Source organism: Bombus vosnesenskii, unplaced genomic scaffold (assembly GCF_011952255.1).
Source record: "Bombus vosnesenskii isolate JDL3184/JDL3185 unplaced genomic scaffold, Bvos_JDL3184-5_v1.1 scf7180000013314, whole genome shotgun sequence".
Taxonomy (NCBI): domain Eukaryota; kingdom Metazoa; phylum Arthropoda; class Insecta; order Hymenoptera; family Apidae; genus Bombus; species Bombus vosnesenskii.
Window position 1 is genome coordinate 3,240,844 of NW_022882960.1, and position 121,896 is coordinate 3,362,739.

Consider the following 121,896-nt stretch of genomic DNA (forward strand, 5'->3'; position numbering starts at 1 on the left):
GTCTGGAGGGTCTCTTACGTACGATAATGTTGAGAAACCTGAATATTGACAATAATATTGATCGTCTGAACGCTTCTTAACATTCAAGGTGAAGTTAATAAATAGCGTGTAAAATTGTTCGTAATAAATCTCCTAATTTTATTATATCATTCTACTTCCGTTTTCGCCCTTTTGTATTCCCAGCATGAATTCCTACCACTCATCTATCCTCGAATCGTTTTATTCCGCGTTTTATGAACCACGTTGGTCGCGATAAAGCGCAGAAACACTATTCCATCGCGTCGACGGAGCCACGCTCACCGAACGACCACTTACAGCCATAGTTCTTCCAAATTGTCGAAATGGACGTTAAAGATAAGTAGTAATAAACAGTCGGCCAGCTTCCAACAACTGTCTCAGGGTCAAATGGGCAAATTTAATAGACTGTGCGAGATTTAGTCCCTTCGTCGACATACGATCATAATTTATAACAGTCGATACGTACTTCCGGTTTGCACGTTATACAATATGTAGTTGGAAAGCACAGAAATTATTTTATCACGCCCTCTCTCTCTCTTCAACCTTTGAATAATACTCTTACATTATAAACGACTTACAATGTATATTACACCATTGAAACTTAGGGTGTTTAATTCTATTGCTGGCTAATTTTAGGAAAAACTGGTCATCTTTCCAAAAGGATGCTGGATATCGTGAACATTACAGTAAAAATCCCAAAACCTATGGTAGCGATTTTTAACCTCGTTTGTTCCTTTTTTGAAAATATGTCATGTAAAAATGTCAAGAAATAATGTTTCTGTGATTCGTGATTTACCTTCTGACGTTGAATATACATATAATGTACCTATCATGAAATAATATCTTCATACGTCTGCGATGAAAAGATAATTAAATTGAATACATGACGTGCAATCATGCTTTTGAAAAGAGGAATAAAGGAAGTAAGAAAAATATTTATATTTTCTTGCGTGTTATAGAATTTTATAATTAATATGAGTGGAATGTTTGCAAATGTTGTATTAATTAAGTTTATGGATAATATAAATGTTATTAAAAAAATAATAATTTAACAAAGTAACAGTAAACATTTTACTGAATATCATATAATAAAATTAACAATTCAAGAAGTTTTGTATATTTCTGCGAATCGCATAATTTAATGAAGAATGCTTCTGTAAATCAGTGAAATATTGATGATTAAATTTCTGTTGCGTAGCATGCATTAAAAATTACTTTCAGTCTGGCACATTCCATTATAAATGAATTTTTTTAATCGGTTTCGTTGTTTGTTTGAATTTATGCAGCGGTTTCCCATTTTTCTCAATTTTTTATTCTTATACGACTGCATTTGGAATGTTCATTGTAATTAAATGCGTAAACAAATTTTCTCACGTTTCGACAATTCAAGAAATATTGTTTATTGGATTATGTAATTTTCTGTTTCCATAAAGTAAACTTAATCAAAATTTTCAATAACTTTTGTATTCGGAAACATTTTCACAATAGGTAGAGTCGTAATGGAAAAACTGAATAAGATTTCATTTATGAACTTAATATGCTCTTCGAAACAATAGAATTGCATTCGTCTGCTGAAAGTTTCAAAAAGAGTAACAAATCAAAAATCATTTTTTTACATTACATAAAAAATAAGTATACACTGTCATGTTCTAAACGTCTTTATATTAAAACGATATATCCTCGGAATTTTGTCGAAAAATTATTTGCTGTACATACATTTCAATTAATAGATATTGAAATATGTAATTAATATAAATATCTTCATTTGTTCCCAATTTTCCTTGTTCTTCTTTATTCGGTCCTATCTTTGGTATTCAAAAATGTCATGAAATATCACAACGCATATTCTTGTTACGTGCAACCGAAGCTCATCGTTGACACCAAAGTGTCATGTTTCCCATATCTTTACATACATACGTAATACATTCTCTAATTCTTAATCGACAGTTTAAGCATAATCAATCCCTCTGTTTTAACTGTTATCGAGATGTTTCAAACGTTGGATTTATTTTATTTAATTGGAATACAATTCCTTACGTTAATTATATACCTGTGCATTGTCCTTACTATGACAAGTCCAATTATAATATTTCGTATGACTAATTATTATCCTTAGAATTAGTTACCTTTGTCCCACCAAGATTTTTCGACACACTATCCTCTTTAATTTTTCGCTTCGTTTTAGTAATCCTGCTTCACATTTGTCGCAAATCCGCAGAGAAAACAATCTCTTCTTTACCAAATTTTTACACCTCAGTCAACTAACATTATTCGCTATAATTATATTTATAATCCTGTAGGATTCATTCCAACTAAAGCAACCGTGTTTTCTAAACTAGTTTGTCCCTTTTTGCCACTCGTATATGTATATAAAGGTGTATTTCTCGTATGTATGCATGGCAATGAATTCTGGTCCATATTTGGACTTTGTTTAAAACACACCTTGTCTCTTTCCCTATTCCTAATGTTGGGAAAAAGGTTTTTAATCTAAGGCACTCGCTTAACATTTCCACTTTCACTGATGCCATACATTGCATCCATTACCTGATTGTAGGTAAGTAACTCTACTCACACATCTGTTGCAATTTTTCCTTTTCGATGTATTGAGAGTAGAAAAACATAAAAAATAATGAATTATGCGTAAGTAAATCGAGCCCCCTCCCGCACTTTTATTTAGTAAATAATAATATTAATGAATCGACAAGTTACGAATTATACATTATAAACTTCTATCGTACAATTTTACGGCTTAACGTGGAAATAAGATGATCAGCTGACTTTTAATTTGTCGGTTTCATTTATCACATTACAAAATTTGATGCTGTTGTATAAGAAACTCGATTAGGGTTAATGGTTTGTAACTTATAACTTACTAATAGGGCGCTGATGATATAAAACCCAAATTTAGAAGTGGAGTAACAACTTTTTTTTTAATATTTTAGCAACCGTGTTGGAAGTTTTAACGAAGAAAAGAAGTCGCTGTGAAAATAAATGATCTTGGGAACAAAGATCGTTACCATGACCGTTACGATCGATCGACCAAATGATAAGATCTCAATAGACCATCTATGCAAATTCTATCTTTCCTATAGATCTGTAGGCAACATTGATGGATGAACCAAATAGTCATTAAGCTAACTACGTATCAATAAGTTGATAATGAACACCAAACATCAAAGTATTAAGGTGAAAATTAAAAAAACTCTTTAGAAATAATGCTAAGGACAACGCTGGTTAAAGAACAGACTAAGAATAGTGATTCAGTTTTTCAGAAGATACTAAGCAAGATTTGAAAATTACAGTCATTGGAAAGGGAATTTTATTTACAAATATTCCCTTTATAACACCGAAACCACATCGATCCTCTTCAGCTGTATGAACTTAAGTTCGACTAAATGGCTGAAAAAGTATGTATACGACAAATGTCATATGGATAATAGGACGACGAGTCAATAATGGAGAAATTAGGTTACGAATATGCGCCACTTTTCACCCTCGAGTGTGTATGAGCTTAAATCGATATCCATTTTTATTTGTTCCTCCTTTTTTTTCTCGTTGTTTCAGGGCGCCTGTTATTATAGGCGGAAACAGAATCCTCGCAAGGGAACGTTGGACCGGTTTAACTGGCTGGAAATAATGCGGTTATTAATTTATTACCAGACGTTAATAAGCTTGAAACCATTCAAAGCAGCTAACATTTTATACCACCTTTTTTCTCCCTGTCTTTCTTTCGCTCCGTGTAAACAAGCAAATTTATAGTTACGTATTTTCTCATCACTTTGCAACTTTATCGACAGCTGTCGACATTTTTACGCAGCATCTTCTTTCATTTCAATCTCGCAATACGTTTCGCAACAATATCAGTACGTCGCGAGTTGCGTCGCAGAAATGTTTTGGAAAAAGGATGGCTGCATTCCTGAAGAACTATTGTTTCGTATTGATTGTCAGGATTTTTTGGATAACCAGTTGCTTTTCCCTTGGCTGCGAGTTTGGTCTATTGAAATTTTCTTTAAAGCAGATTTATACAAAAATAAAAAAGCTTAATCACTTGTGAAAGTTTCTTAAGTGTCACAAGCAGTTGAATAAATTATATGAGATTAATTAAGTGTATTTATTGAATTTCGAAATTAGATGTTGAAATTTTACTTTCTTCTTATTTTTTTACCAAAAATTACGCATGAATTCATAATTATATGATAGTTAAGAAAGGTTGTTATTTTGACGAAACGTAGCCTCTGGTTGCTTATATCACAATTCCAGCTTGAAGATGACAGTTCTTTTATACAAATTAAAAAAAGACCAAAGAAATATTATAATAATAATTCTATGAGTATTGAGCCAGATACATATATGTATGCAAAATAAATAAAAATGTTTTGACGGGGAATGCACTAATTTCACTAATAATTTACTAGTAACTACAATGAATCCTTCTTCTTTCCTTTATGTTCAACCTCAATTTTTATAAAACTGAGAGAAAGCCGCTGATATTATAGCTTAATCAATTGCAACATAAATTGTCTAAATATGATCTAATAAATTGTGTATAAATTAACAAATGCAGATCTGCCTGTAATTAATGAAATATTGGAATAAAATATAAAGGGAGAAAAAGAGGCATGTTTAGTAGAAATAATATGACAATTAATTAGTTCCACAAAAGGCACACGATTTATTTCTGCGAAAAAATAATTCTCATCAAACTACATGACGAATACTTGCAAAAATCTACATTTTCTGCACAATGCATAAAACGTTTTATTCACATAACACACTTTCAAATTTGACGTAGCGTTTTAAACGTTGCCTTTTAAACTGTGTTTCGTGCTATTACGAAGATATATATTTCACTACCGTAATAAATTCGATCTCCGAGTCTACTGTTGCGATACCAACGAAAGGATATAAACTATTTCCTTTTTTTTTTTTTACCGCTGATTCAAATCCCATAAAAATTGGGTACTTCTTTAAGAATATTCTTCGGGTATTCGAGATATAACTTAGATTTCAAGAGATAAAATTCATAGTGGAGTTACATGAATCCTGTTCTTGAATAGCTATAGCTTCTTTCCGCTGTCAGACTTTGGATGATACAGGAACGAATAAATACGCAAGATGCAGTGTAATAGAAAGCTAAAAGGAATTGTATTCTCGTTGAGCTGCTTCTGCTGAAAACTGTGTATATTCGTATTCCAGACTCAACTTTTATTCTTCTGTTTTCTTTTTATTGCCGTACGTTCTGCTCGAAGAATCGAGAAAAGAACATCGGGACAAATTACTCGACGTCTCCCATAATAGAGAATCGTCCAGAAGAAAAGCGATCTTCAGATTATACGAACCGAAGATAAACAAAATTACAAATTAAAAATAGTTATTATGGCTAAAATCTATTTTATAATGGTGAAGAATCAGAAACGAGAGCAAATGAATTGCGTTAAATTACATTGATAAATCGTGGAGAAAGGATTAGGGCAATGATTGGAATGAGGTATGACAAATTGTAAAAACTTCGACAGTGAGTTATACGATGAAGGATATACTTCGTCTGCCATCAAAAATTTGGAAGAAACGTATAGAATGTCACTAGTTTTGGTGAATAACGTTATGTAAGAGAGAAAAATAATACAGAGACGTTTTTTGTGTGCTATTGTTTAAAAGAGGGATTAAGATTTTTAGGTATATCGTAATCGTGGAAGCAAAATGAATGACGCTTTTATACCTCAAATATTTTTCTTTAATTTATCGTCTATCATTAATAACTATAATAGACCTTTAATAAATATTATATTTCAAATTATAATTTGAGTTTCATCATTTTTGGGAAAATTATGAAGGTTGATCCGTTTCAAAAATTTTAACAGTTGTGATGTTTGATTAAAATTTTTTTCTACAAGAGGAATCGATATTAAATTTTACGATTCAGTAGCAAAAAATTTATTACAATTTAAGATGGGATAGTCCATAGTATCTTTTGTATTACATATAATATTAAATATGTTATATTAATATCATAACCATAAATTCATCATAACCATATAGCAATAAAGTAATATAAAACTCATATTACTATATAAATTTTGTTATTATTAAATAACGTTCAATGTAATCAATTATTCTGCAAATATCCAAATTTATTTAAATGCAAAAGTATGTAATTAATTTGTAACTTTTTTTAAACATAATAATTTTTAATTTATATTAATTTTATTTTGCAATATTGTAATTTTTGAATTTTAGGTCAGAAATACACATGCAAAATGCAGCTACATCTTAATGAAATATGATGATGAAATAAATACCGAATGGATACTTCTAACTCGGCTAGGAGGCAAGTTTTAGTACCGTAATCTTCTTATGCTTGTCTGCCATAAGAGATAACAGCGACTTTAGAGTATTAAAATCCATTACAATTATATACATTGCTGCAGCAACATGAAACATATATGAAGATTAAGATTTTTATGTTCTATCAGTCATATGAAAGTATTACGAGCGAAAGAAAAATTTAGAACTAAACACGTGGTGATGTCATAGGTTGTTAACTCGTTTTGTTGCCGAGTATAACGTGATACCATAAAAACAAATATTGTTATGCAAGAAGATAATGATAGCTTTGGAATTATTTCAAATAGTTTAAGAGATCATCACCAAATGTATCTACTGAAACTACATAAATCATAGTTTTAACTACTTTTAGTAGTGGAGAAAAAGTGAGGCACCTGATATAACTAAGAATTTCTATGTAGACATTTTACAAAAGTCTGTAAAAATTGAAATTGAACAATCAGAGTTGTTCCTTTGTTTATATGAAAATATTCACAGTAAAAATAAAGAATAATAGTGGTAGTAAGCAACTTTGATATATATATAGTAACTGAAGGCGTGATCAAATATATTGAAATATATTCCAATTTGACTGTGAAATTACAAACAACCCCATGGGAATTTTAGAAAGAAAAGACGATACACTACATGGATTCAGACTTGACCAAAGAAGATTGAAATCTTTCACGAACACTTTAATTCTATATAAATATTGCAATGTGTGATACTTTATAACAATATTTTACTTACAAAAATTTTATAAATTAAATATAGAAAAGTTATTTTCTAAATGGGTGATAGAAGATGAAAGTGAGAGAGGGAGTGTGTGTGTGTGTGTGTATATTGATGATCCAACCGACAATGCTTCTCTGTAATATCATATCAAACCGGTGATAACAAGAAGTGACAAAATTTATGCGACAAACTAACATAGTTTAACAAATTTGATAAATTTAATTTCCAACGATATTGAATCAAATTTTCTTTCCATCGCTCAAGGCTATTAAACCTAAATCACTATATGTGTATTCAATCTTCTCTTATCTCAACACTTCTACTGATTACATTAATAATTACCTCAACTCTGACTGAACAACCCGAGGTTTCCGTAATCTAATCAATTCTGTTTCCCAAAAGACCTGCACCCTTTAAATTCCGATCTGTTAAACCTTTAGCCAACGCGTATGTAAGACTATCGCCTAATTCAACTCGAAATTCCGCAACCGAGTATGCAGAGCAACATTTCACAAGCAGCTCGAAGGTTGCCTTGTGACCAAGAGTCGCCATAGGGCCATACAGACTAACGATAAACACTCGGACCCGGGCCTTGGCGTTGCAGTCGTACGGGAATTAGATTGTCACACACGACCGACGCTTTATACGCTCGTTTCGCTGCACACGCGCGACTCGATCAAACTACACAACCACGAGTCAGCTTGACAACTTGAAATTATTCATGAATACTCCAATTTTATACTATGGTATCTATGCGTCTCTTGTAGAATGAAAATTGTTTGGCGTGAAATCCTGTCATCGAAAATTTCTAATTAGTAATGGTTATTTTGGAGAATTTCCATTTTATGAGAGATTTTTTATGGATATTAGAAGTTTTCGATTAGATTAAAAATTGTGAACCTTCGTAGAATTGTGGACAAATTTTTAATCTTTAGTCGGTTAAGAAAATCTTAAGTTGTTTCACAGTCAGCAGACGATTATGCATACTGTTATGTATTACTGATTAGTGGAATAATATCGTCGTCCATTCTCTGTTGGTTAAAAGACTCTTTTAAGAGAAGATAAACATTCTTTCGTTTTTTTCTGTTTTTTTTTAATACTAACAATTAAAGCTGGGATGAAACCAGTGCGAGAACTTTAATAAAATATTGGTACCATTACACTCGTAGCAAATTCGAAGGAGGAAATATCGATTATTCGAAATGACAAACATGCAATTTCACATCGTCCATTATTCAGGTCAACAGTTTAACGATTCAATCGTCATTCTGTTCGCTTGCTTTCCAATCAACTACTTGTTAAATTAATTTTGCGGACAACCACACGCAGTAAAGTTGTGTGTATTTTGCATCTTGTGTCTTCTTACTCACGTCCGTGAAAAAATTGATTCAATTTCACTTGCATGGATCAACCAATTTCATTGATCCATCACCTTGTTTAATACACACGGATAAGAATATTTTATTTATTTAACGATGAGATAAATTTATACGTTTTTAAAAACATAAAATTATTTTATTTTCATTCTTCGATAATTAAGTATAGTTCAATATTAAAAACAACAAAGAAGAACATTAAATCATGAGTAAATCATAGATCATAGCTCGATAGACTCATGGTAAAAGATATAATTTATTGCGAATGTTGTGTATATTAAAAATTAATAATTTCATTTACTAAAGTAAAAATTAAATTTCTTGTACATTTTCAATCTTCATCTTATTTTTCATACGTAAGACCTTCCAATTATGCCAAACTCGATGCATAATGGCATAACAATCATACTTTACACATTTTTGTACTTTTCCTGAACTGGATCAACAAAGTGCTATTTTTTATGTCCTTTAAACATCTAATTAATGTTCGTTGGAATTAAATGTTCCAAAAAGAATAAAAAAGGAATGTACACTGTTTCGTAGAAAACTATCGAAGAAAAAACCAAAACTGACCTATACGTCTTAGAACATTATAAAACCTGTAATCTTGAATCATAGTCTAAAAAATTTACATAAACCCAAATAAGCCCATTCGTACACTATAATTCGTACGTATAATTTACTAAACTTTCATAAACAATTTTCTATAATTCACTCAAAAACGAATATCGCTTCGCGTCTCTATTCCTTAGAACATCAGACAAATAGCAATTACTTAAAATAGGGTTTGCGAAAGAATTATCGACGATTAACCATTTCTCCAGATAATTCTCCTGAAATCACGAAACTCGACAATAATGCAATAATTGAACGCTTCGCCAGATTGGACGAATCATCCAGTACGCATGATCTACGTAAAGTGGGTTATGCGGTAGTTACTAACGTCGAGGGCGGGCTATAAAGGGGAACGTTCTCCATTTGGCGCTATTCCTAGACCAAACATACGTCCCTCGATACTGAGTACCAAAATTCCTCTAGAAAAAGCCACCTTGTCCCGTTTCCCGTTGTTCGTTCCTTGGAAGATCCACTCCATGGAGCGCGCTACAAGTTGTCGATGCCGATATGGTCGACCTTCGCTACTTCTGGCAAGCATCCCTTGCGGATTATTATGGAACATCCTGCTACTACTGGACAATTGCAACGTAACGTTTCTAGATATTTTATACGTTCTAGATACGATTTCTCGTTTTCTTTCGACTAAAATTTTTACCATTTCTTTTTCTTCTTGTCAGAGAACTTCTGTTCTTTTAAACAGCTGTTTGAGAAATTTTTTTCACACGATGCAATAGTTTTTTTATACAATAGAATACTTCCTTCACGTATTTTCGTAAATAAGGGAGCATGTTGAACATTTACAGTGATTAAAAAATCGAAAGTAAGATATAAAAAGAATTAAATTCTCTAAACATGCAGGAGAACTGAAAAAATTGTAGGTAGTAAACGGTTTCTTAATATTTCTTTATATAATACAATAATATGAGTTATATTAGATAGTGAACGATCTGAGTATTCAATCAGACTAAGTTAGGAAACAGTTAATTATTCACCAAAAGGTGACAAGAACTGCGAAATCTTGAACGAGTTGACTGTATGTGCATTCAATGCTTTAGGTTGGCGGTAAAACAAATCTCGAAAGGAGTTGAACGCATGATCCTTTGTTTTCGAGAAATTAATCGAAACCAAGTATCGTACAGTAAGAAATACAAATTATTATACAATTTTAATCAAAAGCAAATTTCGATAATTTTCAGTTAAATGTCATTTTCACTAAGCATTATCTCCTATTTTCTCTTTAAAGGAAATAGTTTTTGGAAAAAAGAAACACTGAACTTGGAGCATTATCTAAAACACGGTATCGACAAATTTAATTTCTTTGGAAGAGCTGTATTCACGATTAGGATTTTAATTTCACATCGTCAATTCAAGGTTCCTTATAAGGGTCCTACAATGATTGCAAGTAACGAACAGGATTTTTCAACCTGTTTTGCCATTTCATTAAGGCTATATACTGAAGTCGCCACGATCTCGCTGGAAGAGGGCAGATATTTGAGTTTCTAATAGGGAGGGAAGTGCACCGATACCTGTTACGTAAACTCAGTTACAATCTAACTCTACTTTGATCACCAGCCAAATTAATATTGACCAGTCAGTTCAAATAAGATAGAGTTCGCGAGATTGAAGATACACTGTCGAACGTAAATAAGAATACTCGCACCGTTTGTATTGATAATTAAGCTGGATCAGCCGTAAAATACATAGGTAAAAACTATTCTCCAGAAATACTACGATATATTTTTTATTTATTCTTTTTTTTATCTTTAATGAAAAATATTTTTTATATTTATATTTCTATATATTTTGTACATGTCTGATTTTCGTTTCATCATCATTGTCTTGGTATTATTTTATTTTATTGGTTAGAATATTGATTATAATTAAAATAAATTTCTGTATTTACTATAATGTATTGTGTGTGTATAACATTATTTATTTCCGAACAACATATGTAACTCATGAAATGTTACCCTCGTATTTCAAAATTACGTAATATGAAATATATAATATGTAGGTATATTATTTAAAAATCAGGAACATAGTATATAAAACTAAATTAAAAAATAATTTTCTACTCTGTGTAATTTTTCGTGTTAATAATGTTAAAACTTGATAGTATAAGAGATATCGGTAATAAATGGAATATAGAGCTCTTACACTGTTCAACCTATTTTCAATCTTCAATGAATTTATTATCTAAATTTTTCATATCTAACTTAATAATTTCTAAATTTTATTAAAAGTCAATATTCATTTTGCCAGAGGACATTTGTATATTTCTAGTAATAGGTAAAATAATCTATATCTATAAAAATGATAAAACAGTAGGATGGTTTTCTGTACATTCAACAAAAAAATATATATATATTTTTTATTTACATATTTTATATATATATTTTATATATATAATAGTCATCCAGGAAGAGCTCCTAAGTTATGAAGTCCAAAAAGCTAATTTATTGAATTTTTGCCAGTCTGTCTATATTCCCATCACGTAAAGACTACTGAACTGGGTTTGATGGAGGTTTCTCTGTTGTATAGCTTAGTGTCCGGGAAAGAAAATAGGGTATGTTTCATCTCGATCCATTTTGTAGATGTCGAGGAATAGCTTCGCATCTGAGTTATGCGTATTTCCATGTTTGGTTTAAGTCAAGCTAGGATGGTTATCATTTACGTCGTGTTCTTTTCGAAATCCAACTTTTTTATGATTTAATATTTTCCATTACTAACCCTAACTCTAACTTTTAGTATAAAAAATGTGTAGGTATTTAATTCATAAAAGTAGCTGCTACATCAGTTGAAGATTAACTTAAACGCTATCATATGTGAAAGTTCATCATAGCACTTCCCTCTTAAGGTAAAAAAATGAATGAAACTAACAAGTGGAGTTAAATGTTTTACTGTTATCCAATATTGGATGAAAAGTAGAAAAATTATTGTTCGCAGTGCTTATAAATAATAACATTGCGATTGTATTATCACGGGAGAATATTAAAATAAAATTCACAAACATACATACACACACGCACATATATATATTGTGAAATTTCCTCAATAATAATCGTTCAGGGTGAACATCATCTCCGCAAAAATGAACGACCATGTAAAATCGCACAAATTTCCCTCATAGCATCCAAAAGATCGCCAATTTGCTTCCTAAAAAAACGCATAAAATGAGAAAATTATTCCCTCGTATTTAATTAATCGTGCCGATTTATTACAAGCGACTGCTTTATCATTAAACTTTCAAGCTTAAAACGATACGTGAATGAATTTAACGGTAGTGGCACAGCCTTCCGAAATCGTGAACGAGGAAACACGGTGAGTTGGATAGGATCGAGTCGTTTAACTTTTCGAAATGATCTGACTAAATATAATCTGGCGCTACTCGTGAAATTAAAGGGCTCGGCGAATCGTGCGCGGGACAGAACGCGCTCATGCGGTTAATTGACTCTGAAATTACGAACAGGGGTGGTTTATCAATAGGTAAATAGTCCGACCAGTGTCCCTTTGACGGTTTCAATTGCCATAGGAAGAAAGTACCACTCGTTACGCGGACGGCTGCCGCGTTTGAAAGCGCGTATAACGCAAAGTACGTATTTGAAGCTTTGAGTATCTGCCGGAACAGGTGACGTACAAATCCCGAGATTTAAATGATTTTGTTGAAAGGAATCAGCTGTTGACGCAACGGTTTATGATGCGGCTATGGTAAGAGCTTATTTTGGAGTTCGGGGCTACCGAATGATGATAGAATTCTATCGAAAGATTAGTATATTAGCATATTAGTATAAGAAAGATTAGTTGTATGTGTTTTGACCAATTTGTAATAAGCTTAATTTGTTATACATTTCTTCAGAACAAATATAACGTCTAAGCGAAATATCTATGCTTGTGATTGCATACAGTGTCTAGTATATAAGAATTGAGGAATAAAAGTATTTGTCTAATTTACATAAGGTCCTATACCTTAAGAAGAGTTAATTCTATATTATCGATACAATTTTGAAGAAAAATTCATAGGTAGCATAGGTGCATAGCAAAACTTTTAAATCATTCAATAAATCAGAGAAACTTGCTTTTCTGCTATTTTATAGGTTGTGAATATGTATGTTGAAAAATATGTTATTATTGAACTTCCGTTAACTTAACTCTTTGACCACAGCAATTTACTCAGAATATTTAAAGGACTATCTCATGATGTTTTCAAAGATCAATTATAACGATCATAGCAGTAAATTATATAATAATGAGTTATAATTTCAAGTTGTCGCTTATTATATTTTTTCCATATTTTCTTCTTTTAAAAACATCCTAAAGATTTTAAATATTCCGTGTTAAAAAAGATTATTTGCTGAATCAATATGTTGGAACAGCAAACATTTATCTATATAATATGAACGAGCTAAATAAAGTTATATATGTTAACGAAGTTCTTAAGAGATTATTGGAAATTGTATAGCAAAATTGATTATAACATAATTCAATTAAAATTCAAATTCATTACACTATGTCGATAGCTTACTTTTATTTATTCAATTTTTTTACTATTTACTTTTATATTTTTTACTTTAGATGATGTTTTCGAATTTTTTATTTGATTCTAACATATTAATATCTTTCTTCTCAAATAATTATTATTGCATAAAAACTCTTGCTACATATATTAGATTTTACACTATTTTGACTTTATACGATGCAATAAAGGTATCATCAATAAACAAGAAAATTAATTAATTTTAATATCAATAAATTTATGAATTATGTATTCAATTTAATATTTTATCACTTTACTTGGTAATTGCATATCACTTATTACATCTCGACTGCATGGAAACTCTCAAATTTATTCACCAAGAACTTTAAAATTAGTTTGATTGCCTAAACTCGCATTTCTCCAATTAATGTTGCCATTTGCAGTCAGATTGAAACCCTCTTCTACTTTGTTGATTTTGTGCGCGGTATGCAGACTAGTTTTCAAAGAAGAGAAATTTGATTAGCAAATTGATTTAAAGGTTCATTAAAATAGGGCAATCGATTGATCTATTTGTGACTAAATAAAACATTGATAGTAGCCAGAAATTGAATTTCATAGCAACTGAAAATCCTACGAAATATCTAACATTCATTGTACGAAAGTTTTTCAAAAATTGAATTCAGACATTTTACGAAGGATAAGAACATTTGCAAAAGAAATATAAAAAGACACTCCTTCCAAACTGATTCTATGTAAGTCAGCACAAAAAATATGTTTCAGTATGAACCACGTAATAAAAGATATAGGTTCCTAAAAATTTAATTGTGATCTTTTCAAGTCTCTTGGAACTGTTTCATCCCTTATGACATTCTATTATAGCTTTTACATGAAACATGTACCTATATTCTCTATATTTTTCGAAATATTAAATAAAGTGGACACACTGTATATTCAAACAGAAAAGCACACAGTATATTCTTCATCCATTTTTCACATCAATTTTCAATAACTCATCTTTTACTATATAACCACTTCCGCGTTCAATTAAATTTTACGCAATTTTAAATACTACACAAAATATCAACTTTACACAAAAATGCACACAATATTCGAAGTATTACAGCTAATGCTCTTATTATAGTATTAAAAAAAGAACAAGTAAATCGCTATTTATGTTTGACATCTTCAATTGCATTCAGAGAAATATGAATTTTCATAAACGCAAGCAATCCTCTTCTTCGTTTCAACTCCTCCACAAACATAAAAAAAAAAAGAAAAAAATAGAATCATTCTTCCGTTACCGTTTCTATCCTTCGTTCCCTTCATCCCTCAGTACTGAAACTTCTTACATCGTCCTATATCACTCTGGTCGAGGAAAAAAGAGGGTGCACTTCTGGAAGATTACCAGCCTTCGCAGAACAGCCGCGTGCATCATAGCCGGTGGCTGTTCTACGCGGAAACGTGATCCTCCTTCGGAAATAGCTAAAACGGCGGGAAATTCTTCCGAAAGTGGCGAACACCAGATGCACCCTGTCGAATATTCGTACGTACGTCATCGAGGAGCTTTATTTATGACGCGTCCCTCGAGTACAGACCATGCTGCTCTGGCTCGTATTAAATCATGCTCGTTCGATTTTTAACCCGCGCTGGACGCGCAGCTATTAATTTTCATTAAGCATCGACAAAATTAGGATTGTTCGCGGACCAAGCTTTTCTCGGCTTTTTGGCCATAGCAAAACAATCTGGACGAGACAGCGAACAAGGTAGATGCACATGAACGATTTTATCCGCATCGATTCCCTTCCCTGCTTTACACGGCAATCGTGGCCGTGTAATTTCGAAATATCATCGCGATTGACTTTGGTGGATCATTTGTTTCATGATTATTCGATCCGAGATATTGCAATGAAAAATAGATTTGTGTATAGGGTGGTCCATGCAAGTGGGTCAAACTAACGGTTTCAGGTAATAGATGGAAAAAGATTTTATTCGATGAAGTTAAATATTTTCGAATGATACATGATCTGGAGTATCCGTCAGTGTTGGGAATAGTGGCGTTCCGGAAATTCGAAGTTCATTTCAATTTTTTTAAATGGAACCATCAACCTTTTTCCATGCTTCAAAAAGTGATCAGTTTAAAAAATACTTCAGCTTTAGTTTTGTAAATCTCATCGTATCGGAGACAAGGAAAAACGTAACGTCCTACTCTTGCGTTTATTTTGTACGACACTTTGTAATTTTACTCTTAATCGTGTAGCAAATAGGAACTTTGAACTATGGTCTATTGCTGATTATAAGCGACTGTCTGTTTAATTAATAACAAAATCTCATACAATTTTTTATATATATCAAAAGAATATAGAACTCACAAAATTGGAAAAAAAGTTGTTATTGGCAATCGTTATTTCTATCAAAAATTGTCAGCGAAATCGAGAGATGAGAATTTTTACGATTTCATCTATCAAAATATTTTTCAATAAAATTGTATAATAATAAAAATTCCTATACAATTGTTCTAACGGATATTTTATCATATATATAGGATAGTAAGGACCACAGGACTGCACAAAAATGTTCAGAAATCTACTTATAATTCTAATTTTAAAAAAATAGAAAAAGAAGTAAGATTAAGAACAAGAAAAAGTGTGAGTTAGCTGTATACTCCAAGAGATAAAATTAGGGAAATATTTGTAAAGCATAGAAAATTATTCTCGTTATATAATATATTATCATATTCGGTAAATTTATAACATAATTCGCAAATATTAAAAGCCCGCATTAAATGCTCACCAATTAAATTAATCCCGTATTCACGGATCGTTTCGTTATAATCGAATAATACTTAACTTTGAAATAGACGTTCCATTTTATACTTCAAAGCATGGCCATACTTAATCATTTTAAATCGTTACGAAATAATAATAATAATCACTATATATTTTGCCTGAATCGAGTTAAAAATTAAGCTACTGATTAATTATGTATAATAAAATCGTAAATGTGCCAGATAATTGTCTGATATTCTTATTTACGAATTTACCAAATCATAAGTATTATAATAATACTTAACACAATAACTCTCATTATCAGTATATTAGTACATTCACATGTACAAAAATTATCCATCAAAAATAATTACAGTCATCGATAAAATTTATGTATATACGTAAGAGGACCATTTTTGTCTAAATAAAGCGTATAATAACATATTTATTTGTAACATATAAAGTAATAATAGAACAACTTTTAATCGTCGTTGCATAGGACACACTATACTCTACAGTAAAATTTTGTAGCAATTATTTTAATAAAAATGGTCCTTCTGTATGAAAGCATAACTTTTGTGAACGACCGCGTATGAAATTATACCTTTCTTATCGGGTTTCAATATTCTATGATTACCAAAATTCTGCGCTAAAAAGACAAAGAAGAAAAAGCTCGAGAAATTAAATGAATTATAAAAATTATACTCTAGTCCTTCTTTCAATCCTTCTAAGGAATTCATCATCGTTATTCGCCTGATAAACACTCTTTTTATTTTTATCAACAATCAACAATTCACTGTAAAATCAACAATTTTCACTGTACTTCCAAACCTGAGTTATCGTTGAAAGTAACAACAATATTTTTCCAAAAACATTAGCACAAGGAATGACCGAAGATATCACTACTATTTACATTTATTTTCGATTACATCGAACGCCGTTATTCCGCATATAATGAAAAGGTAGCACGGAACAAAAGATCAGCTATAGCTATTTTCCAATTCTTTTCACGCGTTATTGTTCCGGTGTTCCTTTTCCATTGAAACATATTCAGCGTTGTCGCGGCGTTCGCGTGAGAAACCTGATCGAAAAAACGAGAAACGAAAAGAATCCTTTTGGATTTCCAGTTAACGAAGAATTTTCACCGGCGAACGAGCCCCGTGTTCGATATATCGCGCCACGAGAAATTGGCGCAGCGAATTGTTAGCGAATTGTTAAAGCGCAAGGACGAACGTCGTAATGTCGATACTAATATCGGCGAACAAAGAGTGAAACAGCTGGTATCGCGAGCACATAACGATTTTCCTTCGGGAATAATCTGAAAAACAGCAGATTCGCCCGTGATACGCACGAATATGCTTGTTTGAATTATGTGTCGGAAATATTACGCGTTCGCAGATGTTTCGCGAAATGTATTTGTAGGAAATCAACATACTCATTTTAATGGTGGCGGTGTTACTACTTAGAACTCATAAATTAGAATATTAAATCCCATTAGAGGTTAATTGTAGAGTTAGAAATAAGTTTTATGCTGTTTGAAGTGGTATAAGTCAATTCATTAGTAATTTTAATAAGATAGCATTCTGCTTTTATTATTAGGAAAAATGAATCGTACTTTCTCAAGCCGTGAAAATGTATCGTGACAAAAAGTAAAGTTACAACTTAAGTAGCTATAAAACTAAAAGAATTATACTTCGAAGAGTAGAGGTATGGTAAGTAAATTGGAATTCAAAATTATGTTGATATACACCACTATGATTTTCAACCCATTATTATAAAGTTTTGAAAGTTAGGATGTTTACGTTGTCAGTTTGTTAAAAGAACGACAGTACTAAAAACAAGTTTCTCGGATAATCGTTCGAGACAAATAGTTTAGAGTAGAAAACTATTAATAAATCGATCATTCAGGGGTGAAAATGTTTGGTTTCTTCTATAATAATATAATAATTTGGGTGCTAATCTTTGACTTTTAGGATTTTTGATAAACAATTATCTAGTATTACATATTATACATCACTGCTTACAATTTAAAAAAATATCAAAACAAATTTTAAATTCTAACATTTTTTTTTATTATTTCGTATAATTTCATTGAATAACGAAGCAACAAGAAACAAATAAAAATTTTGATGAAATTTACCTACTAAGGTTCTATTGTATTCTGTTTTATCGAACTACTGACAACAATCCCATCTTTATACTGTACAATATTTAACGTATTATATATTTTTATAAAATTATCCATATTTTTGCACAACATTGCTCTACTATTTTCTACGAATATTAAAAATCCACGAATTTTCGAAATTCTATGATAATCGAAGTAACAGCTATCCAACTATTATATAGCACTAATAATTTAGCTTTAGTTGTTCGCAGAGCGCGTATATCATTAGAATCTCATAGCCCATGAAAATGCACGAAAACATATTTCAAACCGGCCGGTGTGTAAACGTTAAATCAAAATTTAATGCGGCACGTATGCAAGCCACAATAAATTGTCCATTAAAATCAAACAATACGATATACGTCGCGGTCACACGAACTCATTACACATCGCCAGTCTCGATTAACCATCGAAATCACCGCCGATTAATAATCGCGAATTAGCACAAAGGAATGTTGCAACCTCAATCGTAAAATTTCAATTTTCATTTGCAAGATTCATCGCCGTCCTCGAGTTTCTATCGATTTATTAAACTCAACGTTAATTATATTTACGGGAATTAGATATTTCGGCGATTATTTATTACAAGCGAGTGAACATGGAATTCTGGAAATTTCACGGAATGGAAATACAAGTGTTAGTGACTAAGTTACGAAAGAAACATGTTTGACTATGTCTAGGGAGTTTGAACAAGGCCAAATTGATCAAATGTACCAAGAGAATGTCTGTATGCAAGTGAATGAAGAAAATAGTGAAATAGAAAAATCGAGGAAGAGAGAATCAGAAGAAGATATCAGAAATCCGAATTAAGGATTTTATGCCAATTAATTATTTATGAAAAATTCTAAAGTGCAAAAATACAAAGAATGCACACAATATAGAAAAATATACAAAATATGTAAAGCACACTATCTTTTGTAATATCTACTCGGTAAAACGATTTTCTAGCCAAGTGCATCTTTTTAATTATGTTTATAAAAATATGAATTTGTAACTCTCCTTGGCGATTAAAAACTAGATGTTTGAAAAATGTTAGATTCTCTTAAAGTCTAGAATCGGATATTTGAAATCTTCTAGAATTGGGACATTCTGAAGTCACGCGGCCTTCGAACTCCCAAATGGTTTTCGTCCATCACAGTATCATCTCCTTTTAGCCTCTTGTCTCACAATCCCTTTATTCCCACAGTATTTGTATATTTATCTGGTATCGCTGTGACATTTCGTTGTTGGAATTGTGATTCACGATTTTTCTCGACCTTTTCATTATTTCGACGATATCACAATAAAAATTTCTACTTTGTGAATATGAATAAAAGGATAACGTGTCTATGCATGTCATTCAAGCCGATAAAGTTATTTGAATTCAATCTATGTAAGTAATTCACCTTAGATAATAGACACGTAAAAAGGCATTGAGAGAAACAACGAATGGTTGACGGTTTTAAAAGCCAGTATTTTTTAAATAAAGGAAAAGTTTAATATGAAAAAGCAGATGAATCGTCAGAAGCAGTCTTGTTGCATCGAAGACTCTGTCAAAAGACTTAGCTGTATCAAGCAAAGAATATTATAAAACTCATTTTAGAATAACTACAGAAAAGTTTGATGATCTGCTCAATATGGTCGAACACAAAGTTGAGGAAACTTCGACTTGATTTTAAAAAGCCAATATCGACAAACATAAAATGCAAAGTGGTCATTTTAAATATCTTCTTCCAAGATGTTCAAAAAACATGACAAAACGCGAAACCTGTACTTGATATCTTACATATCTTACATAATGTTACGTATCTACATAAACGAGGTTGAATAAGACATACAGTGAATTACGATCATATTCATAATCCCCCCAAATTGTCGATTCTGAACGATCGCTATTCTTTAATGATACAAGATTCAAATTTTCGGCAGTGATAATGTACGTTGCAACAACTAAGCTTAGTTATTATCTAATAGCAAACACCAATGTTTCCATGATTTTGTTTCATTGCTTTTGGAAGCCAAATCAATTTGTAAAATCACGAGACACCCCGTATATAAATATCTTAATACCCTTTAGAGGATGAAAAGTTGCATCAATTAGGAATAGAACGCCAGTAATGGAATCCTATAATTTAATTTAAAAAATAGACGCAGTTGCTCTCAGATGCGCTGAAAATAACGTGTCGGAAATGAATAAAATTAATCGGAGAATATTTTTCATTCCATATCATTTCATTTTGTTCTATGAAAGTTTTAATGATACAGCTTGTCCTACTTGCGTAGGATAGATATTATGTGTACACTAGTGATTTGCGATTTGCGAGTTCAGTTCTGGCTTACGTAAGTAATGTATTCGTTGATAATTCGCTAAAAAAACGATTTCACCTGCGACTACCTCATAAAATGGGTAAACTTATAATGGCACGGGTTTTCCATCGAATATAGGTTAAATCTGAGAAATTCGAACCTTTTAAAGATGCAATAGCAACGAATATCGATTTTCGTCCCCTTCGGAGATTATGACGAGGTTGAAAATAGTAAGCGGTGGAATAGCTGATCGTGATGTTTCCGCTGAATAAATATGAATATAAATAGCGTTTTTGAAGAATTAATAGCGTAAACATCTAAAATAATTTGTGATGTACCTACATTTTCTGTGGAATTCGATCTTTCATCTTTAAAAAAATGAAAACGGTTTTGTTGTATTTTTTATTTTCGAAATAAAAGCGACGATAGCGTCCTTAAATTTGTACTTTTAGGTTTAATATAGAATTGTCGTATTCTACATTTCAGAACATTTTATATCTGAACTTCAAATTTCTTTCTTCGCGTCACGATTTATTATTCGAGTATTATATCTAAAATCAATGCTTGAACACTCCACATACTTTTATACATCAGTTAGAAAGCTTCTACTTATTAAAACATAATGAAACTATTAATATCATGCGGAGTTTAGAAAGAAAGTTCATTCAAGGTATTTGTAAGTCTTCGGGTTTCAAATTCCTATAAATTTACACGTAGCATGATGCCTCTACTATTAATAAACTTTCGAAAACTTTGAAAACTAAAAACAATAAAGAAGAACTGAGATTAAACAGAAAAACTAAAATTGACTGATTTAACTTGCAAATTAAAATCGTTCGAAATAAAATCATGAGTTTCTTACGAGAAAAAACGAATGGTCAACGATTAAGAGCAGTTTAACGCCTGTCTCGTATTCGAAACAGTAATCTGAGTTAAATTGCTCGCTAATTTGACTGCAGCTCAAGCAATTTAGACGTTAACTGACTATTGCTAGATGCCTAATTGCTTCTAAGACTAATTAATTTAAGCCAACTAATGCCAAAAGCTTGACTGCTTCCTAACTGTTTCAAGCTTTACTGATGACTTAACATCCTAAAATTTAACCAGCCACACCATCAAATTATCTATAACAACACCAAACATATCCTTCACGAAAACCAACAAACATTATAAATATAAAATTACCAATTAATATATCTTAGGTATTGTGTTTGTATCATTTAAATATCCTCTAAACTAGTTATTAGAGAACCATTTTTTAGACGTGAATTTTTACTATGGTAGTTAATTTTGCAATTATACAATATCAGAATTAGATTTTATACAACTAATATCAAAGATGAAAATATGATACGAAATATAATAAAGATAAAAAAATACGTAAAACTAAGACATGAACGACATGGTAACTGCTCCAAAACCAATAAAAAAATATTAGAACAACCTCAAACTGATGGAGAAACAACCGAAAGTATACAAAATAATTGAAAAAGAAATAACCAAAGGAACTTCAACAGAACCGCAAATATTATCTATAAACACAATAAAGAAACACAATATCCAGTTCAACAATCCAAGTACTCATAATGACCAAAATAAACTAAGCTTATATTAGGTTCTGATATGAATATGCCAGAAGCCAAACTGATCATCTCTGAATTTTATAAACTAATTTTTATTAATTCTTTATGGTGATAATATCAAACGTTACTTGGATCGTATGGTTTATACAGACGTAAATACCGTTTTATTTTGTTTTCATTCTAATTTTATTTGCTTCTGCTTGAAACAGTGCCCCAAGTTCTTTAATATTCTACTTTTCTTTTATGAGTTTAAGTTTAATCATTCTGCATAAATAAGATTAATATACAGTGGATCGAAAAAGTATTTGCACACACTTTATTTTCAAATGAGGCATTTTTTGTCAAGTTTTATATTTAATTTTCATAATATTAAATTTTTCTAGTCATATGAAAGTATTATTTATACATGTATACATATACTACTAAATGATACGAAATCGCATATACTTGTACCTAATTACTTACTATGTAAATATGCTATAATAAATGCGATAGCGTGCAAACACTTTTTGTAGCTACTATAGTTTCTAAAAGGAATACTACTAATAAACGTACTATTTCTGGTTGACTTCCTAAATTTTTTTTCTTTTAACGATATCAGCCTTGGAAATAAAAAACCGTAGTGGTCCTTTGAAGAGCTTTTAGGATTTAAAGCAAGAATATTTTTCAAAAATAACATCTATTAAAAATCCCCTACTCAATGACGATAGTGTGTGTTTTAAAAGAATTGGAAAGCGAAGATAAAAATTCCATGGATCTCATCCAACAAAATGAACTTTTCATTCTGTAATTACATACGAAAAAAAAAATCTCCAAGCTTTATTTATTTTTACACGTCTCAGAATGTACTTGGCATCATAGAAAACCCCAAGAACAAGCAAAAACGTAAAAGATAGGAAAGGTAAATAAAGTAAACTAAAGCCTGACTGATAGAGGAATTTCTAATAACGGGAGCAACGAATTGATTAACTGTGTAACACAAAACGATCCATCGTGGAAGGAAAAGGGGGTTAATGCCTGGAGACTCGTGCTGCATTCAATCTTACTTTTCCCGATCCCATCACGAGATTACGTTTAATCAAACGCGTCCGCATTCACGCTGGAAACCATGACCAGGCTCGTCCGCTCGTTGCGTGAATGATACCATGACCAGGTTGTATGCTCCTCCCTACGACAATCCCGGTCGGTCCATTGAATCCCGCTGCGAATAAAAGACATAGGCCCACTACCCACGAAGCGTCGTTTCACAGAAGCGTAAGCGTAGTCTATTAAACGTGACGATACGTCTACGTCGGTGTTCGGTCTACGAAGCGTACAGTAAGACATGCTCTTTGTAACATTATTAAAATGTCGAGCGATGAGAAAGACGCTTTCATCCTATATCGCTACATTCGTTTATAGCTGCAACGTATAGCGTTTCGCTACTGACAATGTTAACGTCGGTCTTCATCACGAAAACGCGTAGCAACGAAAACGGTTCGCTGCTGTTTCGTGGACAGGTGCACATTGCTTTACAATGACCGTTGCATGGAAGCGTACCGTTTACATCAACGCGTCTAACTCGCGTCTATGAAGCAGCGCCATAGAGTGGGCGCTCGAGTTGTAACGTAATCAACGGTGAACTAACTCCATTGAAAGTTACACGGCGTGACATCCTCGCAATCCAAGTAACGAAATCAGCTGCGATTTCCTTTTTTGACAAACGGTCCGGAAGCTGGAAATTCCATCATTCGAGCGTACGTTAGGACGCACCACTTTCGTAACGCTCGATTTCGACTAACACGTGTAATGTACTCAATAGGATGAAAGAGGAGAGAAGCTTCGGACCTGAAACAATGCGATTCAGGAACGAATTCCACGATCGATATTTTCTTTGTAGTAATCCCTGTGTGGGAATAAAAGTTTGGTGTGAACGCTCGCAACGAGTCTGGCTAACAATAAGCGTGGTGGGATCTCGAACGTGAAAATATTTGAAGGCCAGAAAACGAAGAAAACGTGACAAGTCTATTTTCAGGCATTTTCTGCAATACGTGACCGCGTTCAAATTCATTAAATTTTGACCTACGCCATTATCATTTTTCGGTAAGTCATGTGCAAATGAGAAGATAGAAATATTCTAGCTATATACAATAATCAATAATGAGTTTCTGATATTTCTGTAATGTTATGACTCTCTGAAATGAATCACTCACACCGCAGTTGATTGCTTATTATCATCTTCGATAATTTTCAATCTCGTGGATTGAAACTGTAGACCAAAGTAAAATTAAACTTATATTTAAACTTTAAGTTATATTTATTATAAGCCACGATGAGATCCTGGCTAGATCTCCCTCTCTTATTTTTTTTTTTCAATTACAATCTTTCCTACCTTGGTTCGTAGAAAGTTTGTAAAATTGAAAACTTCATATTTCGAAACAGGAAAGATAGCGACAAATGTTTTACATTATCGCATCTTGTTTATTACGTTAGAGAACTGATAAAAAAAATTTTATGCGCTTCAGCAAGATATTTAGAATAAATATTAATATACTTTGGATTAAAGTATCATAAAACATTTCTGATCTAGTTTTCAAGTAGGTTGGAAAAGTTTATGTAATTAGATATGAAAATATAAGGAAGTTTTCGTATAGGCGAGAAATTAAATTTGGAAAGAATTAACTGAGAACAAGATAAGGAAAAGAAGACCTAAGCGTAATCAGAAAATTGTGGAATCAGAAGAAAATTAAAAGTCACTTCCTTTATTTGTGTACATAAAGCTGAATTTCAAAAACGCTAAGTATTATTAACTTTCTGTATGTGTTATCTTTAATTAAAATTTTACATTTCCTCTACATAACTAGAATAAATTTGATATAAGATATTAACCTATTATGATTCTTGTAATGATACCACTGCACTGTTAAAAAGTGGAAATTAGTGAATAATTAATTAAAGTTAATTATGGTTTCAATTATATATAAGCATTTTTCGACACAGAGATATTTTTCAGAATATATTACAATATAATATATGCCATATAAAAAATAATTTCAATATTTTTCTCAATATGTTACTCTACGATAAACAATATACTTCTGATACATGAATCTTTAAACCATAATAAATGTTTCATCAAAATCATATCCAGATTTATAACAATAAAAATGAAAAAGAGACAATAAATTCAAAAGTCCATAGAAAACTTCTTTTAGTCGATTTAAACTAATTAATAAACGTTTAAGCTACGAGCAGTAGCACAAACATCGATTTTCGTCACATAAGTAGTATAAATGAACGATACGTCAGACACGTTGAGATCAACTCATTCGTATCATAAGTCGTACAAAATTTTTTATTTAAAAGTAAAGTATTGTTCTACAACAATACCTGGGGTTTGGAAATGAAACTCCGAATTTTAGATTGGCCTAAATATGACACAATGAAAGATACAAATTGAAATAACAATTAAAAAAAAGGCTGTAAGTTCACTCGACTTCTGGATGCTAACTGTTGCATATAATTGCACATATAGTACATTACTAATGTGTTGTTATTATATATTAGTGTACTAATAATATATACTAGTATAATATACCAATAGTAAATACTACTAATAATAATATAACTAATTTTGTACCCATTATAAGATGTATATTGTTATTTAAAATTCCATATTTTGTGGTCTGTTGTATGTGAAGTGTAATGTAAATTTTAAGAAAAATTGAAGAATAATGTAATATAATATAAAAACAGAAGTTTGTCCAAACCCAAAAGGGAAGGACTACGTAAAACAAGTAACGAATAACAATAATAAATATTAATTTATTACATATTTAGAATATATAGTTTAAATAGTTAATTAGTACTCTCTCATGGTATCACTAATAATCTTCTAATTGATAATTAAATTACCGACATTGAATTAATCGAAGAGCAACAAGTCGAGAATAAGATGCAATGAAATATCGGTTAGGAGGAATTCGACAAAGGAATTCCTCTTTAACGAAAATGAAACAGGACTTTCAATTTTTATCTGTAATTTAAACCAAATTTTCAAGTGGCGGAGGGACATATAATGAAAAATGTATGACCGTATTTTGTATTGCTTTGCATTCGCTGCGTATCACGAAGTACGCTCGTGTAGATTTACTCGAGTGTCATGAAAGAAAGAAGTTCGTATTTCAATGCAGTTGCTGTTAGGAAAACGGCACAGATTGAAAACAAACAGAGCAATGAATTTTTGTCATCTGCGTAGCGTAATCCAAGCCACCACGACTTTGAATTTCAAACAACTTAATCTGTGAGTCTAAAATTACTATTGTCTTTCATCGGGAGTTTATTCGACCTTTGGAACATATTTTTCGTTGTTGACAAAAGCTGAATAAACATTGTGAAAATATTCCACAGATAAATCATATTTGAGCATATTTTATTTAAGCTACAAATAAAGCATAGTCTGTTGGAATAATATGGTATAAATATTTTGAAATGAAAATAAGAATTGGTAAAAATAGATAAATACACCGTTGTTTATAAATATATGCAAAATTTTGGTGGATTTGTATTCATACATGAATATTAAATATCCATATATTAATAGCAAACTGATGGTCAAAACTTACTATTTTCTTATGGAATCAACATAGGTGTATCATAAACCTTTGAACTGTATATTTAAAATTAGATGCGCGATTAATTTTAAATTTGTTTACACGATTTGTCAAAGCGTTAACCGATTTTGAAAACGCGTGTCATTGTTCGAATTAATCACAATAATCTCTCTATCAATTTCGAAATAATTTATCTTTTTCTGATGTATAAATTGATGATCGAAGAGCTGAGGATACGAGACCAATGAACTCAAATCAATTTTATCATATTGTAATATTCTAGGATTGCTTTAGTAAAGGATACATTCGTCCTGTAACTATCTATTTGTGACTAAACTATTAACTAAATAACTATTTTCTAACTAAATTACGATCTATCAAGAATATGCGATTTTTCGTATACTTTTTTAGCGGCTCTGTAAGTATATGCACAATGGACATGAAGAAACGTAATATAATGCAATATAATAGAATGAAACTTTTAGAAACTTTAATATAATGTGAAATGGTACAATAAGAACGTTGAACAGATTAAGTAAAAATAAATGGAGCGTAAGGTACAGAAAATAGAGAAACCGAAGAATCCATTTCTCGGAAAGAACGCTTAAATAAAATAATACTACTACCACTATTGCAATCTTGAAATAATAATTGTATAAAATATGTTTCTCCAAATTCAGAGTTTTCCAGTCTTTTTATTTTCAATAACAGTCTGAGATATTATGCACTCAGAGGATCTCGCAATATAAAATAGAAGCGAGTTTTCAGCAATTCTCAGAGATAGGTGCGAGGATTCAGAGCCCGAAGGAAATTCCACCATTATTCACCAGCATCGGAAAGGTGGATGTGAAGTCCTCCAGGGATTTGGTTTTAGAATCGGAAGGTAGAATATTTTCAAAAGCATTATTGTACACTTGGGAAGTACTATAGATCGACCTCTTGAAGCAGAGATATTTATTCAAAAAAATTACACAGACAATTCAATAACACTCGTATTCAACGAGGATTAAACGTTAAAAGAATAAGATGACTGGAACGTTTCTAAAGTTTGTTAAGTATACTATCTTTCTTAAGCCAGTAAACTTAATCGAAAAGTAAGGTATTTAATAACGAGTGAAGATAATTCCTGTGTCGGGGAATCCTTCAAATTCCGATATTTAAAAAATGAACATATTGAGAAAAGTGAAGGGTATAAAAATGTCGAAAATGAATGTCGAAAGAATAGAGAAATTAAATACCCGCGGAAATATAAAATTAATTTAAAGAGCACAGAAGAAGAATTAATACGGAGACATTGTAATTTTCAAGTAAACAAAATAAAAAATAATTCAGATCATAATTTTATTACGTTAATTTAATCGATGATCCAATAGGTGAGTGATTATATTCTCCAAATAATTTTATTTGTATCTTAACAACAATATGGTTACAAACAATAAGAGAACTGTAATCATGTAACTAAAATTACTAAAATTGTTCCACTGCAAAGGATGATAAAACGTACCTCTAACTTATAGCAATTCTAATTATAATTTAGAGTTTAGGTAATTGAAACATAAAAATAAAATTAATTGATACCTAAATCTCGATATAATAATTTACTCGGGGAAATGTTATTACGTAATAATTTTCCCTCAGGAGATACCGTACATATGATTTGTTTGTACAAGCGGACAGAATTTCTAATTAAAATTAACAGGTTTCGTGCCACCACCGATGACCCAGAATATCAAAAATGAAACATCTATTTTGCGCAACATAAAACTTTTTAATTATTTCTCTATTGAAAAAATATATAAAACAAAGCTATATATAAGACAATTTGTATAATAATAATGAAATAATTCATGAAATGATCATTTTCTTAGTAATTTCAAAGAATCATTTCAAAATAACCTCCAGCCACATAAGACGATATATTATCCGAATAATAATTTCTCAAATATTTTATTGAATGATGCTCATCTCTGTCAATGCACATTAAAAGCTTACCGAATATCAGATTATTTTTTAATGTTAGATATTTACGTATTCTCAAGGATTGTCTATTAAAACTGGAAATAGTCTATCTATATTCTACCATTTTATGAAATGGAAACCGGGATATTTTACGGAATATTTAAAATGGAAATGACTCGAGGGTCTAAGATACATTAGCATATTTTGGGGGAAAAAACGGTTTTTAGAACACACTATCTAATTTCTAACGTACTTCTTGAGTTCAACATTGCATAGTCTTCTGGTGAACTAATACGATCAAAACAGGCACTGTAGAACCATACTTTATAGTTAATTCAATTTTAATCGAAATATGCTGTAGAACCCCTTTTTCGGGGTTTCCATATATTTAATATCAAATAATTGCTATGAATTAATAGGAAACTGAAGGGCAACGATGTAACATGCGTGGGAAGAGAACTCTCTGAGAAAAGATTATTAATTTGATACTAAACGCTTTCCAAATAACATAGTAGAAACACTGATTTCCATGTTCGCTCGCTTGCACAAGTAATAAGACTCGTATTGTTAATCTAATTTAACACAGCTGAGTGTCTGTATCAATACGGTGCGTATTCAATTTCAATACACCTTTGGTTCACAGGTCGAATAATGCCACCAAGTTTTGTTAAATATATGAGTTATCGAACATCGAGGAATGCAAATATTGACATTATCATTTCCCAATGAATGATATCAGGTTACGGAATTCATCCTGTGTCACCTCCTGAATGGAAATCGATAATATCGTCCTGTGCAGTTTAAAAAAAAACCCGCTTCTGTTAGCCTGTTATAAAGTTAAAAAATTTAGCCTCCATAAAATAGCTTCTAACAAAGTAAAAGTTCGCTTATATTACCCATCCCTTCTTTTAACTTCATAAAGTATAATAAAATGTAGATGATTGACATATTTATTGACAAAATTTGGATAATTCGTATATATATAAGTTAATATAACATAAAGCACGAAATACACGTAATTTAGGTAAAATGTCGCCTAAATTAATTAATTAGTTAAAGAGCTAAAAAATATTTAAAATAGGTTAGCTTAAAACACTACCTCTCTCCGCATTATAAATTAGAAATCAGCAGAAAAGACGTGCTCTATTTTTATGAAATTGTTAGAAAATTCAATCTTTTTTCCTCGATCATGCTTCCATTTTCATTAAACCAACGCCCTACATTCTACTCGCTCAATCAGTCGGAGGACTCCCCTCTACGCAGCCAAAAATTAAAATTTTTTTAATTCTTTAAAATGTTACCGTTCCCTACGCCATAAGTTAGCAATTAGCAACGACAAAACGTAAACGGAGTACGTACTCGACTATTACAAAACTTCTGACACAATGCAATCATCGTTCCTCGATTATTCTTCCATCTCCAACAAACCAAGCCCTACGTACCAATCCTGTTCATGTAATCAGTCAATCCATCCTACATAGCTGCTCTTTCGTATCTCATCTATGCAACCTAAACTATTAGAACGTTCAAAAATCCTTAACACTTCCTCTGTACCATAAACTATCAATCGACAGCAAAACAAAACAAACAAAATACGTGCTCTACCATTATGAAACTCATCGTACCATACAACCCTCGTTCCTCGATCATTCTGCCATTTCTAATAAACCAACTCTCTACATTCTGCTCTCTGCGGTCAGTCGATCAATTCTACGTATTCTTCTGTATCTCCTTTACTACGCAGTTTAAGCTAATAGAATGTTAAAAAATCCTTAAAACGCTATCTTTCCCTACACCCTAAGTTATCAATTAACAAAAAGAAACAAAGTACGTGTTTTATCATTACAGAACTACTCACACGATACAATTTTCGTTCCTCGATTATTCTTTATGATTTCCGATCAACCAAACCCTAAATTCCAGTCGCTCTCCCTTCCCACCCTGTCAATCAATCGACTCTATGTACTCTTCCATATCTCCTCTACGGAGCCTAAACTAACAGAGTCCTAAAAAAATTCTAAACACTTCCCCGTACCATAAATCATCATTTAATAACAAAAAAAAAAAAAAAAAAAATAGGAAAAGAGAAACAAAGCACGTACCATCATAAAACTCGTCACACAATACAATCCTCGTTCCTCGATCATTCTTCCATTTCCAACAAACCATCGCTCTACATTCTACATTCTACTCGTCCAATCGGTGAATACACTCTACGCCCTCTACGCACTTTCCGCTCTCGCCCCATAACCATCAGTAACGTCAGGTTTGATACGGCCTGTACGTTCCGCTGGTGGTTCTAGCCAGTTGCGGCATCCCGCGGGGGTGGCAGTTTCCGGCGATTAACTAAACTTTGGATCGATATATTTGCGCGCGTGAAAATCGCCAGGCTCGCCTTTGTCTCTCGATCGCGGATTTGTTGTAATACCTCCGGGAAACTCGTAAATTAACGGGGCCGGCCTCGACTTTCGAGCGGTGTCACGCGCGCGACAGCATAACGCCGGATAAACCTGCGAACGAAACGTTACCAACTCCAATGAGAGAAAAAAAGAAATAAAAGAGAGAGGCAACGAAGAGAATAGCCAGAGGGGGAAAAACCTATTCGGGGACGGATTTCGAGCGCGTCTGAAGCGTATTTTATCGGCCTGGTCGTTCAGGGTCTACTCGCTTTGTCCCGCTGTACTTTTTGCTGGTCGATATTGTTTTTTAATAACGGCACGAGTAGAGACATTTATTATTTTATTTCTTCGCCCCTCATCGTCGATTTTAAGGGGCAGATTTAAATCGAACAGCGTAATCGTCGGAGAAATTATTGCGACGACAGAGAATGTTGACACGAGAATTTTTTCCTCTATGTATGCGTATATACTATCACCGATATATACCTTAGTATTCTGACATTTCGATCCATAATTAACACTATGTAAATTAATGATGAATTAGTAATTACTCGTCGAAACATCACTTACTAACTTTTCATGAAATTACCACGTTATAAATCTAAATTGTCTGTTAAAACATATAGCAATAATACTTTTACATTTTACTAGTTAGAATATGTACTAGTACATACGTTTAATATTGAAATATTAATTGTTGCGCTGACATCGTAAATCTTCTATCAGCGTAGAAGATCCATCTTAAACTGACCTAGGATTCAGACGATAAAGAATTTGAAAATAAAGAGCTTCTTGAGTAACAAGATACTTAGTTCTAGATAAAGTTAGACAATCGCGAACTTCAGTTTTACAACTTCTGTCGCGAACTTCTGTCTAATTAAATTATAAATTTGTGATCTTCTAATGATTCTAAGATCGTTAAAAATTCTTCCATGACAAAATAGAATTAGATATTTGATAATCATTTTTTCAGAGAGTGCAGGCATTTCTGGGTTAACCAAGATCGACATTGCAATAATTGGACTCCGGATGTTTATGCATTTATATGATATTTAAACGTACAAAAATGTATAGAATACTCGTCATATGCAAAAATATACAAAATATCGAGGTGAATAATCCCTTATAATAATAAGGTTAAACAAATCTCTATGTAAATTCTATTTCTGTAATTGTATTCATAAATATATGAATTTGCATAAATTACCAGTATAATTGGTGGTGAAATATTATGCTTAACACATATTATAGCTTAATTTGTTTGAAGTAAAATGTACACATTGTAGTTGTTGAATTTGTACAACGGTTTACCTTTATTTGGTGAATGACGTTCATGCGGTTGACGTTGATTATTTGTCCTATTTGTACGATCAAATATTATTTTGCTTCCGAAAAGTAACTATTGATATTCTGATCATAATTTTAATTGTAATTACAACGTTTTGTTTATATGTAGCATAAAATTTGCAAAAATAATCTAATTTAGTTATAGTTGAAAATAATTATAATAGTAAGAGCATGATTTCTTAGCAGATTCGTTCTTTGGCTTTTATCCCGTTCTCAACTTTGATCGAGTGACATGAATAACTTTAAATTAATTACACAGAACGCTCAAAGTAACGGAAATTTATTAAGTAAATTTACAAAATCTCATTTATATTTAAATCATAAAGAACTTAGTTATTCGCCAGTAATTTGAAAGAATTAATTGAGTCACAGATTGTTTGACACTGATCAGTTTAATACAATTTGATCTTTAACACGATATTGCTTTCTCAAAACCAACTCTTGTAACAAAAATATTACACTAAATTTAGTTACGCGTTACTTGAAACATTATCTTTTGTTTGCCACTCGTTACGATTCATAACCAAGTAATCCAGGGAACCAAAGCACAAAATTATTAAAAATTAAACCAAGTTCGTTGGTCATCCCCTTCTACGAAAATGTTTGATAAAATATTTATAAAATAATATCTTCTCACAAATTCATAAGAAAAAAATTACCTTGCAGCGTTCGAAAATTCAAAATTTAAGTCGGTGCAACAGGTATAAAGAACGGTATCACACGATTAAAGAAAAATAATTGATTTTTATTTCGAATGTATTAAGTTATCTTACATTCCGTCCCAAACTTTCCAGTTCGTAAACGAGATTTATTTACAGGGCTCTCTCTCTCTTTCTCTTTCGATTATTTTACAAATAAATATTCTTTTCCATTCTCATACTGTCGTTTCTTGGACGCGCACAAACTACAATCGACTCCCGTTTCTCTTTATTTGTCATGTCTGATTCTACATTTCTTCAGACGAAATACTCGCGATGCGCCACGTAGTTCATTCTTTCTTTCTCATTTCATATGCTTGCTATCTCTCTCTCTCTCTCTCACTCTCTCTCTCAAAAACAACGACGACGCAAATAAAATGTACAGGCTTGAAGTTCGCGAACGATAATACACTTCGGAGCTGAAAATACGAACGACTTTAACGACGCACATGTACGATTTATCTCTTCCTTCGCTACTAGCTATCATCCTTTTCCTATAAATACAGAGGACACGCTCGTACATGCTTATTATACATTCTCACGCGCAAACACTAGTAAGGATACGTTCATTCGCAAAAACGAATCCGTATCAACGATCGTAAATATAATTGGTGCACAGTTAACGCATACGATAAATAGCTTCTATACATTGCGGAATTAAGTTCTCCGCTTATTCGAGATTTTCATGTACATTTCTCTTACTTTAGGATCTGTTGTCAGCGATCCTCCAACGTTCAATACTTGGTTATTATCTCCTTTAACTCGTTCGATTCTGAAGTTCCGTAACTAACGTTCCAACTGTTATTCGTGAACAGAATATTCGTTCCTTCCACTCTCATGCATCGTATATTCGAAAATTATAGAGAAGTAGAAAAAGAAAAAGATTATGTGAAGTACACTGTGTATCGAGGCAGGAAGGGAAAATCGAGTGATCTTACAAGACGATTTTTAAAGAGCCAATTAATTTTCTAATTTAACTACTACAGGCGTAGTAGACGAGCAAAATAATGCCAGGCAGGCCAGTTATCAGCGACTTTCAGTGAAGAAGGAGTTCTTGTATTTAAATCAATTAACCTTTGCGGTTTGAGTAGCATTTCACATTCTATCTCGATTGATTTATATCGTGTAACCTATTTTTGAAAGTTCTTTGTGATTTCAATATTATATTTTTATATCCTTGTAACCAATAGCTTACCTACGTTGACGTATTTTTGAATTAAATAAAATCCATTTCATTATTTAAATTAAAAATTGTTTGAAATTAAATTATAATGTCAAAGAATATTGAGAACAGCAAAGAATCGAATGAAATAAAATACGGAGTCCAGTTCAAGGGTTGATAACGTCATTCGAAAGTAAATCTTGAAATGCCTTATTTTAGCTAACTTTGTATTTTAGGATCTTCATAAAATTATTTATCGCCAATGCGTTAATTTTAAACGAACATTTTAAATCAGCACCATTAATTATATTTTTTTATACTTTTTCCTATTATCCCACTCTTGTACGAACGTCTTACCAATATTCAATATCAGATACAACGTTGACCACGTCAGCCTTGTGTGTGTCAATATTAACCAATTTTTATATTTGAATTTTAATTGGTTTAATCATATTAGCTAACATAGGATATTTTATAAATTAACCGAATCTCTTTAGCCACGAGATTTCACAGCCACGCACCGCTCGATTCGTTCCTTTGTCTCAAAATCGCTGTAGGACAACGTTCGATCGATTTTTTTTACACGGATAAAATCACCGTCGGCAAGAAAAATTTATTCCACGATAGGTTACGACGATATTGAACAAATTTCATGTATTTATAATAATACAAATAACGACATTCTCTGTCATCTCTCTTTACAAACCATAATCATTCTTAGACATCTATCAGACAAATAATAATTAACAATAAATGTCTAGGAACGATATATCGCGATATTAACGCATTCTCCTCGTTATTTACTCTGCATTCGCATAATCGAGTGCGCTATTATATACATGTACTGAACTAGCGACGATTAAATACGAATAAGTTGGCGAGACCATAAACTCTTCGCTCGAATCCACACTCAATTTTTCGTCCAGGGTCTATAATTCAAGTTTTGAAAATATACGCACGTATTTCCGGTTAATTGAACTTTTCAGAAATTTTACACACTCAATACCAGCCAGTCATTCAACAAATCCACCCCTATTATTCTGTATGTCGTTTCGAACTGTGCGCGTCCTTTGTTCCTTAACTCGAAAATGAATTCGATATTTCGAAAGAACGTGTGCCATATAATCCGTAATGTTTATATTTTTTAAGATCGTAATAACTTTAGAATAATGTAAAATAATGATGTAATAAATATATTTGTAGAAATCGTTTCACTACATTTTATTTTACATTGAAACTTATTTATTGTTTTTCAAAACTATGCAATCGTTTTCTCTCAAAACAACCGAGTTCATTCGCATACATATTATTCACGAGTAATTATAACGATAAATATTTAACGCATGGTCCATCGTCTTTTAATAATGAAACGTGCTGTATATGTATATACTTACGTGAAACTACCTTGTAAATGAGCATCTGCTAATTTTTTTTAAGGAGCTGCGTACACATCCTTGGTAGACAGATGTTCATTTTATCAAGATTTATACCTTGTAAACAAAACTGAGTTTTCTCGTGGCTACATACTAGATGATTTTCAAAAATAGACTTCCGACTTAGTGTACACACACTGAAACGACTTTACACGGTAAACATTTTATTATACGATATATGGATGCATCTCTGGAGAACAAGTCCTCATATATTTCTTTTTTCCTTCGATCAAGAACTATATACAAAGTATACAAAAAGACTTAAAACCGTTCAAATATTGGCATAAGTTATAGATCCACTGCAATCACTCAGCTGCTTCTTAAATGAACGAACTTATCTTCAACAAACGAATGGAAATTTCAGTGACGTTCTCATTAGGGAAACATACAGGTTCTGGGATAATATGTACGTAAAGAATTATGAACGTACGTGTATGTTTGTATGCGTGATAAATGATATATTGGTTTTGATTAAACACATATAATAAATATGTTTGTATCTTCGAAGAAATTCTTTATTTAAATAAAAAGTAATAAATATTAGCAAATATGAAAGTTGAGAGAAAAAATAAACTCCGCAATGCCAATTGATAGAAATTAATAAATATATTCCATATCAAAAATATAATTCATCCTAAGCATCATGCGTGAATTAAAATAATACTCGTAGGACTCCAACCCCAAGTTTCCGAATCACAACATACACCATATGATAGATCAGTTACAATCGATATATACAAGCGGGTTGCATTCAAACTAATCGATTACATATTATTCTTCGAACAAAAATACTTTTTCAACGTTATCAGATCAATTTACTTCAGTACAATTAACAACGATTTACTTATTATTAATTACTCTTCCATTCTCACGCATGTTGGTCTCACCAACTTTTTCAACGCTACTAATTTCTCTAAGTTACAAAATTATCGAAGACATTCAACACCATTCTTCTCTTTTTCCCCTTTTTCTCTATTAATTCTAAATCATTAGAAAATCAACATATAATACCTCTTATATACAAATCTATTAATATTAATAACATTAATAATAGTAGTAATAATAGTAACAGTAATAATAATAATAATAATAATAGTAATAATAATAATAATGGGTCGAGCACGACTATCATGACTAAATAATAACGTAACTACGACCAGGACTCGTTTTATCGCGAGACGAGTATCGATCGTATCGTCCGCGATCTCATTGTTTCCTTTTTCTTCGTTTATGAAAGGGACCACGGTGACGATGGAAAGGAACGTTAAGTTTAAAAATCGACGAAGATAGTGAGAAATACATACGAGTGGCGTACAAGAGCTTTTAAGCTTCATCCTGGCCCCGGTTAATTAATCATCTTCGTCTACAATATGTACACGGTACAAAAATAATCAGAATAACTGCGATCGTTCTCGACTCGAGGAACATCCCACCTTCTTAACGCTTAAACGCCCTTTCGTTATTACTACCTTGCCACTAAAGACAGTGCTCGACTAGAATTTATTTCCGTTTCGTTTATGATAATTATCGTGCTCCATGTTTTCATTCTGCAAAAGTAGGAAACAATTTTTCTTCCTTTTGGATAATACCAAGAATCATAGTAATGTACTAATAGAGTAACATTATTCCAGATTACTTTTCTATTTCTCTTTTTAAGATTTTAAGAGCTTTTATACATAAACGATTTAATATATTTTTAGTAGAAATAAAGGTGGGATACTGCTTTTTGGGAACTGATTAATGCAAAGATAACTGCGATAATTATATCGAGTCAAAGGAGTGCTAATTGACACATGGACTACGTATGTGTATATATATATTATCCGAGGCTCGAGAATTTTGAGCTATGGAGAAATCATGAATTTCACATGCTGTACCTGACACGTATGCGTGATAGCGTGGGGATCTAGGTTCTGTCACTTTTTACCCTTAACTTACAACAACCTTCTGTGAACGCGTAACACTTCTACTAGTCCCTCCAGTCGTGCTAATATTTTCGTGTCAGTCAAACACACGGTTGCACATAAAGAAGAAAGAGAGAAAGAAAAAGAAGAAATAGAAAAATAAATGTTATATTTCCACTTATGTTATGTTTCCACTCCAGAAGTACGATAATTATAACGAAATATTATTTGAATATTTTACTAGTAAATCCTAATTCCCCAATTCAGTGGCACGGTAGAATAAAAAGCAATAAATAGACGATGAGAATAAATTAATCGAAGAAGGGTTTCTCGCGAAAAATCAATTCGAATAGGAAAAGTGCAAGGATCGTTCTTCCCGTTCGAGAAACCACGAATCGCATTATTTAAACTAGTCGTTAAAGCTTCGGATACAATTCCGTGGAAAGCTGTTTGCGCGCATTCTCAACTCGTTCAAGTTTGATACGCGAGAACAGTGAACGAAGCTCTTGGATTACTTTGTATTTCCACGCGGTTAATTGCTGACCACAGAATGTTTCGCGAAATGCATGCTTTTTCTTGTCGTTTCTTACGTATCGTTTCTTCCCTTTAGTTTCACATGTTCGCGTACGATCGATTATTGTTACCTCGTAATTGATTCGTAATTGATCGCTCGAAGTGTGTGTTAATCTGTTAATTGAAGAATTATTTTTGCCCATAAATCACTTGCTACTTTTACATAAATTAACGCCATTAAACGTTAATTATATAAAAAATGTTATTTTATGCCAATTTTATATGTAGTATATTTATTAAAATAAGTCAACAATCCTTAAACATAAATAATAGTAATTACCAAATATAGATTTTATTTTTTAATTAAAACGTTCTTTTTTTCCATCTTAAGGACATTAGGCGTGTGATTTACGGACAGAAATAAACGAAAATTATAATTTACCACACATTTTAGGTGATAATATATAATTTTGTGAAACATGTAAAAATGATACAACGTTGTTATAATTACAAAAATAATGGCTATGCAAGTATGATGCAATGACAACTTAACTAATTGCTCTTAATTAACAGGTTAATGATAGGCGAATGTCTTTTCCATAAAAATAACGAAGTTATGATATAATAATTAACATTGCATTGTAGTATATTAAAAAATCATGACTCAACGAATATAGTATTACCGCTAAAGTCCATATCGTGAATATATCATCTCTCTTCGATTAACACGAGAATTCGGTGGGAAATACTTAATGCCGATATTAAGCAATTCGTTATTGGATTTCAAGTCGTGAAAATATTGAAAACAGTGAGTGTCTTTACTTGTATTCCTTTGTACGTAATGATAAAAATTATAATCATTAATTATAATTTTATCTTGTCCCTCGACAATGTCTTTTTTCTTTTCTGAATATATCTATTATTTGTTTCGTTCATGTCAAATATGCTTGTTTGAAAATTTGAGCTTGCTGGCACGTATATTCTTTTTTTTTAGAAATTATAACATGTAATAATTTTTTAAAAAACGCTTTGGAATTGTAGGAACGAATACTAAAACATTTCTAATTTATTAGATTTTTAAAAGCAACTCCGCATGTACCGACTTAATAATAAAACATTTTCTAAAATGATTTATACAAATCTGACAAATGCCTGACTAGCAGTTTTACATGAAAAATTTAAGCCAATAAATAAATGAAGGCACCCGATACGTTTTAATTATCGATTAATTACTCGATAATTCTGTCAATAAACGTGATCGTTATGTTGCAAAAAATGGGAAAGCGTCCTTTTCATTCGTAGAAAAACCGAAACGAAACCACACAAATGTAATAATTTTAAATAATTTCTTCACCCGCTATATATAAATAATTTCGTATACGACGATCTTTTCCAATTAAAAGAAAGACCCAGTCGTAAATAGTTCTTTTTTTCAATTACTATCACCAGTAACTAGCTTCCTTAAAAAACAAATCTATTACATTTAAATTATCGTGTTCAATATCGTGACTAGAATAATAGTAATTTATAGACAGACTGCAAATGTTTATACAAATTTATATTTTCCTCAATACGATCAAAGAAGTAAAAGTTACAGATTCATTTAGCTCTCTAATCGTATCTAATTATAAATTACTATATTTATAAAATAACACTTACAAAGTATATAATACTTTATAATAGTATTTTACTTTGAATTTTCTTCATTTTTACGTATTTTCATTTCCCAATAAATGCATAAACATCTACAGCCTAGTCTTAAAAAGTATAAAATTTATATACTTCACACCTATGCTATATTTTCGCCTGAACAAATCCTTTCCAAAATTTTACTATCGTAGAACAAAAGTAGAAGAAGATTACGAAATACAGATACACTTGAAGCACTAATGAACAGAAGTTCGTTAAATGTTCCATGGATCGATCTAGCATCGATTATGCTAAAGGGAAGGGCTTGAACAGGTTTAATGAGGAATAACAGGCTGACCGCAAAAATGAATCCCGATGAAACCACAGGGATTCGATGTTATGGCGCCGCTCGTATGATGAGCAGCCACGCATTGCCTGCGTCAATTAACCACCGCGGTAATTACGCTGCTATGTCCACGAATGTGGATACTAAATTACAGCTCTGACTCGATGAAAGACCAGCTGCCATGTTCTTGTCTCTCTTTGCGTTTCTACCTATTCAAGTTCGCAGGCTTTGATTTTTCCTTTCATGAAAATTTTGAGTAAATACGATTAAATAAATACGGACGTGAATCGAGGGACTAAATTATATTTTATAATTTCTGTTTTTAAACTAATAGCTATCGGGTGGAAATCTTATTTGATTGTTTTATACATTTCGAACGTTTAATATAATAACACCGGTTTTTAGTAGAAATGTTCTCTCTTGAATATTTTATTCGATTTTTTTTATTTTAATATATAAGGGTTGAAAATTGTCAAATTAAAATAGAGATCTGACGCGATGAATAATTAATAGAAAATCGTGTACTAAAATTCCAATCTCCATATAACTTCGTATATTTGGATGAACAACGTAAAATAATTTAAAATCGGATACGCTTCTAAATTATGATATCTTTCGATATTATGCTACTTCACATCCAACTAATAATACGAAATATTCTTCGATCACTCGTATCACCCGTATGTTCAATTAATATTCACCATTTCACGTTCGTGCGGATGTTTATATTTGAAGTATCTCTTCGAAACTGGTAGCATTATTTGCACATGTGTACAAGGAGATTATTTACACGAAACATTTCCCTTACTGCAGTCTCCACCTCTATCTTTCTATTGACACAAACAACAAATATTGGATTCCATCTTTCTTTGCCGCGTAGCCTGGTTACAACTTTGTCACAGATGCCGAACTGCGCGTCATTAAAAGTTAACTTTGACCTCGCAAATTCTGCAAGAATTAATGGTCTATTAGAAAACGAAACTTAAGAACGAATATAAAGTAACTTTCTAAATTATAAAAATTATGGGCTACTGATACTGTGACACGAGAAACATTTATTACAATTTTTCCGTAGAAGTTTCTTGGCTATTTTTACTCGAGTCAAATATCACCGTGGAACGGCAACGCCGTCGTTCAAGCAAAAGCGAAACTTTCACGAACTGTATAAAGGGACGATACAATTCCAGTGTGTCTCTTGATCTCAAATGAAACTAGCTTCAATGTTAAACGTCAGGATACTGTTCCCAAAAGGGTAGGATTTGCATGCGGAAGCCTTAATTAAATTGTAAGAGCTTCAACTTTTTGACTCGAAATTAAGTAACATAATCTCTTTTCAAATTTAGGGCAGACACATTCGCTAATAATCGCATCAATAAACATGAATATTGTAAATACTCTTGAAATAATGCCAATTTGAGTAACCGTGGAAGAAAAATAAAGCAATTATCGTTAAGGATAAGAGCAAGATAAATTATTACTAATAGAGTTCTTTCGCTACTGCTCATTCTCAAAAAGCAATCAATAACAAGTCGAATAATCCTGGACGAAAGAACAAGCAAGTTGTTTATACTGACATAGCAAAAAAAGGAAAACAACGTTTCGACTGTGAACTATCTGAAGAATTATAAAAAATTAACTTTCATCGCAAAAGATTAAATTACTATATGTTCAACATTAAAGTGACGCATCTTTTTTGAAAAACCTGCTTGTTAACCTACGAAAGAAGCGTTCTAAACATTTTGAGATTACCCTTTCGCTATAAATGCCAATACCTATTTACATATTAAATTATCTAATTAGCCACGAAATAATTTTCTTCTGAAAATTTCATTTACCTTAAAATCCTAGTAATTTATCTTTTGCGAATAAAACACACTAAATTTCATTCTTTAAATATTATTGACGTATACGGGAGTACTTTCGTATTCTCGTCGCAATTGTTCGTATAGTGAATCTTATATCATTCATCGACGATGTTCATGTCCATAATTTTTAATTATTCAAAGGACTAGAAAATTATATTTTGTATCGTACAACTCGAACATTTTCTATCATTTTTGATAAAAAAATATGAAGATCGTGCGGCGGACAACCGTACGAGGATCGTGCTCGTAACGTAAGGGAGGTCACTTCATAAAGAGCGACAATGATCCTCCATAATAGCGAAAGCTTTAAGCAAATTAGATTGTGAGATATACATAAGACGTTTAACAGATATCGTACGGTTAATACGAACGGGATAAGTCGCACATAGGATTCCTGTACCAGGTTCTATCGTTACTCAATTCGTCTGACTGACTTTGGATTTGAGTTCACGTTGAGTCGTTGGATCAACAATGTTGGCTTCAAAGGCAACGATCTATTTGTCACGCGTTGCAAGATACGTCACAAGGCTTACCGTGATGGAAGCATGCATAAATTACACGCATCAGCTATGTCTCTGCGAGATGCGAGAGACGGAACCTGGAATCCGGTTTCTATCGAATTCAATTCGTGTAACCAGTGTCACGGAAATGTGAACGTTGAGAGCACATAGTTGCCAACAATGATAGTAAGTTGATTCTATTTTTCATTTTTTCCGCATATATTCAAAAATTGTACACGACAACTAGAAAAATATCAGGGATAGTTTATAAAATTATTATATGTGAATTTACTTTCTAATATTGAAATAGAAGAAATATTGAACACCATAATTATACGTATAGGGTTGGTGTTGTTCCGCGAACTGTCTTAACTGGTCTCTTTTGTAAGTCAAAATAAATCCACTAGTATAGCTGAATAATTAAAAAATCTTTCAGAGAATGGAAAACTTCTACCTTTTGTTAATCCAGTATAATCCAGTATTCTTGGATCATGAATGGTTACAAAAGTTCTTTTTCTTTTTACGTTACTTTCATTTAAATTGCTTATGCGATAAGTTCAATTAATCTGACATATAAAACCATTAATAATCATTATAACCGTCAGACACGTATAAATTTCGACTATGGAAAGGATTTGTCAAACAATTTTACTACTTGTTTACTTGCAAATATCAGTTTGCATAATTAATTATCTACGCCACGATATATGTCCTATACCTCTCATTCTATGTTCTGAATCTGACAAAAAGTTAATCATCGGCTGTTTTCAAAAATTAATTCGAATTAATTCTCAATGTATAGAAAAAACGATTGCAAAATAAAAGTTTCAGAAAGGATCAATTTCCCCATTTTATACTACGGAATCTTTCCATGAACAGGTTGCTCTAAACGATTATCGAAATAATACACGATCGATATTTCGTTCGAAATAAGCAAGAAATCGTCTGGTATAATACACGTACACGATTATCTATCGTGGACGTTTCCCAAACTGTAACCACGTTCCCGGCTTAGGACCCGTTTAAGATAGAAACGACACGTAGCAAAAGAGCGGAATTCTCGTTCGTCCGTGATTTTTCCGTGGACGTGGTCACGTGTCGCGTGCGACGATGAAAGTGATTTTTCTCGAGTCCGCGTTTCGCTTGCTATTTAGAGCGCGTTTCGAGTTGAACCAGGAAAATGGTACGTGCACGAAAATCAGACCTGGTCGAAGCAGCTGACACCCGATCCATTTCTTCTCCTCTTTTCCATTACACCACGTTCGTGTCCGGCCTTTCCCAATCATTCAGAACATTCTGCGTACATGCTATATATTCGCTGCTTCCTCATCGTTGACGAGGAAATTTGTAGAAGAGTAATAATTTTCCTCCTCGAATCGGCGAAATCTCATTTCTCCTTTTGCCGCTTCCATTAATTTCCACGGATCGCTGCAGCGTATAATTTTGAACGATTCCATCGCTTTTTCTCTTCTTCCGCGTTTTAGATTTAAAACGTTATATGATTGATACAGAACAGAGCTACGTGTCTTCTCTACGTTCAAGTTTCAGACAGTACAAGACACGTTATTCGAAATTAAGTTAAACAATTCTCTCGGGAAACGTATTCTCTGTGTTTTACGATCATACGACTCGTTCTCGAGAGAGCACCGTTTTAAACAGATCTTTAATGTGGAAAGACAATGTCATACAGTTGTCCGATACACCTGCGCCGCCTCTTTCAACCATCTATTTTTCATCGAAGCCATATAATATCGCTCGATACAGCGAAATCGATCTCATCACTTATTGCTCTTCTACTTCTCGCCTATCTTGTCAACCGTTTCTCTCTCTTTCTCGCCAAGAAGGAATATGGCGTGTGACAAAGTGGCTTTAAAGCAACTGACCCACAATCCGCTCTGTAAGAAGCGTTTCAGCTTCTTCTTTTTCCTCTCTTCTTTTTCTTCTTCTTCTTCTTCTTCTTAAGCTTGATCGTAGTGGCAGATATAAAAGAGTTGCGAGAAATAACAACAATTTATTGTACGATATGCGGAAATTAATCACGTTTTTTGTTTCTCGATTGGCTTCGTTTTCTGCTTAGGATTCGTTTATTTTGCTAGATTTTCTTGGATTCAATGTGGGCAGTGATCGTAGCATTACGTAAATTCTTCTACAATTGAAAATTTTTAAAGCGGGTAGAATTTGATGTACTTGAGAATTAGTTACAGGCTCGGTAATATTGTTCTTAACATTTCTGAACAGAGATTCAGTGTATAGGCCGTGTTATATTCAAACGCGTAACATATATTGTTATAAGTCACAATGTTGATTTTCCACTGCTCTTCTTTTTCTTCTTCATTGACACAACAGCAAATTATACTTGTAAGTACTCACAACTGTGATTGTCTATGTTTAATAAATTTTTGATACAAAAGAAGCATCTTTTCATTTCAGATCTGCCCTTTAGAATATTGTCGTAACGATACCTTTTAATAAAAATCAGTGCTACTAAGTGATCAAGGCAGTGATTTTTCACAATATTCTATCACTAATACACAATTTGTTACCACATAAACATCGAATTATAAATTTTTCAATAATTAATTCCTCCTTCAACGAAGAAGTCATATCGCTTATCGTTGCACGTTCTTTTCTTCAGAAACAGAATTAACACAGTGTTCTCTAGAACGAAATATGGTCAGCAGTAAAAAATACGGTCAGTAGGTAGGCAAAAGCTCGTCAAGTCGATTCAAACACTTTAAGATCCCCTGGTGAGACTTGTGCTGAGCCACCACGCTGGAAGTAATTCCCTTTCAGCACGAGAATCGACCCCTCGAACAGTTGGCTCGCTATCTACCCCTGTTTACAGCGATAGCCGAAGCACGTAGCGGAAGAACAGCGTCCTCTTCCAGCCACTGAAAAGCTTCGTCGCTCCTTTCTTCCTCTTCCTTTCCACTTCACTTACGACCCACGATACACTCCTCGATCGGGTGCATAGGGAATAACGATAGTTCGTATCGACACAACAGTCCTTCAGGATATTTTCTGTACCAACTATAAAATCAAAGGCGTCCGAGAGGAACATTGATGATAACTGTCTTCCAGTAAGGCAAAATAATGCCAATTTATTATGATGAAGTTTTTCTTCGTCTTGAAGTTAAACAGATTTTACGAACGACACTAACGGGCCGAATGGTTTTATAGAAACAAAGGCAATAATACGATCTTGTCAATTGTTTATTGACTGTCCGATATCTTTACTGTCTTTTGCTGATCGATTTTAATGCAAAGAACAAGCGTTTAAACGGATCTTAGAAATCGCCTGATGAAAGACAAGAATCAATAATCTCAAAGCGGAAATAGTCGAAAGGAGGTGAGGATCTGCCGAAGTACAACTACTTCTTCAGAGGCTACATATTAATAGCAGCTGGTACTTCTACTGATATTCCTAGGACGCGAGGTTCTCCTTGGAAATCTATCCGGAATATCTCCATAGAAATAGTTCCGCACGCAATTGCAGACTATCAGTTCCTTGTCACTTTCCGCCTTTCGATTACGCCACCCGCGGCGTGTCGACTGCATAAGCAATCGAGCAACTAGAGAACGTTCTGCATCTGAAACAGCACAGTTCCGCCAGCATTTCGCCGAGGTCGCACCGATGAAAAATGTCGCATCGTCTGCAGCCGAGATACCAACCAGTGTGATCGCCGCTGTCACGTTCAGCCATTCGAAGCTGCTTCTAACTATTCGAAATCGCGTTTCGAGAACCAAAACGAGTCACATTTTCATCAGCTCACGATTCGTCGCCTCTTTTCTTCCTTTCCTCCTTCAATCTCTTTTCACAAGCTCCTGCGCTATTTTTCGTCTTTCTATGCGCTGAACGAAGACACGCTTTCCTCCCTCTTCTCTCCTCCATCTTCCTTTTCACTTTTCTTCATTTTCGTCATCCCTTTCAATGACCAACAATTCACCTCGTTTCTCGAACGTTTGCTTAGCACTGTACACGAGACGCTCGTTGTAACAAGGGCTCCTCGCGAGACAAGACGAAGCGCCCGTTGTAGCGATACCAGCTTCGTTTGTCGATTTTCTCCGACGCCTCTGTGTCCCATGGCTCCCGACCCGAACGCAGGGACAAGGATGCTATTTCTCGAATACTTGTTCCTCGTTTCGCTGCAACGACGCTCCTAGTAAATCCAACAGCGAGAGTAGGTATTGTATTATTATCTGCTATTCGCGACCAAAGTACCGTAGGTTTTAATCTCGCAGATGTTTGAACCCATAGAAACCTGTGATTTCACTCTCTCGAGTCTATTCATTCGTTCATTTCTTGATATAAAGTTGAACGTTTGTTGGTAAAATTTCTAGCGTAATTTGCTCTCGTATCTGTATCGATTAATGATTCATTAAAATGTAGGTAAACGAATGCGAGTGTTTTCTCTGAAACGTCGCAGCTATTGACATAGAAAATGAACGATAGGAAAAATCAATTAATTGAATACACTTTTCGAATTATCATATTTCAAACAAACGTTAGATTCGAATGATTATACCGGTTTTTCGATGGACCGAAGAACCACACTTTTTTGCTCGAACATTTCCGCTTGATTTCCCACAGCTTCATCAAGCTGCTCGTGAAATTGGAGTTCTTCTGAGGTATCCGATCCTCGGTGCGAACCTTCTACCCGTTCTTACTCGAAGCAATCACATCTAGTATTCGTTAGAAAGATCTAGGATATACTGGTTTCTTTCAAGTGGCGTGCGCTTCGAAAACAGATATGGCAAATGTTGACTAGTCGGAGTTACGTTTATCGCCAACAGATGCGTTCCACGTTTGATTCCCCTTTTTTTCATACAGTTCGTCGCTATACGTCGCTATGAGAAAATGGTTTTATTCTTAGCTCTAAAGGCTTTTACGCCAAGCAGACGAGTATCAGCGCTTTTACGTGTCGTCCATCTACGATTAAACACTCGATGACCAGATTTTCAAGGAATCGAGTGTTTCATGTGTCACGGTTGTAATTTTCATTTCTTCCTTTCCACTGCTGTTCCATAGCAAAACTGGAAATAGAATTTAACGTGTCGTATCGACATCTTCTAATCGTCTCTCGTAAATTTCTTTCGTTTTCATCTGTATTCCCCTATTAAATCACGTCAGCTTCACGCTTTCTGTTCTCTCCTTTAGTACGACACGCGAGGCAATACTCGAACAGAGCAGCTATTTGACAAATAACAACTTAAAACGTAATCAAGATATGGCGCGTCTATATTCAGCATCCGATCTTAAACCGATCCAGCTCATGTATTCGATTCTCGAGCATCGAAGCACTACGAATAGTAGAGCAGTGGTGACAGCACGACGGAACACGTCCACCTTGGCGCACGTGCCTTCTGATTGCATGATTAAGCCCGTCGCAGTGTCCGAAAGCACGTTCTCTTCTTTGTTTTCCACGAGCGTTTCCCGTCAAAGAGAAACGGTTGCCGCACGAGCGCGGCGAGGAAGTTCGCGTGCGGAGAACGTGGCGAGAGAACTTTCTTCCTGCCTCTCTTTGATCGTGTCCAGCCGGTTTATTCCCTTTCCTTAACTTTTTCTCGTCCTGCGTCTCCTTCCTTTTTCCTTTCTCTACATCCTTCCCCTTTGTCTTTGTTACCTTTTTCCTTTTTCTCCTTCGCGCTACCTCTCTTAATACTCTCGACCCACTCGTTGCTCGCGTGCGCGTGCCTCCTTTTTTCCTCTTCTTGGTTGCTCGTCGGAAAATAAAAAAATATTCTGGCGAATCTGAAGCGGAGAACGAACGGGGGCCCCGGTTTCAGCACGACGCTCGTGATGCACGGAAATCGTCCCCTTTTTCTGGCTACGAGTGCCGCCTAATCGCTTACGTGAAGTACCTTGCTAGCACCGCCAAAACGACCATCACTAGTGTCTGTACATTGTACACGCTAGTAGCGCCGCTACCGGTCCAGCACTCCTTCTCCGTATACGGCGCACAATGTTCCTGAAATCATCCGAAAATCGCGTACAGGTTAATAGCGTTATGGAAAAATCGCTAGTGAACAGGGAACGTCAACCGGTTGACACGTGACGATGGTCATCGGTGACCCACGTTACTAGATAAATTGCATGGACTAAAAAACTGTTAAACTTGACGCAATACGATAGCTTACATAATATGTGAATGTATTTCTTAGAAAGCGATATAAACGTGAAATATTTGTACTTGCACGAAGATTGACTCAGCCTACACCGTTTAAGGGTTGATTTAATATGCCTGTATTGAATCATGCAATTTTTTAACATCGTTGACGAAGTAAACATTGACGGTAAGAGACATTGACATAAGAGAACTGTGGCAAACTAAAAATTGATATTGATGGATAAATAAGAAATTAATTGCAAGTATGTGTGCAGGAAAATAAACTATTTTATTTCACCATCTTCGATAAGAAGAAGCCACCCGATTTGTTTTATCAGAAGACCTTAAGTGTATAGACGTATCGCGAAAGAACTCATCTATTCTGCCGTTTTTAATTCCCTTCAAGTATCAAACAAAAGGTTGAAAATATTAATTTAATAGCCAAAAAATGTACTCATTGATCTTCTTGTTGAATTCTAGATCCAATTATATTGTACACAACATGCAAATAAAATTTTTAAAAAAGCGATGAAAATCTTAAAGAATAATGAAATTAAAAAATTCGTTCATATCTTCGATGAAAGTAAAATTTTCATCGGGATGTAACATCGTCTCCCAACGATATACAGGTCCGTGTAAGTATTTTGTACCGTATGTTCAGCCAGTAGATACATATTTTAAGTAACTTCACGAGAGCTGCAGCATTACACGACCGGACGTGCCTCGTTGTGGCGACAACAGTTTCTCCCGAGGCAAAAGTGGCAAATATTTACCTTAAGAAGTGAGGTCGACATTCTGTCGAGGAACCCCTTTGCAAATTGAGCTGTGTCATAGCCACATTGCCGACGAATCGTATGATGCGAGCATTCCAAAAATTCCCTGAAGCCACTGCAACAGACGTATCCCATTTTTAGTCCTGTCGATTATCCAGAACTTCGTAGTTCAACTTCTCACTCGATGCTTTTACGCTTTTACGTTAAAGCCTGCAAAGCTGAAACGTTTATTCGCAAGAAGGATCTCTCGAAACCTTCCACTCTAAAACACGAATATATCTTTACATAAATTTTTGCTTCGCAGATAATTGTCGCGAATTTGCTCGAAGGTAAGTTTCGTCAATAGCAATTCTCTTTAAGGTCATCATATGTCTTGTAGTTGATTTACGATGTCCACGTGTATGCGCTTGAACGTTCCAGTTTTAATTGATAATTCCGAATTAGACATTCGAATTAGATAATTTATTCGTTCCTACAATGTTAACTTTACATTGCTACGAACACTGACACGAAATTCAATATCAATTCTTTACCTTGAGACAAATGAACGTTTCGTCTAATCAACAGTTAACTTTATCTTATGAAAATACCAGTTTGAAAGTAACAAGGCAAAAGAGTTATATAGTTACAGATAAAAATGTTATCCCTCATTATGCACTTGTGATATCTAAGGTCAAATCAAACGGCGAACTGGTGAAATTTATAACGAAGAATTAATTAACAATCGAGCTTAATGAATGGAAAACAAATATTCTTCTTTACTCTTTATATAATGTTAATTGAAAATTATTACATTATCCGTTCCATTCTCTAAACTTCATATCAATAGATTTTCATTTGTTCTAATCGGTACGAAATATAGTACAATAATAAAAAATTATCACAATAGAGAACGCCAAAGTAGTAGTCGAATATTTTGCGTTAAAATCTGAATGAATTTTCAATCTAGAAAATAGCACATACGTTATTCATTGGAAACTAAGACGATCAGTTTGTATTTAAAGATTTGTCAACGTTTTGAAATTATCTACGTATGTAAAACACACCACCGTAATGTTACGATTTCACGGTTTAAAAATAGTTCAGGGAAGATAACATACTATCTATTCAATTTGTAATACAGGAGTTTCAAATTGTCAGCAACCTATCAAGACATTAACAGCTGGGATAATTTTATGAAGCACGCATTTGGCAAATTACATCCTCGCTTCTAAGCGGCAAGCTTCAAAGATAAGATACACGTGAGCGTTCCGGATATTAAAACACGAAAGGCGAAGCGTGAATCGAGAGATCTCTCGACGTCGGAGTTTCTTTGCCACCCGTCTCTTTCCTGTCAACGCAGCCAATCTTGTTTTTCTTTCAATTTCCCGGCGCAGCGACTGAAAACGCGCAACGAAATGCAAATTATATTACATCCTGCGACGAATGCGCCCCGATTGAAACGTATCGTGGTTACGATTCTTGACGATAAAACAAATTGCACGCGTCTGGTCTATTTCCGAAGCCAAATCCACTTTTGTCATTTGAAAATTTCGTTCTACAAAACTGGTTCGAAAAATGTTTCTATAATCAGTAACAAAATTAGATACTAACTTGTAAATATTGTATTATATTGACTTATAGTACAGTCTATATTAGCTTGTAAAGCGAACTCAAGAGAAGTAGTCTTTTACTTTAGGTTTTTAAATTATAAATTATAACCATACGTTCTTTATTTTCCATTCGATTGCGATTTTCTATCGTTGAACGATTTCTTATGTGCGAGGCAATGAGAAAGAATGCTCGTTAATCCGCGTGATTTCTTGTTTGAAGTTTTATATTAAAATTTTCTCGATACTCTACAAATTTGTGTTTAGTGAAACGCGAGCGAAATTGGAGCATAAATATTCAGAGTTAACCTAACTGCATGTCGTAGACTATAGTCGAATTTAACATTGAAATCGTGTTGAATTTCATTGAAATAAAATTGTGCTTAGCAGTAACGTAGGATTTATATACTGAGTGATACGATGGATTCAAGAGCATTTATTTTCCTACTTTGTAAATTCTAATAAATTAACGTAATTGCATATACCATATTTTAGTGCTGTATACATTTAGTAGCGTATGGAATACATTATTCTGTATTTATTGGATCTATGGAATATTTGGTTAACGTCAGTCTACTAATGGATTTTTTTTATTCCTGCTAGAGCAATTAAGAAAATACACTGCTATAAAATGCAATGATGTTTATAAGAAATCACAAATTGGCCATTATAATTTCTCTGACAATCCTTTCCATTTTTATTTTTTTCAGTCATATGAAAAATCAATAGACGCTCCAAAATTATAGTAACATAATTTTTCCTTTCTTCTTGCATTTAAAAATTTCATTTCACCTGATATCAATAGCAAGTATCCAGAATAACGCTTTGTATCCATAACGTTGCATAGCACAAATCTGCAGTATAATATTTCACATATGAAAGTAATTGCATTTGATTGTCAAGAACTAAAAGTAGGAGAGCTAACGATTCCAATGCAAAAACAGAATGAACATGAAACAACTAATGTGATATGTACCTATCTGCATACGATTTTTTCGAAAACTATGAATATAAAAACAACTAATGTAATATGTATGTATGTTCAAACACATTGACAGAATGAATTTAATATGTACGTAGTTTCTTGAAACTAAATACATTTCATATTTAACGATTTGTTGGCACAATATTGCAAATGAAAATTAATTCGTAGACTCGCATCTCAGATATACCTATAAGAACTACTCTGAATCAATTTCTTTGAAATTAAAACTATTTATTATAAATCCATCGTATCTGCGTGTAACATTGAAGAAACACAGTCTGCCGATTTTTCACAATACGAGAGTATTGGTGCGTGAAGCCCATAATGCGGTGGAAAATATCTCATGTGAAAATATCATCAGCGGAAAAATCCATGGAAGCGTTTCCGGGATTTTAATTAAACGTATTTATACGATTTCAACTATAGGTTCGCCGAATTTTTTTTCCTCGTATTTCAATGGCGACGTTCAAATCCCCCTGCCCCTTCCCCCCTACAGAACATCGATGAAACTGCGCAAAATCTCGCGTTTTCGCAAAAGAACATTAATTGTGGAGTACACTATGTATCCTATTGTACATGTTGTCGCTATCGTACATTATGAAAAAAGTACGGAAAATTTGGCGAGTCGTTATTTATGATTTCAATGCGGAATGTCTAACTTTGTATTGAAATTCGAGACTAAGGGGGAAAAGTTTCGGCAAATGACAAAGAATAGACTGATTCGATGATGGATTTACGCGCTGTTAGTACAATACATCAGTTGTCCGCGATGCCATAAATCGACGTCAAAATGAGACACGCGTAATTCCACCATCTTTTGGAATAAAACTTTCTATCAGAGTTCCGGGATACTAGCCGTCTGTCGTTTATCAAAACAACAACAGATTGAACAGCTTCTGAATTCCATTGTTCAAAAATACTATATGAAACAAAGTTTCACGGAGGAATTATTTCTGAGACTTTGCTCTTCCTTTAATTGATAAATTTTTCTATAGAAAATATTTCTTACTTGTAGATTCTTTTAGTATCGTTACGTACGTATATTGCGGACATAAAAAAAAAGTATAACAGTATACGCATACCGTTTAAAAAATCGAATCGATTGTATCCATTGAAGAAATTTTACATAACTCGTGCATTTTAACGAATTTAAATATCGCGGGATTATCGAAATAACTCGTTTCGATATACGTACAGATGAGATACACAGTTATTGCATAAAGTTATTTCGAACGCGTCTAATCGATTTACATAAAAAAAAAAGAATTAAAAAAGGAAAGAAAAAGCTTGCCCATATACGCACTTTAGTTCGACGAGATTAAAGCTTTAATCTAGAGAAGCGCTGCTTCGCAATATACGAAAAATATAAAATATTCAAAATCGCATCTCTCTGTTCCATGTTAATAACATAAATTTCTTAATGTTCTGTTCGAAGAGAACAGTTGCCATTATACATATTATACATTCAATATTATGAAATACCTGTTCCTTCTTCATCGTCGATGATAAAAAGATATCTAGCATAATACAAGAGAAAAATTGAATACATTTAAAAAAAATGTAAAAGAAACAGGAAGAAAATGAAAAAAAGAATGGATGAAAGATATTAGCTATAGAAAACTTAGATAAAAATTGTTATCTTAATATCAGCAACAATTCTTTCTTATTTTTTTCGTACTTAAGCAATTTTCTACCGATAGAAAATACAATTCGATGGAAAATGACCTGAAAAATGCAGAAAAGTTAATAATTGAACAGCGATTTAAAAAATTCTTCCTGTTGTTATTCGGAATAAGCGCAATGAAAAACGCAGGAATATCAAGAGATGTAAAAAAAAAAGAGAGAAAAAACATGGAAGAAAATAATGCGCAACGTTCGATACGTATTCGCATTGTAGTTACGCGTTCGCTACTAGCTTTTCATCGCGTTTGTACTTTTTCCTCTCTTTTTTTTCGACGAAGCCGTGTAAACATGACGCGAGGGAGGAAGCTTTTCACGCTGATGCCTGTATATAGAACGTAATGTCATTAGCTTATCTACGCCACGGTCTGTTGCAGCTTTTGAAATTGTGCATCACCCGCTCGAAGAAGTCGGAGATGGTTGACAAAAAGAGAAAGGGATAAGAAGAGCGAGAGACAGACGAGGAAAGAAAGGGAAGGGAATGGGTAAAACAGAAGGAGAAAAGGAGGGGAACAAATGAAATAGAAAATGGAACCATGAAAGGGGATAAGTTGGAAAATTAATTATAGTTTGAAATTACACGAAGGAGAATGAAAAATTAAGAATTAAAGTGAAAATTATAAGTGAGAGAAAAGTGTAATACAGAAAGAGAGAACAGTGAAGTAATAAAAAAAGAAGGAAACATGATTGTATAAATTAAAATAAAAGAATAAACAGTATCGTAAAGGTAGAAGACAGATTGTAATAATTCTAAACAAAATTGGCGAAAAGGTAAATATATAAAATCATTTGAGAAGGAAATGAAAAGGACAAAAATAGAAAGTTAGAAAAGAGGGAAAAAACAGAATATAAAAGATAAGAGTGTAGAAAAAAAGGACGCAGTGAAATTAAATACAAGAGACTGATATCGATAAAACTGTAACTGTAAAAAAAAACAAAACAAAAAGAACTAGCGATTCTTGTTATTTATTCGAATGAAAAGAAATGTAATTATACAGAAACGTAGGAAAACAAAAAAACACGCTCGAGTACAGGAAAGAAAAAACGTAGCAGCGAGTAAAACGACAAAGAAGGAAAGTGATACAAATTTAGGAAACAATTAGCCGCAGAAACAGTAAAATGGAGAAGATAGAAATACAGAAGCTGAATGGAAAAAAGAAGGGAAAAACAAAGTGGGAGCAAAGTGAAACGGCGGAGAAAAAAGCAAAACGATGCAGAATAGAGGAAAGAAACAAAAACCAGGGAGGAAAATGGAAGAAACAGCGGGCGTAAAGAGGAAGAGAGTGATAGGGAAGAAGACCAGAAAGCGAGCCGACCGGGAATAGAAATGGCTGAGCACACGAGAGGAAAAAAGAATTTCAAACACATCCCGCCGCATATGAACACGACGCTCCCTTAACTCTCTTATCGCGTAAATTCAATTGCACCCTTCACCGTGCAAGCTCTTTTTACATTAAATCTTTTCGTGCACGTCCTATTACGTTTAATGTGCTTAACAATATAACTCGCCCAAAGGGAATGCTTTCAAGCTATCTCTCTGTTCTACGTCTTCGACCCTTAATTTATAATACGTTCAAAAGCAACCAGCACCGTTAAAACTCCCCCAACAAAATTTCCATCCGTCAAATACTATAAATATTGCAAAATTGCATGGAATTTCGTAAATTTTTTTTAATTAGTCCTTATAACAATTTTTATCATCTTTTAAGAGTAATAATTTTCACAATATCCTTACACGGTTGCCAACGCGAAGAAATTTTAACTACATTTCTTTTTGCGGAATTCTTATAAAAATTCCTTCACGGCGCAAGGGACAGACTAAATAGAATTTTCGATCAGACGCTTGCCTGACTTAGCTCGGGAGTAAAATTTTAATTAAATTTTTTACGTACAGGAGTATTCATGTTTCCGAGGTTATACATGATGCTCGTCGTGTTGATAGCGTAGTATCGACTATGCTCTAAGTTGTGCTTCGTAATTCGCAACAGAAATACGAGAATGAAAAGCACGCGTCCGTTCATTTCCTGATCCGTAAAAACGTGAAAACGACGAATAATGTTTGTAAATTAATGCTCATTTCATTGCATTTTTCAAACATAAAAAGTCAAATATTCTACGATATCAAAGACAAACAGAATAATACAATCACGTTTATACGTGAAATGACAATAAACTGCGATTTCATTTTAAAACATTTCTTTTTATATCATCCCTGTTTACTATACATAACTTTAAAAGGCAAAGTAAAATATTGTAAAAATCGTGACAATTATCCGACGCAATCGTCACGGTATTATTAAAAGGAAAAACATATTATATAATTTTGTATAGTCTTTTTGACGGCAACGGTAGATTCAGTCGGATACGTAGATTCAATAGATTCACGCAAAAGCGTAACGGATACAGTCGAAACATTGACAAAAGTCAAGGCTGGTCCGTAATTTTATTCCAACGGTTACATATGTACATATGGAAATACATTAATACCAGATACGATGTGCATAAAACTACTGCAACGCTGCTTACGCGATAGAAATCATTTTTCGTTTTATTTATCGGTAAATCATGCAATTCTTAGATCAATATAATTTCTATTTGCCCTAATCTTTTTTAACTGCGTGTAATTCAAATACTCGTAAACAGTATCGTCTTGCGCATTGTACGGCTTTCAATACCCAACACATATGTAAAAAAGAAAACACCGTTAAATTGAATTCTAAAAGAAGTATTCTAAAAGAAGTATTCTAAAAAAGGTATTCTAATAGAGGTATTCTAAAAGAGGTATTCTGACACGTAGATGAGGTCATAATATTGATATGTTTTTAAGGCCAAGAATACTTATAATACCTAATGAAACCCGAAAGAGAAAAAAAGATAAAGACGTAAGTTTGTGCGTCAACAGAAATCCCAATGGAGATTATGAAAGTGTTACATGATACGTTACGCTATTTTGGACACGTGTCACAAAAAAATTTCGAGCTTTGCACAAACACCATTTTTAGTTTGTTTTTATCCAGTCTCGAATGAAATTTTATATATTTTATGCATTAAATCACCGAGGTTATACTATTTTCATATTTACTACTATATTTACTATTTATATTATTCATATTTTTTAATTTATGTTCTTTCTTTTCAGACTCGTTAAAATTCCTTCATTTGTTATCATTATTTTATTCTATATCATTTTACTACTGTATCTTTTTTCCATCATAGAAGTGCAGTTCAAATCGTTTTTCTATGACGTGTCTTTATAACAACCGTGAGTCCTTAAACCTATACATTTTTAAAAACGAAGTGGTCTTTTAGGTGAAAGTCTTCGTCCACTAACTCCATCTCATTTCGTATCTCGAGTGAAATTAAATTAAATCGTTTATATACACTTTACACGAGATTCTTCGCGTCTTGTATTTTAAATGTATCCGCGTAGGGAGATGTTAACTTGTGAACTATCCGCTTAACAGGTTAAAGGGTACCTCTTGAGAGATTATAATTTTCGCTTACCAGCACAAAGGCTTGAGGGGTTCATTCGGGTTCGCAATTTGATTTCCGCTTTCGATATCCTGAGTGATTCTTTGGTACTTCTTGTAACAGGCCTCGTATTTCGGTTGCACCTTTTGCATGCATGGTGCATGTCGTAGGAATTCTGAAACAAGGAAACAAGAAAAACAGTCGAATTAATTTGCTGTTCCGTGAACTCGAAAATTCATAAATGTCGATGTCGTAGCATGCAATCAGAGTATTGTTAATAGAGTACATTTTTGCAAAATTGTACGTCTCTAATTTATTTATGATTGACGACTCAGCTTTCTCACGCATATTCAACTATCGTTCTAATTTAATTTTCATCGCTAGCGCTTTGTAGAACGATAGTTCCTTAATCAAACTATTTTAAAACGACAATGTTAGTCCAAACACGAATTTCTCTTTTACCATGCTTCTCAAAATAATCTCATTTATTCGCTACTTAGCGCCTTGCTACATATCCAATATGTATGAAGGTCCAAACAAAAATATAATATTTAAACACGAGACACGGAGAAGATAAGAATACAGATTTTTCCAAAAATGATAAAATAAAGTTATTTAATTTAGATTAATTTTGGAAATAGTTCCATCACAGACGAGTTAGTCGATGGTTTCACGAAGATCTAAAATTAATAATCGTTATCAACCAAAATCAGAACGAATATTTACATCGCCAAAAATTGATATTAGAAAAACAATCGAGATTCGATAATAATCGTTCGAACGCAAACTGCGGTGGATATATCCAAACACATACATACGCAAGAATGATTACAACCATATAGATATATACATATATATAATGAAGTCTCTTTATCTTCAATGTTGCTTCGGCAAACAACCATCGTTCATACATCGACATGTTATTAATTTTCCAGCGGCACGTTGTATATTTCCGTCAGTTTCCCGCGGTACATCGAGCGAAAACTTGAATAAACATAATAACATTAATTACAGGACCAGCATCGCAGGTAAATCGAACGAACGGTCCACCATTTCTGAAGTCGATTATCAATATTGACGTACAGGGAAACGTGGAAAACTGCGTACATATTTCTCGTGTCGTCGCATCGATTTTGGTCAGTTTTCCTTTTTTCGTCTCTTTCGATAGCCAATTTACCTCTTAAGTTGCTAATGCTAACTATACACATGCATTATCGAGCATTAATTACGTTTAGATTGATTATGATTAATTTTCTGGTATTGAAATTTTCATAGTAACGAAATCTGATTATTACAATTGCGTAATATCTGTACCTGTATTTTTATGATTAGCGTACATCATCCTAACGTATACATAATGTACACGTGTAGAATATTCATTCCTGTTTTGTAAATATTTTGTCCCACAGAGCAATAATATTAATTTAGAAATCAAAATAATACGTGTTATTATGAAAGTCTATATATAATGGTTCATTATTGTACGCGAGTTATGAAAACAAAATATTGATGGAACGAGATATAAAAATAGCCGCTGTAAGTACGGTAAATGTTGATATGCAGTGAACAAGATAATATACTTATTTGTATATTTTTATAATAATTTATAAAACGGATTTAATAATATACTTATTTCTACTGAATATCTAATAATTCATTCTAATCCATCCTTTTATAATATTCATCACGTTCGTATGTACAGGCTAGAATCTCTTCACATAAATTATGAATAGTTTAGAAATTCTTATGCATTTATAAGAAAGTTGAAGAAAAAAGATGCGCGTGATATACAAAAATATATAAAATATTCAACAAGTATGCATGACGCTCGTTGCAGTACATTTCATAGGTAAAACAGCGCTCTATACGCGTTCTATACGTTCTATATCTAGCTTCCGCTTTTCGTTATTTTTATAGAAAATACGAATCTGTACAAATATCCGAAATTTAATCGTGAGAATCTACGATAACAGTTGAAAAATTTGTAAAATTTCAAAAATGTCGAAAATAACGATTACGTCGTGAAAAATGATTTTCTCCAGTGTGGAGGACGGGGTTTCTAATGGCGGGGGTTTAAAATTTGAAATGATGCGAAACACGTGATAAGTAAGTACAGGGATGGTATCTAATTACGTCAAGCGATGAGGACAGCTCGAACACGGTACTGTCGAATAAACTCGATCGTTCGACGTCGATAATCGGGCTCGTTACGAGTCGCGTACCGTGGTATTGCTCTTAACGAGGCGCTAATCGCGTAACCGATTTCGAGATAGCACTATAGACCGACCAGCCACACGGGGCCAACGCAGCTCAATGACCACTCGACTCAATAACGCGTTCCATGCCCCGGGGACTGGAATAGTGTTTAGCGTGTTTCAATTCGTGTATCGTCCGCGAACAACAGCGGCCAGTGAATCCGTTTCCTTTGCTTTTGCTTGGAGAATGGAGCCACGTGTGTATATACGTTACCAAATAGTCGATTGCAGGCTAATGGTCGAAACCTAGTTTGACGTTTCGACACACAAGAGAGATAATCTAAATCTTGATAACAAGAAAAAAAAATTTTTTTTTTTTACATACATGCACATAGGTTGTTTAACCTGTTCACCGGATCATACAGAATTTGGCAGAAAGTTCTGTAATTATGGAATTGAAAAGTAAGAAAGGCAAATTGATTTTCTGTAATTCTTGGAAGTCTTGGTTTGTTGCAAATGGAAATATAATAAACATTATTTTTAAGAGAGATGAAAAATAATATTAGTACCTGTATGTAAAAGTATATAGTTCTATGTCGATCTACGTATTTCTAATAACTTATTGTCGCAAAATTTCTATAAAAAATTATGAATTAGATATATTGACTATCCCAGTAGTTTTGCTGTTAAATGAATATACCATATATATTTATATATATAAACTTTGTGACATTCAATTAATGAACACATGGTGAATTGCTCTTTTATGATTTAATAAAATTTTAGTTGATTTTGAAAATATCGATAAGTTGATATCAAAAGAGACACAGCATGAATCGTGAAATAAGTGAATAATATTCTGTGCTTCTCGCTGAAAATGAATATTAATGTGAAGGTATTATATATTATACAAAATATTAGCATTGCGGTGGTAATACCTATTCGATTCATTTCAGCGTAAGAAATGAAATTTATACGAATTTATACTATGTTCCGCCCTTATCTCAGATTCCAAGTCTGTCTTCTGAACCGGATAAAAAGTTACTCTGTGTACATAGTTAAAAAGCTAATTAACTTAGTCCTCTAAATCCTTCGTATAATATGCGGTCTCAAGCAATAAGAACTGACTTTATGAATTTAATACAGTAGGAGAAATCTTGCGTTCATTAATTTCTTTTCTTCTTTCTTTCTCAGTCTGTATACAGAATGATTCACAAAAAGATCTCAAAACATATAAGAACTACGTAACATAGCTAAGAAATGTAAGAAAGAAGGTTCCAATTACTTTAGAAGTAAAATTTAACGCTTTGCATTAAGTATTAAAAAAGACGTATTAATATAACTACAAATAGTTTAAACAAGCCAATATTTTAATAGGATTTATCCAGAGCTTTTAAGAACTTTATTGACTCTAAGTAACGTTAAAAGCGAAAATCTATTCTTCCATCGAAAGTCGTCAAAAATTTGTTTCTATCAAGTTCATCGAGTTTTATCAAATCTAATCAATTTTATAGAGCGAATCTAGTTAAGAAAGAACACGTAGTAAAATTCAATGGATCACAATGTAGATTGTATCTGCACGTTATCGTTGTAATCCTGAATGAAACAACAGAAAACACATCTATATGTGCAAACAGTAAAAGAACTAATGTTCTTTTTTTTTCCGAAAATAATATATCAAATAAATCGTATAAAAGAAAACGACATAAATTCAGTGCTTTGGCCGGGGACGTAACTTTTTATTTGCACAGTTCTAATACCGAAAACGGATAGATATCGAGTGCTCAATATCACGAAGTTCTGTATCGAGCAGAGTTCTGTGTTAAAAATAAATGTTGGAAATATCATGCTTGGAAACTCCAATTTAAATTCCATATAAATAATTGCACTAACTAGAATAGTTAATATGGTAGGATCAATCATACTTTAGCAAAATTCTATCTCACTGTATTAATATTACTAATATTACAAAATGCATAAAGAAAACCGCTACCAGACAAAAATTCTATGAAACGTGTCACTATAATAAATAGTGATCGTTATAATAATATGAAAATATTTATACAACTTTCTACGAATTAACGTTGCAGAGCAACGTAAAAAAATGAAACAAAAGGGAAAGAAAGAAAAAATAATTTGACCAACGGGAGGAAACATAACACGATACATTTATAGACGTAAATATTACTTTTAATAAATTATAATATTCAACATTTAATGAAACATTGTACGCTCAGAACTCGATTTGTTTATAAGAAAAAGAATTATAGTTAATTACTCTGTGTTAGATGGAATTGAAAACTAACACCTCTTTTTAAATAGATTACTTGATTCCTACGTAATGGAACAATTAGAAAATGTCTAGTAAAAATAATCAACTTTTCATTTAATAAAAGAATGGAATAACGTCATTATCAAAATCTTCGAACACAACTGATAAACAAATAGTCTCAAACTACCTACATATTTTTGCAAATATCCCAATGCGGACGAATATATGAGCATAATTGAACAGATATGTAGATTCCAATAACAAAAATGTATTATTCTTTGATAGCAAGAGCTCTTCACGAGGTTGAAACTGGGAAAATGCCGCCAGAAAGCAATATATCATAAAAAATGAAACTTATGCAAAATTGACGAAGCATAGAACGATCAACATTATAATTTGCGATAATATTATGTAAATTGGAATCTTGAAGCCTCACGAAAGACGCATTCTGCGATGATTATCACAGGATGCATTTCACGACAAAACTATGGAACCGAGTAGAATATGTGCGAGCATTTCGAATCTATTGGCTATTGGAGTCAATAATGTATTCGGTACTCTGGAGATTACCCGAATATCGACAGCATGCTCGATCGTGGCATCCAAAAACGATTGGTAATATCTTCTAGTATGACAAACGCAATGTAAAATCCATCAGATATTACGTGTACCTACTTATATACACGGAGAAATTAATAATATATTATAGATTGATGAAAAAATTGTAGGAGGGAATTAAATGACCAAAGAGTTGTATGAAGTGAGAGAAGCTACGTACGTAGGAAAATGCAATTTTTTTTTAGCATAAATAATTTTTATCATAAATAAAATCATAACATTCGGTGATTTAAACGTATTATAGATGCCCTGTTTGAGAATGTTGTAAAATTTATATGTATGTCATTTCATAGAAAAATTGATTAAGAAACTTAGCTATTAACTAAAAATAGTTACTCTTTTGGCAAGCTGATTCATGTTCAAGGGTAAATTACAAGCTATTGGAACCAAATGTTGCTATGATATATATAAATAAAAAGCAGTGTTAATGGAACCAGGAATGAAAATAGATCAAAATGGAAGACAAAAATGTGCTACATGGTGCAAGAAATTATAAGAACTATATACAATCTAAAAACAAGTAAATAAATAGTATAATAATGGTATAAGAATATGGTAAAACTATTAAACTTATACGTGCTAACTTATAATGATGCTCTACTATTAGCTTCAGTTTCAAATTTCGACTAATAGTTCAAAGATGTTTCGGGTAAGAGAAATTGCTCTTCGGAAAGAGATCAACAGATTAAAAAAAGTAGATCAATTGTAAGATACTCGTTTTAATAATTGTGTATTCAAATCGACTCGAGATATTTCCACATATCGATGTACCAATCAAATATATTTTCAGAATTAAGATCTTAGGTTGCTACAAAATTCTTAATTCGACAACGACCCATTTCTATTATAAGAACAACATCGAATCAAGGAATGGCAAACACAGAAAAAGAATAGATTTTATACTTTATCTTTTTAGATTAGACTAGATTTTATCTTTAGAATTTATCATTTTCTGTAGACTTTCCTCCAAAAGACTCGAGTATGAAAGGAAAAAAAATTTTAATTAATTATGTAGCTATGAATAGATATTGTTGACAACTGGTAATATTGGTTAATTCTTTCAATGAAATGCTATTATCCAGAATTACAGAAGTATCAATTATAAATATAATAATCCAACCAATTAAAAGAATATCCATCATAATATTTTAATTCGGTAAGTATTAACGATAATAATATGGTCCTCTATTACGATATTCAATTTCAACTAACATAGCGTCTACAAAAAGTTTTGTTATTCGATTCTACATCTTATTTTCAAGTTTAGTAATAATAATAATAATAATAATAATAGTAGTAGCAAATTTTTCTAGCCATATAAAAATGTCAGCAAATGGTACAAACTTTACTTCAATTTAATTAATTTATCAATAATTAATTAATTAATTAATATATCCTATAATATCATACATGAATTACAAGAGAATAGCAATGTACTGTATTAACAGTACACTGTACCAAATATCAGGTTATCAGGTTCAATTCACTCTTCGAGACCAACCAGACAAGAACCACCTTATAATTACATTAGGGTAATAGCAACAACGTAGTTATTCAACTTACCGTCCTGATAAGGGCCATCTTGACACAGCTCCATGACCACCTTGTTGGTGCCTGCGTACAATGAATTGAAGTGTTCCCTTTGTTTCTCCTGCAGACAATCCAACGTGTACGTCTGGATGCACTTCATGCCAGCCTCGAAATCTCTGCAAGAAATAAGAAAGAAACTTTGATGATGCGACCATAAAAGTATAATGGTAATAAGGATCTGGAGAAGAAGTAGTACTTTCGATAGGATTTAACGTAATGTCGGACGAAAATGTACCAGCGAATTCGTTTCAACGAACTCCGTAATAAGAGCAATAGAAATTATTTTGTGCACTGACGTCGGCAACGACAACGTTGAATACGTAAGAATATTTTGAGTCGACGAAAGCAATTTTGGTAATTATCTCGGTGAAAGAATGTCTCGTGGAAAGTTTCGTCCACGACTTTCGGAGTTGTGACGATAACTAATTATAGTGAAGTACATAGTTAAGAATTTTTTCCAACTTGCTATTTGGCCAATCGTGATACAAGAGCCAATTTGGAGAAATTCAGGAATTTGTGAAGAGATAAAAGTAGGTTAATAAGGCCATATTATATTCTATTAGGCTTATAGCGATTATATTGATAGTTTTTAATTTCGATTTCTTAAGAGGATTAATAGTTCAACGAAATATCGCGAAGATCAATTTCTCTCACGTTATGAAAAGAACTAAAACTGAATGCTAGATAATTTGAATATTATTAGATATAACCGAACATCGTAAATAAAAGATGAATATGAAGATATTCGAGAAAAACGTCTAGTTCTGAGTTGATATATTAAAAAATTAATTAAGTTACACAAAATGAACAATCAATTAAGTTGATTTCAAAAAAGAAAGAAAGAAAAACAAGTTTCTTGTTCTACAAAATACTGTAACTTACTATTAGACAGCTATCTATCTAACAGCCTTGTTTTTATCTTTTTTAACCACATTCGCAATAATAAATCTTGTCGATTTTCTTCAAGCCCCTTTAAATAACACGATATTTTGAAAAAATTGAACACGATTAAGTTAATTATGTTTCAGAACTCGCTTTTCATAAATTCATAACGCGACGAGAGAACAAAACTTATTTAATAAGAATAAATTTAATAAGATAGAGGGAGACTTGAAGAGGAGTAACGCAGGGTTTCTAAGAGGATTTTCTTAATACGAAAAGTACTTTTTCCTATTCTTAATTAAGGGAAGATCCTGGAGGAGGAGCGGAAAGGCTCTTTAATAACGATCAACACTATCAGCCTTAGTTCTCATCGAAATAGAATGTTGTATACCAACTAGCTGTGAACTATAAACTGCATGTTTCTGTTTCGTCAAAACGATTTCGACTGTAGATTAAACGAAACTACACGTTTTTCTAATTATTTGGATAATAAAGTAATTACAAATAAAATAAATTAAAAAAATTAAAAAGAGAAATATGAACTTGTAACTTTATTTCTTTAATTAAAGAAAAATTAAAGCCTTGTAAATATTTAACGAAATATAGTTGCTGATGAAAGTATTTGAACACTTGCCATCACTTGTATATCTATATAGTACGTATTATATAAAATATTTAGAAAATCTCGTCATCACTGAAATACGGTCAGTGCGATTATATTGGTAAAGTTTGAAACCATATGAGAAAATATCTCATAAGAGTTACAAAGATATTTACTGCAAATATTGATTTATTGCAGTAGAAAATTAATACACCGCGTGAATAGTTATCTGAACGATATAGAAAGTGTCAAAAATTGTCGCACTGCGGATTGAGATTTAGTAATATAATAGATAATTGACTATAGTTACTACTTAAGCCACTTAAGACTACTAAGATTTTTAAATGTTTCGTATAACGCACACAACATATTCTTAAAAATTGTTTAGAAGTGTTCGACTACTTCGGTAAGGAATTGCAACAAATTAAGCAATGTTCAAACCTTTAAACATTTGTAAATAATAAGAAAGGAATCGATAATAAGAAAATATTTCAATAATCGTGAGAAATAATTGGAAACGATCTACTCGAGGATCGAGTTTCTCCGCAACGTGACAATTCCATTACCATCGATACCAGAAGCAATGAAAGAAGAACAAAAGGGAACGGGGGAAAAGGAGGAAGAATTCCAATAACGGAAATCGGGACGTCTTTACTCGCCAGCGGAGTAATTATCTTGCTGTTGCTTATTGGAGTGATCTCGACAGTTTCCCTTTTTATTTCCTTTAACCTTACTCGACACTCGTCGAATATCACCCTCCGGCTTCATCGGGGCGGTGCATTTAAATTTCAGATTTCAATTTCAATTTCAATTTCACGAATCGGAGGAAATGGAAGAAAGCGTGGACGGACAACGTGTACACGAATCGATACTTGCAAAATTTAAGATTATCGTTCAGATTACCACCCGCTAGCAAAAGAACAGATTGAGCATCCAAAAGATTAATATCTAACCTCAGACGCCTTTCTAACTGTTCACATGAAATAGCAGCAGTGTTGTTTACAAAATTTCCATTTTAATTTTTATTTTTGTCTCTTAAGAATTATTTTATTATTAACACATTTCTCGTCTTTCGTAGAAGAGCGATTTTAAAATTCAATATGTTGTCAAGTAATTTAAATAAACTACTAAACTACTAAATATTGGTCATGCAGACTGATATTAATGAAATTAACACAGCAATTATCATCTATTTTCCAAAGGATCGTGTTTTCAAACGTATAAGGTTATACACAATTTTTTATATTTTTGCATAAAATATCGAGATACTTCATTTTAATCACCAAGTAACAAGAAAGTCAGGAAATAGTTATATTAGGAAAGCGCTATATTACCATGTAGTTCTCGTTTAAATTACGCAGACGTCTATAAAATATTCTTTTGCGCAACAGGTTTGATAATGAAATAAATAAAGCTGTATATATAAATTTTATAAATTACAAGTTAACTGTGCGTCCTATTAGTTATACAATGTTTATATCCTATAACTTATAACTTGTCAATTCATTAATTGCTAAATTATTACACAAACATGGTTATTGCCTATACGATATTTATTAATGTGATAAGTGTCACATATTTTTAAAGGAATAACATGAATGACAAATAATATGTATGAAGAAGTATTGAAATGTGAAATTTTGATTGAAAATGTAAACATTTTTAATTAACATTAACCTTACAATGGTTTATTTTCAAGATCGCTTTACTTCTATGTAGAATTTATCTTCTGTCAGAGCAGTTATTTCGTAAAAATTGTTAATAAACGTGAAAAGCTGCGAAACAAATTATTGATCATACATGTAGGTATTTTGCAAAAAATTTACTGGTGATTTTTTTGCATTTTTTCAAACCACGTAGTTGCTCTTTCTCTTACGTGTAATTAAAAATATTTTTCTAGAAAATTGCTTCCGATTTTCTAAATACAAGCAAAATAAAAAACATCTCCCAACGAAAAGGAAAACGAACAGTAATTAAAAAGAACGTAAAAGGATACAAAGTTTGTCCTATATATTGTAAGACAGAAATTAAATTAAAATTTTAAACTGTGCATCTCTTCGTTTCGTAATTATATTAAATCCCACTGTGAGAAATATTTCAACGTTCTCAATATGTATACCGAAATGCGTTCGGCTTGTAAATGACATCTTTTGAAAAATAAAAATAAAAATAAAAATAAAATGCCTGGATGAAAATTAATCAGTCGGTTTTCATTTCGATCAAAATGACAGTGATTGTTGAATTTCGCGTACACGTGCCGGTAATTTCGCGGTGGCGTGAGCAAGACGAATTTAGATGATTCCCCGCAGCTCGAGTTACGATTGAAATTTGAAATTTTAATGCGGAAACCGGGCCACTACACTTGAACTGACTGTTATCCGTGCGGCTGCTCGTAAACTGGTTACGTGAATCCAGCACGCGAAATAATTCATTGCAATTGATCCGATAACAATGAACTGAAAGGCATGCAACATCGTGACTAGATGATTTACCGTGCAGTGTTATGTCATCATTGCCAATTAAAAATGTACAAAAATCGACGTTTTCGCTGAATATACACAGCCTTCTGAAAGTGTTCGTACACTTGTAAGCGCCTCCTGTGTGTGTGTATATATATATACCCGTATTATGTATGTTATACGAAATTTCGTATTTCGAAACTCCATTAGCACCGTAATGAAACACGAATATCGTGATTACGTTGATCGAATTTGAAACTGATCTGAAAATCTATACAGAAATTACAAGATATTTAATATAAGTATGTATAGTATGTATTTCACAGAGATCACAAAAATATTTCAACAATCAACTGTCCACTACATCAACAAGCCTCGATTATTTTGTAGGAACACATTTAACATTTATTATGTTTATAGCGACTATTTACACTGTATATCGATATTTCACTAAATAAATGTTTGCAATAATGCCTTGCAATTTCTATATACATTTTCAAATTGGTTTCAAACTTGAGCAATATAATTATCAGAATACTAGTAACACACACGCGCACACAATATAGACAAATACGTACAAAATCTGAACCAACTTTGAATGGAGCTAACGCCACTAAAATCTCACGTAATCCGCGTTACTCAAATCCAACCTCAGCCTCATTGATTATTTCCCAGAAATCTGAGAACATCATCCTCTAATCTCGTTCCTACGGAAAGAAATCGCGGCATAATTTCCTAAATTTATGATTTTGGGAAAATGGCGCGGCGCTACTTGGAAACTCACGCGCGCTCGTACGTTCGGCCGTTTTATGTACACGTGCGCGCGTTATCGTTCCGCCGGCTGATTTGGTTCGGTTACCGAAAATTCACCCCGATATTTCTCCTATCGACGTGAACGCGATTTATCCGAGCAAAAACCTGCTCGATTTGCTCTCTGAATCTCGTTTTCGCTGCCTTAGCATCAGTTATAAACGCTGGATGCCACGCGTTCGATAGCACGCTCAACTGATCCTATTCAGCAAGGACATTCCGACTGTTATCGGACGGTTTCGTACAAACTCGAACGAACAAATGACGATATTTCTATTTTCTATCATTTACCGGAATATTTATAATGAATTGGTTCATAGGTCAAAGTGGTTGTATATCTTCGCTTTTACATTCGCTTTGACATTTTTGTAATTTTAATGTCAAAGCACTTAATTAGCGCTTATCTTTATCTATAAATTGTCAAACGGCTCATTGTTTCAGTATGTATTTTTGTTTAATTTCGAAAAAGGTTTCGGGTACACAATGGATATTGTTTACGTTAATCCTTAATTCCTTTTACATTGCATTCTATGCATGATAATCGAAATTCAACTGTACAAAATATGATAAAATAGAAGATCTGATAAAAATACCAGGTGCACTTTTATATATTGTATGTATCTACATGTCCAGCATATATTATATAAAATGGAACATTTGAAAAGATAAATCGTATTTATATACTAATAATCCAACTTATAATATTCTATTATAGTATTTGAAAGCATTATATCCCAAATAAAAGCTATTGCACGTTTCAAGGTTCGTTAAACAAACTTTTCTATTATATTTCACAATCGTAAGATTGAAGAGGTAAGTTGCGAAGAAAGGAACCATGAATTTCCTTCCATTTCTTTTCCAATGAATAAATATACGCTAAAGAGTTCAATGTCTGTCGCATATGTGTTCGGAAAAAAATATGCTTCTTTGGGAAAGTTCTAAAGTACGAAGAAGAAGTGACTCTCTCATTCTCGAGACTTACGGTTTCCCACTAACTTGTTAGCTATTCTTTTAAGGAGTGAGTCACGTAACTGAAACACACCCCTTTACCTCCTTTTTTGGTCAAATGCCGCAAAAAGTAACAGCAGCAAGGCCGAATGGTTTAACGAGCTCTAACCTTTTGTGCCTCTACTTACTCCGCATATGCAACGGGAGCTGCACCTGCAGCTTCTAACGAACGAAACCGTATAATTTTTATCCCTGCAAATCAACTGCCCTCTTTACTCCGGGAAAAAGAATTCGCAACGACTATAAATCTTGTATGGCTTCTTTTTACGTATAAAAGATTCCCCGCAGTATGGTCAGGAATACGTATTGCATTTCGTGCGAATTAATTGTTTAGAGTAACGTTCAATTTATAAGCGTAACGCCTTATTTATAAATGCAAGAAAAGTTCCACGGAAAATTAAATTTCGTAGAATTATCTAATGTTCTTTTAACCTTTTCAGTTTAAAGCTAAAAAAAATATATTAAATTATATGATATGATAATTAGATTTTATTTGAAAAAAAAAAAGAAAATTATAATAATAATTCTTAAATTTTATATGAGCAGAAAATTACATAAAAATGACTTGAAATCAATCATAACACGTCTTCCTCGTGTTCAAAACTTTTAAAGCGTTCTAATTTCGATCTCATGGTTCACGAAGCGTTCAAAAAGTAGTTGAATATTGTAATTTATTTGTTTAATATCCACACGTACGTACGTAATCGGCTGCTGTTTTAAATGCTTCGAATTTCGACGCTACGTTATTGGAGAAGCAATTTGTAAGTATCTTGCGACAGAGGAAATAGAATGCCTATCGCCAAACGCGGTTGATCGATCCCAGAAGGAATTTACGCCATCAGACTAACAACTGACTTCAAGTGATATCAGCTTTTTGATAAAATCGCTCGAACGAAAAGGGAATTGTCCGTAAACCATTATTCGAACTAGCAGAAAAATTTCTCGACTTTAATTCTTATAGAAACTATTCGATTATTCTGAGAGATAGAGAAGAGACTTGAGCATTTACCATAAAAAGCTTCCATGTGTTGTACATTACATTAAACATTGTACGTGTTGTATAAGAACAGTTTGACATTTTATTAGCATTGTAACGATTGTCATTATTATTTTGATACAATATAAAACCAATCTGAACATGTATTATACAATATATATACAAGTTACAATTTATTGTATTGATTTATTGTATTGAGGAGTGGTATTTATATGACATATGTATGTGTATATTTATACTAAATATCTTGCAGCTTCTGTATATAATATTTACAGATATGGTTCAAAGTTTAATGATACAGTAATTTGCAATTTTTTAACGTTTTAATGTAATACATTGTAGTATTTATGAATGGATTAATATAATGTATTTAAATAAGGTTCTTGCAAATATTCGAATACTTTCGTGACTTACTGTATATCTTATTTTTGTATTACTTATTACCACAGAATTTATAATTTTTACATCATTAAATAATAAAGTTTATGAACTATACCAAAGAAAAAATATAGTAAACATTGGGAAGCTGTTCCCACGCTGTTTTCTTTTTTATCCATATATATTTCGAAACGACACGAGTAAATTGTACAAATTAAAAGAGAAATCGTTGCAACGACCATTTGTGTTGGTGGGATTAAAAATCGATCGGCTGATCTTGATTTTTGAAAAAAATACCTCCGGGCGTTACTACGCTGTTATTGAATTTATATCAAAGTATTTAACGCGGTGTATCTGTCGTTGAATGTTTTCCAATTAAACGACGACTGAAAATAAAAAAAATAAATACTTATTCACATCGAAATATCGTAAACTCTGTTTACTTTTCCCCGTAAAAATTAAACGTTAAATGCGGGCAACAGTTCAGGTACTTTCCTCTGTATGAAATTCGATATTTTTAAATAAAATTGAATTTATGAAAATCCTATGTCTGTGATCCTAGTATACCGTTTCTGATTACTTTTCACGTAACGTTGAAAGTTCGATCCATAATGTAGTCTTTAAAAAAACGATCATATCTTTATTTTCACCAACAAGCCAAACAAGCGTTATCATCGAACATAAATTTCATATTTCTGATATAACAAAAGACGGTTAGTGTCTGAAATTTATCAAATAGCTTAAATCTCAAGTATCTTTAATGCTTCAAATTAATTCAACAAAGTCACCTCGCGAAACTGAGAAATAAAAATTAATCCGGCAAAGGGTTGATAACCAAACTTCTCAAAAATTAACTAGAAACTCTTAAGAGGCTATTTAAAACTCGGAAGAAATCTCGAGTAGCCTGTCCTTCAAACTTTCAAGCAAATTAGCGGACTAGCTTATTAGAATTCTTTTTCAATGTTCGAAACTCGTTCCTCGAGTTTCTCGATCGTGAAAATAGACAACACGATCGACGAATTCGGATAAGCAGGCGTTCGGAAAATTTAAGTTGCATTAAACTTGCCTCGATTGGACTAATTATTAGCGCGATTGGACTCCCAAGTGGTTTTTCTTTCTTCGTGAGAATTCGAACGACACTTGGCTAAGTAAGAACTATTCCAGAACAGAGCGTTAAAACTTAAAGTGAACTTTTTTAAGGTGTTGAATAAAAAAAAAAATTGGCGGAAAAGTAATCGAGGAAGAGGAATTTATGGCAAACATAAACGAGAAGGTGTAAACTGACTGAAATATTCAGCCAACGTATACATTGATCTACGTAAAGTATCGATATTATGCGTCCATATTTTTAATTTCAACGGGAAACTTTTATTCCTTTTCGTATTATAATTTATTAATAGGTAAGTAATGTAATAAATCTGCTTCTCCAATTAATATCTTAGCTTCGTGTTTCTGAAACTTGATAGATTAAAAACAAAACTTCAAATCTTTATCGTTCAATTTGTATCAAACAATATTACACTGATATGTTCGAAACTCGAATGATATTTGGAATTTAAAAAACTAGATGATAAATTTTTTTTATCTGTTCAATATATGTGTCGAATAAAAGAAATGTTGAAACATCATGTTATGAAAAAAGAATCGATAGAAAAAACAGAAGAAGTTCTACTATAAAAATGAAAGTTACGAAAGCTTGCTTGAAAAGAATTGCTCAACTCTAACAGAATATGAAAATTACAAATAAGAAGTTCGTAAAAAAAAAAAAGAAGAACCATCGAAACGAACCTACAATCTAATCTACGGAAGAATCTAATCCAAAAACTTACGGGCATAGCTGCTGAAGTTCCTCCTTTTTCACGGCGAAACTCAAATCGTTCCTGTTGATTCTCTCGAGTGGTCTTCCGCACTTCACCAACCTTTCGTGTCCGCACTCTTCGCCCCGACAACTGCCAAGCACTGAAACGGAAACAACGATAATGTAGAACGAAGAAAGATACGAAAAACTTCAGTGGCCTAACGATAAATTAAGATATTTCCACGAGTGAACAATTAAGAACGGAGAACGATCTGGCTGTCGTTTTAAAATATTGTAAGACGAATTTATGCCTCGGATGGTGTTCCATTTTGTGATTTATCGGCTGCCACGCGAACAGAAAAGTGGTACGTTTATTCGCTACATTAACCTTCGTTTAACCTTCTCGCAACTACGCTCGCCAATTGTGTCATTGTACTAAATGCGAACGTAAACACATCAGGAAATTACTTAAAGATATTTAATATTCTTATGACGATATTATTAAAGTATCAATGAAATATCGTAGGTATCTATGCAATAAAAAGTCCTTAAGTAAGTTACTGATAAGGGTTAATTAATGTCGAATCTAAGAGCTAAATAAAAAAACTTACTTTAGGCGAACTCTACTCAAAAGAGATTTAATTTGTCGTATTTCAACAGAATTTTGAAATACGTTAAGTACAGAAATTGGACAAATAATGACGAAACGGTAAACCAATATTATACCAGTAACTAAAAGACAGAATTGTAAATTTGTATTTTTTATACACTCTCTTTTTTAATCAATGTATATCATGTTTCAAGAATAATAGCTCAAGGTTTCGTATTAACTGTTAATTAACCAAGTTAATATATAAAAATAAGATTTATAGTAATTAGTTTTTAGAAAATATACGAAAATAATTAGAAATTCTTCTAGAAAGAAAGAAGACAATATACAATAAATAAAATAGTAAATTTCTTATGTTATAAATTTGCGATAGATTAAAGTTTATAGGTCCACGGTGCTATTTTGCTTTCAATATACCTATTAAAAAAGCAATTCAAAAAAATCAAAATCTCCAACGGCAAAGTCTCTTATTCCTTCGTACAATTCTGACAAAGACTTGCTGTGAAACTTTAACAATTGCTTCCAGTTCTATCCAATTTATTGGTCGAAAATTTAGTGGGCCTAATATCACGAATGCACACAGTTTACAACTTCAGTTTTGTTTCACGATGATTTAATTGAACATTGTTAACAGCGAATTAATTTCAGATTTCTTTCTATCAGGATAAACGAAGTACGCGATTTTTCGTTTTGTTCGCAAGTATAAATACAATAGCAGTGAGAAGAACGTTCGTTTTATTAGAAACCTGATAATTTGTAAACTAACTTTTTCTGCGTTGAACTTCTGTGTTTATATCAAATCGTGAACAAGTTTATAATGAGAAACGAGTTAATAAAAATAAACGAAGGATGGTAAAACGGGATAAAGTCTCGGCGAATAGCCTTCGGACGATTTCCGTTTGGTCTCGAGCGCGTCACTTCCGGCTAATCTTCCCTCGCCGTTTACCTTGCAGCTTATAGTTATTCTTCGAAAAACATGGTTGCAGAAGAAAAGTTGGTCTTCACGTCGCTCAAACTCTCGACACAAGTTATACGCGTTGCCTTTGATCGGGTCGAATACGTGCCGCGATTGTTAAGAGAGAGAAATTCATTTTTCACCTAAAACTCGCTCAACACGTGAAACATTAATAACGATGGAAGCGTGTGCTTCTAGTTTCGCTACGAAATAAAACGTAAGCAAATACTATCGTGCTTCAGTTTGTCGATCGTTTCAGCTTTAACCAATTAGTTTAGAAACGGACAATAATGGTACAGATTCGAGTAAACTGTCTCACTCGATAAAGAAAAATTTGTAATGCAAAAGAGAACAACAGACATGAGCTGATGTTTTAATTATTTCTGACAAAACGTTTTTCTTGTGATTATGTAAAATGTAAACCAGTTTCTTGTAAGCAAATAATACAATAACGTATGTACAGCACAAAAACTATATAATACTTATAATCGCATCTGAACAAGACGTACACGGAAATTGAAAACCTTTTGTTACGTAATCTTTAGAGTTTATCAGATGAAATACGGTGCAAGACGGATAGAACCTATTTACTTTTCTAACTACATGTATATTATACAAAGTATATAAATATATATAAATAAAGAAGAAGAAGTTCAATGGAATTATTATGTTAGTATCTTAGTATCTTCTTATGTAGTAATCTTATCTTGCAAATGAAGCTGTCGAATATCTTATATAAGCTTAGAAGTACTCGTGAACTTACGAATAATTAAATAACTTTGTTTCGTGATATAACATAAATCCATAATTCCAATTGCATCGATAAAACCAAAATTAGTATGGTATTGATTGAAATCGCTGTATTCGTCAACTCGATGTGAGATATTATATTTTCGTCAAAATTCTAGCAAATCCAGAATCCTTCATCCCCACGTTAGATATCAATTACCAATCTGTATGTCAACTAAATGACACGGCAGTTCAACGTATTGGATAAAACGTGAAACACGATGTCACGTCACAAACTGGGACGATAAATATAGCCACGTTAGCCCGTACATCGAGTCGTCGACTAACGGCACTGCTATGGATATACTACTGCGCGTCCGAGCAATGCTAGGTTGATCCACTTGAGCCTTGGCTCGTCTTTTTGCAAGGATTAAAGCGGATTACGCGTGGCCGACACGGCCGCCAGGGTAACGAGAATTTAGCTAACATTGCGCAGACTGCACCCGTGCACACCTGCCCGAATGCTTACATGCGTGTAACATACTCGTGAGAGCATGTAACGCGTCTGACGAGAGGTCCTCTAACACTGTAACTTATCAGTGGTATATCGTATGCTTAGGAAATCATTCGTATCGAAGTGAAATGAATTTCATGTTAGTAAATACGAGAAGGTACGAAATATTTCTTATTGCTAATTTAGAAAATAATTTCAAAGTTACGTTTGATTAATATTATTGTTATTTAAAGTGATAAGTTTATTATGTGTAGGCAAGTAAAGTTATCAAGTCTTTCTTGTTGTTAGATAAAATAATATTTTTGGCGGTTTCTATCGTTTTATTTTTTTTAACTTTGTTATTCCTTTCAGATGCGTGACGTGACCTGAAATGGATGTTATATCTCAATAGATATTATTAAAATGGAGATAGTTTTTAATAATTTGCCTTTGACGTTCAATATGATTTTAATACCTTTTGTGCGTCGCACGTTTTTTTATGAATAAAGTAGTCTGAGAAAAGAGGATGTCCGAAGAGACACAGACGTGAAAAAAATGTCAAGAGAACAGCAGTGTCAACTATTTCAAGTTTCGACTTTTATTTTCTTTTGAAGTATCGCGACGTTTTATGATTTTCGACTGCTTTTTGATGATTATATATGCGTATAGTGGATAATTTTGAACGTAGTTGATGATGTTAATGTTGATGTTAATTTGTACAGTAACGTGTACTTATACGTTTGCAACTAAATTTGAAATTGTTATTCACGAGATAATTTGTAGTTGGATAGATTTTAGCGGAACATTCAGTGGGCCGCTTTATGGCAATTAAATAACATTCCGTTTGTAGGATATGACCCATTTAATAGAAATGCGCTAGCGATGTGAACGGTGCTCCTCATTTCCCAGTAACATAAGAAAGTAATTAGAAATTAAAATTTTTTTTGCTTTTATTTATAACTGAAAGATCAAGGACTATTTAAGATATTCTTTCTACAAATTTTATGATTAATTTGAAGTCATAGTAAAACCAATTTATGACAAAGCTCAAGGCTCAAACCTCAAACTGTTTGTTTTACGGAAAAGTATAATCAAATATTTTCCCCGTGAAAAATATGAAAATAATTAGGAAGTAAAAACACGACCGAGTTTCTGTTCGTTTACCAATTTGAATTGCGAAGCTACGAAAAAGGGATGTCGGAACAAAACCAACCAAAACTGAAAATCAGCTGTAAAATTTGGCCTGATTCTGTTCGAGCTTGATGTTGTGATTCAAAACATGTTTTTAAAAGGGAGGGAATGCAACGCAAAAGAGAAAAGGAAATTGTGAAAAAACACGAGAAAGAGACGTATCGCCTGTTTCCAGCAGCTAAACAAAAGACCATTAAATCCGAATCAACTTCTTAATTTGAACGAATGGTTTTTGCCCGCTGGTTGGTTCACGAACTACCCGATGATAATAACCACGCTCGTTCGTCATCATTAGGCACACCGGAAATGCGTTTCCTGTGTTTCGTATCTAGGACCACTGAATTTTTCCCTTGATGCCCCAGTTACAAACAGTTAGGGAAACGTTTACCAGCCCATCTTCGATCAACGATCAAAGATTGATGATTTTGATGTAGGAGGAATTCTGAACGTTCGTCACGAACTTTTATAATTATATTTGTTTTGATTGTGCAGAGAAGAATTTTACAAATCTTACCCATTTCGTGAAGAGCGGTTAAAAAAAATTCTATTAATATTCAGAAAACTGTGTTAAAAATAAATACAAAATATTTTTGTTAACATCAATTAAGAATTAAGATCTATGTCACCTAAGCTGAGATACAAAGATCAGAGGATAAATAAAACAGTACTTTTCAAAAATCTTACCAACAAAAGTAGCCAAAGTAGCGTATGAAATAATTACAGCGGCAAAAACAAATTCTCATTATAAATTTAATCAAATGTACGTTTCGATATAACTCGAATGCAAAGTGTAATTAAAAAAATACACTATACTCATAAAACAAGTATACACAAAAATTCCAACCTTACGGATTATGAAATTACGTTTGCGCGTAAATTAAAGAGTGACACAGTCCCGAGAAACATCGCTCGCAGCTCCAACAGAAAAAAAGGAATTACGCTCGCGAGAGCATGTCACCGACCAACAGATTCAACATAATTTCCGGCGGGGAGCGTAGTTCATCGCGGCGGGCAACCGTTTGTTGCAGTTATTTGCCGTTTCGTGTTCGCAACAAAAACCGGTCTGGTGGCAAACTTCCATTTGTGGCGCAGAACAATAAGAACAGCGGAGGCCAACGCAGAAGCCTGGAAGAGCTGAACATTTTCGAGAAGCGGAGAAAAACTATGTCCACACAGGAAGAAATACAATCCCGTGGAAAGTAAATTCCGTTTTACCGTATCCGGCTGATATTCGACAAGTTTCTCGAACGGGTCCTTGGGAAAATGTGCGCGCGTGTACGTGTAATCGAGGTATAATTTTCGATCAGCGCAGAAACGAAGCCGAATTTGAATGTAAATTTCGTGTCGTCCCTATTTTCCGCGAGATTGACTGTTATCAAATAACGCGCGGTATATCATCGTGGAAAACAGAGCACGACGTCGAACACCATGGTTCAATAGGGAGAATGTATCGAGCTCCATCGTTCTGTCTATGCGAATTTCTGCGCAATTTCCCTGCTCAGCCTGACTTCGTGATTTTTCATCGGCTCCATTCTACCCTTGATCCGGCTCGTTGCTCTCGCAGCGAGACAATAGGATACCATAGTATGGTATTCATAAAATGTGTCAAGATTTCATGGTATATTGTAACCTACGTAATGAATTCTAAAGTCTTTTGAACGTTTATTCTTATTTTTATTTTTTTATTCTTTTTATTTATTTAGATTTATTTTCGAACAACGCGTTCCGTTGATTAAGTTCTGCATTTCATTTTCCACGCTTTTGAATGAAAGATAGTAGTTCGGTTTTCAATGTCAAGGTAAAGTCACGCGAGAAGTTATTATCGATATTTCTGTGGCGGGCAGAGGTTTCGTGACTTCCAGGAGGAACACGAACTGATGTTTATGCATGCGCGGCTTACACGTGCGATCTGTATACGCGCGGAACGAAAAATGTCACTGTGCCCTGAAGCAAAGCCACTCTTCTATCTCTGTCAACATTGTAAATACACCCCCAAATCAAGATAAGAGAAAAGTCGAATATCAAACATCTAATATCGACGTCGTCGACAATCCGATAAGCTGATCGCGAAGTGCGATCAAATAAACGCGATCAGCGTAGTTGGATGAAACTAGCGAATAAATTTTTTTTTATTTTCAACTACAAAAAAACCTGCGTGTGCATTACCTATCCAGTAAATTCATTTGAATTCGACTGATAGAAATAGTTTAGAAGAAATCTGTCTATATAGATATTCTATTACTAGCTCTGGTAAGTAGGAAGAGCGAGAAGATTAAATTAGCTAAAATAGTTTATACAAAACTCTGATCTTATTTGTCTGCGCTGATAAACAAATAGGGCAGATGAGAGACAAACTTGTTAGGAAATGTACCATGAAGACTTTGTTCGTTGTGCAGAGCGCAAAAGAGAAAATTACAGATATAGAAAGAACAAATAACAAAAAAATATCATCCATTGAGAAAAACAAGGACTTTTTATTCCTGCAAACTTGCAACGTTCTTCAGCTGACTATGCTTTAATTTAGCTTCTTCATAATTGTTATTAATCAAATAGTAAAAAAGGAAGAAGAAGAACGTAGGACAGTATGAATCGTTTTTATCATCTGAAACACTGTTGTTTGAAGTAATAACATTGAGAGCAGAATTTCAATGGAACGTTGGAACCTCGTGTTGCAAATTTACAGATTTCACGGTTAAATATACGACAAATATAATTGTTATTTATACTTTCGAATTTCGAATATCGATGAACGCACAATAGTTTAGAATATTCAATATATCATATAACTTGCTACTGTTTAACTCTTTTCGCGCCATCTTCATTACGTGGCAATTTCGAGCGGTGCTCGTGTCAATTAAGAGAAGATTCGGCATAAAAAAGTTAGCAGAAAAGCGGTCGTCCGCTCATTTATTCGCATCGTCCGGAATACAGTTAACTGCCCCTAATGGATTCCTCGATTGTGTTCGTTTAAGTACTTTCAACCGTTCTTCATCAAGCGCGGCCAACGAAAATCATGCATTTTCGCGCTCAAGAATTTCCTCTCTTGCTCCTTTGACAAGGAAATCAGTTAACCATGCGATTGATTATTCAAACCGGGTGTCGTCGATGTTCTTCAATACATTTGTTCATAATTACACAGCCCGCAATTTGCTCGACGTTAGAATTTGGCCGACGTTCGGGGAGAATTCTAGGTTCGCCAGTTTAATAGAAATCGATATTCTGTATATCGAATTAAACGACGTCGATTCGACCAGTGACCAACGAATAGTTTCGGCGACAGTTCGAAGGCGTATCACCCGATGGGACAGTTGACAAATTTCATTAGAAATACCGATCGTTTTAAATTTGAAAATCCACGCGAAACGGTGGTAAAACGTTAATTCGTTGGGAATAGCAGACGGAAAACTGTGCCGATTAATCGACAATCGCTTAACCAATTTGAATGGTTAAACGGTTAACCATATGACATCGGCCTCCTATCATCGCGTGGCAAACGAGATTACACGCGCAAGCACTTACCAACGAGTATCGATTGAATCGGCCGCGCGACAAATTTCGGATACAATTTGAATTCAACCACGTAATCTGTTCAGCAGAGTGATTGGTGTACATTCGATGCGAGTTTGTTTGAGTAACTGCCTATGAACAATAACAGAGATATTAGACAAACTAAGAGACAAAACAGACAGAAACTCTATGTACGTCTGTGTGTATTATTGAGGTTCTGAAATCTAAATCGAATAACCGTCCGTATTCGACTATTTTCATAGCAGATTCGAAGATTATCAGTTGGAAAATAAAGCTATAATTTAGACAACGGCTTCTTGTTTCGATCGTTTCCTCCATTATATGTATATAATCACAGTTTATAATTTACATTTTTAAAGAAATCATCAAAAATTCGAATAACAAATATTATATATATTTAAACTTTTATTTTTCTAAATAACGTATAAAATAAAATTATAGCGTAATTAAGAGCATACATAAAGTGTATAATTTAGATTTCAGAATAAAAAAAAAAATATTTAAAATTAAAATGGCCAATCTCAAGTTTTTGTCTCGCGTTCACACTCACGAAGCGATGTATCATTAATTTCAAATTGCGTTTACCACACGGAAACCTTACTAAATGATATATTGGACAATGAAAGCATCGACCAACGTGTCACTTGAATTATTTTCTCACTTTTCACATTGTTCATAGAGGCGAGTATACATTATCGAGCATTTTTTCTCCAATTTATCGTATTTCAATTCCTATCGCATTTACGGTCGACGGATCACAAGCAAAATAAACGATTTCGATATTTTTTCACCGTGCACAAAGGTCGTATCGCATTTTCAACATGGAATAACGAGTTACCGATTACACTGACACCCGCGTGATACGTATACATCCGAGTGGCCAATGTAAATTCGAAAGACAGATCGAGCACGATCAGCAGGAATACTTTCCTCGTCAACCGTATGATTTCGATCGGCTTAATTCGAATTCGCAAACTGCACACGAGTTACACTCTCGATTTTACAACGTATTCACGTAGCGTTATAATGTATCGAACTTCATGCACGTTATGATAATACAAATGAAATGGTATATGGCTTTACGTATTGTAGAGTTTGAATGTAATTGAGGAAGTTTTAACAGTCAGATAATAAATAATTGTTATATTTTTTTGATTCTGTATTATGAATCATAACTAACAGTGCTTACGAGCGATTATTTTTGCATTGGAGAGGTAAGATTGGGTCATAAATATTTATTATAAAGTAGGTACTCTTATAAGAGCAACTTCATGAATAAATAATATCGAAATAATTATTCGATAAAATCAAAATGAATAGCTATTAACAAGTTAATATGTGCTATTACAATGCATCATTCTCAAGTCAATGTTAAGAACAATTTCTAGTACAGACATATCGTTTAGTAAAAAATAAAATATTATAAAGTACAATGGTTGATAAAACTTTAACAAAATACTATAAGTGTCCGTATGAACTATTAAAAAATCGAGTAATATTAATATTTAATATTTAATAAACAGTAATATTTAAAAAAACCGTTTCTAGACTCAAAAATTTGATATATTTTTCTGAACAACGATAGCAACGCAATTACGTAATAAACATAATAATGTGAAAAAGAAATTTATACATTTTCAGAAGTATTCTACCCTACATTCTCTTAATAAAACGTAGATAACATCCTACTCTCCTTTCATTCCCAAGTCCTCAAAATCACAGTATTCGAAATCTCTCTGACGACGATCACCAGAAACTCATCGAATGACTCTCCAAATGAATCCATTCAAACGTAGTACATCAAACACCGCGAAACTCAAACTAAAACCTCAAAAGTAGCTTCGCATACGTGATAGAGACCATCGAGATCAGACAGACGAGTAACGAAAGGCAGTTACATAACGAAACGTAAACACTGCCGTTCAAATGTAAACGAAGAAACTGACACTCTTCTGTTTTAAAAATATTGTCCACGTGGAAGAATATTCATAAGACGGCTTCTCGTAGCTTTTCTTTTTTTTTCTTCTTCTTCTTTTTAGAATTTCATGGATTTCAAAAATATACGATTCGTGTATTAGGTTGTCCGAAAATTTTCTTCCTTTCGCAAACGTGTTGTTCACAACAGTACACCTTCATACAAACGTGAAACCAAGTCTGTGAAATGTCGCGGTGTTTATCTCGACAGAACAAAATGAATCGTACGTAATTCGACAAAATAAACGTAAAACGAAAAACGTTGTGCGTCTACTATTTGCTCATAAAACGAAAGAAACTTTCCGGACAACCTAATACAACCTTCTTTCAGAATTTAATTGATTTCGAGACCGTGAAAGTGTTTTTAAATAGAAGCATACCTCTTGCAATGCATCGATTCCTAAATTACCCTGAAACTACCCGAAAAATCGTCAATTCTTATATACATTTCAGTTCTTCTAAACGCTACTGTCAGACGTGGAATAGAAAAGATAACGCGATAAAATCTGTTTAGAAGTATGCAAAATCGAGCAATTAAACTCGTAGAAGTTATTGCTACAATTTTATTCTGTGAAATAGTTTTCTCTCATTTATCTTCTCTATTGTGAGCATAAACTGTTCTCTCTGCCCCAGAAAATTATATTTCTTCGTATGATTTCAAATATGTCATATTTCATAGTTTATCGGATTAACATATGAAGATATAACGCAACATATAAACGTTTGAGAGGCACGATAAACCAGTTTCTCGACTATTATTTTTCATAAAGACAGTATTCTGCGTTTAGCGTGACGAACAATTCATTTTACTTCCCGAGGTCATGAAAAACATATCGCGACAGAGAATAAAGCTTAATTAATTACTAAAGCAAAATTTCCAAAGTCTTGGCTTACACCGCTGTGATTTTCAACCTGTCATAAATATTTCTGAAAATAAATTTCTTTTAGTGGTTTTATAATTATGAGACGCAGTGGCGATAGTTAGCAGAAAGCAGAAGAGAAAGTGCCAAAGAGGAAGTGCAGTAATTATAAAAGCAATATAGGTGCGTTTAATCAGATAAGAAAATGTAATATAGCAGAATATTAGTACGTAAGATAGTGATAAGTGAATATGACGTAAGCCGATAGGCAAGAATTACGATAAATAATTACAAAGAAAATAATAAAAAGAATAATTATGAGACGCAGTGTATTTTTCATAAACAACAATTCATTGCGTGATTTAATATATTCATCCCTGCCTTTCTCAACGATCCACTGGATGAGATTAACCGAACCACCCTTTATTACACTCCCCATGTATATAATATCCGCGGCTCTTCTAAAACTACCCGCTTTAACGATACAACCCAAGTTCGCTCTGCTCAAGTTTAACCCGGCTACTCTCGAGAGTGTGGCGTCCACATTCGAGGGTTGGCCTCTCTCTCGAGGATCCTTTCACTCGTTATTTTAATGATCGTGCGCCGAGGCGGTGCTTCATCCTTCGCGGCTTGTGGAATTAATGTTTGCCAGAGCCGACAGTCTCTCGACCCGAGGAGAAAAAGGAAGAAGAGAGGCAGAGAAACGAGAACGGAAGGAAGAAACGAGGAATCCAGTGGAAAATCTAGCAGAAGGTATCGAATGGGCCAGTGATGGTATATTTGTGGAGGCACGAGCGACACGATGGAGTTCGGTTCTACCTTCCTCCCCTTTTTCCCCGGCTGCTCGATAATTTCCGATGTCTGCCGACGTCATTAATCCACCTATCTTTTTGGAAACCTCGCGTCGACAACGTACGCTCGGGGGACGAGATTGGAAGGGGTGAAATTGATTCTCGATTATCGTTCGATTATCGCTAGGGGAGGAGGAACCACTGGCTACGCCGGATCTGTATAGGAACGCCGACTCCGCACCGGGAGTAATTATCTTGGGCGTAATGCGATCGAGTTAAAATGAAGCGGCTAAAAAGATGGAAGAAGGTAGTGATTAATGTTCGTTACAAACAATTTTTAGAAACAGCGTAGCTAAATCTTTTATTCTGTTCTACTTTCGCATAGTATTCGAAAGGCTGATAGATGGAGTAAATGAAGAATCTTAGAATTGTATTGTTATTAATCGCATCGTGTAATTTATTATAAATAAATTATTGAAATACCTATTTAAGACTGCCAATGTTTCTACTAAATTTTATCCTTAGAATTAGAAATGTCTGTTTGGGGATAAAATTAAAAGGTGACCAGTAAATATAACGACACATTTTATGATTATTAATATCAAGTTATCAAGTACAGCGAAAGGTTAGAACAAGTGAAAAACAGAAGAACAACTTGCTTCCAAATAAAATTAGGATGTTCTTGATATTTCTAAAACACATATGACGAAGAAAAAAAATAAAAAAAGAAGATAATGGCGTAATGAAAAGGTAACATTAATTAAAATCTTGATGCCTGATGCAAGGAGAATTGCACTTCAACGTAGTACATCTCCATAAAAATGTATTAACGTATGCGAGAACATGCACGTTCGAGGCAACTTCAACGTGAAAACTTTTCCCCACAACGACACTAATTACCATATACTTCAATGATTGTAAGTTGAAATGAAATTGGACCTAACGAATTAAATCATACCTGTCCTTAATCCAGCTTCTCTTTATTGTATCAAGGTTGATTTTGACCAATGTGCACGAGGGAAATAGGTACCAAAACTTATAATTGGGGAAAATGAACCGGTATTCCCAAGAAGAGAACGGACCGGAGAAGAGTAACCGCGAAATATCGAATGTATGAGTATGAGCTACCTATACACTGCATTTCGAGATGGACTTCACCGGAAATACGAGCCAATTATTTCCCTCTGGTATTCTACGAAGCTTCAACAATATTTATTTTTCAGCTTGTGTAAATCGAGAAATGAAAGTTGAGATAAATTTATGTTTTTCTTTTTTAAGTTGCTACGAAAAATTATTCGTCTTTCTAGTGTTGAAATAAACATATTTCGAATAATTAGGCTATTATTAAGAAAGGCTAAATAAAAAAACGAAACCTAAGCAAAGATTTATGATTATCTGGATATTTCGTATATTTCTGCTTATTACGTGAATTTACATTATTAAATTACACCTTTAAATTTCCCGTAAATATATACAAATCTACGATCTGATATTAATTATGCTGTTCATATATTTCGTAGGTTCTTTAATTGCTGTAGTAAATACGTACAACTGCAACTGTAAATGAATGTACAACTGCTATCAATTTCCACTCACAGTTCATTCAAAGAGTTTTTATATTTCCCATACGTGAAATGAGATTATTTATTAAAATCCTCTTTTACTTCATGCTTAATAGGAATAAAACATCTTACAAACAGGTAATTACGTTATATCTCCGTTACAGAAGAATAAAAAATAGATATTATTCAATATCCATTCCCGTTTAAGATCTTGATCCAATTATGAAAATCGAATGGAAATTGCTTCTGGATTACGGATAAAGTACTCCGCTTAAAATAGTAGTAGCATCGTTAATAGGATACGAAGTCAACGTGAAAAGTCAGAACTTAATTAATTTCAATTTCAACCAGCCCACTTAAATTATCCATCATTCGCCTCCTTTCTATGCAAACATCTCGCTATAAGCATCACTACCAGACGACCGTTTTCAATTTCTACGTTTTCTGTCATCTACGTTTTCACGACAATCGACGTACATTCGTATTTCGAACAGTATGAATGTGTTACAATCAACTGGTAAATCCAGAAAACAAATATTTTTATTTTAAAAAATTCCTTTCATAACTTTATGATATGAAGATCATTTCAAACTTTCAACATTTTTTACATGATCTCAAAGTTTTAGGACATTTCGCGTTTCACCTTAATATTTTCCTGCTACAAATAAGATATATATTTACTGTAGGCTATCGTATTTTCACTTGTTTTATCATTTTAAAGCTACATAATTTCTACAGAAAGACAGCTAATCTATTTTTTTAATTCAGCTCACCTTCTATTTTCCAACTAATTCTATCTCATTCCATAATTCCCAATATTCTTTTGCTTTATCGGTCAATTTATTTTAACGACAAGCATTATACTTCATAAACAACATTTCGTTTTCCACGAATGAAATTCACCTAAATATTCATGCACATGTTTCTATTAAATTATATGGAAATGTAGTACCATCACAAACACCCCCGTATTAACCTTCTCTACCCATATCTAATTAAATACTCTTCACCTCCATTAATCTTCCATCGAGGGCACATAACTGGCGTACACAACAATGCTAAACAATTACGCGTTATACAATTTACACAGCGTACGCGAAACCGGCAGACTTCCATAGCCTATATCGTGCTATTGTATATCACGAAGCAAGTCAAGCGAAATTCGGTCTGGAATAAACGAACTGAGAGCTGTCGATTCGACGTCCCGGTCAAAAATAGTCTATTTCCGGCGTAAAATCTGATCAGTCTAGCCCACAATGAAAAAGAACGAAAGCGGAAAGCGACGAAAACGAAACTGAGGAAACTTGAAAAACGAGGACGACAATCGCGGCACGTTTTGTCACCGTTCGCGCGCCACCGATCGACCGATATTCTCTGCTCTCTAGTTTCATCACGAACAACCATTCTCTGCCGTGCTTTTCCTATGCGCTGTACACGTGTACGCGTCTCGTCGACGGCCCCCATAAAGTCCAGGTTCCGTTTTAAAGCGAGCACAACGTTATAACGCTCTCAGAGAGGCGAAAATTACGAGCGCATTATGCGAGCAAGCATTAGTTAATTTCGTGACTCGGGTGGCGCGCACCCTCTGGTTAGCGTTCCAACGCACTCTCTCTCTCCCTCTCGCTCTTGCTCTCTGCACACAAGGTGTTAGGTTGTTTCGGCTGCGAGAATGGACATCTTTGACGTTGAAATTCCTGTAGTATCATATGAAGCAGATGAAACAAGGGAGGCTTGATGTTTCGAGGGTGGAAATGGTGTTCGTGCGAGAACACAGACGAAATTGAAATATTTTGGCAGCTGAATGTGGATGTTCATTTATGGAAATTTATGTTTTTCTGACGCGCTAAAGATCCTAAATAGAGATTTGTTTTATTCGCTATTGTGAGAAGTAAGTATCTGTCATATTTCTAATAATTATATATATGTGTATGTATACGTATAATGTGTACTCTGTGCATTTTTACACCTTCACATTTCTCATAAATGTATAAACATCCAGGTGTATATTTACGATGCTAATGGATTGACAGTGACCGAATGATAAGGAAGGGTTGATGTTTAAGGGAGTTGAAAATGTGTTGTGCAAAAAGTTAGAAAAATGGAATATCTAGGAGGCAGTTGAACATACGTTATCGATATGATTACGATGCTAATGAATTAATCGAAAGCAAGTAATTTGTATGTAGCATTATTCCAATTGGTCGGCGGGTGATTAAAGTTCATTAGGTGCTCTAATAACGGCATGTCGAACAACGTAACAGTGACATATTTGTAATAAGTAGAAACAATATGTTATCGAGTATTGTCGATCGATCCATAAAGACATTTGATCTCAAATGTAATTACATTATGTATGTTGGGAGTAATTTATTGCTTGTTTGCAAAAAAAAAAAGAAAAAAAGAAAAATATTTTACATACATTACGATGATAATCAGCCTGTAGTTGGGATTATGCATGATCTTGCGTCACCTATGCGTTTTCTGTCTTATGATTACATCTTACACAATGTGTATAAAAAATGTCGAATAAAATTATAGTTCCAGAACAAAATCTTTTGAAAATACGCGAATAATGGATTAGAAAATGTACGTAACGACACTAATGGAAAAATAAATCAACCTAAATAATATATATATAAATCTGTTCGCTTCGAATTATTCCAAATGATATTACTAAGAGTAATAAGAGCAATAATGATACGAAGCTTGACAATGACGAAAAAAAGAGGGGGTAATCGTAATAATTATGATAATAATTAAGCGGAACAATACCTAGCGTCATTATTATTGCAATTCAATGACCGCACGAACTAATTATGCAGTAATAAAGTGAACAGTATTTTGCAACAGGAAATTGAATAATTACGTGTTACAGAATGTAGATAATTTCTTTGATATTTCATACAATAATTCTACTATTATTTTATACAATAAAATCTTGGAACACAAAATAAATAAGTATCACTCAAAACCTATTAATGTTAGTCAATGTTATGCTAATCTATTTCTGACAATTATTTCACACTCAGTTTATGTGCACATCGATAAGTATGGCTGTTTAAAATTCAAAAATATATCTTACATAACTCTTTGACATGCAATAAGTTCAATATGGTTTATTAGACAAGTATTATTCTAATGAAGTATGAAACGAACTCAAAGGAACGACAAAATCAAAGTAAGAGAACTGCTAGAATTAAATATCTGAAGCAACGTTTAAGAGATTCTCTTTGCAAATGAAATTTTATCTACGAAAATTCAACCAAGCGAAATCAGCTTTATATTAAAGTTTGAAAGAAACTGAACTGAATCTGCTTTACAATATCTTCGTACCTTTTATAATAGTATAATTACATTATGCAGGTTTACGTTATTGATACTAATACTATGCTTTTCTATTACATACATGTATCTTTTTGTACAATCATAAAAGTAGAGAAAGCGAAGAGAGATAAGTAAACTAACTCGATACACCTGCAATTTTTTTAATTGATTTGAATTATCAAATTGTACTTTTTCACCTTATGATCATGAAAGGAAATTTCCAAGTTTGGTTTTACATTTTTTTCATCCATATTTCTCCCACTTATATTCTAGAATTTTATACAATTCTAAGAAATTAAAGTTACGATAATCTATTCCGTGACTCTTAATGCGTTCAGAAGTCAGTTAATTACAGAACACGAGTCATTTCCTCTTTATTAATCGATTAAAAAACGTGCGATAAAATAATGTGCAACATTATTAATACTTAGCCAACCGAATGGGAGATCTCCCCTCTTTGAAGAACATCGCTGCGTGACCGGCCGGGGAGATCTCCTTTTTTGACTTTAGCTGTTGTTGTTATTATCAGTTATTGTTTACCTGGAATTGTTCCCAATTAATTGCGCCACTTTTTCTGTTTTTATAAAGTACAGTATATAATAAAATATACCAATTTAGTGGTTTTAAAATTAATTGAAAGGTTACACTATCAGTTATAACTAAAGTTACAATCGAACGATACCACATTGTAAAAAAATATTAAAATGCATTATGAATTTTTAATTTCACGTTCAAGTCGTGTTATTTATCTTTGGTCGTCTTTAATGTTTTTAATTTTACCTACATTTTTTATACTTTTATTATATACTTTTAATTTGATGTTTTGTATAAACAATATGTGAAATCGTTAAATAAAATCATCACCACGATATATAATTAACCATTTAAATAATTTTTTGACTTCTTTGTTTCATAAGTAGTGAATATTAGTTCTCGATGCTTGGAAAAGTGCGCGGTGGACAGCGTATAGGTTGGCTTGTGCGAGCGCGGTGAAAACGTATAGCTCGCTGTGGCGCGCGCGGTTGACTAAGTGTTAAGAAAAATGTAAATAAAGTAAGTTACTATTTTGTCAAGGTACGGCAAATGCATTGAAATAATAGATAGAAGTCTACTACAGAAATCGAAGGCGTAAAAACGCCAAAATACTTTAATTTCTTTGAATTGTATAAAATTCTAAGATCTAGATCCAAATTCTTGAATTTCCTTTTCACAATCACAGTTTGAGTTCGACTGGTCAAAATCAACACGTGTAACATTACGTTTTCGAATTGCTATTCAACAAATTAACAAAAAAAAAAAATAAGGAAAACAAAAAATCAAGCTACAGGTGTAATATACGAGAAATGTGCACATGCATCGCAAAGAAAATCTCCAAAAAAGAAGGGAAGCGTTTCAATGAAATCGTAAAGTTAACGAAACGTGGAACATTTATTAAATTCCAAACGAAATTCCGCTATTATTCCAGGAAGAGAATTCTCCGGCTAATTTCTGTAGAAAATGTAACTGTTGCATTTCTGTAAAACGGACTACACTATGTACTTGGAGACTGGGCGGGTACAGCAATTCAGGTTTGCCCCAAATACACTAACGTGGACCGTATGCGATCCGACGAACACGATTGTCTGTCTGTCTGTCTGTCTGACTGTCTCAAGTTCGGCTTAGTATGTATTACGCGTCAAAGACAAAACGGATAAACCGACGACAGTAATTCCGCGCAGTGCACACACGGCTACATAGAGCACGTAAATGCATGCATACGCACGCAGAACTTCGAATTGGCACGATTTGCTTGTGACAATGCGGTATCTCGTGCTTTAAAGGCGACTGTAAACGGAGCTCTGATCATACTTGCTCAACTGAGATGGGTTGCTTCCATTTTATCCTTGAGAAATTGGGTCACGGATAGCTTTTTAATGTGTGAGATCTTCAACGAAATAATCTCTTAATTCTTCTCTCTTCTTGCATTCTTAATTCTTTTGGATTTATGAATATTATTTCGAAATACGTAGATATAAAATACAGAATATTTCATTGTCACGAAAACATGAAGAATGCAAGAATACTAGAATCGAGGGAAAGAATTTTGTATAATTGTACAATTCTTATATTTTTATTTATATTCTTCTACTATTTCATTATTGAAGATAAGATACCAAATATCTCGTCCATAACATGTCTTTCATGGATTTAAGAAATATCAATTTTACAAAACACCATTATCAACGAGGGTGAACAGATGAAACGCTATTTTCTTCTAGGCGAAATAGAGCAAACAGTGGAAACCAAACATACGAGATAAATCATCCATAACGTATGAACGACAGTGCAACGCGGAATATTTCGTTCGCGGGTACAAAGACGTTAACTCTTGCTTATACATGCATCCTTCACAATCAATTTAGATTTGCACGCGTACATCCCTTTATTTTCTAATGACTTTTGTATTAATTGCTTTGGTTCGCTCATATTCTAACAAAGAGCATTCACATATCATTTATCATTTCGCAAAATTTATTTGGCAAAATTCTATCTCCTAGAATTCTAATTCCATTCGAAAGATGTTTAAATGAACTTTACGTTTCAGTTTGTTTTAATTCGAAAAATTTTCAAATAGACGTAATATTTCGCGGTTGTTTAAAACATTGAACAACGAATTTGATATTGCACATCGTTTAGTGTCACGAGTTGTGAACTTGCCCGTAGCGTACGGATAAGATAACTACGCAGCGTGTGTTTGTCAGGAATTAAAGTTACAGAACCGAGTTGTGTTTTGAATGAAAGAGTAATTGGAAACTTCGGATGATTGTTGATTTACAGTACAAGTTACGCACGGTAAACGTGTATTTAACACAATTTATACGCGATAGTTATATACCAGTTTGAATAAAACACTCCTTCGAACTTTCATTTTCTTCGGTTTCTATACTAACTTTAAAGACGTGATTTTTAAATCATTTATCGTTGTGCAAGTGAAATTAGGATGTGAGTCTATGAGTAGTTGCAATATATGTTCTCCGAGATTTAATATACGAGTATATGTAGATGAACATGGATATGCACGCATATATGTATATGAGTGAAGGATAAGATAGACTTTTGAAATTTTGCAATTTCATTTATTATTTACATATATATTTCAAAATCTCTTTTGGTCATTAGTATTCTGAATTTAATTAAACTTTTTAAATGTTTTATTCATTATTGCTTTATGTTTGTATTCTAGTGATCATGCAACAAATGAAATTGCTAGGAACAATTTTCAAATTTATGTATGAAATCTTTTTAAATATGATATTACGGCGAAAATATTTGTAACGCCATTTCTACGAACGTTTTAGAACAAAAGAGTCTCTTCAATTTATTGTTTCCCACTTGAATTTTCGCTTTAGAAAATTTTCATTCGCCATTTTATGTAACAAATGTCTGTTTTTTCCTCTTCCGTTTGGATTTTGGTTCTAATCACGAAAACAATTGGCTCCTATTTGCTTCCTATTATCAGTTCATTCAATTCCTATTTTCTATGGTGTTCAACAGACCGTGCTAAAGTCGATATTATAACTGTTATTTTCTCCGCGACGACAGTCTATTTTGGTCGTAAACAACGATGCGCGTTTGGTGCTTCAAATGGCTTGTTTCGTCCCTTTCAAAAACAGACTGAAAACTGCAGTATTTCAAAACGGTTGAGTGTTTTGTTTGTTCGAGGGCAAATTTGACGTTGCCAGCCAAAAAAAAAACAAACGCGAATCGACATATTTTCACGTTAAGTAGCATAAAAAGTCTCATTTTTAAGAATTTAGATAAAAAAGAAATACACGAAAACATAATTCGAAATAGTGGTGGTCTTAGGAGAACACGAAATTTGTTAAATAAGAAAATGTGTATGGTTTTGGAAGAATACGCAAAAAGATAAATTTAAAGAACCTTGACTGAAGATCTAAACTATGATTTTTTCAAAATTATTATTATTCGTAAGAATTATTCGTATTACATTAATGCACTAATACGAATAATGAATAATAATGATGAAATAAATACTGACAGATCAATAGCAACAGTTACATTCTACATGGTATAGTATATTAATACGAAATATATTCAACCTTGTTTGGTCAACTAGATGCGACTTGCCAGAATCAAATTAACGTTAAAGCTGCATTTAATTCCGAGTGCGCGCAGTGAAGCACGCAGTAACTGAATTTTACGATTTTGGAAGCGTAAAAATGCAAAGTACCGAATCATCTCTATTTCCAGAAAATAACGAAATATCTCCTCATTTTAAAATAATAAATTACAGAACAATAAACATTTCTCTGCTTCATATAATGCACATTTTCCCACAGAACAAGTCCTTCAAATTACACTTTTTTCGTTTTTCTTTTTTCTTTTTTTTTTTCTTTTTGTTTGATAACTACAAAGATGATAATTCGATTCAGAGGAAGAATAGAATAATAGCAATATAGATGCAGATGCCCAAAGTATGTAAAAATCAGTTGGAATAATTTTGTGCTTTAACAAGTCTACATTTTCTATAAAAAAATATTTCAACACGAAAAATACGTACAGATTTAATATTCTTCTCCGGAAGAAACCATTCGCATGTGTAAAATCTACACATATCTCTCTTTGTCATTGTTCATTACGTATAAGTAGACACGCAGAAAATTCTGAATTCGTAAGCAGAAGCATCAATGTTCGATCTGTTTCATTTGCTAAATCTATCACGCAGCCGATCAAGTTTCTTCCTTCGACGATATTGCTTACACGAAAAATGCTCGCATTATTTCTTAAAAATAAAATGACATGTACGATCGTATCATTATGTAACCCTATTCCGTTACACAGCGGTGCTCAAATTCTAAGGCACAGATCGCTTTATCATTCTGTAAAAAATGCTTAGAAGATTTATATTAAACAAAAGAGGTATATATATACATATTTGGAACTTAAATTTCGTTGTTTATACAGTTATCAAATTTTATCAACTATTATCTGTAATTTACGACACGAGTGTCATACTTTGTAACATTATCATATAAAGTATTACATGTAATATATTTTATAACTACTATAATAGTACTGTAACAAACTTCTAGCATGCTAAACGATGGAAAATGTATCAAGCTGAATTTCAGTAAAATTGGAGCAGTCCTGGCAATAATAAATCCTTTACGAATTGCCGAGAAATAATTTTGTTTTCTTTCAATTGATACTCACAGAAGAACTTCAATATCCTGAGAATCTTATTAATATTTTTTATTTTAACTCGAGAATATTTAGCAAACAATAAATTAATTTCCCCAAACAATATTGTTTGAATAATCAAATGCTTCATTAAAAAATTTCCTTTAATCAATCTCTTATTACAGCAAGAAGCTAAGAAAATATTTAGAAAAATGAAAAAGCAATTTTACAGAAACCTACGATTTAGTCTTCGTATCTAAAATTCTGTATATTTGCTACGATTACAAGGAATTATAAACAACGTTTAACTTAATATTTAACTTCTGTCTAACAAGATCCTTAACGATTAACAAACATATTGACAAGACTACAGATAAAAGTATTTAACGTTTACTTGAACAATATACATATTCATATCCCTTTAAAAGAGAATACATCTCTGAAATACAATCTAGCAATTAATCTAAAAACTCTATTGAAAACACGATATATTAAACATCCCTTTTATTCATTATTTTTCATATCAATCAACCACTTTGCAATGTCTCAAAGTTCGTTTAACGTTTGCATGAACGCAATAGCTTGATTACTCAGATGAAGCGAATTTTCCACCCCAATTCTATCCTTTCTACACAGTGAATACTTGGTTCCGATGTTCCGGGGAGGAATACCGGAATAAAATCGGAGCAATCGTAACTGCTACGTGACTACGAGCTCGAAATGCAAATTTTTCCAGTCGTTTCGACGTTCGAAATCAGGCGAACGGCAGCGTCAGCTTCCCAAGCGTTAAGTCAACCGAAGAAAACCTCAAACTGCAGCCGAATTTCCCGCGCTCCGGAATAATTAGTCCGACGTTCTTCGCCGAGGGATTCGCGAAACGATGCCAATGGAAAAGAGAACCATGATTCTCTACGATGTCCTGTTACCTTCCCACTGCATACAAATCCGTCAAGACGGCAGAGAACAAACTCAACGAGCGTAACTTCCTTCCGTCTATTCATTCGCGCGTTCGGTTTGGCGAATCCAAGAATTCCATCGAGACGTTGTAGCGCGAAAATTTCGCTAATTTCTGGTACGTACGTTCCATGGATTTGAACCAATTCTTCCTCGTTTCGAGCTGGTGTTGTCGTTCGAGGATATTTTCCAGGAATGAAAAATGTAGCTGTTACGAAAGTTAATTATGAGCAAACATCTAATGGCTTGTTTTTAAACTATGACCTCGAAACTTGTTTGTGCAGTTACGTAATAGATTATGAGGAAGTCTATAAAAATATGTTTCGATGATTCTAGGATGATTCAGTTGATTCTGAGATTTAGTACTTTCTGCGTTGTGTCGACTTGTCTTACTCATAGATATACTGAATTAAATTGTATGATGTAATTTAGGTTCCGTTGTCCTAGGTTTTCATGAGAAATAATAGTTTGCATTAGCATATATTGTCACGACTCGATCTAATAACTTAGAAAACGATAAAATAGAATCTATTCAATAAATATTAATTTAATTTTAATATGCTAACGTGTTATATAAATATATTACTTAATATGATGGAATAGAGAATTTAATCTTTGATAATTTGGTGAAAGAACACACTAAAACTATTTCATAGAAATAATTGCTAAACTCCATCGCAGATAATACCCTGGAATGCTAACGGTTAATCCGCTTGACATTTTTAATTGCACAGATGGTCTGTAACGTAAGTAGAAATAATAAATGTCCCGGAAGAAAATAGAGGTACCAAATCATAATGAAAGCCTAGGAAGTCAACCAAACACTGGATTAACTTCGAGAACACTGGTTTAGTAAGAAAGTCTTTAATAGCTTGTTTGAACGAAGAAAGTTTGAAACTCGATCAAATCTTATCAAGTACAGGAACAAGATTGAAACTGATGTATAACTTGAAACTAACTCGTACAAATTGAAGAGCTTAATATTTAACAGGCATTGAATTCAACAAAAAGTCGATAAAATATTCTAATAAAGATTTAACTAATCATGGAACAACTCTTAACTGTTCGCCGCGAGACGCTCAAAGTGCTATGCATTAAAAAGAACACGAGTAAAATCCAAAGAATCATAAAAACGTGTCATCTAACAATCGTCGCGCTGGTTTAAGATCTAAAACTGTTAATTTACGTTCAAGTTTGGAAAATTTACCTCTACACTCGATTCATAGAAAGTATCAAATATATGAAAATAAATTTCAAATTTCTATAAGTTTACACCGCAAGTAGAGTTTTAACTGTCTAATCAAAGGACTGAAGCAAATTTCGCAACTTTCTAAATCCACTTACGATCAACCCCCTCGATTCGCTGTACGGCGAAGAATTAGACAGGAAATTAAATATGAGAAACAAAACGAAAACGTTGATCCGTATACATAAACGCACAGTGCGAAAACTGCATCATCGATGAGAATCGAGTAACCGCGATTAAAACGCCAATTGCAAACGAGTCGCTCTAACGACCTCCCTCGATAAAAACCTGAATCATAGGTGATCATTCGCCAAACCGGTCATTTATTAAATACCTACCTATTGTTTCCACCTACGTTTTATTAAATGTTGGTTCTTCAAACAAGAACGAATTCGCTCGAATATTTTCCGATTCAATTGGCTGTGGCCCGTAATTATTAGAATCATCGAAGATCGCGATATTAATTAAATTTCATTAGTTTCAATAAATACGTCGAAAATTCATTTTAGCAAAGAATCTATTATACTGGGTGCCATTTTTAAATCGAACATTTAAATTATCTACAATATTATTGAGGGTAAGGAAAAATGATTAAGGATTTATGGTTTTGAGAATTTAAAGAGATGAATATGGTGGTAATAGAAAGAAAATTCTGTGGCGGTCATCTGGACAGTTTCTTCGAGATCATTGACATTTCTTTGCGACTACATATTTTTTATATGCCAATTCACGTTCTTTTGTAATCTCTATAAAAAAGTATTACGATAGTCGCGTACAAAAATACTTATTTTGCAAGATGTTTAAGCTCTAATTTTGTTGAAACTTACTTGCGAAAAACAAAGGAAACATGAACGCACGAATACCTTTCCTTGCCTTTCATACGATATGTCTAATAAAATCAAAGTAGAAAGATAAGTAGTTGCATTTTTTCTTACCTTCGATAGTAGTAGAAATAAGTCAGATATTTGATCTAAAATTAACGTCCTCTATAGTACACATTGAACGAGATTTCACTATGTTTTATACGTAGGTACGTACTTATCTGTTGATAAATGTAGAGATTTTAAGGAATCATAATTTCAGGAGTAAATGTTATTTTATGATTTCATGTTGCTTCCTGCTAATATATTTTATGTATTAAATATTCCTAGCCATTGAAAGCAGAGGAATTTATAGATAAATATTTACATTAATACGACATAATTTTAGAGATTTTACGACGATTTTCTAAAATTATTACTACATTCCAACATATTACTATGCTAAATATTTTCAAGAATAATTAGCAATAGATACCTATACTTATAAAAACTATCTAATTTATTTGTCCAATTTCTTTTAGCTTCTTTGTCGAGTTAACTTCCCTTCCCTATGGAGTCACAAGACTTTTCCTTTACATCTTAACCTTAGAAAACAACTCTATATAAAACACAACATCAGAATTATCAAACCTGCTAATTATCTTCTATCTATCTGCTAACTACACAATTATTAGCGACAATATGGGAGATCATATTATGCGCGAATCATTATATTACACCAATGTATCCACTAATTTAATTTTCTTGATAAATATTAGCAGATCGTAAATTTTACTGTCTTGCAAACTTGTTGAATTTTTTTTCAAACTGAAGGATTTTAGTTTGTACTTTCCATAGAATTATTAACACAAAAACATAATTATATATACATACTCATTTCCTTAATTTTCCTTTCAAATTATCTTAATAACGACTATTTGCATTTAGTATATTAAATGCTACAGTAAAATCAAGTACTGTCGCGATGCAAAAACGTAAATGCGACAAAGAACATACAAATAAAGCGGATGAATGCATAATACATACAACATTTTCCGCGCGTAACATACTACATCAGCAAGCTCGACGCATTTTAAAGGCAATTTACGTATTTCGTAGTGAAACTTCGATCTTTTAAAGCACGTTTTCGAGTTTGCACCTGTGTTCGCGCGAGAATTATTCGACAACTTATAATTCACCGTGAAACTTTTACCTTTCTGTACCTTGCAAGCTACACCAGCCAGAACGCGAACATTGCGAAACGTGTCCTTTGAGATGACTGTCGAGACAAATGCGATAGTGAAACATCCAATATAATCATCGATGACACTAAAAACATACACGTATGTGTCGACCTCATATGTTTTCAATCGAGCGAACATATGTGCGTACCAAGCGTGTATATGTATGTGACATGAGGTAAATATGAGTTTAAATTGAACGTATAGCTCGAGGACATGATATTGACAAGTTGACATACGAGGATAATAAAGAACACAAAAAGGCTCTTTGAATACCATTACTTTTTAATGTATTAATTAAGTAAACATCAAGATCACGTTAACAAGATGCAATCGTCACTTATTTACGAGCTGCTGCAGATAATTTGCATTATCAAATACTGAATGAACATAACTAATACAAAGAAGTATGTATTTGATTTCTGTTAAGCAAATACCTATTTTTCTATTCCATTTATACTTTGATAAAATAATATGTAAGTTACTTTATTTCAAAATTCACGAAATTTTCCCGTGTTATTCCACTACTTGTTTCTTAAATAAAGGTTAAAAAATAAATACATATGATAAATTTTTTAATACTCTAGAGACTCGTTATAATTTTGTGTGATTAACTATAAGTGTTGAAAATTCTACAAAGATTACCAAAAATAGAAAAATGGAAGATTAGCCTAGTTCTTAAAAAATTATATATACTACAGCAGATTTGGCTATATTTCATATTTTTATTTAAAGCAGTTGCATAAAATTGTTTCATTCAAATACAACGTAAGATCTACAAAATTGCTTACTCATCAAACATGATAGATAAATGTGATCTATGCAATGAAAGCTACACTGTATCAGGAACTTTCTAATCGTAAGAATATGTTACTGGTGCAACGTGGGTTACATAGAAGGAAAAGGGATCTCAATTTGGTCACGTAATAGTGGAACTTCTGCATTTGGTCACTCACTCACGTATCGTGAATTCAAAAATTCTCTGTGAATGGCCAGCAACATAATCAGCAATTTCATCATCGATCTTGATTAAGGCAATATGTTACACAAAATATATCCATGGAATTTGAATAGCACGTATAAATAAATTCATAAAAACGTACAAAAGCTTCTATTTAAATTCTACTAGAGTTACCTCTTAGAACTTTTTATTCGAACTAAATATTATTTTCCACAAAATTGGAATTACCAAGCATTCAGACCCTATCTCCTATTTCAACATTCCAATATCAATCCAATAATATAGATAGATAATTCTATAATTCTGTGATATAATTCTCTAATTCCTATTCGAGTAGATAACTATTTGCATCGACTAATTAAAATCCAATAAAGGTCTTAAAAGGATCTCCAACATTCTACATTTGGATTTATGCAAATCTGAGAAGAAACACATAATGTTTACATAATGTTGCAAATTGTTGCATACATTGTTATAAAAAATGTTTAATTTCGATATAATGTCAGCGTAATAGAATACATTCGTGAAACAATAAATAACCAAAATAAAATTAAAGAGAATGATCATTTAGTATATATATATATATATATATATATATATATATATATATATATATATATGTATATGTATATATATATATATTATATTAAGTATATATATATATATTAAGTATATATATATATATTTAAATATATATATATACACAGACATACATATATACATATAAACATACTTCCAAATCGCATAGCAATACGTATAGAAGTTTAAAATTAGCAAGCAACACACATCACCCCATTTTCTCCCAATAGTGACTCAACCGTTCTATAATTTCAATTTCGAATATTTATAACCGACTTATTTACTACCTCATTCTTATTCATATTTGTATGGAGTTGGAACTGAGAGCGAAGAAACGAACATAAATTGCCTGTAAAAGTGGGATGTATTTAATCAACGTACAACTTGATCACCGACTTTTTCGAGAGTCACGGCGAATCATACGACTTCAGCAAGTTTCACTTATACAAGTAAGAAAATGTTAATAATCCTCATTTTTTGGGACATGTACACGGTGTATCAGAAAGTTGGAGCAAAAATATGGGTATACTCGTTACCTCTATCTGCCAAAGCAAAATATATGATGTATTCTAAAATGCATCTATATCAAGATACGACTACTTTAGTTTCTTGATACAGGTAGAAGCATATTTTAATTGATGTTACGTATTTATATCATATATGCAAATATCTTACAATAATATAATCCTGGTGTCTTTGAATCAGTTCTATAATCTATGTCAGGACAGGTGTTTGAGATCATGTCTTGCAATTAACAGAGATACATAGATCCAATTCACATCTAATATTTTGCCGAGATTTTTCGAAAATTCTATACCTATATATATGTGTATTTCAAAAAATTAGAAACTTGACCAAAGAACGATGTTTCAGTTCACGGTATAAAAAGTAAACGACCATTAATTTTCTCATTGCGTGACAAAAGAGCTAATTCTACAACCAGATCCTGCCACGAGTCAACGTTATCGTTCTACGCAGTCATTCAACAATTCTCATCGCATTTTCATTCCCCACGCCCCCAGATGTCACCGTGCCCCACTGATCAATACCGATCATCCACTCACCCTTTCCATCCCCCGGGAGTCAAATCCATGTAGTAACCAATCCATCCCCATTCAAACAAGACCTTGCTACCCCTAACCCAAAAGCTCTTAGTCCAAAAAAGGGGGTCGAGAAGGTTCGAACGCCTTTGGAACACACACGACGTGCAGGCACTTACACACGTGCGTTGGAAACAAACATAGAGACAGGCAAGGAATGCTTTCTATGGCGTCACTGAATTACAGTCGCACGCTTGTGCGTGTACACGGTGAAACAGTCCGCAAGGCCAGACCACGAGATGCCTCGCGATTGGTCGTGCCGGCATCGTACGATGGTCTCGTCTCGTTATAAATAAGATCCGTTCCCTCGCCCCTCGCGACAGTCAGCCTGCTGGTCCGTATCGCTGCGTCAGCGCGTACGTTAACTAGAATACGTACGCAAGTACTTATACACATAGGGTCGTGTGCGCGCGAACGTGAGAGTACGGGGCCTGTGCACCACTATCGCACACTCGAAACAGAGACGCCGAGGTGAACGTGGCAATAGGCGCCTCGGTGCGTGCGCGACGCCAGCGCTGGCCACGTTGCGGCCCAGACGATAACACCGAGAAAGTGTATCGGGTTAATGAAACTTTCTAGCCGACGCGGTCCTTCGCCGCACCGCCACGGGTCCTTTAATCACAGCTTACGCTCGCGTGGGTGGCAACGCGCGTACCAAAGGAACGGTGTGAAACAAGACTCGTGATAGGGATAAATAATTGGCAAGGATTTAAGGTAGTGGATTTCGAGCAGTAGGATTTGATAGAGCGCGTCGTTGTTGTTTTTCGTTGTAATCGTGACCTAGTGGGAGAGATATGCGGAGGTTTTATTGGAATTTTTGAAGCACTATGGTTGGAGGCTATCGTAGTAGGTCGTTATACGTATTTGATTGTAAGTTAGTGTGTACTTAGTTTATTAGACACTTGTTAGGATGAACGTTATTTAGATAACAATGCGGTAACCGGGAAATTACACACTGCAAAAATCACGAATTTATCTGGATTTTTATTTTTATCATACGATGTTGGAAGCTTTATCTTAATTATTTGGTTAATGATCGATAGTATAGAAGATAACAATTCTTTTAGACGTAAAAGTAAGGAATATCTAGAAAATTATTTTAGAAAATATTCCACGGTTAAATGGAGTAGCAACAGGCAAGGAAGCTCTGAAAATTTTAGGGAAGCTTTGAAAATTTTAGGGTACCTCTGAAAATGTCCCTGGTCTCTCGCGTCATCAATTTTTTACGCGAAGCGAGTACTCTCTTGGTCTTCGAGCATATGTATTGAGACAGTAATATCCACGGAAAAATGATTTAAAGGGATATACAATCAAATTTCAATATTTTTGTTCGGAAATTTCCTCTATCCACATAGGAGTTACGATTAAAACTTCTGAACAACTATCACAAACGATTTCGCCACAATAAGATACACTAACAAAAGTCTCCTGTATTTTATGGAAATAAATTGGCTTGCAATAAAAATGTAGACTTGTAATAATACGCTTTCTACAAAATTACATTTCGATGTTCGTCATATAATATTTGTTACATAATAATATGATAAAACTGAAAAGCTGCATATATACTTACTGTCAAGATAGTAAAAGGCTAACAAATTGTTTATTTTAATTCCCTAATATACTATTTTTTGAACTTTTCATCAAAACTTATTATGAGAAGTACGTCATATGCAACAATTTAGTGCACATATAATTAAAGCAACTTAGTTGGGAGGCATTATACTTCGAGTCATGAGTTGCTCTACGGTAATGTTTGTCAAACTTTCCTAATTGTAACTTTCTATGAAAAGTATATTTCATGTCGCGACTTGATATATTTTTGATAAAACAAAAGTAGTGAAATTTATAGAAAAATGTATTTACTTATTGCATTTTGTTCGAGTTACAGCGATCGTTATTTATTATGTTGACTTCGTGACCCCTTAATAAATTATAAAATAGGAATACCAACTACTTATTTTTGAATTCAATTTAAAATGTAAAATTGAAAATTATGAAAGTACTTTAACAAATTATATTCTTGAAAAAATTCTCTCTTGAAACATAACTTTTGGATTCCCTTTGTATACAGCAGAACAGCTATGTTAAACATAACATCTATTGCTGCAGGATCTAAAATTCTATGAGTTTTAAATTTAGTTTCGCTTTTTTTTTTATTAAATTCATCCTATATGGCGGATCGATAAAATTCAAATTTCGTGTTTACGATATCTAGTATCCACATCTCATACCTTATAGTTTATATCTTACATATAACACGTGTTTTGTTACTTTTCCATCTTACAACTTATTATTAGAAATACTGAAAATAGAGTGCGTAACAAAACAAATATATAAAAAGAAGTAACAACTGAATAATTCATTTCATTTCGCTGAAAAATTTTAAAATATTTTGAATTAAAGTAAAAGATGAGAACTGAAGAAATGCATAATATCTTGTGTATGTACTACATCTACATTATGTTAGTAACATTAAGTAACCTTTTATTTGATAAATAATTTAATAATAACACCATTTTACTGATTAATTAATTTTTCTTTCTCTCTATAATTTATTTTAACCAGAAATTACTTAATTACTTTTTTACAAAACTTTTGCCAACGTTAAGATTTGATCTTGCAATATTTCATCAAAATAAAATCTTAGCAGAAAAATTTCAACGAATGCTGGAGTAAAAACTTGCAATTTGCAGCTGAACACAATTTGCAGTTGGACGAAATTTGTTTCTACTGCACGTACATACTATTTTCATCCGAATCATATGACTTTACAATTGTAACACATAGTGCCTCGAAATGTAATTTGCAAACGAGCGAATTGCGTGCATATTTGTAAGCAACGAAACATAAATTAATGGAATTTTATTATCATCGAATCTACAAACCACATATACTTTGCTACTTATCAGATCACGCGTTGTATGAAACTTATTTTTCAAATAATACATACAAACATTTTGAACAATTTTCAAAATCGCTAAAAGAAGATACGACATATAAAATTTTGTTTAAATTAACATACATTTATCGAATAATAAAAACAAGTGTTCATTGTATTACTCCCAATTAAATTTTCTATTTCTTTAATTCAATTCAATGGTTCCATCATATGATCTAGTATATTTCATAATTTACATAACCTTATCAGTCAATTACAGGTGGCACATAACAAATTATTATTAGATATATTATTAGATATAGATTAGATATATATTATTATATTATTAAATAATCTATGATAAAAATACACCTCACCAAATAAATCGTACCTCGTGTCATTGTTGTGTTATCGTGTAAAATGTTAAATACAATTTTAGAACTCGTTAATTATAAGACATAAATATGTATGTTCAAGAAACAAAATGTTTGAAAAGAAACTTTTATCTAAAATATTATGTGAGTTCCCCAATAAATGTAATATAAGGAGTAGTATCCTAATACTTATGACCAACAGTGCATATCTTGTTTTGTGCAAACTGTCTGCAAAAACTGATGTGTTGCTTGACGTTATGCTTATCGCTGGTAGATATTATACATCTCGTCTAACTAGTACGTCATATATCTTATTTCGTTTGTTATTCGCAACATATACACTCATACGTTCATATGATATATGTAACGATATAATATATTAATGAGCCTCTTCGTAATCTAATTTTTTATGACTTCGATTAGAATGACAGCTGAAACTCGCGATTTGTAGGCGAAATTACGCTCGGCTAACGATAACAGCAAAAAATCAACAGCACGATATCCGCTTAATTCGCAAACAGAACGCGCGATAACACCGTGGAAACGTGTCAGAGGAATGAAATCATTTGCGTCACAATGGATGTTCCTTATCACTCAAGCTCCGTTTCTGCAGACTAAACATAGACGACCATATCCGGAGATACGTAATCCGCGTTACGTACGAGAGTAGTTATCTATTTTGTTGGTGTATCAATACTTCCGATACTACAGTATATTTCTTATCCGCGGAATAGGAACTGCTAATGAGAATATACGAACGTGAATGAACTTACAATGAATGGAATTTGTCACCTCTATAGTATGGTAAATGAATATCTGCTACAATATTTAACTCATTCACACGGGGAATAATAGAGTAACCCGGAATTTAGAAGGGACAGTAGAAGATTTAGCAAATAAGGGATGAAAATAATTATTGAGAAGAAGAGAATAAGTATACCAAAAAATAATTTTTGTTTCGTATAAAATTATTGTTTTAGAAAATTATTTTCTATAGAATAATAATTACTTCTCCAACGTCAGGATTTCTTGCATTCCTAATGTCAGGTATACAAAATATACAATTCTGATTTTTCACTTAAGATAGAAAACGTCTAGTATATATTATACTTCAAGGCTTAATGCGAGGATCTTTGTGTTGCAATATGAAAGGATTAAATGGAATATCTTTTTTTATCATTAACGGTCGTTACTTTTATACACTTAAATCGTACACCTAAATAAAAATTCAAGATTAAAATTAATACCAAAACGATAGAAGTGTACAATATAAACTATGTAGTTACAATTGAGTTATGATTTAGCTTCTCAGAAATCAAATTGATCGATTTAAAGATATCTCAATTTCGTTATCCGGATACGTAATTACTGTTAAACTTTTTAAGAAAGTGAATTATTTACTTCCATAAATTTATTTATTATGAAAAATTGCATAAACTAAAATCGAAGGAAACACTTAACACACTTTTGTTTACATTTCAATACATAAAATTAATCAATGTGACTTCTTAGTACTTAAATTTACAATAGAATTTCATTTATTTGAATGAAATTTTAGTCACTGTTCGATTAAATGAATTTCTGCTTATCAAATCTATTTATCTAGAAGACTAAATCTACTTATTCGAGTGAATGAATTTATTGTATGATTGACTAAATCTACTTATCTGAACGTGAATTTCTACTATATAAATGAAAAATCACGAGCAGTAGGAAAACTCAGTAAATCGTACTTTATGAACTCCAGTTCTATAAACCGCTTCTCTCAACAGGTTCGTATAAACAGAGTATTACCGACGATCTAAAATTAAATAGTAAGGAAGCGAAAACTAAATTCATAGTGAAACTATCAGCAATACCGATAACAGGAAAAATGTTAATTTACCGTAAGTTTGCGTAAACAGCGCGCGTGTAGTTGCCAAAATCAACAATTTTTCCTACGCTGCAGAAAATCATAATTTTACTGATATTTATGCATCGATACATCTTCTTACGAAACGCTTTATACCAAATCCATTAGCAAACATATTCAGTCTGGACAAAAAGTATATATGATACATCAGCAAACAAATTTCACTAAAATCATGGAGTATATGTACATACGTACGTCCCAGCGATAAAATCATAACGTAATAATAATAACTTCGGCTACATGTGAGTCTTGTATACTCGATTACAAGTCTAATGTAATTGATGAACACGAGGATGCATTAGGTTAATTAAATTCGTTAATAATCTGATAATGATACACAAGAGGCTGTAGATATCGTGTTACGAACGTTATCAAGAATACAGATGATACCAAAACACTCTTGGGATTGGTAATTCGATGACAATCTTAGAATGAAATATGTACCTCCATAAGTGGTATCGAACTTTCTATATCATTGTTCTGGCGATTCTTATTAAGGATTACTCATTTCTTTCTATACCCGTTTTTTCCAACATCAATAATATTTATCAATGACAGTTATTTTACAAAATAATTTTATAAAATAGTGACTAAATACAATATATGTATTTTGTAATTGAGGTAATTATGCGCAAACGGGGGATTCAACTTAAGTTTTGTTGGATTTCGGATATCTTGTAGAAGGCAGGGTCCTGAGTAACATGCACTTTATCCGAGATGTAGGGCGATCGTGGTTCGAAACTTATGATAAAAAGAAAAATGGTACTTGTTAGATTTACTCCAATACAAGTGGTTAAAAATAAAATTGCATGTACATTTGCACAGGATTGCGATCCTAATAATGGTAAGATATGGTTAGATTAGATTTCATTAGCTTCAAGGCGAAGCCCATCAGACCCCCCAAAAGATTTAATCTAATTTTTGAACCATGATCGTCCCACGCCTCGGTCAAAGTATATGTTACATTGAAATTTCCTGTCTACAACATATCTCAAGCTTAAGGTCATTGAACTTGGGATCCCACTTGCGCGATAATTACCGTAATTTATAATTCTTGTAATTGCAGTTTTCACAAACATTATAATCAGTTATATTATATTAAAGTTCTATTGTTTACGAAAAAATTAAATTCTCGAAATATGTCAAGCTTAAAATTCTAAAAATAATAAAGAAATTACTAAAAGTGTCAGACACTGAAATTTCACGCTTCCGTATCCCAGGATTTACGTACGGCCTGTATCAAAATATCTTTACAGCTATTCGAAATGCCAAAGTTCCTCCAAGTTTGTACGGATTACAAGCCAAAATAGTAGCCGACAATGGACTGGCGAAATGAAATTTAAATATCTATCGAGGGGAATGCGAATTAATTAAAATATTCGATACGATCGACATGTTTATTAGATGAAACTTGTGGCATGAAAATTCCGTGGAATGTTCTCATCCAATTATGAAACGAACAATACCGCGTTGTTTTGTACTAAGACGAGCACTAAGCACGCGTCATGAACCATTTTCGTTCTCTCTTTATACAACGATCGAACGATCGACGATGGCAAGGCGACGCGACTAATTTATTGGAAGAATGTCGTAACTGACTGCAAACAAAACTATTGACGTTTGCTCCAGGAAATTGCATCTGGCGATGTAATTTTAAACTAGAAATCAGAGTGGACGTTCCCGTGAATTTATTCGACCGTTTTCATCCACCTCCGAAATGTTGCAACATTTGCGAGCTTTCGAAACCAACTTTCCTGCATTTATATCTCACCAGCCACGTTTGAAAGGTAAAAATAAACAGAATGTCGAGCAAGATATCATGATTGAAAATGTAATAGTACCATTCCGAATAATCATGATGACTTTTTGCCTTTTCAACGTACCCCGTTAATACAGGTGAAACAATAAACCAATACAATTTCCGCGAATCAAATTGTAGATACGAAATCGTTAGTATTGAATAATACATTAATAAGATTTTACGGATATCAAATATTCAGGAGCGTGTATTTCTTTATTCGAAAGATATTGAAAAGTTTCAAAGTAAAAGAATCAACCGATATTTCAAAAGATACTAACAAATGGACCATAATAATAATGAACGTAATTGAGATTTACTAGAAAATTACGAAATTAGATCGGTTAGAAAATTACAGAGATAAAATCTGGTACAAAATAATTCAACTACAAAAGTAAAATACTTGTATGAAAAGTTCATGTTCCATTACATAATTGAACTCGAAAATATTCATTTGGATAAAGAAATGCAATGAATATCTTACTGCCTTATTATAGTAACATAACTATGCTATGAATTAGTAATTTTATTTCTCAAAAGTGAGCACATTTTCTATTCAGAAATTATTATGAGAACTATCATCTAGTATTTACTGCAATTTATCTTTCAGAACTCTGACATCTCCTTATAGTTACATCCCTTCAAATATTCACGAGCAATAATCATCAAAAATCCATTTTTTAGTATTAAATTAAATTTCCACAAGCATTTCAAGGTTCAACAGAAAAGGAAAGATCCAGATTCAAAGAAAGAGGAAGAATTATTATTAAATATATGTCTAAAATTTTATCTTCGAGTTTTAAAAATTATACATGTTTAAATATCTTTTAAAGCGATTTTCGTGATATTAAAAAAATCTACTTGATCAACTCTAGATTTTATGTACATCTTTAACGCATGTATTGTTATAAACCTTGCTAGAATTAATTCAAAATCTCTTACTTTTTCATTTCTCCAATCGACAAAAAATACAAAAAGATAAAGATTATTATTTTAGTTAGACTCCAAAATGTCGTCACGTTTTTAATTAACAACCTTCTCCTTTCATTCTGCTACTTCTACTTATTATAGCCGAACTCATCCTAATTAAAAATCTACTTTTCTCTATCTTAACTAAGCAGATCGAAATTATAGAAACTATAAAAAGACATTTCTCTTTCGCGCTTCAACAAATTATTGATTAACCAAATGATGAAAAAATTGGTCCCAAATCCTAGACAACTGTATTTTCTTTAGAAAAACATTAGGTAAAATACATGGCTATTGTTAATTCATTCGTCGTCATCATCATATTAATTAATTTACCAATTAAACAAAATTCAACTTTAAAAGTGTATAAATATGTAAGTATATTCCAGGCTGTAAATACTCTTCAAATTTGAATATTTCATTCAAGAAAATTTATGAATATTATTAAGATATAGATAAATATATATAATAAATATGTGGAAAATTTCAACAAACACAAATTGTATAGTTTTGTTGCGAAAGATGCCGAAACACCACAGCTTGCAGCAGAAGAACGTCTTAATCGAGCACGTTAATTAAAATCACTGATCACATTAATTAAATACTGTAACGACGATCAGTAATTTTAATGTCCGGATCAGCAACAATATCCGGCGTGCAACTGACACATGACGTCTATTATCTTTGGCACACTAGACAAAACAATGATGATAACGTTGTCATCTCCCGCATCAGAATCGGATACTCTTTGACCTGACGTCGCCTCTGGCATGTATTTAACAGCAATAACAACAATAACGAAGATAACGTTGTACGGGCTCGAACAAGTCGAGTACGGATAACCTTTCCATTAGGGTAAATTACAAACCGGCCGTGAGAGATAATGGTCCAGCAAGCATTTTCGTTTTCGAGCAAAAATCGAAATGGAGGAAAAAATTCGAAAAATCAGAAACCACGATGGAACACATGTATCAACGGCATTAAATTAAGCTTTCAAAGGGCGATTCTGCAAAATGGAGCGACAAATTGTTTCCGCTACTACCATCGTTACAAAACGCGATTGCTTTTAATTAAAATTAAAAGCATTCGTCACATATCTCTACAATCGTGAATTCGTCTTTCTTTCACTGACTCTGGAATTTTTTTCGTTGGCATTTTTCATCTTGTTACCTTTTCGCTTCCATCAACTCTGAATCGCTTGAAATATGACAAATACACTTTCATCGCTTTACAACTGATTTAGAATGATTCATTTTACGAAGTTTAGTGATACGTGAATGGAAATAAAAAATGCAACAAATTCGTGAATTTTTATAATACGAAAGTATGTTTCGTCAGTAACTTTAAAATAATTACGATCAGTATGACGTTTGTCTTTCAAAAGGCAAATCTCTTAATAACGAAATATTAGCAAACATTTTTTTAAACAAATAGGCTATTTTTGCAAGCAGATCGTGAGATATGTAAAAATCAATAATCGTCGATAAAATCTAACGGATGCAGATGTCAGTTTCGAAGCTCACTTGTTATCAGATTTTCAGCTCCAACGAGTTAATATTTCGCTGAAATAAAGCGTAACACTTTTACAAATCGCAAGTGGAGATCACAGTAAAACTCGTTTCGCTCATTATAATAAACTACTAAAATTACTAAAACTGCTAGAAATAATTTCTTTCTAATACTCTGAAAGTTATTGCAGAGATCCATTCTTCAAAGCTTCTGTAAAGTTTATCACAAAATACTACTCCACAGACCTTAAAATGTCGAAAACTATTTATATTCTGACTATATTCAAGAATCTAAATCAACCATTGTAGCGTTTCCCTGTAATCCTCCCTATATAGCAAACTACGATCCACTAAAGATAAAAAAGAAAAGTCACTTATTGAATCGAGTAATCTCAAATAGTATGTATCAAGATAGTATCTTATCACTGGGGAAACGTTTTCTTTTTATCGAAGATTCACGAATCAATAACCGCTAATCGATTCATTGTACGCGATAATTTGCAAGGGGTTTAAATTTCTCGTCTGTCGCACTTAAAATGACCGACATACGAACGAGTCTTTTTGCAGTTCTTGGCTCCGCTCGACACCTCGACAAAACAGATGGATGACCCTGCCAACAAACGACCCTGCTTTTCGGCTGCCAAAAACTTTCCTGGTCTTGCGACTTCCCTCTCGAAATGATCGGGTTGCATGTACGAACTCACGTTAATTATGAGGCTCGGTATCGAACTGCAACGTCTTCCTACAATTTATCGCAAATCAACGTAAAACTGCTTTTTACAAGCAGTCTTTAGACCGAATACTTTATTTCAATAGTCGAACGATGAAACGATCTCAAACTATATCCATGAATCGTATTTATTATTAAATTATGAATTATTAATTCCAAACATAAAGAAAATGTTTACCCTTTACATATTATTAAGCAATGATCTTGTTAGCAAAGAGAATAAGAAAAGCGTAAAATTTGGAATGTTAGAAAATTTAGAAAATTCGTAAAGATAAATTGGATTAATTGTTACTCCAATTACAATTCATGTAGAAAAATCAAATACCATTGAGGTTCGCGAAACTTTAATTGTATTGATAAATCAATTACTTCGGAGATACTGAATTGTCGCTTTTATTACTTAAAATGCAATTGGAATTAATAACGGTGTACGACTATAAAACGATTTAATTTTATTAATATTCAATTGCATTCAGAGTCTACGACCGAAGGAATATTTCAATTTACTTTAGCTCTGATTTAATTGTCATCCAATCAATTGGTCACTCCTATCGGAATTAATAATTATAATATAGAGTGAACCTTCGAAAGTATTAAATTAAACGCGATTCAAATCACAGAGATAGAATTTAAATATTCCCAAGTACTTGTTACTTAAATCATATGGAATTTTAATTAATCGAATAAACATTTACACCGAATTTAAACAGTCTTGCAAAATCTCATAGAAATAACAAAATGTTAACAGTACTCCAAAATCAATTTCATAGATGTCTCTATTTACAAAACGTTAACGAACTACCATCGAAATTTTTAATCAAATTTATCGCGTTTCGATTAAATTTAAAAAAAATGAACAAAATAGCATTTAAAAAAAAAGAGAGAGAGAAGAATGAATCAAGTAACATCCAATTAATGGATAAAACCGTATGATCCAATAATTTTTTATACCAATAACGAATTTTTAACGGTACTCAAACATTAATTTCATAAATACTTTAGCTTACAAAACGTTTACAAACTACCATCGAAACGTAAATCAAATCTATCGCGTTTCGATTAAATTTGAGAAAAAAGGAAAAAAAAGGAACTAACAAACTACAGTGCTAAAAAAGGGGGAGTCCTGAATGAAGTAACATTCAATAAATAGATAACAACTGGATCGTCCCAACGGAATCGCAGCTCGAGTTTCTGGTCAATCAAAAAAGCAGATGAACAGGGCCGATACAATCGACGCCCGTTTAAAATCAACAGATCGAGACCAGTGCCGCGTACTTCCGAGTACATTGTTTTCCATATTCACCAGAGAATTCTCGCGCGTTGATTGCGGTACAAAAGGTAAACGAAAAGTAAAAGTCGACGAATGAAATTGCACGAAACGAAAGGGAGAGAGAGTACGCAAGCGAATGAAACAAGACTAGCAAAAAAGAAAAAAACGCGGGTTCTGGACCAGTAAGCCGACCGATGGTGGTTGTTGTGTCGTTATTTACGGTTATAATTGAAGGGGCCAAGTTTCGATACTACGAGAGAACTTCTCGACTTTGGATTAAGGTATAAAGTCAGCTAACAGTGGTCGAATCGTGAAAGATGCAGAGACTACGAAAACTATACCGATACCTTGCTCCTCCTTAACGAACACTGTGCGAAGGAATCCTCTTAATGTGATCAAACTGCACGTATTCTACCTTATCCTAGCCATAATCGTAATCTGAATTTAAAGCGATGTCTCTATAAGACCTGAATTTCGTAAATACGCGTACTCATTGGTTCTTTATACGCTGATTTTCTTTCGAATGAACTTTAGGCCCGGTGAACTCTTTTCGACTGAAAGGTTCGGTAATTAATCGTAGAAAAAACGGTTTAAATCTAAATCTAAACGAACAGGCTAAAGCTGAAACGCGAACAGGATCAAAAAAGATGATGAGTCTTCATAGATGTACAATCGTATCAACGAAATAGAAATCGAGTTACTTCGATCGCTATCACTTTCTTCTATATAGGGTGTTCAGCATCTGATAATACTTTCAATGCACAGATTATGCAAGTAAGAAATTACAAGAACTGCTTCCCATAAAAGACGTAAAAAAGTAATTCGATTTTCAAGAGCTCGTTAATTTAAACTATTGTTATCAGTTACTCGAAAATCTTTATCCTCTTCCCACTTAACAAGACTAATTAATTAACTCATGAAATTGAATCTTAGATTTTCAGTTATCTGATAATAGAATCACTTTAGCAAATTTTAATATCTACTATTATATCGATTTCGAAACAGAAATTACTTTCCAATAATTATTTTAAATGACCGTCGACATATCTATTGCGTACACCACGATTATTATTTATTACGATTATTTATTAAAGGACTTATACTACAATTAAATATATGATTCATGTATGTACATAGTCGGAAATTTTTAATTTACTCCTTCAATTAATATCGAATGTCTTTGTATGAATTTCAAAATCTTTATCGGACAAATACTTTAAAAATTAAACAAACATTAATTACTATTGAGCAATAGTGAGAAAAGTGAGCGTGTATTCTAAATAAAAAATTACGAAATTTTTAAAAATTCATTCATAATAGTATCTGAAAAATGACTTCTTACTATTTACCATAGATAACGAGGAAATTCGATTAGGAGCGAAGATTTATAATACCTTTAACAGTACTCTCCCATACGTTTATTATTACGCTACTTTCCTTCGTCATAATATCATTGTACTGCTACACGACTTGTTTCTGAGAGTTATTACTTCCTACTCCCATCAGAACGAGGAATTGTAATTTCTTTTCCTCGCAAACAAAGAAAAATTCGATTACAGACGGTTAACGATATAAAAGCAGCAGCATGGAAATGCATTTCAACGGTGGCGGGAGTGAAAATAACGTGATGCCATTTCGCATTCCGCGAATAGCAAGTTCTCGCGGAAGAAGAGAGATACTGATGACCGGACATCCGTCTATCTTGGGCGTGCACGTATACCTACGCGGCTGGTTACGAAAGGAGAACTTAAACTCGATGGAATGCATGGCGAGAAACCGGCTCTCCTCGTGTGAGAGAACGGCCTGTGAAGAAAAAGAGGCTGAGAATGTTTTTGATATGCGACCATTTTCTGCATGGATTCGAGAAAACCTTGACACGCAGTTTTGTCATTGTGTATATGGAATAGCGATGGAATCGATCAGAACAATTGTCATCGTTGACCTCTTATATTAAGGTGGAGAATCGACACCTGCCATTCGGGTCATTGTTGTGCAGCGTCGTTCTCTTCATACATTAATTAATTTTTTTGACTCTGCGTAACTATCACGTAATATTATATAAACATATTGGAACAAAAAGCAATGTGGCGCCAAGCGTATATTGAGTACCGAATTTCAGGTTTAACGAACGCAAAACACAGAACACATTAAATTTTTTATTAAGATCAGATATAATAACTTCATTCACAAATGTGTAGTCCTTTTCTGCTCTTATACGAAATGTGATAATTGATTATCAAGGAAATCAAGGAATGTTTAATTTATTAAAATTTTATATTAATGTAAAAGGATTCATTTTGTATTCAGAAATTTACAAAAATCATTTACAATAATTATAACAAAATTATGAATGAAAAATTATGTGTCGACTTGCACGATGTTCTAATTTAAATCACTCTATTGAAATAATTTTCAATAAGTTAGAAAGCTTTGAGAAGTATACTTGAAATATGAATGTGACTTAAAATAACAAATATGGTAGAAAACATAATACATACAAATGTCAATAGTGAATGAAACAATGATCGAAAAACGCGATGGATTTACATACTAGATATAAAACGTACAAAAAAATACCTAATCTTAGTCTACATAATTGCAGTTTTTATTACAATATTTAACATAAGAGTCCTGTAACAACTAAAATTATAAACAAAATAATACATCTTAATAATTCGAATAACCTTTTCCAAGTTATTTCTGTCTTTGTTCTGTGCGTATATTTTTAGATTTTAACAAAATGAGAAAATTGTGTAAAATAGAAAATACACATACAGGAAGTATAATTTAACCCTGAGCATCTGCTCATGATCTTACTTTATAGTTAATGCTAAAAATAGCCTAAGAACTCCTGTGCAGCATAATACATACTGACGGTTTTAAGTTGACTTTTAATAGATCCATATAGACTTACGTAAGTAATAATCGTGGGATAAGTTGTTCTTTATGATACAAAATGATAAATTAAAAGACATAAAATATTCGTTTCTTCCTATTTTTAGTATTCCAAATTTCATTACCGAATTTTAATTTCGACTGACTAAATTCGTTTGAATTCAAATCGCAAAAATTCTAATTCTCAAGTGTAAGTGTCTTATTCTATGTACACATTGCTAAACAGTGTTGCTAAAGTGAATCTTTGTCATTCTGAAGGAATGATAATTTGCTATATCAATGATTTAAAGCCATAATTTCCAGAATCAAATCTTGTATGAATTAAACATTATCATCCTATAAATGATTCATCAAACATACACCTTAATTATCATCTGGTTTTCAGAACAAGTTTCAAAGCAATGTGTGAAAAACGCTACGATCTTCCTTGATTTATGTAATTACTGTGGAAAACGTTTGACAACCGGCTTGTTCGAAAATTCCAAGGACTGAGTCAGTCCCATCGCTATACGCTGCTAAGGTAAGGCCAGGCGCACGCCCATCCGGTCGTCCAATCAGCGACTGCGACGTCATCTCGTACGATGTAACGGAGAGACTCACCCACGTGGTAAGAGCATCGTGTTATTTTAGTATCGCACCACGAGAAAATCTAATTGCACGATCCTGTTCTCAAACGATCATTCTAGAATTTCACGCCATGCGTGTTTCACTCTTTATGCGATCGTAAATACCGTTTTCGAATGAAATTAAGTACAGTTTTTTATTTCACATTATATTTACTCATAAAAATCAAGCCATTGACGTTAATAAAATACAAACGCATCGCGACTGCACGTCACAACATATGCTGTTGATTTTCAATTCGCTGCAGCTATATTTCGTTTAATTGACCAATTAGGCATCACAGAAAAAAAAGAACATACATCAACTTTTTTCTTTGTTAATATCACCCATCGATATTATCATTTCAATTTATAATCGATCTTATAAGTATTTTTAATAAAGAAGTTCAATCCTTTAAATAACGTAGAAACTTGTGAATGAAATACATTGATATCGTTATAAAGAGATAATAAAATCGTCCTCGATGATGAAGTCGTAAATTGGACTATTTACGCGATTGATAAGTTACGCAGGCAGATGTGTCTGATTGAATGAAATCAAGGACACAGTGAACGCTGTGTAGGTCAGTTAATGGTTTAGTCACCAGAGGCAGCGTATGTAAACAAATTTACGAATTCACACGCAATAGCTCGTACGAGATCTCACAGGCGGCTATTATAATTACACTCGCAAAACACGTCAGAAATAGAGCGAAAATATCTAAAGATAGAACACTAACGCCGCCTCCAATGTCCCCGTCTAATGTTTCGAATCTAGGTATTCGATCATCGAATTTCGATCAGTAAAATGTTTCCTTGGATACGAAAATTATGCCGCCATTACTTTCAATATATCACGCTAGGTCGACTGTTGCGAAAAATCAAATTCTTCAAACATAAATATACACACACCTTTCCCTCAAAATACCACCGTTATTGCATTCAACAGCACGTATAGAGTTTGACTGTTCGATCGAGATTTCGTTGACCGAAACTGAGATAATCTTGTTGTCCGCGATACCATACGTAAAGAGTATTTCAGACTTTCTGCTGAGAAATCACACGAAAGATACGTAAAAGTTACTCACGAGAGTAGAACGCAGTGACGAGTAAGGCAAGCCAAGACAGCTGTTTCTCCATAAGTTTTCTCATTTCTAGACTTCTTCGACGACAGTTTGTTTCACAGGTTCTGTTTCACTCAGACGAGGTCGTAGCGAAAAACGCGAATGCAACTGACTCGCACACGAGAGCAAAAGTGTTTTCGAAACGCTAACACACGATAGTGTAGAACGAGCGTGTTTCCTCGAAAGGTTAAATAGAATGCAAAGAACGTGTCACACGCACGTTGTTTCAGTTTCTCCGATACCGTAAAATGTTATTCTTAACTCACGAATACCAGTCAATGAACACGTAATCACAGTACGACCCGTACTTCGCAACCGGTAGTGCACAACTGACTCTGAGAATGCATTTTGGCGGCAGCAAGCTTTAAAGGCGCTCGTTGAGTGCGCGTGCGCGCACCGCTCACGCCACCGGCTTGTTTGGTGGGGTATTGAGACTACTTCTTTCTCTTTCGCTATAGCTCTGCGATGTTTTGCCGAACTATGTATGTTAATGCCGGTGTCGTTACTCATTGCAGCTTACAGCTTTCGTAGCAGGCTGTGCAAGCTCATTAATCGAAAGCCTTTTCAGGACAACGACAAAGCAGGACCTTGTGTTCTGCCGAGAATGGAATTTAATTAAGAACATGCTTTCATTGTCGATGGACAATAGTGATGGGTAATTAGCGGATTTAGGTGGAATACCAACACGTCTGGGTGTTTACGTATGCAACGGGTGTCCCTGATAATCGTGATGATACAATACGCATCAGATGAAACGTTACGACCATGGGTATCGATCGCAATAAAGTCCTAATTAATGATTGTTTAATTATAACATTAAGTTTTATATAGTTAGCCACGTTGTTTCCTGAAAATTGTTGTCATATTATATAATGTAGCGTATAGCATTTATAATTTATTTTTCTCTACTAATTGGACCAATTATTTCACGATACTTACGCTTTATATTTTTGCTATTATGATACTCCATCAAAAAATCATCTATTAAAGAATTATCCATAATTGTCTTTTTAATACTTCGCTTTTACATGCACAAAAAAGAAATCTTTTTACATACCGCATGGTTATAATTACTACGGGAAATGAGTAAATGGGGACTGAAAACTGTAGCTGAAAACTGATTGTTTTTACTTGAATTGTGTATCGATTAAGCTTTTATTGAATTTAATTGAATTATACATACACGTATGCAAATAAATAACTTTGAGTAGAATAGTTTTACTTTTACAAAATGAAATATCGTTTCGTTTTTTGGATCATTTAAAAATAAGAAGAACATCTTCGCGGCTCATTAATGTATTACGTCAAACGCGTTTTTAATGACAATACTCTGTCTTTGTTGTCAATTCCTTTAAAAATAAATTCTTTAGTGTTTTCAATCGTCTGACGTGGGTTATACGTCACACAACGCTTTGTGTTAATAATATTTAATTTTAATCTTTATTCTATATCTTTGATCATAAATATTGATGGTCTGTGCCACAACATAAAAATACAAATTAAGACGAAATATATACACTAAAATTACTTAAAAATACCTTAAAATATCTTAAAAGTAACTTAGGCTAAACTATTGCGAGGCATCCACGATTTAACGATATCAATTGAGAATTAATCAGTCTTCGATATAAGTACTACCTACTAATTATAAATCATCACCGATGTAGATCCATTTATATTCTGATTAATTGTATCGATGAAATTAAATATTAAAATGCAAATTGGTTTGTTCGTGAAACCAATTAAATTTCATATAATTAAATATTTACCATCACACAAAATATTCTCGAAAAGTAAACTAACTTTCATGTTATTTTAAGATAACGAACTATAAAACATGACTGATATTAAAGATTATAATAAACACTGAATAGTATTTAATCTTTATCAACAGAACTCAGGTCTTCGTGGATTTATGAAGTTATTCCACGGTTTATTCTAAACCTGTTGAATTATTTGTTTATAAACCAGTGATTAAAATGATTATCTTGGAACCTAAATTTATCACCATCTTAACTTTTATATATTAAAGCACTTTACAACTACTAGACGACATAAATAAACAGAAAATCAACAATAATAGTGTTACGCAACGAGGCTTACCACAGACTGTATTTCTAACCATCGCTCGCGGTCCTACAGTATCGCAGACAGATCGTCTTATCTACCCAACGAAACATACACAATGCATCGACGAGCGTATAGTTGTCACCAAGTAGCGAGATCTAGAAACGTCGATTTTGGTCCGTTACTTTTTCCACACAAGAAGGTGGTATACGTGATCATAGGCGCGAACGGTGGCGTGACCCGAGCGTAGTGGGGGTCGTTTCCCAGAGAAGACAAAGAAATGATCGAAGGGCAATCAGTCCCTTCTGACGAGTCAAACGTTGTACATCGAGAGGTCAGACGAGTAAAATTAAAGTCGCATAGTCTAACGAATTCATTGAGAGATATCGTAAAGTCGGGTCAACCTTCTGTAACATATTTACTGTATTCATTGTTAAACAATTTGTGGCGTGTTCATCATATTATTGTCAAATATACTATTTTAGGTTAACCTGTTAATACAGTGTTAAATTCATCGAACTACCTCTGTTATCTTAATCGAAACAGGGGAACGACTATTTCGCGGTGTCGATTAGCAGAATCGTAGCGAGAATTTACGACTCTCGCTGACGCGTTTTCCTCGCGACCGCGTCTCTTCGCGAACGGTCGTAACAAATAGATTTATCAAGACTTGATCCTGTGAACTTCCGAAGACCATAGTTTTAAATGCATCATCTTACCAAGTGTCGTAAGAGTTTCATAATTTATTAAATTATAGCCTTATTCTTCGTCATAACACGTTTTTATGGCTTTACAAAATATAATTAAATTTGTATAATAATAAACGTAGAATACGTGATCTTCAGGCCTGCGTAATAGTCCTGTGTCTAAGATTTGTTGGATTTATTACAGATATATCTGTATCGCGTCACTACTATGATAACACTAACTCTGGGTATCAATCGCATTATTCGCATTATCGACTGTTCGACTATTGATTATCTAAATTATGATCTACACTCTACATTAAAAGATTTCCATTATTTACATTTGGGAAGTACGTATAGCAAAATCAGTAAGTGAATCAATACACTGTGGCGAGTACGTTACTAGATCCGATAGGACAGAGATTCCTAACAATTGCGCGATAACAGGATTTCCCCTATAAGTAGATTATGTTTGCGATGAAAACGAGAGTTTGTTGTACTGATTTCAGTACAACAGTTCATATACAGTGTCGAAAGAAAATCCATTTCATTTTCCATTAAAAACACTGATTATATAATTCTTTCGTATAACAAGAAAGCTGAATGAATGAATATTTTCAGTGATAGAGAAATATTTTTCCTATGAAATTGAAAAAATTCCGAAAAAGAAATAATTGCTAACTGATATAATTTTTATGTCTACAGCGCTCTTTTTTTGGAAAGTGACAATTTTATATAAATATTCATATGTGTTATAAACAAATTTCGTTTTGAGATTACCACATGACATATATGTATGTACATAATATAACATTATTGATGATGATCAGACTTGACTCATATGATAAATAGTACGAAGAAGAAGATGGAAGTGTATATAATAATATATCATAAATATGACATGACGTTCAATAATATGTCAAAATAATCCAAATTTCAGATTGTAATACTTAATTTTTAAATAAATGATTTTTAAAGCATGAAGATATGTCAAAAATGCAAGCAGAAGTATAAAACGTAATTGCAACCGCTTCATTTTGTTTCATAATGCATTTTTCTATTTATAATCATTTTGAAGTTATTTTAGTCCCAGTTGCACGGTACACCTTGATATGCTTGGTTTGAATAAAGAAGTTAGACTTCAGACAGTTATCTATTATAATCTATAATAAAGGCATGTTCGAAATTGATAGATGTGATCAAATAACGACTATATTCTTCCACATCAGAGAAATTCATACATGAGGATACACTTGAAAATTTTTTATTGCTTATTCAATATGTCAATTTGGAATAATTGCTTAGCCAACCAAATTTCATTCCTATTTAGATCGTAGAAATGATACTTTTATAGATGCATTAAAAGTGATAGTGAAATGCCGTCGTTCCAATGAAACTAGATTGGAGATTAAGATATGTGTGTTCTAGAAAAAGTAAACGTACCGTCGTTTGATATGCGTGTGAGGTTAATAAAATTAACAATGATGAATGGATAAAGTTACCCTCTGATAAATGTTTTAAAACGTAGTATGAAATGTAAATGATTACTTAATTATTATAATCTAGTTTTTGTTTGTAAATGTTACAAGTCAATCTTTAACATACATATAAGAAGCAATCAGATTTATTTGAACAACTAAAAATGAAACATTCATTTAAACGATGCTTCTTTTATTAATTAATCTTCCTTTTCAACAAATTATGCTTTAACAGATGAATTTCAGAAAAGGATTTACGAATTAATGAATTAAGCTATATAAAATGATACTTTTGGTGTTATTATGTTACGTTATGTAGATGTTACAAGAGCTAGCTAATGACGAGATCACGAAACATACACATGTTCAGGTCTGCTTCGTTTGTACTTTTTGTGCCATTACGGCAAAGTACCGGAAAATTTACGATTTTCAGCAGTGAAAATAATCCTGTGCAACCATTTGTTCGAAATAACATAAATAACGACGAGAGAAAACACGCTGCAAAAATACTTATTTCAGAAATGCTTTTATATTTTTTCGTTTTATAAAAATACAATTCTCATTATCATAAAAACTTTTATTGTCCTTCGTGTAACAAGGATACTTTACTTTTACAAGGT

General features: G+C 33.0%; 1 protein-coding gene across 1 annotated transcript; it reads right to left on the bottom strand.

The window, feature by feature from the left end:
- Positions 1-39,453: 39,453 nt before the first annotated feature.
- On the bottom strand, positions 39,454-117,369 carry LOC117235051. Its single transcript, XM_033496715.1, has 6 exons — positions 117,010-117,369; positions 72,935-73,064; positions 63,944-64,086; positions 57,329-57,470; positions 49,571-49,685; positions 39,454-48,659 (listed from the first exon to the last, which is right to left on the bottom strand). Exons 1-6 carry the CDS (start codon positions 117,071-117,073, stop codon positions 48,540-48,542), a joined length of 714 nt encoding a protein of 237 aa, XP_033352606.1. The 5' UTR covers positions 117,074-117,369; the 3' UTR covers positions 39,454-48,539.
- Between the last annotated feature and the right edge of the window lie 4,527 nt (positions 117,370-121,896).

What these genes read in the sequence shown, in the direction of transcription:
- LOC117235051 (XM_033496715.1), bottom strand. Translation starts at nt 117,073, where the DNA reads ATGAGAAAACTTATGGAGAAACAGCTGTCTTGGCTTGCCTTACTCGTC. An exon ending in CGTCACTGCGTTCTACTCTC is followed by an intron (nt 73,065 to 117,009) that starts GTGAGTAACTTT and finishes TTTCCGTTTCAG; the next exon opens with TGCTTGGCAGTTGTCGGGGC. An exon ending in AGATGGCCCTTATCAGGACG is followed by an intron (nt 57,471 to 63,943) that starts GTAAGTTGAATA and finishes TCCTTGTTTCAG; the next exon opens with AATTCCTACGACATGCACCA.